The 144,179-nt window shown below is 34.1% G+C and overlaps 1 pseudogene; it reads left to right on the forward strand.

Moving 5' to 3' along the window:
* Nucleotides 1-1,425: 1,425 nt before the first annotated feature.
* LOC100618793 (protein lifeguard 3-like) lies at nt 1,426-93,357 on the forward strand (annotated as a pseudogene).
* Nucleotides 93,358-144,179: the final 50,822 nt, after the last annotated feature.

Below are 144,179 nucleotides of genomic sequence, written 5' to 3' on the forward strand. Positions count from 1 at the left end.
TAGTACAAATGCACACATAATTTGTATCTGAATACATGTTCATCTCTAGATCACAAATTCCTTCCTATACATTGTGTACATTTTTAAACAATTCGTATAACCTTAGTCAAAGACAACACCATTTAGAAATTCCCTCTTTTGCAAAATACCAAATTCTTAGTACTTGTATTATTAAATCCCATGCACAGATTAACCACTTAAAAACTTCTTGTGTGTCATGTGATTTCTTTTTGCTAGTTCTGACAGCACATACATTAAAATAACATCTGATTTGAAAAATCCCAAGTTTAAATTCTAGAGTAAGTTCTTCTGAACAATATAACTTTTTCTGGATGACTTTTAGGTCTATAAAATAGCCAGTACAATTTCTGTCCTTATAGAATAAAACATTCCCTATCTGTGTCAGGCTGGTTATCATTCACATTTAGACAATTCTCAAATTCACTGAAACCATTGTGCATTGCAGTATCTAACAAAACAAACTTCTAACCATGAGTTTTGTTGTGCTTAATAAAATCTGGCTAACATTTCATATTTAACTGATAGTTACCACAATATATGAGATTACATTTGTACCATATCAAAATCATTAGCAATCCTCCCAAGTTGTATGCATCAACCCTTCGAATTAATCTTATGATAAAACAAACAAACAAGCAAACAACAACAAAAAAAAACCAGAATCATCAGCCCGACCATTTGGGTGGAGAGGGCCATTGTGGAAGAAAGGGGGTTGTTCTCAGGGTCAGGGACCTGCCTTGTCCCCTCTTCTGATGTGCAGGGAGGGGAGGAGGTGGTGGAGGTGCTTCCAGCTGCACAGTCACAGCTTAGATTCCAAACAAAGGTTTGGAATTTAGCCCTTTTGATCTCCACAGAGAGATTATGAGCCCTGACTTTGAAGTCGGGCCAGTGAGCTAAAACTAGGAGCAGGGGAGTAGAGGGAACCTTGACCATTTTTAGGGCTACAAAAACATAGATAACAAAAAGAACAAGGTAGACAAAGAGACAAACATCAAGATCTCCAGAGAAACAGGAAGAGGATAAATAGTATGAGGGTCTCTTAATTTTTTCCAATAGCCAATTGTATTGGTTTGACCAACAAGACTTAGTTTGCTGGTCTGGGTTAACCCAGAAATCTAGTTCATGCATGTCCTGAATCTTGCAGCTGAGTTCCAAGCCCCAGGGGATTTTTAACCCCTCATACATGGGCTTCAAGCCCCAGGGGACTCCAAGCCCTGTAACCAAGGTCCAACCTTGGTGCCCTAGTTCCAAACTAGGCAGAGGAACTTGAAGCCCCTGTATTCCGGGCAAAAGTTTCAAACAAGAATTTCTGGTCCTCCCATACTCTGGGCAGAAATTCTCCAGGCAAAAAACAACAAACAAGGATTTTCTTGCCCCCCCTGATATTTCAAGTAGAAATCCTCCATGCAAAAGCAAGGATTTTCTGGACCCCCTGATATTTCAGGCAGAAATCCTCGGCACCAATACCCAAAAATTCCTGGCAGTAATACAAACTCAAACATTCATCACCCAATTGCTTCCCAGCCTTTTTGGCCTGGCCCCTCACAGGACGTAGGAACCACAAACTAAGCCACTCCACACTCACATACAGGTGGAACCAGACCAATTAATGGAATTGAACTTAACAGTAAGCCCCCCTTGTATAAACCCTGAGGGTGGTGAGACTAGCCAGGCCACTTAGTCATATGTCTTAATTCCGTGATCTGTTCCCCATCAGTCACAGTCACACAGCACTATCACCAACAGTCACACTAACCTGGTGTCCATGTTCCGGTGGTCCACTCATGGAGGATTCTCAGCCATTGCACCAAATGTAGGGTTTGAGAAAGTCCCCCAAGAATGGAGACATGGAGACAATGCAAGTAAGCACAGGATCACCATTTATTTATTAGTGCGCTAGGCACTAGGGCTTCCCCAAAGGAGGAGTGCCCTGGATTGGTTAGGAGAACACCTTTTATAGTAAAGGGACCTAGCATGAAATGTTGAACAATAGGATGCCGTGATTTGGCAGTCACAGCTAGCTGAGGGGTTCACAATACAGGGAGTGTCTGCTTAGCTGATGGAATGGTTATGCTGACTTGGACAAGAGTTTACTCCTGGCCCCCAGAGGGAGGTTGTTCTGACCTCCTTCAATTCAAGATTCAATATATTCAAGCATTCGAGATTCATGATAGAGGAAAGAAGAGTCACTCTGAGGAGAGACGAAGACAGACACTTGGACTTGGCTGTGGAACTGGACTCCTGGAGGAGCTCATGCAGGAGACCTCAGACTGCTTTTTTCCCTTTTATTTGGTCACCATTGGTGGGTGAAAGGCTGACTTAGTAACCCTGGCTTTCTGGAGCTGTAAACCTCCAAGAAAGGACCATCATCCTGAGAATATTTTCCCTGATTAGGGTCTTAGAATTTCTACCTGGCTATTGATATATTCAAGTCCAAACAACCACATAAAAACATTTAACAAGATAAAGAGCACAGACAGCTGGCAAAAGGGGGCTGAGCCTTTGGGACTCAGACTCCTTCCTCTTGATCTAGCTGCTGAGGAGTTTTAGCTTGATAGGGCATCCTGCACCCATTTTCCTTTAATACCTTCCCCTTCCTCTTTCAAAAATAAATCCTTAGTTAAGTCAGATCTGGGTTTTTGGCCTATCTTCATAACAAAAGGGGTGTTGGGAAATGGAGGGTAGGATTCAAGACTGAATCCTGTCAAGGCTGAATCCTGTCCTGTCTGTGGCAAGACTAGACTAGGTCTGTCACAATCTCCATAGAGGAAGGTTGACTACAAACCTTACTATGAAACAGCCGACAGGGAAATAGATATCTTTCCCTTCAGCTTGTGCCCACATTAGTGCTTCAGTTAACCCTAAGGATGGAGAGATCTAGCCATCTTCTCTCCATCAACAGATTATATCTCAACCTCCATATTTTCCCTCACCACTTGGTCCACTCAACTGTTTAACTGGGCATTACATCTTTCCAGTGAGGCAAACCATCAACTCCTCTCCATTAAAAAAAAAAAGAAAGAAAAGCCTCCTTTCTTTTTACATAACTTTTTACATCACTTGCTGTAGTCTTTTTGCTAGTAATCTATTTAATATTTTTGCATCTAGGTTCATTAAGGAGATAGGTTTGTAGTTTTCTTTCTCTTTTTTTGGTCTGCCTGGCTTTGGAATCAATACCATATCTGTGTCATTAAAAGAATTTGGTAAAACTTCTTTGCTTATTTTATCAAATAATATTCATAGTATTGGGATTAGTTGTTCTTTAAATGTTTGATAGAATTCACTTGTGAATCCATCTGACCCTGGAGATTTTTTCTTAGAAAGTTCCTTGATGACTTCTTTAATTTATTTTTCTGAGATGGGATTATTTAAGTAATCTATTTCCTCTTTTGTTAATCTATACAATTTATTCAACCATTTCACCTAGATTGTAATATTTATTGCCATATAATTGAGCAAAATAGTTCTTAATAATTACCTTAATTTCCTCTTCATTAAGTGAGATCATCCTTTTCATTTTTGATGCTATTAATTTGCTTCTCTTTTTTTATTGGATCAACCACAACTTTATTTATTTTTGTTTTTTCAAAGTACCAGCTCCTAGACTTAGTCATTAGTTCAATAGTTCTTTTACTTTCAATATTATTAATTTCTCCTTTAAGTTTTATGATTTCCAATTTAGAGTTTATGTATCAGAATTTTTAATTTTCCCTTTTTTCTCATTTTTTAAAGCTGTAAGCCCAATTCATTGATCTCTTCCCTCTCAGTTTTATTGGTATTGTGTAATTATGAAAATATAGGGGATACAGGAAAGGTTGGTAACAAGGAATGGAGGAGGTAAATGACAGAGGGAATATAGAGGCTGTTGAGGTAAAAAGGAGAGGCTGTAATAAGGAATGGAGGAGAAGAGGGGACAGAGGTACCCACTGGAGCTGAGAGACTATCTTTTCTAATTTCTTCCTACTTAACCCACAAGATAGGTACCTCAGGGTAAGTTTAGGTTAAGGATGACAGGACCAGTGTTTTTAGTGGCTTCTGGGGAACAGTGTAGTTTACTCCTCAAGACTTGTCTGGTAGTTGCAACCCAGAATTCCCCTTATCTGGCAGGCAGACTGTTTCTTTGTTTAGCCTAGGCTAGCTAAGCCACCAGTTTCTCTTTCTTTGTTCTCCCTTCAATATGAATCTGACTGCAATCTTCTATTTTTCAAGTAGCATAATAATTTGAGTAAATCAAGAAAGGGGTTAGGTAAGTGGGAATAGGTGACCCTTGTTATCTTCTTCAGATGAGCCAAAATGGATCAACTTCAGCTTATCTCTCTTCTTCTTTGCTAGTTACTATCTCTATCACTAAACAAAAGGCAAGTGTCCTTGGGAAGGTAAAGGGATGGAAACGATCTTCAGGGTGACCCCCTGAAATTAAAGGATCAGCCCCTTTCACCAGTTGTAGTTATTGGGTTTCTTCCTCTAATGGACGCTTTTAAACATACAGGAACCTTCTTCTTCTTCAGTTTAAGGAAAATGGAGGCAAGGTTTCCACAGGTTGGGATATAGAGCTCTTGGTCTTTGCTCCACACTATGCTGAGTTCAGAGGGGAAAGACATTTTCAATTAGCAGTTTCTCCCACAATCCTCTTCTCTCACTCCAACTGTCACTCCCCCGCCCATAACATTCCAATCTCTGTCTGCCCCACATCAGTGGGCAGAAATACAAAAGCTTGATTTACAATAGACACTCAGATATATAAAACTTCCCCTGAATACTGCTTTGATATGTTGTCTCCTTATTATCATTCTCTTTAATGAAATTCATAATTGTTTTTATGATTTCTTTTTTGACCCACCAATATTAAAGAATTAGATCATTTAGTTTCCTATTAATTTTTAATTTGCCTTTCCATGGACCCTTGTTAATTATAATTTTACCACATTATGATCCTAAAAAGTTGAATTTATTATTTCTGCTTTTTTACATTTGTTTGCAATATTTCTATACCCTAGTACATGGTGGATATTTATATACGTACCAAGTACTGCTGATAAAAAGGTATATTCCTTTTCATTTCTGTTCAGTTTACTCCAGATATCTATTAATTCTACATTTTCTAGCATTTCATTCATTTCCCTTACTTATTTTTAATTTATTTTTTGGTTCAATTTATCTAGTTCTGAAAGGGGAAGGTTGAGGTCCACCACTAGAATGGTCTTACTATATATTTCCTCGTTGAGCTCCTTTAATTTTTCCTTTAGAAATCTAGATGCTATCCCATTTGCTGCATAAATGTTTAGTGATGACATTACTGTATTGTTTGTAGTACACTTTAGCAAAATGAAAGTTCCTTCTTTATCTCTTTTAATTAGATCAATTTCTACTTTAGCTTTGTCTGGTATCATTATTGCTACTCCTGCTTATTTTACATTAGATGACACATGATAAATTCTGCATCAGCCTTTTACCTTAAATCTGTCTGCTACCCTGCCTCAAATGTGTTTCTTGTAAAAAACATATTGTAGGATTCTGTTTTTTTTAATCCACTCTGCTATTCACTTTCATTTTATGGATGAGTTTATCCCAGTCACATTCAGCATTATAATTACTAACAATGTATTGTCCTGCATCATATTTTATCCCCTTTCTATCCTGCTCTATTTCCTTTCTCTCTTTTCCTTTTCACCAGTATTTTTCTTTTTGGTCACACTCCTACTTCCCCCTTCCTCCAATTGCCTCTCTATTCTTCTGTCTTATTCCCCTTCTACATCTCTTTGGGGTAAGATAGAATTCTATGACCCACTTGTTAGGGTAAGTTAAAATTCTATACCCCACTGAGTATACTTGTTTTACTCTCTCTGAGCCAGTTAAAATGACTGCAAAGTTTAAGCATTGACCATCACCATCCTTATCCTCCCTACTCTTTAATGATTTTTTATGCCTATTTATGTTATATAATATATCCTATTCTATTTCTCCCTTTTCTCTCAGTGTTACCATGGCTTTCAGTCCTTGGTTGATTTTTATATATCCTTCATATGCATAGATATTATATCATTCATACATATCATTGCTTATCATCAAATTTACATATACAACATATCATCACATATCATCATATATCATCATATATATCATATCATCATAATAAGTTTACTTCTCCACACTCTTTCTGAGTAAATTCCTTCTATATTCTCTACTACTAAGAGTAATTTTTGAGAATTACAGAAATCTTCTTTCCATGTGGGCATATAAACATTTTTAGTTTAATGAGTCCCTTAAATTTTTTCTTTCTTATTTTCCTTTTTGTTCTTCTCTTGTGTCTCATATTTGGACTTCAGATTTTTTGTTTAGGTCTGGCTTATTCCTCAGGAATTCTTGGAAATCATCTATCTCATTGAATGACCATTTTTTTCCTGAAAGCAATATAACTGGAAGTTATCATTTGAGGATTTATTTCTGGATTTGATTTATGAATTATTTCAATTTTATTTTCTTATTCAAGGATCTCTAGGTAGTTATCATTGATACATTCTAGTAATATGATGTCCAAGGTTTTTCTTGATCATGGCTTTCAGGTAGCCTAGTAATTTTCAAATTGTCTCTCTTAGATCTATTTTCTAGTTCAGTTTTTTAAGATACTTCATATTTTCCTCTTTTTTTAATTCCTATGATTCTGCTTTATTGTTTCTTGATTTCTCATGAAATCCTTAGTCTCTAGTCAATTTTGATTTTTTTTTTTGGCCTGATTTTCCTCTATCAATTTTTGGTTCTTCTTTTTCAATTGGCCCATTTCTTCTTCCATCATTTTCATTTATCTTTCCCAATTTTCCTCTGGCACTTTTATTTGGTTTTGAAGTCCTTTTTGAGTTCTTCTAGAATCTGTGTCCAATCTGTATTTTTCTTTTGGACTTTACATGTGTTTCCTTTGCTTTCACTGTCCTTTTCTGTGTCTACACCTTGCTCTATTTCACCATAAAATTTTTTTTATATTTAGGTGCTTTTTTTGGTTGTTTGCTCATTTTTCCAATGTAATTATTGGTAAGTTTGCCAGATGATTTGATGACTGAGAGCTCTAAGAGCCCCCTCCCCCTCTTATTCAATTGATCCTTGAGATCCTGATAGTTTAAAGACTTTTCTTGGACTTAAGTGTAAGCTTTTGATCTTACTCTGATCTTGATAAGGTCAGGGCCTCTGTACTTGATTCAATGAGGCACACTCTTGATTGTCCTTCTTGGAGAGCTGCCCCTAGCTTTAAGCAAAAAGATCAATACTTAGTAGTTAGTACTTAGTACTATCAACCACCTCAAAGTGTAAACTAAGTCCTTATCTCAAGCCCAGATGAGAATTCCCTGGTCTGTGTCTCTGGACTTCTCTACAGTTTTGAAATTTCAAGGGGTATGGGTTGATTGGATTTGTAAGGGTTAAATGGTAGGTGTTTGACAAAAGTGAGGAGAGCAATTTAATAAAACACTTAGTTTAATTTGAAAAGTACAGTTAGAAAACAGAAAGGAGGAAAGAGAGATTATTATTCTTATACCCTCTGCCTATTACTAAATTCCTAATACTAACTAAAATTTCTAAAACCCTACTTCTAACTGTCTTCTGAGGATAGGTTCTTTTTGTCTGACCAGACCAGGCCTATCTAACCTACTCTATCTATAATTGATTCACTAATTACCTATCTTACATTTATAAACAGACATTCACCAATAACTAACTCCTTAAATCCGTTTCTCTATCCCACCTGTTAGTAGTGAATTCCCAGAGACAGAGACAGATGTCCTGCTCTCTTATGATCCAAAAGCAACAGACCTCAACTGCCAACTGATTCCTTCCTTAACTCTCCCCTCATCTCCTTGGTAACAGAATATTCAGCTCAGCTCCACATAGAAATTCCACTCTCTTTCCTCTTAAAGAGACAGAGGGAGAGAATAAGAAAATCCCTTTAACAGTTTGTACCACTATTTGTCCAGGCAGGATCTTAGGGTCTGGATATTAGTTTGAGCATAGGTTTCTGAATCTTGAACAACAGATGTGGGGTTGGGGTGGGGGCTGGCTTGCTCTTGACTTGCTCTTCCCTTCTTGCTAGAGTTTCTTGCTGACTTTACTCACCTTTCACCCCAGTACCCCAGATGTGCTTTGCCTACCTTTTAGGTTTTTCTTTTCTTGAAAGTTATTTCATTCTGTCTCCTTGTTGGTTCTTTCACTCCTGTATTCATTTTGTGGTGATATTTTAATCTTTGTCAAAGAGGATTCTCATGGTGTCACAGAGCTTCTCTGGATTACCGTGCCATCTTGGCTCCACCCCAGAAATACAACTCTTACTTTTCTTCACCCATCATATCCAGTGAATTGCCAAATCTTGCCATTTCTACCTTGACAACATCTCTTTTTCCATTTACTTTTTTATAATCACTTTAAGACACGGATTTGAGGGTAGGAATTTGACCATGGCTCAGTCCTACCATATCTCAAACTTCAAGGTAACTCTGTAAGATAAAAATTTCAGTCTTGTTGTCCATATGCACCAAAGGAGGAAGGTGACATCTATAAAATCATAAATACCAATAGGAGAAATAACTTTTTCTGATTTTTTCTTCAGTCATTTGAGCTACGTCTGATTCTTTATGAACCCATTTGCAGGATTTTTGGCATAGATACTGGATTTGTTTGTCATGTCTTTCTCTACTTCTTTTTTATAGATGAGGAAACTGAGGCAAGCAAGGTTAAGTGATTTGGCCAAATTTTCATAGCTAGTAAATATCTTAGACTGGATTTGAATTCATGTGTCTGGGTCCAGGACCACCACTTTAACCACTGCACAATTTAGCACCCCCATTTTACTGATGCCTCAGTAAATAGTTGACAAATTAAAAATTCAAAGTTTCCTGAAATTTTGAGTGACTTCTCCATAGCCACACATCTATATTAGTAAATGTAAGAGGAAGAACTTGAATCTAAGTCTCCCAAATTCTAAGGCAATCTGTTCCTACTTTGCCATGGTGATTCTCACCTGCTAAAATCTTATGTCCATGAAAAAAGCAGACATTCCTCTTCCCCTTTTTCCCAACTATTCTTTAAGGGTTTGGGGTTGGAGAAAAATAAGACCTCCTTGACAAATTCTATCATTCAAAAAACTCAGCCTACAAAAAAAAAAAGAATTGATGTAGAGAAGTTAAAAGGTCTAAATGGCACCTTGATTTAGAAGCAAAGAGCAGAACGAGTGAGCTTGGAACCATGAGGTTATAAATGGTTTCTCTAGCAACTGAAACAAACTTTTGAGTTTGACTGTGGGTTGGGGAAGAGGTTCTAGGAAAATAAAGTGTTGCCATGGTTTTAAGTTTGAGTTCTATTCAGAGGGAACAAAGTGGTCACAAGAGGAGCAAAACTTGCCCATATGAAGAGGTTTTCCAATTGGAAATTCTATAATTCAAATACCATGAAGAGACATTAAGCCTCTTCTCCTGAGAAAAGACAACTCCAGACAAGCAATATCACAAGCTTGTAAAGAGAAAAATAAGAAAGGCTGCTAAGGAAATATTCAACTCCTTAGCAGGAACATTTTCACAGTTTCTTTCTTTAGTTCAGAAACTCTGAAGCCCCATATTTTAGCAGCCTCTGGCTGTGTAAGTGGGATAGCAGAATAGGGAACATGCTCCAAATTCATACAATGTGAAACCGTAGGCGGAATTAAATAAGCTCTATAAGAAATGAGTAAGCCAACAAAGAATCATTTTGAACTTACTGTTTAGTTTATTTACAAAAAAAATCTGAAAATACTTCAATTAAATTTAACAACATTTATATAGCATTCATTATATACTAAGTACTGTTCTCAACTTTGGGAATGGATACAAACAAAAAATGAAATCATTATTACCCTCATGGATCTTACATTTTATTGGATGAATACAACATGTATTATATACGAAAAATACATAATGTTTTAGAAGGAAAGAATAAAGTGAAGAAAGAAGGGGAAGGGTTCGGACAGGTTTTGCATAAGAACTATTGCTTGAGCTGAACTATGAAGGACCCCAAATTTTCTAAAAGAAAGATTTGAGGAAGAAAGAGATTCTAAGCCTAAGGAATAGCTGTGCAAAGGTATGTAGGAAATAGATCATATATGCTTGGTGAGCAGAGCACAAAAGGACTGATTGGGTTGATAGAACTTCATGAGTGGGAGTAATGGGAAATCAATCTAGATAGACTGATGTCAGATTTGAAAGGCTATAAATGACAAATAGAAAAGATTCTATTTTGGTCTACTTGCAATTGAGAGTCATTAAAGTTTCTCCATCAGTGGAAGGATATGGCTAAACTTGGGCTATAGGAATGTAGCCTTGACAGCTGTGTGAACAACTAATTGAAGAAGTAGAAAGGCTAAATACAAGGAGGAAAATTAAGTCTATACTATTATTTCATGCTGATTGATCATAGGATTTTAGATTTGAAAGTTGGGCCTTAAAGATCATCTAGTTCAACTGGGTTAAAATGAATATTTAATTAAATCATTTTATTAAACTAAATCCTAATCTCTTGCTTTACTGTGTCTGCAGTTGACACTGAGTTTTCAAAGCCCATGCCAATGGACCCCAAACTCAGGAAAAGAGTACAACATTAGAATAATTTGAAACTTGATCTTATTTTTTAAAATTCCTTCCAATTACATGTAAAATCTGTATTTAACTTTTTCCAAAGAATTTTGAATGCCAAATTCTCTCCCTCACTTCTCACACCTCACTCCCACTGAATTGTTAAGCAATCTTATATAGATTCTATGTGTGTGCAATTATGTCAAATACTTTCCTATGTCAATCCTTTTATGGAAAAAATATTTAGCACAAAAATGTGTTTGGTTCTGGATTCAGACTCCATAAATTATTTCTTTGGAAGTATATGGCATTGTTTTTTATCATGAGTCCTTTGGCATGGTTTTGGATTATTGTACTGAAGACAATAGCTATTATTAATAGTTATTCATTTTACATTATTCCTACCACTATGCACAATGTTCTTTTAATTCTGCTTATTTCATCCTGCTTCCATTCATCTAAGTCTCTCTAGATTTTCTGAGCTCCTTCTCATCATTTATTATAATATGATAGTATTCCATTGCAATAATAGACTATAACATTTTCAGCCACCCCCCAATTGATGGAGATTTCATTTTCCAATTATCTGCCTCCATAAAAAGAGCTGCTTTAAATATTTTTGTACATATGAATCCTCCCCACCTTTTTTAAAATCTCTTTGATATACAAACCAGTTAAGGTATTGCTGGGTCAAAGGTATGTACTGTTTTATAATCCTTTGAACATAGCTCCAAATTGCTCTCCAGAATGATTGAATCCGTTCACAACTTCTCAAACATTAGTGTCTCCATTTCCTGACTTCCTCTCCAAATACTGTCATTTTCCTTTTCTGTCATAATAGCCCTTCTGATAGGTGTCATGGTGGCACCTCAGAGTTGTTTTAATTTGCATTTCTCTAATTAATAGTAATTTAAAGCATTCTGGGGGGCTATAGAGAATTTTGATTACTTTGCCTGAGAACTGCCTGTTCATATACTTTGACCACTTTTCAATTTGAGAATGACTTGTATTCTTATATAGTTGACTCATTTCTCTACTTATTTAAGAAGTTACACTTTTATTACAGGCTTGTAAAAATTGTACTATTATGATTGCTGTGTATTATTCTATATCCTACTTATTTTCTGACCACCCTATTCCCCAGTCTCTTTTCTATCGCCTCCCTTCTCTTACCCACTTCCCCTCCTTTCTTATATGATATAGCTTACTATACCTAATTGAATATATATGTTCTTACTTTTTTGAGCCAATTCAGATAAAAGTAAGGTTCTTGTGCTTCCCTATCCAATTCCTCCATCTTCTCCTCCACTGTGAAAGATCATATTCCCCTCACACCCTTGTCCTCTGTCTATGTTATTACTTCTAATTGATCTAATAATTATTAAGATCTTAGGAGATTCAAGAATCATCTTCACATCTAGGTATTTAAGTAGCTTAAATCTTTTTGAATGCTTTTTGAATTTTCTTTTCTGTTTATCTTTTTATACTTCTCTTGAGTCTTGAATTTGAGAGTAATATTTTCCATTCATCTCTGGTCTTTTCATTGGGAATGTTTGAAAATCTATTTCTCTGAATGCCCATTTTCTCCTAAAGAAAAGTTTTGTTCAATTTTGTTGGGTGATTCTTGTTTGATGTCCTAGCTTCTTTGCCTTCTGGAATATTCTATTCTAGATGCTCCAATCCTTTAATATAGAAACTGTTAAATCTTGTGTTATTCTGACTGTGGCTCCACCATATTTCAACTCTTTATTTTTGGCTGCTCACAATATTTTCTCCTTGACTTGAGGATTCTGGGATTTGTCTATAATATTTCTGAGATTTATCCCTTGGGGATCTCTTTCAAAAGGTGATTGGTAGTTTTGTTCAATTTCAATTCTACCTTCTAGTTCTAGAATATGAGGGTAGTTTTTCTTGATAATTTCTTGAAAGATGATATCTAAGTCCTTTTTTATCACAGATGGAGTATGGTTTTAAAGATGACTTGTTTTCCATTTTTTTAAATGACTGGCCTAGCTATATTGAGATATTCATAACCAGAGAGTTGACCACTAATTACTTTTGAAGACCATCTACTACTCAGAAGCAGTTTTAATACTACACAAATGAAATCACCAGTCCTAAAAATACTAAAGTAAATATAGTATGCCATAGTTCAAATTGTATGTTTATATAAAATCTCACTTACATATATTGTAAGGACAACTGTATGGTATGATCATTTAATATGTCACAGACTTGTTGTATGCTGGGTTCTTGCCCATTTTTGGAAAAGAAACATTGAACAATCAGATATCAGGTCACTTGTGCAGCTACTGACATGGAGTGGATCTAAGACTGCTATCTGAGTAAGTTCACATATCAACAGAGTCATAGAGCAACCTCTGCCCATTCAACTGATTTGGAGGACTTTAAGAACTAATATATCTCAGTGCATTTGATCTTTGTGGTTATTCTTTGTGCCAGTATGGAGTCTACATAGTTTGTACAGATTAATTTGTCTGACAGAATTTCACTCCCTAAAAGCTATCACCTCTACCATTATGGTTGAGTCATAGCTTCTTCTCTTCATGTGTATAATGGATATATGTCCTACTTGGAGCCAGAGGCTTCCTTCCCTTGAAAACTTGACATTGGACTTTCCAAACTTATATTCCTCAAACTTATTGTAGATCATGTAATATTTGGATAGGCCAGTTCAACATTTCATAATAGGTTTCCATACCCTCCTTCAATGGTTCATGAGAGTTGTCTTGTCTTTGTCTCTTGAGGAATATAATATTTTTATGAAATTCCACTTGTTTATCTGTGACACCAAGGATAGCTAGTTATAATTTTATATGTCTACAATTGCTTGTGGTTCTTTAAATATTCTTGACTTTTTAGGGGGTCACAGTCATCTGAAAAATCTTGATTAATTTAGTAATAGATGAGATTAGGATAATCTTGAATTATCCAAAGGCAACTCTCTTGAATATAAAGTGCTGTATTCTCAGTCCTTTTTCTAGCCTCTACTGATCATACACAGGTAATTTAACCTAGTTTTATTAAAAATTTTAAAAGTCACCAATTGTAGGATTGTTGAAGTATATAAATAGATGAGGAGTGTCTTATATAGAAAGGTACAATAACCAAATGTTCTCCATAACATTGTTGAAAGAAAGGTCATAGAGAAGCACTTCAGAGACCAATACTCTAACCTTTACCCAAACTAGAACCCTTTCAATCATTAAACCAAAAAGTATGTACCTAAACTTCACTTGGAAGCCTCTAATAAGAATGGACCTATTTTCTTCACTTTCCTTCTCAAGGCAAAATGCATGACTTTCAGAAAGTTTAGGAAGTTCTCCCTTATATGATACTGATATCTAATCACACAATATTTACTCATTGGACCCAATTCAACCCTGTATGATCAAGAGGTATAAGAGTATTCCTCTTCCATATGATGGCTCTATGAATGCTTGAAACTATTTGCAAGTCTCCTAAGTCTTTACTTTCCCCATTTTAGAATCCCAAATTCCTTCAAATAACCTTGGGTGGAATAATCTTCAATTATTTTACCTTACTGAACATTTTCCAATGGAATATCTCTATCTTATTAATGTGTTTTTTGGATAATGGTTCCAAGAATTAAATACAAAACAACAGATATGGCTTGTCAAAGGGAGAGTAAAGAGATACTATCACCTCTCTCTTATGTCTTTCTCAGTGTAGCCTCAGGTCGCTTTTCCAAACTCAAAGAACGTTTGCAAAGAGTTTGATTCTTAAGCTTTTAAAAATAGGAATTGTATATGATAATCTAGGTCTGAAAATGGGACACTAATATAAACATGTTGACATGGCAGAAAAGAGAAGTGAGACTATTTAATGACCCCTTTTAGCATTTAAAGAAATGATCCAATACTCAGGACCTTAGGCCCAAATATAAGCCTAAAACAGAAGCCAAAAAATGTAGGAATATGATAAGACAAGATAGATAACCTGTAGCTGTGGCCTGCCTGTCACTTAGTAGGCACTATGAACCCATCAGCATGCATGGAGAACTAGGTGAGAGAAAATTCAGTTGAATTGAATCAACCGTCTTAATGGGCCAGAAAATCAACCAGTCTGAGTGAAAAATTCACTTGTTATGGTTGACTGGTACTGGTTGGAAAAGCAACTGAAATTTGTGGGATCATTAAGATGCCCCAAACTAGTGTGAATGGACTGTATTTTTCAATTTCTATCTGAATAGTTGATATGGTGTAGACATTGCCTCAGGGTCTATATGACCAACAAAACAATTCTCACTCTCCTAGTTGCTAAAAACATTCTTGATTCTCAATGATACCTACTCCATACAAGTCAGTTATATAGCTTCAATATTTGCCCAGAACATGTGAGATATTGGGTTAAAATACAAGTGAATTTCCTTTCTGTTCTGTTTTCTTAAACTCTCCATGATGATTTTGTCATTTCTGATTAACACCAGTCCTCATGTGTGCTACAATAAATAAGAAAAGGAGCAACAATGAGCCACACAACTAAATAGAGAACTTTCTGTGGACAATTACTAAGACTTTATCAATTAATATATATATCTTTCCCTTAAAGTCCACAAAATCACTAGATCTAGTATAAAGTTTTCCATTTATAATATCAGGTTCCCTTCCCTACATCTACACCCAAACCTCACACTTGCTATGGAACAGCTATAGCAAATCCAAAAGAGATAAGGATACTTCTTTAACTGAATGCATCTTGACTGTGCAAGAAGTCATAAGAAGGGAACAGCAACACCTCTAACACATTCTTTCTCCCTCAATTCTTATTTATGCTCCCTCATCCCTTTTCGCTGTCTTTCTCTTTCTTTCTATGTCTATCTATATCTATATCCATATTTCTTTCTATCCCTCTATCTTATTTTCATTTAATTTCTCTCTCTCCTATCTCTCTCCTTTTTTCTCTCTGTTTTTATTAGTTTCTCCTTTAGTACTTATTTTAATTATGGTAGACAATGGTAGATGATCTCTTATCTTTTATGCTATACCATAAATATATACCATGCCAGGCATCACTTTACCTAAAAGACCTCTATGATCCACTACAACTTAAAATTCAGCAGTTCCATGATTCTATAAAAAATGTTAACTTGCTAATCTCTATCCTGAATTTTTTGTTTAGTCATTTAGCCATGTACAACTTTCCATGACTCTGTAGATCATAGCATGTCAATACTGTCCCTATGGTTTTCTTTGCAAAGATATTAGAGTGGTTTAACATTTTATTCTACAGTGAATTAAAACAATTAGAGGTTAAATAATCTGTCCAGGGTCACAAATCTATTAAATATCTGAAAATAGATTTGAACTCAAATATTCCTGATGCCAGGACCAGTGCTCTATCCATTGCAGCATATATCAGCTTCCCAAAAAAAGGACCATAAAAATACATAATTTAGAGGATTGTTGTAAGTATTCCATGAGATAATAACTGAATTTCAGAGTTGGAAGGGTTTATCTGATCCCAGTAATAATTTGGTTCAAATCCTTTGTGGTTTACTCATTTCAGCTATGTCCAACGCTTTGTGACTCCATTTAGGGCTTTGAAAAAAAATACTGGAGAAGTTTTCCATTTCGTTCTTCAGCTTATTTTACAAGTAAGGAACTGAGGCAAACAAGGTTAAGTAACTTACCCAAGGTCACACAGCTAATAAGTATCTAAAACTGTATTTAAACTCAGGTCTTCTTGACTCCACGACAGAATATTGTATACCGTGTCACCTAGCTGTCTTTATTTTGAACAGAGCTCACTGTAAATGTTTCAGTTCTTTTCCCAACTCAGGCATATAGCAAATAGTATCCAAATTGTGGAATCTGCTCTGATAGCTCAATCCATCTGGGGATACATTATATTACAATCTGCTCTTTGTTTCTCATCCCTTTTTTCAAAATTATAAAGATCATAGGATCATTGATTTAGAGCAAAAGGGGACCTCAGATATGATCTTTAGGAATTCTTAACCAATGGAACTTGACCTTTTTTTGCTACTGTTGTCAATATTATGATAAAATACTGTATGCTTCAATATGAGAGGTTACCTTTTGTTTCACGTATTTTGCTTTTTTATCCTAATATTTTGATAAATATATTTATAACTTTTTTCCTTTGTCTCCTTCTGAATTTTATTTTGTACATTTAGAATATGTTGAGATGGTTTCTGGAAATTCATGCTAATGACAAAGGGGCCCAAGAAAGAAAAATGATTCAGTACTCTTGATCTATTCCTACTTCCTCGTTTTATAGGTAAGGAAATTAAATTCCAAAGAGTTTAAGAAATTTGGTCAATATAACCCAAGGGTGCAATAGAAGAGTCAATTTTCATGTTCAGAATTTCTTTTTCAAAATCCAATATTCTTTCCACTATGTTGTGTCCCATAACTTTTAGTTTGGGTTTTTTTTTTGTCATTCTTATCACTTTGACTACTTGTGCTCTATTAAAGTTATTTGATACACTAATATCTTCAGGTTGTCTAAAGAAAAAAAGGTATTAGTCGAAGTTGTTGTCATTGTTGTTTAGTCAGTTGTGTCTGCCTCTTTGTGACCTCTTTTAGAATTTCCTTGGCGAATATACTGGAGTTGTATAGATATTTCCTTCTCCAATTAATAGGCATTAGACATTCTTAAAGGAGAAGCATGTTGACATAGTGGAAAGATTGATAGGTTTATAGTCAGAGAAAGCATATATTCTTATAGCTAGCTCAAGAGAAAAAATGCTGAATTTGGAGTCATAAGACCTAGTTTTAATTCCCAGATGTTCTATTTTATAATCATTGGTCAAATGATTTTATCTTCCTGGGCCTCAGTTTCTTTATCTGAACAGTTCAAAGATAGATTAAATGACCTTTAACTTTCTCTCCAGCTCTATATCAATAATTTCATTAATTTATCATCCCAAGTAAATCACTTATTTTCTCTGCCTCATTTTCCATATCTTTATAATAGGAAGGGATTAGGCTATGTTATTTCTGAGATTTCTGGTTCTAAATCCTTTGAACACATAATCATGAATAGAATTCATTCATTCAAAAATTCTTCATAATTAATCAGCTTTAAAGAAGAGATCACGCCTTGGTGCTCAAGGTGATTATTAGTCAGATCCACGTTTCCTGGTTTTTCAATGAGCAGTAGACAAACTTTGAAGGCTTCATGTAGGTGGATGATTTCTTGCTGATTCAGCTGCCTGGATACGAAGACAATTTTTCCAGCTGCCACCGCTTTTCATTCTGTAGAAGTCTTAAAATGCTTTGCAATGAATCAAGCCCTTTCTTGAATAGAGTAAGTAAATAGTTCATTTTAACAGAAACTATATTGTCACTACATCAGCAATTCCCATTTACGAAAAAATGTGCATTACTTATTCAGCTATTTGAAAGATGGTATTATAGGAGAGGCTTTTTGTCAATTCATTTTTTTTCTCATCTATGAGCCTTCATTTCCAAACCTACAGTATCATGTGTTTTTAAGATGTCAATTACCATTTTAAAATGTACCACTCCAGCTTGAGTTTCTCAGCAAGTTTCCATGGCAAAGAAAACACTAATCCTTTCAATTTATTGGGAATCAATGTTTAATCCTCTTTTTTTTTGTTCTCTTACTACAAATCATGAAGAATTTCTGAGCATTAGTTTAAGAAGTGAAAGCCCTATATAATATTCCTATTACTTATTGATCATTTTAAATTAAAAAAATTTAGTGCTCTCTATTTGAAGAATAAACTAAGAAATTATGTTTCACATGGAAATAGTTTCAATATATATTATTAATATGAGCTTGCATTATGAGGGATTTCCCCAATGCTCTTTGATTTCCCTACATGGTTGGTTTTCTTCTCAGTTAATGGATAATAAAACAAGGTAAATGAATACATACCCATGTATAATATATATATATATATATACATATATATATATATGATTGTTTTGAAGGCAACTGAAATACATGAGAAAAATAAAACTTTACATGTAGGTTCATTATACTACCTCCTTCAGAAGACAAAACCATAACCTTTAGAAAATAATAATTCAGAACTTCAATGAGCCCTCAGAATTTTCTATTCAAGGATGCTTTAGATTTAGATCATTAAATTCAATTATCAAACTATTTCAGGTAATTCAGGATTTTTTGCCCTTAAATATAATCAGGATATCAATATTATAAGCCCACTTAGTTTACTTTTTATTTCATCTTTCTTGGCATAGTCTATACTTTAAATGCCTTAGGCTTGAGCTTGTTTGGGGAAAAACAATTAATTAGCCATCTTGGGACATTATGTCACAATCTTCTCCAGATTTCTTGTTTATTTTTACAAAAATCATGAAGATCGTAGGGTCAAGACACAGTCTCAGAGATGATTTCCAGGACTTCTTAATGAATGATCTATGAACATTTTTGTGGTAGTTATAAATATTATGATAAATATATTTTAATATAATTGGTTTCCTTTGTATTACTAAATATATTAAGAGTAGCAGACACTTACTAGCTGTGAGACTGGACAAGTCACTAACCCTGTTTACCTCAGTTCATCTGTAAAAATGAACTAAAGAAGGAAATGGTAAACCACTACATAATATTTGCTCAGAAACCCCCAAATGGGATCATAAAGAGTCATACATAACTGAAATGGCTGAACAACAACAACAGTTTTGAAAAGAAATCATGCATTCCATGAGACTGATAAAAGAGTTCATAATACAAAAATAGTCAACTGAGTCTCAAAGAAGTTAAGAAATGTGGTCAGTGTTACAAAGATGGTAAAGAGAAGAAAATGGTAAATTTATTTCTCCTCTGCTGTTCAAAGATTGTATCATCCTTTCCTTCTTTACTAGATGATATTTTTTATTAAGACATGCCTTCATTTTTAAAGGAACTTTTGATGAAGAAATTTTTCCACTAATAAGAATTAGCAACCTTTCAGTAATTATGTCATCTGGAAGAGTAATTCAGTAGTAAAGTGACTAAACTAAGGTTAGGTTGGCAGTATGTGCTAAAGCCCAGCTCTCTTTGACCTAGATAATTTCACAGTTAACTGCCATCCTGAAAAGTAAATTGATAACCTTATTCCCTATAGAGTGTATAAAGTAAGCAACACAAAGACTCTAGCTAAGTGGCACAGTAGGCAGAGCAATGGATAGAGTCAGAAAGGCCTAAGTTCCAATGCAGCTTCATAGAATTGCAAGTGATGCTGCCCTCCTGGATGATCTACATCTAAGACATTCCATCTTTTACCTCTGGGCATTATTTCTGATGAGTGCTCATTTTCCTACCTTCTCTAGTTCCTGTAAGTCTCAATTAAAATGCCATTTCTCCATGGAAGCCTTTCCCAATGCTTCTTATTTCTACTCCTTTCCCACAATAAATTATTTCCTACTTATATGATATAAAATTTATTTCCATAATATTTCATTTCTTCTTCTCTTTTCCATTAGACTGTGAGCTCCTTGAGCACAGGGACTGTCTTTTTGCCTTTGTATGTGTTTCTAGCACTTAGAATGGTGACTGGCAAATAGTAGGTACTTAATAAATGTTGATTGATTGACTTATTTGTTCTAAGAGAAAATATATATAATGTCCAATGACTGACATTTAAAACCTTCACAATTTCTCTCATTTTTAGTATGCTTTTCAGAATGTTATTATTTCTGCCAGGGGACACAGTGTTCCACTTAAATCAGACTTCAATAAATAATAATTCTGTTCCCTTGAATCTGACATTCAACATTCTTCATGATTTTCTATCCACTATTTGCCACACCTATAATATATTTTCACTTTATGTTCTTTTAAAATTACTAAGCTTCTTTAAGGTTAGCTCAAGTGTCACCTCTCAGAGGAACTCCCTGTTGATCACCCAATTGGTTAGTATATTCTTCCTCTAAAAATTGCCTTTTGTTTATTTATTTCTCCATGTGTTCTTGTGTTCTCTCCTCTCACTATTTAAGGAGATCTTGATGAGGCAATTTTTATTTTTTATAAGCTTCTGGAGGAAAGTGATTGTTTTGTCTTTATATTTGTATTCCTAATCCATGACCCAGAGATTTGTAAATAGTGGTTGCCTAATAAGTGCTGAATTAAACTGACGTGAATTAAATTGAACTTCCTTTTCATCTGATAGGTAAGACCAAAACTAATTATTAACTTTTATCTCTAGGGCCAGTCATTATTTGAATAACATTATGCCATATTAGGTTTGTTATAGAAAAAAAAGATGGTTATTTCTCAGGGCACCATCAACACAGGATTAAATCCCAGAAGCTGAAGATCTCAATTCAAAGTTGAGAACTTGAGGACTCCAATTCTAGCTAAATTCTGGAGAGGAAACTATTTTTATAAGATAGAAAAAAAAGAAAAGATAATATCTAATTTGGATAGGAGAAAGATACACCAAATAGAAGCAGTAAAAAAGTGGACATGGCTGAGGGAAGATAAACACTTAAAGAAGGAATAAGCAAGTAGTAAATAATCCCTGAAATTTAGTTTTTGACAGACATGAAGATCAAGGCTTTTGAAAGAACTGAATATTAGACAAAAACTGGTAGGAAAACTAGAAAACCATATTGTAGAAATATGCACAAATCAAACCCTCATGGCATATACCAAGGTAGAGTCAAAATGGATGCTTTATTTAGAAATAAAGGGTTAAACCATAAACAAATTAGAGAAGCACAAAATAGTTTACTTATTATACTTACATATAAAGGAAGTATTTCTGACCAAACTAGATAGAAGGGATATTATGAGATGTAAAATAGATAATGTTGACTAAAATAAATTTAAGGTTTTGCACAAACAAAACTGAGGCCAACAAGATTAGAAAGGAAACAAATTGGGGAAAAATAGATGCAAGTATCTCTGATAAAGGTGTCATTTCTCAAATATATGAGGAACTGAGTGAAATTAATAAGAATACAAAGCATGGCTCCACTGACAAATGATCAGAGATGAATAGACAATACTCAGATGAAAAAATTAAAACTATCTTTAGTCATGTGAAAAATACTCCAACTCACTTTTAATTAGAGAAATGCAAATTACAAAAAAATTCTAAAGGACTACCTCATGCCTATCAGACTGAGAAATATGAATAAAAGGAAAATGATAAATGTTAGAGGACTTGTGAAAAAATTGAGTCTCCTACACTATTTTAAAAATTTTTATTTTTAAATATTTTTCCATGTTTGCATGATTTATTTTATTTCCCTCCCCTCTCCCAGAACCGTCAATCAATTCCACTGAGTTGTACAAATGTTATCACTTTCCACTTATTTCCATATTATTCATTTTTGCTAAAGAGCTATCTTTTAAAGCCTAATCCTCAATTAACATACCCATATATACATGTGACAAGTGTGCATATGTTATTCTTTTGCATTCCTACAACCATAGTTCTTTCTCTCAATGTGGCTAGCATTCTATCCCATAAGTTCTTCAGGTGTGTTCTGACTTGTTGCATTGCTACTAGTAGAAAAGTCCATTATATTTGTTTGTTCCACAATTTTTTACTTTCTTTTTACAATGTTCTCCCAGATCTGCTCAGGTCACTCTGCATCAGTTTGTTGAGGTTTTCCTAGTTCATATACCCCAATCAAGTGACAACCACTCATTTTCCAATTTTTTTGTCACCACAGAGAGAGGCTATGGATATTTTTGTACGAGTATTTTTCCTTATTATCTTTGTGGGGTACAAACTTAGTAGTGATGTTGCTGAATTAAAGAGTATGCATTCTTTTAAAATCCTTGCAAATAATTTCAAATTGCTTTCCAGAATGGCTGAATTAATTCACAGCTCCACCAGCAATGCATTTGTTTCCTGATTTTGCAATGACGCCATGAAACATTTATTATTTTCCTTTAGTGTCATAATGGCCAATCTGTTAAATATGAGCTGGTATCTCGTTGTTTTTATTTGTATTTCTCTAATTATGAGAGATTTAGAACACTTTTTCATGTGATTATTGATAGTTTTTATGTCTTCATCTGAAAACTGCCAATTCATATCCCTTGATAATTTGTCAATTGGGGAAGGCTTGATTTTTTTGTACAATTGACTTAGCTCCTTATAAATTGGAGAAATAAGAACATTGTCAGAGGTTTTTGTTATAAATTTTCCCCCAATTTGTTACTTAATTTCTAATTTTGGTTGCATTGGTTTTGTGTGTACAAAACCTTTTTAATTTAATGTAATCAATATTATTCATTTTATATTTTGTAGCATTCTCTCTCTCCTGGTTGGTCTTAAATGCCTTCCTTTCTCATAGATCTAACAGGTATACTATTCTATGTTCACTTAATTTTTTTATGGTTTCCCTCTGTATATTTAATTTATTACTCCTTCTGAATTAATTTTGGTATAGGGTATAAGATGCTGATCTAAACCTAATTTCTCCCATACTGTTTTCCAATTACCACAGCAGGTTTTTTTTTTTTTCAAATATTGGGTTCTTGTTCCAAAAACTGGGATCTTTGGGTTTATCAAGCACTATCTTGCTACTGTCATTTACCCAAAGTCTATTCCATTGATCCACCCTACTATCTCTAAGCCAGTACCATATTGTTTCATTAATCATTGATTATCTGTTGACCCTAGACCTCCATACTTCACATTTTTATTAGTTCCCTTGATATTCTTGATGTTTTGTTCTTCCAAATAAACTTTATGATTTTTATCTAATTCTATTAAAATTGTTGGTAGTTTGATATGTATATCACTGAATAAATAAATCAGTTTAGGTAAGTTTGATATTTTTAGTACATTAGTTTGTCCTACCCATGAGCAACTGATGTTTTTAAAATTATTTAGATGTATTTTTATTTTCGTGAAGTGTTTTATAGTTATGTTCATATAATTCTGATTTTGTCTTGCCAAGTAGGTTGCCAGGTATTTTATCTTGTCTAGAGTGATTTTAAATGGAGTTTCTCTTTCTAACTCTTGTATCTTGATTTTGTTGGAAACATATAGGAATGTTTATAATTAATATGGGTTTATTGTATATCTTACAACTTTTCTATAGTTGTTAATTGTTTCCACTAGCCTTTGAGTGATTTTTTTTAATTCTCCAGGTATACCATCATGTGATCTGCAAAGAGTGATAGTTTAGTTTCTTCATTGCCTACTGTGATCCCTTCAATTTCGTTATTTTTCTCTAATCGCTATTGCCAGCATTTTCTTGTACAGTATTAAATAAAAGTGGTGATAATGGGCATCCATGCTTCACTCCTGATCTTATTGAGAAGTTATCTAACTTATACCCATTGCTGATACTTGTTGATGGTTTTAAATGAATGTTTATTATTTTGAGGAAAAGCCCTTCTATTCCTTTACTTTCTAGTGTTTTCAATAGGAATGAGTATTGTATTTTGTCAAAGGCTTTTTCTGCATCTATTGAGATAATCATGTGATTTCTATGAGTTTGGTTGTGGATATGGTCAATTATATGGATGCCTTTCCAAATATTAAACCATCCTTGTATTCCTGGTATAAATCCCACCTAGTCATAGTGGATAATACTTGTGATAACTTCCTATAGACTTTTAGCTATTATTTTATTTATTATTTTTGCATCTATGTTTATTAATGATGTTGGTCTATAGTTTTCCTTCTGTTTTTTGTCTTCCTGACTTAGGAATTGGTACCATATTTGTATCATGTACAGAATTTGGTAAGACTTCTTCTTTGCCTACTTTGTCAAATAGTTTGTAGGGTATTAGGACTATTTGATCTTTAAATGTTTGATAGAATTCACTTGTGAATCCATTTTACTCTGGTGGTTTGTTCAATTTATTTTTCTGATATGAGATTATTTAAGTATTCTATTTCCTCTTCTGTTAATTTAGGCAATTTATATTTTTGTAAATGTTTGTACATTTCACCTAGATTATCTTATTTATTGTTATAAATTGTTGTTAATAAAATATTGTTATAAATGTAAATGAGCAAAATAGCTCTTAACAATGGCCTTAATTTCCTCTTCATTAGAGGTGAGATCAACCTTTTCATTTATGATACTTTTAATTTGGTTATGTGAAGGATTAAATTTTGGGGTGTGATTTTTAGATTCTCTCCATCTTGCTTGGTCTAGCACTGAGGAATGTGCACACTCACATTACACGAGCATGTGCTAGCAAATGGCAAATCAGAAACAGTGGACAGACTCCTGGGCTGTCCTAATTCAAGCTAAGCTTGGTTAGCTTGGTTGATTATTGGTACAGATGATATGCAGGAAAGTGATGTAAAACCATTTATATAAGATACGTCACTGCCTTTCTCTCCCTCTTTCCCCAGAGAGGCGACTCTGGCTGTCAGCGTGCTAAGCGGTTTGACATCTTGGCATGGTGGCAGCTATTTGTCTGGGTTTGGCGTGAGTTTGTGCTTGAGCTGATTCAGGCTCAGAAATCTGGCTGAGCCCTTTTGGAGTTCACGCTGATTCCTTCCTCCTTACTTTCTAGAGCCTCTGGTCTTCTTTCTGGCACTAACCAGGCAGGAGAAATCCTACTCCCTTTCCTTCTTCTTTTCTTCTTAATCTCTTTCCACTATATCAATTCAATCACCATAAATTTACAGCTAACTTTAGGGTTTTTATTATTTGGGATTTTCCCTGGTGACCAATTAAATTTTGTTTTAAGTCACAATGATATAATTATCTTTACAGGGGGTAGGAGTTTACACAAAGCCAAGAGAGCAATTTCTTAAAAACAAAACAGTTTATTATTGGGAAAGTACAGATAGGAAATAGAAAGGAGGAAAGTGAGACAAGTCTTATAGTAGTTTATAACTATACCTAAGATCCCATTGCTAACTAAAAATTTCTAAAAAACCCTAAATCTATCTGCTTTTGAGAGGCAGTGTCTTCTGCCAGAGCCAGGCTCTGGCCTAACTTTTTTACTCTATCTAACAATTTACCCTCTCTTTATCTATTTGTCTACCCAAGATTATCAGTAATCAATAAGGCTCTTAAGACCTTAAGTCCTATTCTCAGTTTGCAACTGACAATCTCATAGAGAGTGGTCTACACAATCCTCTCCCGAGGGGACCCAGAGACAAAAGACTATTCCAACTGCCAGTTGTAACTGACTCTGAACCATACCATTTTAACTGTCACCAACTGACAGTTTACACAGAACAAGGGCTCTTACTCAGAAATATTTTTGCTCCCTTGCTTCTTATATATAAAAAGAAAGAAATTAAGAAAATTATCTCTTAACGGTCCTTTTTTTCTTTCTTTTCTTAATTAGATTCACTAATACATAATTTTATTTATTTGTTGTTGTTTTTCGAAAGAATAGTTCTCAGCCTTATTTATTAGTGTAAAAGTTCTTTTACTTTCAATTTTATTAATTTCTCCTTTGATTTTTTGAATTTCTAATTTGGTCTTTATCTGAGGGTTTTTAATTTGTTCTTTTTCTAGTTATTTTTAGTGCCATGGCCAATTCCTTAATCTCCTCTTTCTCTCTTTTGTTAATATGGGCACTCTAATAGAAATCTTCCCCTGAGTACTGCTTTTGCTGTATCTCATAAATTCTGATATGTTATTTCCTCATTGTCATATTCTTTAATAAAATCATTAATTGTTTCTATGATTTGTTCTATAACCAACCAGTTTTGAAGAATACAATTGTTTAATTTCCAATCAATTTTTAATTTGCCTCTCTATGTACCTTTACTAATCATATTTTTATTACATTATGATATGAAAAAGGTGCATTTATTATTTCTGCTTTTCTGAAATTGTTTGTAATATTTTTATACCCTGGTCCATGGTCAATCTTTGTAAATGTGCTGCTGAAAAGAAGGAATATTCCCCTTTATACGTATTTAATTTCCTCCATACATGTGTTAACTCTAATTTTTCTAAGATTTCATTCACATCTGTTACTTCTATCCTATTTATTTTCTGGTTTTATTTATCTAGCTCTGATAGAGGATGGTTGAGGTCTCCCACTAGCATAGTTTTACTATCTATTTCCTACTTAAGCTCTAATAGTTTGTTTTTTAAAAATCTGGATGCCATACCATTTGGTGACTACATGTTAAGTACTGATATTTCTTCATTGTCCATACTGCCTTTTATCAGGATCTAATTACTTTTCTTATCTGTTTTAATCAGATCTAATTTTATTTTTGCTTTGTTAGATATCATGATTGCAACTCCTTTCTTCTTTTTCACAGTTGAAGAACAATAAATTCTGCTCAGCCTTTTATCTTTACCCTGTGTGTGTTTTCCATGTTTAATGTGTGTTTCTTGTAGACAACCTATGGTAGGATTTTGATTTTTATTTCACTCTGCTAGCTGCTTCCATTTTATGGGGGACTTCATCCCATTCACATTCAGAGTTATGATTACCAACTGTGTATTCCCCATCATTTTGCTTTCCTCTTTTAGTCCTGCCTTTTCTTCTTTCACTATTTCCTTCCATACCAGTGTTTTGCTTTTAATCAACACCTATTTCCCCCATCCTTATTTTACTCTTCTTCCAACCATTTCCTTTCTTATTCCTCTCTTATTTTTAAGGTCTATTATTAATTCCCCTAACCTCCCCCTCTCCTTTAATATTCCCTTCCCCTCACCTCCCCACCCCTTTCCTTATTACCTTTCAACTTCTCTTTAGGGTAAGATAGAATTTTATACCCCAGGAGATCTGGGTGTTCTTCCTAACTCAGAACTGATTCCACTCAGAGTAAGTTTTAAATATTACCTGTCACCACTCTTTTCTTCCCCTTTTTATAATAATATTCTTTCCCCTCCCTTGTACTTCTTTATGTGGTATACTTAATCCAATTTTCCTCTTCCTTTGAGTTTCTCTTAGTACCATCTTCTTTTTTGTCTCCACCTCAATATCTAGCCTAGTCATAGTAGATCAACTGACCAGATGGCCAGAAGCATTTCCTGCAACCCGAGCCACAGTGGCTTTTGTTGCTAAGGTACTTTTAAATGAAAGTATTCCTCCTTTTGGCCTGCCAGCACATATTGATTCTGATAGAGGAAGTCAGTTTATTGATTCTGTCTTAAACCAAATATATTCTTGCTTGGGGATAACTCCCAAATTCCATGTTCCATATCATCCCCGGAGTTTAGGCCAAGTTGAAAGGATGAATAAAAAACTTAAAACTATGATTGGCAAATTATGCACTGAGACCCATTTAAAATGACCTGAAATTCTCCCCCTGGCCCTATTTTATCTTAGAAGCAGGCCTAGAGGAGATTTACATATTTCACCATTTGAGATGCTTTTTGGACATCCACCTATATCCAAAAGCTATGTCCAAAGGCTAAGCCTTTCTCCCTGGCATATACATCACTATTAGGGGGGAGATACTACTATTGCTTCCTACATACAGGAATTAGAGCATAAACTGCATGAACTTCATGAATCTGGAGCTGCAGTACAAGCCGGACCACTAGACTTTTCACTTCATGACCTGAACCCAGGAGACAAGGTGTATATTAAGAATTTCCAGTGTACTGGAGTAACTCAGCATTCGTGGGAAGGACTGTTCCAAATATTGTTAACTACTCCAACATCTATAAAGTTGGGAGAGAAGGACTCTTGGATTCATTGCTCACATGTAAAGAGAGCATCTTCTGCTGAGACTGATTGACTGTATCCAATCACATGCATTGAAGATAATAATCCATTGACAAGTGGATTTTGTTTTTCAAAAACACATTGAATTCCTGATTTTTTTCTTCTCTTTCCCTTGTTTTTTCATTATTGCTTTTCTTTTGAATATTTGAATTTTCCCCCTTTCCTCATTTCTTGTACAAAAGGTACATACAACTAAATTTTTTTCTCTCTCTCTGCAGTAATATAAGTTTAAATATACATACTTGCTATATTATTAAAACATACCCAAACAGCTTTAGACTGTAGGAACCTGCCATTTATTGATAAAATGTTTTGGGACTATGATTAATGTTTGTATCTGATTCCAGGAAATGGGATAAAAAAACAAGGAGCACAGATTTAACCTTAATAGTGCCAAAAGAGCACACAGGAAATACTAATGTGGACTCGAGGTTGAGACGCTTGGCATACATTGAGTCTTAGGATTCCTTGTATCTACAGTCTTTATGAAGTACTCATACAAGTACAAAAATTTGACTATCATGCTGGCTCCCTATATTCTTGAGAATGAAAAAAGTCAGACCAGGGAATGACTCTTCCCTATCAAAATAAAATTCTAATTCCTTTCCTTCTTATAATATGACAACTTCCTGTAGTCTTGGCTGCAAATGGGTAAGTGAAATATTACTGCATTCTTTCCTACAGACTTGTGGGATAGAACTTACTTTAAATTGGACCTTTACAAGGGCCCATTATGAAGTTATTCTTGTTTACTTAACATTTTATACATAGATTTTGGTATTTTGATTCTGATTTTGAATTTTTTTCTTCCCTTTCTTCCAAAAGTTTAACTTTCATATATTTTCCCTTTATATATTTTTGTTTTGTTTTGTTTTTATTGTTTTTGAATTCTTTTAATAACTGACTCATACACCCCCATAACTCAACAATGCATCCTGAGGTGAACTGGATTTTTTTAACACCCACTTCAGGGGAGATTGTATTTTAATATAATTCCAAGATTTTGAAAAGTTTTTTTTTTTGTTTTGTTTGAGAAAGATCTTCAAGGAAGAAGCTTGCTAACACCTAAATCCAGGGAATGAATGGTTGCAGAAAGATGCCAGAAAACCTACATTACATCAAGATCAAGAATGAACCTTAGGGTGTGGTTGCTTGAACTGAAGGTTGATTGAATTTATTTTGAATGTACACTCTTCTGCCAAAGGGGACTGCCCCCTAATTGGTTAAGATAAGGGAAAAATAGGAGAGATAGAGAGAGATAGAAAAACCAATGGCCCAGCAAAACATTGTTTTTTCTGTCTCTCTCTATCTCTCCTATTTTTCCCTTATCTCCAACTATTATAATTTCATAGCTGGTATGTTTACAAGACCCATCGGAGAGACTAGTCTTCCTTAGGCCTCGGGGGTGGGGGGCATTGTGAATTTCAAAATTACTCAACCCTATTTAGACCATTCTTTAGAAGATGGGATTTAGCTATTTCCTGATCAATAATAATACAGATACTTGGAATAACACTACAATCTCCACCCTACTCAAGGTAACAAGATTAGGAAGGGCCGCAGCAAAACTCAAGATTTAATTATTTGAGAATATGGCCTTCAACAAACATGTGCAAAAAAGGACAGACCTCTAGATGGTCCTAGGTCAAGTTAGAGCCACCATTGGCACATGTGAGACACAGGAAGTGAGGTAGAGGACAGCTCAGGAGTTCTCGTGACTTCCTGTGAGGAGGGAGAGAGTTGGTTGGAAGCTGGTGCTTGGAGTTGGAGGAGCCCACAGACTGTTTTCTCCATTTTGGTCACGTGAGTCCTAGGGACTGATCTCTTTCTTTGCCTTGGCTATCCAGGGCCTTGGGCCTGCTTTGGCTCAGACTAAGTAGAGTGGGTATTTAAGCCCTATTTCCTTCTCTCCCCCTTTCCCTCTCTCTTTCTCTCCCTCTAATACTTTCTTCCTCCTGTTTGTAATTAAAACACCATAAAAAAGGTTGGTAGCTGACTTGAGTTTTCATTTAGGAATTACATAGCTGAATTCCATGGCGACCTTAAATTAATATATATCAGTCTTTTAAAGTGATTTTGATATCACAGCAGTTTAGCATTGTGCTTCAATGGCACTGTGCAATGGCTCTTTTTGTATTCCCTTCCCCTGAAATCAGACAGAATCATTAACAAAGTCCCATAATTATTTTTAAACAATCAATGACATCATTTTTATAGCCTAAAGCTTTTTGGGTATACATTGACATTATAGCAAATATATTTTAAACTTATATTACTTCAAAATCAAAAAAGTTAAAGAAAATCTTCTCAATACTGGGGACATGTGCTTCAAATACAAGAAGAAGAGAAAAAAACTGAAATAGTATATTGCACATGCAAGCAAAACCATAATAAAAGAGTTTTAAATATAAAAAATATAGCTTATAAACATTGACACACTGTGTCCGCTAAGTAAATGTAGAATACAAAAGTTTCTCACCAAAAAATGAGATTAATTTCCTCTTCAAACCTGGCCATGATCCACTGTGAATGCAAAGCAAATGATTTTCACAAAGTAACAGTTTTTTATAAAGAATAGTAGTGCACATGTAATGCACATTAAGAAAGTATCAACATTCCTAAAGTTATAATAGTCCATTTAATGACAATAGCAAACAAACCCACTATCATATTTTATATGAACCTGCTGTATGACATTTAAAGAAACAAAACTTGGAAGCTAATGGATACTTGTCACAATTTTTACAGACATAGTACATCTTTCAACCTTGGCAAATATATTTTTAAACAAAGTAAAACTTATTTGGGTCTAGAACATCACCAATAAATTTAGATTGTTCTTGTGGAAGTAAATTAAACTTGAGAATTTTGCAGGAGTTTTTTTTTTTCTTCCTGCTTCATATAAACACCTTGATAGGAACATTTCTTTGTTTCTCTACCTTTAATACAACATTCTTTATAATTATAAATATAATATATTTTTTAAAATCATCCATTCAGAAACCATTAGTTAATTAAAATAATTTCTAAAGATCCCTTAGAATTATCATTTAAATTCTTAGCTCATTAAATTCTTCAATGGTTTTTAGTCAGGTTGAGTTCATCCATCATTTATGTGACACATAACAAATGCAAAAATGGAAGAAAAAAGCTGTTTATGGAATTTTACAATATTTTACAATATTTTGTTCAGTAGAAAGGTAACAGAATATATCTAATAGTTAAAACACAGTAGATTAAAATGATTCAGTTTAACAGAATAGTATTGAATACATTAATATATTAACTTAAAACAACAAAATTAAATCTTAAACAAAACAATCAGCAAAATACAATAAGAAACAGAGATTTTCATTTAAAAAAAATGGAATCTGAAAAGGCTTAAAATTTCAACTCCAGACCCTTTAAAGTTCCTTTATCTAAAATTCAGATCCCTATTGTCAGCACTGTGGGATCTCCCATAGCAAGGGAGAATATGGGTTTTAGGAATCTCAAACTGGGCAGGCCCAAATGGCAAAGAGTTGCAAGGAGAGGAATATCTACCCTGAATCTCAGGTAAGATAAGTAAAAAGATCAGTTAACTCGTGAATGGTAGAGGTTGTTTGAAATAGGCAAGGTACTGCTCTTTCATAGAGTACACCATGCTTGTAATCAACTTCCTCTTTGGAACATTAACTTCCTTCTCCTTGTCCCCCTGAGATAAAATGATAAAATGCTAGTTTTCCCGGAGGGAGTGTTAGGAGGCTAATTGTTGCCTAAAGAAAAAGACACCCTGGGTTTTTGTTTTTGTTTTTACCATCTGTCCTGAGTAGCAGCTTGAAGGGCTCTTAGCTTCTCAGTGGCAGCAATCAGGAACAGTGGTAGGGGTTGGGGGCTTGGTTGGGGTCCAGTTGGAGGCAGATTTTAGGAGCAGAAGGAGAGATCAGGAAGAGGATTTCTCCTGGAGGTCAGGGACTGGGTGAGCAGTCTGAGCTGAGAAGTTCAGGAGGAAGCAGTATCAGCAAAGTCAGAGTCAGCAGCGAGGAACAAAGGACTCAAGCAGTTGGACAAGAGAAGCAGTTTATCTCTTCTTCACCAAGAGTCCCCTGATTAAAAATAGCCCAGCTAGTAGGGAGATCAAGCAACCAGGCAAAAAGTAAGAAAAGAAAAACACAGCAGCTCCAAAGAGAGTTGGAATTTTCTAGGGTGAGTGCGGTGGGCAAAAAGCCTTGGCAGGAGAAACATGGCTTAAATTTTTTTTTTCTAGGCTATCTTAAAAAAATTGTGAGAGTTTCTAGTCCCTTCTGGTCACCAACTATAAAAATTAAAATTTTAATCTGTAATAATAGAAATATTATCTTTTATGAGGTTTATTAAATGATCATTAGAAATCAAGGAATAAAGAGGATACAAAATAAAAACCATGTGCCCATGGCTAGTTAGCCATTTTTAGCCATCCCCACTCACCACCATCACTGCTGATTCTACATCAGAGAGAGAGAGAGAGAGAGAGAGAGAGAGAGAGAGAGAGAGAGAGAGAGAGAGAGAGAGAGAGAGCGCCTCAATGATCACTAGCTATATCTTCTCTCTACAGGAAGCACATAATGACAGAGCGTTAGTGGGCTCTTGGGATATGTAGTTCTTTTTTAGGGTAACAGATTTTCAATTATACAGTAGTTTGTCATTTACTCCTCTAAATTATTTTGCAGCTGATGAAACTGAGGTAAGCAGGGTCAAGTGACTGGACAGGAGAAACTTTGGAAGTAGAAAACTTGTAGGAAAGCCATTGACATAACCCAGGAGAAAAATGAGCTAGGGTTAAAGGTATGTGAGTTGAGAAAAAGGATGATTTTGAATATCCTTTTGAAAAAGAATATCTTGAGAAAGAGATATTGTATTGGTAGTACTGGACTATATGTAAGGCCAGAAAAGTCCCTTTTAACTGAGTTTCTGTGACCCAGATCTACTAATTTATGAGGACCAATCACTTGGTTTTAAGGTAGGTATTTGAAACTAAGCAAAAGTGGGAATCTCCCACTCTCTCTGCTACCTCAAGCAGTTTATTTTTTAATGCTAGTAAATTAAATATTATATCAAGCATTATTTAATTATGTAAGCTGCAAACAATTGGAAGATAAATATTTTTTAAACTGTTGTTTATGTATCTCTTCATGACCCCATTTTGGGGGTTTTCTTGCCAGAGATACTATAGTGATTTGTCATTTCCTTCTCCAGTTCCTTTTTTTTTAAACCCTTACCTTCCGTCTTGGAGTCAATACTGTGTATTGGCTCCAAGGCAGAAGAGTGGTAAGGGCTAGGCAATGTGGGTCAAGTGACTTGCCCAGGGTCACACAGCTGGGAAGTGTATGAGGCCAGATTTGAACCTAGGACCTCCTGTCTCTAGGGCTAGCTCTCAATCCACTGAGCTACCCAGCTGCCACCTCCAGTTCCTTTTACAGAGGAGGAAAATAGGGAAAACAGGTTAAGTGACTTAGACAGTATCACATAAGCAGTAAGAGTCTGAGGATAGATTTGAACTCACAAAGAGGAATTTTGTTGACTCTGGGTCCAGAATTCCATTCACTGTTCCACATAGTTGTCCAAAATAAAATTAAGGTCTTATAAGCAGATTCCCACTGGTTCTAAGAAAATTGGAGGCAAACAATGAGTTAATGTTTAAATTGCAGAATGGATATACATACCCATAAAAAACCACTGAACAATGCTATGGTCTCTTCAATTATCTATTTTATGCATGTCTATTCTGAGATAAGGTCTATCATTTCCCTTTAACAACTCTACTTAGTGAAAAAAACTGGTTACAGACTTCCAAATAATGAACAAGGCTTAAGCAGGATGTCTTTGGCATAATCTCCTTTGAATTTGGGCAGTCATACTGCATTACTTTACTAAACTGTGCAGTCTTATGTGATAAATTTATAAGAGCAGGTTTGTATTATCTTAATGACATTGCATGTTAATGTTCTCCAATATGAAAACATGAGTCTATTAGAGGGAACTTGATGAAAAAGAGGCACTATTTGTGTAAATCATCTTGAAAGTTTGTCTTGCACAGCATATTTACTTATGCAGCTCAAGGTCATTGACTACAAGCTGCTTTACCCCCTCTCTATCAACCCAGATCTCACAGCTGGAGTTGTATTTTATAATGAAACTATGAAAGGTCTGTAGCAACAACTACCAATTTCCTTAGTCCTGTATATCCCTAGTGGAAGATAGTAAGTTTCCTTATACTTGAATGCTTATTCATATGATGGAGACAAAATGAACAAATAAATGAATAAAAAATTAGGAAATGGGAAGGGAGAAGGAAAAAATATAACAATTACTATGGGGTAAACATTTAATAAATGTGGTAGCATTTGATCATCATAACAACTCTGTAAGGTAGATGCTGTTATTGTCTTCATTTTGCAATTTAGGAAACAGAAAAATGTAGGTAAAGTCATTTGACTGGGATCACACAGTCAGTAAGTTACTAAGGTCAGTTTTGAATTCATAGCTTCCTTGACTTGAAGCTCATCATTCTATCCAAATTGTTTAAGTGTTACTATGTGCAAAACATCACTAACCATTTATTTAGTTTTCTAACATATGATTCACAATGATTAAAGAAATGATGAGTGATTCAGATCTGCATACACCTTGTCTACTTTGTTCTTTAATGCCTGACCCTATTCTAGGAATTATACAGTGAAAGGAAGTGGTCAATAATGACACCTAAAAAGGTAGAGCCAATTCAGACTTTGAAAGACTTAAAGTTTTAAATAGAGGAGTCTGTGTTTCATTATAAGGTAATGGGGAGTCACTGGAGTTTATTGAATAGGTGAGTAATATCCAGGAATATTTATGAAGTAGGTTAAAATAAATTTCTGAGTCGTGTTTCCATTCTTGACTCAGACAATAGATGCATATAGGCATTCATAGGACCTATATTCCTCACCTCTCCAGAATAGCATAATTTATCAACGCTTTTCCTCTCCAGAAATTTCCCAAGAGAATTATGCACAGTATGAAGTTAATGGGAATGCAGAGATGAATTGAAAGTCATTCTCTGAATATAGAGTGCTTATATTCTCCTGGAAGTATCTATACTCCTTGTAGATAGCCAACATATGTTCATTTGAAGTGACTAGAAAGAATTATAAAAAACATAGATGAGGAATGGCTTCATGGAGCATAAGGTATATATATTGGACTTCAATGTAGATATAGATATTTTGAGAGATATATGATGAAGAAGGTAACTTCAAGAGTGAGATAAACCTGGGCAAAAAATACACAAGCATGGAAAAAAAGGTTGAGTTTTATAAACTGTCACTAAGGTATTTGAATGAACATAATTTGAGAGTAAAATGCAAAAAAGAATGAAAAGATTTTATAAATAGACAGTTAGTGACTATATATAATTTGGAGATTGTTTCTATTATCCAATGAACACTGGAAGCTCTTCAGCAGAGAAGAAACTTATTCTATCTTATATTTTTTGGAACATTATTTTAATAACAATATGGAGGATAGATTGAAGATTGGAAAGAATGAAAGTTGGGAGTTCAGTTGGAAGGCTGTTTCAAGAATCCCAGTCAGAAGTAATAAGGATCATAATTAGAATGGTAGTTATTCAAGTAGAAGGAAAGGGACACAGTTGAATGATCCTATGATAGTATAATTGATAAGACTTTATAACTGCTTGAATGAGTATAAGTAATAAAATCAACCATAATGACACAATAAGGCATATCCATAAATTTCATATTAATAATTTTAAATTAACAATATTTATTCAAGATTTACAGTATGTAAGCCTCCCTTCCAAGAGCTTTGGCATACAAAGAGACAAAATAAAACAGGGAATATCTTTAAATACTAAAGAGTATCTAAGGGGGAAGCTAGGTGGCTCAGTGGTTTGAAAACCAGGCTTAGAGATGGGAGGTCCTAGGTTCAGAGCTGGGTGACTCTGGGCAAGTCATTTCCTCCCCCCCCGCCCCCCATTGCCTAGCTAGTCCTGATTGCACAGTATTGATTCTAAGAGGGAAGGTAAGAGTTATATAAAAAGTATCTAAGGCAACATTTTCTCATTATCATTCTCTGTTATGTTGTAAAACCAAACAGGCAAAAAGAGATTCAACTTTATCTATTTTATTTTCAATTCTTTAGAGATAATATCTGACCAGGTAGCTAATCTTTTAAACTGAACAATCTAAATTATAAATGGTCCAATACATTAAAATATACTTGGATTTCAAATTAATTATTAAATGTTTTAAACCAGGAAGAAAATTTTAATATTTTTTAGAAACTATGGGTTTTCTTTTTTAATGATTCAATTAATTTAATTAAATACTTCCAAATTATATGCAAACACATTTTTAACTCATTTAAAAATTTGAGCTCCATATTTCCTCTCTCCCTCCCATCCCTATTCTTTGAAAAGGCAAACAATTTGATATTCATTGCATGTGTGAAGTGATGTAAAATATATTTCCTTATTGGTTAAATCATAAAAGAAAACACAAACAAAAAATTAAGAAAAGTGAAAAAAGTATCCTTCAGCATGTATTCAGATTTACCACTCTCTCTTTGGAGGTGGAAAGCATTTTTCATCATTTGTCCTTTGAAATTGTCTTTGATCATTGTCATGATCAGAGTCTCTAAGTATTTCAAAGTTGGCAATTCATAGGATATTGCTGCTATTCTGTACATTGTTCTCCTCTTTCTGTTCACTTACTTTGCATCAGTTAGTGTAAGTCTTTTCAGGTTTTTTTTTTTCCTGAAATCTTCCTGATCATCATTTCTTACATCATAAAGAATATTCCATAAAAAATCCTACACCATTATTTGTTCTGTTGTTTCCCAATTCATAGACATCTCTCCAATTTCCAATTCTTTACCACCATAAAAAAGAGTTGTTATAAATGTTTCTACAAATAGATCTTTTCTCAATTTCTTTGTTCTCTTTGGTATATAGACTTAATACTTGCATTACTAAGTGAAAGAATATGCACAGTTTGATAGATCCTTGGGTATTAATTGCTCTCCAGAATTATTGGAATATTTTACAAATCAACCAAGAGTGCATCAGCAATTTTACCTCACATGTCCTAAAGCATTTATAATCTTCCATTTCTATCACACTGACAACTGATATATGTGAATTTGTATCATAGTTTTAAATTGTAGTACTCTAGTTAGTAGGGATTTAGAACATTTTATGTGACTATTGTTAGCTTTTATTTATTCTTCTGAAAACTACATGTTCATATCCTTTCACTTTTTATTAAATGGGGAATGGTCCTTATATTTTTTTGAATTACAAATTTGACTCAGTTCCCTACATATTTGAGAAATGAGACCTTTATAAGAGAAATTTGATATAAATATTTATGAGGTTCATGTTTTCTTTGTGTTTCTGAGTTACTTTTGTTTTGTGTAAAAGCTTTTTAATTTCATATGATGAAAATTATTCCTTTTTATTTTCTGTGACCTTCTTTATCTCTTATTTGGTCATAGGATCTTTTATTAGTCATAAATCATACATATTTCTCAAAGCTCTCCTTACATTAATTATATCAACCTTAATGTCTAAATCATTTATCCATTTTGATCAAATTTTCTTATATTGTGTGAGATGTTGCTTTGCCAATTCTAGCCAAAGTACTTTCCAGTTTTCCAAGCACTTTTTGTCAAATGTTGTGTTTTTATCCCCAAAGTTTGGATATTTTAGTTTGTCAAACTTTAGATTGTTACAGTCATTTACTTCATATTGTTTACCTTATCTATTCCACTGATCTGCCACTCTATTTCACAGCTAGAACCAGACTGTTTTTTAATGAACACTTTGTAATATAATTTGAAATATGGAAGCACTAAACCACATTCTTTAACATTTATTTTATAGATATAATTGATATTTCTGAACCTTTGTTTTGCAGATTAAATTCATTATCATTTTTTTCTAGCTCCATAAAGAAATTCTTTGTTAGCTTTATTCTTAAGAACATCAATTTAGGTAGAATTGTTGTTTTATTAATGATTGGCCTAGACTATCTATGAACAATTGATATTTTTCTAGTTGTTTAATTCTGACATTTTCATGAAATCTTTTGTAATGTGTTCATTTAGCTCCTAGTTTTGTCTGGGCAGGTAGATTCCCTAGGTTTTTATATTATCTTCTGTTTTTTTTTTTATGGATTTTCTCTTTGTATCTTTTCCTGCTGGACTTTTTTGGCAATGTATAGAAATACTGATAATTTGAATCTGTTTATTTTATATTCTTCACCTTTGCTGATGATATTAATTATTTCAACTACCTTTTAGTTATTATCTAGAATTTTATAATTATACCATTGTATCATACATGAAGAGTGACAGTTTTACTTCTATATTACCTATTCTAACTCCTCCAATTCCTTTTTTCCCTACTTATTGCTATAGCTACTGTTTCTGGAATGATATAAAATAATAGTGGTGATAATGGTCATTCTTGCTCCAACCCTAATCATTTTTGAAACACTTCTAACTTAGCCCTATTATAAATAATTTTACTGATGATGCCATATACATATTATTTACCATTTTAAGGAAGCTTTATTTATTTCTTTTTTTATGGTTTTTTGAAGGAATGTCCAAAAATTGGCCATTTACTTAACTAAATGATTCTTTATTAATGCCACTTATACTAGTTTCCTAAAGACCAACTTGGCATAACTATTAGATATTTATACTTTTATTCATCAAGTATTACTCTATGACATTAAAATTTCACAAAAAAAGACAGTTATCTATTCCATTTTACACATACTCAGATACAGGTTTCCAACATAATAAATATGAGATATGATTATGGAAAATACTTAATCAATCTTCATAACTCTTCATATAGAGAATTCAGGAATTTAAAAAAAGCTTCAGCCCCAAAATATGTCATTTCCACCTTCAATTGGCACCATAAAATGCAAGTAGCAAAACTTATATTCATAATAAAATGACTTAACATTGAAAAGGGCCTCAAAAGTCAGATATTCTAACTGCCTTATTTTTAAGATGAGGAAAATGAGGCCTACAGAAACTAAATTACTTTCTCAAATTCACAAAGATATTACAGTGAAGATCCAGGATTTGAACCCATGAATTATAATTTCAAATGGAATATCCTTTCTATTATAATACATTTTGGGTGACGGTAGGCTATCTTCCATGTGGTGGGGAAAATTACAATAGTTCCTTATGCACCAATTTTGGTTGACTACATGACCTGCGGGGCCCCTGAAGGTCTAAAATTTCATAGGTCTCTGGTCCTAATTCCATTTAAAAGTGAAATACAACCAGGTTTTTTGGGGGGGGAGTAAATCATTAGTATCTCAAATAGTCAAATCATAGCATGTATGCTTTCATAAAATTAGTCATGCTTTTTACTTTGGCATTTTCCCCTTTCATCAAAAATCCCATGTATAGATTTTTTTTTAAATGAAGTCCACCTGAAATAACAAGAAAATAACTGTCCAGTTACTAATTATGATTGTTATTTTACATAGACTTAAAATAAATGTTGAGTCTACTGATGGAAAATTAGATGCTAATATGTGTTTAATTCAAGGCTTCTCTGCAAGTAACGATAGTGCATCAAGATATTAATGGAATATTTGTTTTCTCCTATTAGTAGCTGCCATTTATGACACTAAAACTTGTGGTGTGTATGTGGCAAAAAAAAATTATTTTTCAGTTCTGAAAAAGATGGATGTGGGAGAAAGCATATATTTCTTGCTCCAATTTAAATTAAAATTCAGAAGACGAGAAATTTCCTGATCTTGGAACTAAGTCTCAAGGTTATAGTCTAACTTATGGGCCATTTGATAAATCTTTGTTTCTGACTACTATACTTCAAATTAAGATTTTTCTTGTTTTCTAACTTTTGAGAACACTTCCAAAAAGATGACAATGAATGATCATGACTATTGTAATAGATTAGTAAAGCTATACCATGAAGTTCCAATAAAAGGTTTTCTTTGATAATAATTGCATTGTTGGGTTGGCCTTAGATCTTAGTCTCACTACAACCATCTTTCATCTGGAGGAAGATTGATTGATTTAGACATTTTTGCTATTACTTTTTGAGTTAAAATAAATTTCAGGTTACAGGTTCCTGACCTCTAACATAGGTATAAACAACATTTTACAATTTCCCACATACTTTATCTGTCTGAATCAATGCTCTTAAAGTAATAATATTCTTTCCACACTCAGTTTGATGAGTCCTCTGCTTTTATTTCTCACAATTTATTTCTTTTTCTCTTACATTTGTTTTATTTTTCTTTTTCTTCATTCCTTCCTCTTTTTCTTTTATTTTTTCTTCCCCTTCCATTTCCTTCTTCCCCCACTTTCTCCCTCCTAGCCCTTCTTCTTCTTCTTCTTCTTCTTCTTCTTCTTCTTCTTCTTCTTCTTCTTCTTCTTCTTCTTCTTCTTCTTCTTCTTCTTCTTCTTCTTCTTCTTCTTCTTCTTCTTCTTCTTCTTCTTCTTCTTCTTCTTCTTCTTCTTCTTCTTCTTCTTCTTCTTCTTCTTCTTCTTCTTCTTCTTCTTCTTCTTCTTCTTCTTCTTCTTCTTCTTCTTCTTCTTCTTCTTCTTCTTCTTTTTCTTCTTCTTCTTCTTCTTCTTCTCCTTCTTCTCCTTCTTCTCCTTCTTCTTCGTCATCATCTTCTTCTTCTTCCTCTCTCTCTCTCTGTCTTTTTCTCTCTCCCTACATTGAACAAATCATCTGAAAATAAGATGGTTAAAACATGTACTAAACTAGCCAAAATATTCCAGACATTACTGTACCTAAACAATATTGGACACATTAAATTTTCATCCCCAAATCTAGAAATAAAAATAGCCACTACATAACAATACCTAGATATATTTAGCTTTGATAATATGGGATAATCTTTGTTGAAAAAGAGTCCATCAACCTGGCGAGCACCAACCAACTTCCATAGCTAGGCAGAATGAAAATAAGTCCAATATCTTTGGGAACAGTAGAACCTCAAAGGGGGCTGGCTGACTTACAACCTCCCCAAATCTATATCCATTATCAAGGCGAGGCCTTCTACCATGTTGTTCATCTTAAGGCCTTATACCAGCTCTGAAATTCACATATCAGAAGTATTTTCTGTCCCTGCAGCTTCTCCTTTCTATTGAATACATTCTCTCAGAGTTTCCATTTAAGGAAGATGCTCAGGACAAACATGTCTCATTGCTCTCCTGGCTAAAATAAGAACTTTTCTTAACATGTCCTAGACTGAATTCCTTTATCTTCCCCACTCTCCTAACACCTTCTCAACTTCCTCTCATCTATTTTGCATGCTTAGAATTTAAACTTTTTGAGGAGAGATTATGCCTTTACTTCTTGCATTGGTAATGTCTGTGCCATGCTCATTGCTTAGACTATAATAAAAATTTATTAGAAGTTAATAGACCAGTTTGACTTACCTAGCCACTATTTCTGCAGGGCCTGTAGCCTTGCTTCCCCATTGTTGTACAGTAACAGGTACTTAGAAAGGTGGGAGCATTTCAGGACCAAAGATTTTGGGCATTTTCATGCAATTAAAAATCAGAAAACAATATGGCTTTATTGATGGAAAAACATCAAAGAAGATTCATTACTATATGCTTTGCCACTGTACCTTAAGAAGGTGGGACTATCCCATCCAATTTGTGGGTGAAACTTCCTATTTTTGTTTTCTCTCTCTATTGGAACATAAACTCACTGAGGTCAGAGTCGATTTCATTTGCTTCCTTGTTTGCTTTCTATTTTTTATCCTCTAAGTTTAGCACAGTACCTTATATGTAATGAGTTCTTAAATTAAAAAAAAACTCATTAATTAGAAATATTAAAATACATGACAATGAAATAAACATCATATTAAAATGAATTGACAGACAAGTAGTTAAATGTTCTAATAAAGGTTGAGTCAAGGAATAGACAATATCTTGAAATTCCTGCAACCAAAACTTCTTTTTTTTTTTAAGATTTTTAAGTCATTTTTTAAACATTATTTTATTTGGTCATTTCCAAACATTATTCATTGGAGACAAAGATCATTTTCTTTTCCTTCCCCCTGCCCCATCCCACCACCTCTCCCACCAGCCGATGGGTGATTCCACTGGGTATCACATGTGTTCTTGATTCAAACCCATTTCCATGTTGTTGGTATTTTCATTAAAGTGTTCATTTAGATTCTCTCCTCAGACATATCCCTTTAACCCCTGTAGTCAAGCAGTTGCATTTCCTCAGTGTTTTTAATCCCACAGTTTGTCCTCTTCTTGTGGATAGTGTTTTTTCTCCTAGATCCCTACAGATTGTTCAGAGACATTGCATTGTCCCTAGCTGGGGGCTCAGCGCTCTGGGTTGGGGGGGAGGGGTCCTGGGACCTTCCTTCTGCCTTCTCCTTAGACGGGAGTGATCTAGGATTCTGACTTCTGAGGGGCATACCTTTTGATCCAAGTCCAGAAGGAGGGTTCCCTGGGTCTGTCCTATTGTTCAGTTTGAATTTCAGTGCCCTAGGAGCATTCAGTTTGTGATCAGTAAGGAAGGGTTTTCAGAGGTCTGAACTTTTGCTGCCTCTAAGCCTCCATCTTGACAGGAAGTAGCAACCAAAACTTCTACCAATAGTAGTATGATTTGTCCATATAGACTACAAATGAGTGCGCGCACACACACACACACACACAAACTTTAACAAACTAAATCTGCTTTATTTCAGCATTTAATCATTTAATGTCTTTTGATGACTGAAAAGTTGAAGCTTCCCTGACTAGAATTCCTACAACCATAATTTTTAATGCTGTATATAGCAAGTACATAGTCTCAGGAACCAGTCTGTTTATCTTGTGTTCTGAAACAGTATCATTCAAATAGATTTTCTGGCAAGCTCTTTGTATTTTTTAAGACAAGAAAAGTTCAATCTAATCTGTAAGATATCATCAAATTTTTATGCCATTAAGGTGATTACATTTGTACACACAACTCAATTACAAAAGATATGGATTGTTACATGTACAATTGGATTATGAAATAAAAATCTATATATGTGATATAATTAAAATAAAGGTTACAGCAGATTTTGTCACAATTATGTCTCATTATGCATTAGGTATTATTGTCTTGTGTGAATTTTAATAATCTATTTTTAATCTGTAAACTTGAATAAAAGAAAGTATTTTTTGTGGAGTAACTTCACTGAAGAGGAAATGATGGCAAATCATGCTTTTAGTGAATAATGTTAAAGAAATTACTGAGCAAAGTTATTTTTAAAATACTACCTCTTCTTACCAAAGAAAGCATCATTAGGCAGACAGACATCTTTTCCTTTTCTTCTTTAGTTATTCTAGCAAACAGTTTTTTTTTTAAATATTTAAGGGATAAAATGAATAACAAGTAATGATAGTTATAAGATTCTGTCACACACATTTCCCTTCATAACCATTATTTCATATGCAAGGGCCTATGAACTCAGACTTACTGGATTTATTGTTGATGGAGACCTACAGGATTTCTTCATGGTAAGACATTGGACTCCAGAAGTGAGAAGCTTGATTAATTTTATTAAATATGAATGTTCTCCAGTATCCTTCCATCCATTTACATCTTACACTGATGGATAATGCACAACCAATTTCATTCAAATGAAATAGAATCATCCTTACATTACAATAGGTATATTAATGTCAAAGACATTTAAATACCATCTTTACCCCCATTAAAATACAGAATCTCAGAAGTGAGAAGGTATTTCACTCCAAATCCAGCCTGAGACACTTTTTTCTTGTGGGACACTGGTCAAGTCATTATTTTTTTATGTGCCTCATTTCCCCTAATTGTATAATAAGGATAATTATCCTTTCTACCTTACAGGGTTGTTTTGAGGATCAAATGTGATAATATATATTTTTTTTAATTCTTAGCACACTGGTAACAAATATAAGAGGCTATATAAATATTTAGTTACTTCTTCCCTACCTTCTTTAGGGGCCATCTGATAAGAATATCAGATATAGTATTTGGAAATTTATTCATTAAAATTTTTGTTCAAGACCTCTATTAAATGGGAACTTATTAACTTCCAATGCAGCTTGCTCAACTTTATGATTAGTTTATTCTTTAGAAAGGAGTTTGTCTTTCCTTCATTTCAAATCTAAGTCTGTGAGTTTGTCACTTTTACCTACTGTACCTGGGTCTGCTCTTAGGGATAATATGTCAATCCTTCAAATACCTCAAAACTCATTTATGTCCTTCCTATTTCTTCACTTTTCCAGGCTTAACAACACCGTGTTCTTGAGTTAATCCTTAAATTGCATGATTTAGAAACTCTTCACCATCATGGTTGTCCTTCCCTCTCCACTCTACAGTTTCTCAATGTTATGACACAACTGGGGGTTAGAATGTGCTCATCATTCCCCTCATAAGCACTGAGGCTCAAACTGCTGAAACCATGACAGTTTAATAAAGGATAAAAATAAATCGGGAGAGGAGAAGGGACACAAGGATTCATGAAGAAGATATATCCTGAAGTTGGAAATCATAAAGACTTAGAATTAAATCTATTCTATAATACTTAAGGCTTTGCCATTTAACCTCTAAGAATTGTTTTCCCCAAGATTTCTCTACTCAGTCATAAAATGGTTTTGATGAGGATTGTTGAGTTTCCATACCAGGTACTTTGCTGCTGCTGAAATAATAGATTTTTGCATAAGAAAACTGGTATCTACAGGTACTCTATATTCTTTTTTAGTACATATAGAAAATAATGGTATTCACCAATAGGCAGCAATCACTGAATAGGCCTTAATAATACTCATTTAATTACTATATTACCCTGGGTAAGGCTATAACTGGGGGATCCATTGTAATTTTCAATGTTTTTATTCCTCTAAATAACTCCTTGAAATATTATTTTTCATCATTATACATCTATAGGGAGTAAAATTAATTTCATTGTTGTATAATTTGATTTTTATATTGATTTGTAACATTCCCTTTTCTTTTTAAAAATCCTACCACCCATAGCTGAGCACAAAAGAAGCCTAAGTCATTAGCCAGGAATGTCATCATATTCCTACTCCTTCCAAGACCTGGTCCTTTTCCTGTTCATTCAATGAATAAAAAACAACTTAAGCTAGTCTTGGCTACTGAAAATGACTTTGATGTTTTCGTCTCCATAACTGAAATTTGATGCAATTTAGCTTGAAAACTGACTAGACCGAAATGATATTTGACAAATATTATGAGATCATGAGTAGCCAGGGGCTGCTAAAATCTCATGACCAGGACCCTTGATTAGGTGACCTCTTCTTCTCAATGATGCAGGAATAGGGAAGGATGAGAACTCTTAATCTACCACCTCATTAAATATTCAATTAAGGCTGTCTTTTTCTTTTCAGGGGAGGACCCAATAATTAGTTCTCAGAAAGACAGCAGGAATATTTAAGATGACCGAGAACTTTGCTGTTTTGCCTTTGGCACAAGTAAAGGCACACCAGTCACTGGCCTGTCCTTTAATGATAGATCACATATCCCTATTAATGGATGATATTATAATTGGGGAAATGGTCTCTTTTTATTTATTGGTTAAAATTAAGGGTGCTACAATAGATAAAAGAGAACTCAGGATCTGAGAGGTGAAGCCAAGATTGAGAGGTAGAAACACAGAAAGCTATAACTACTCTGAGAATCATTTCCAACCAACCTTAAAATAGTACCTCAAAATCAATACTGAAGTGACAGAACCAAAAAAGGGACAAAGTGAAGAAACTGTCCTGCAGAAAACAACTTTGACCATAGGCAGAAGGTATAAAAAAGGCATACCAATGTGTAGAAGTCACCCAATGACCACTTGCTGCTCAAGGCTTTGAATCTGACCCTAAGACAACTTCAAAATCCTAAGACCCTTCCCCAGCTAACAGAAGAGCACCTCACACCCACTCCTTGAAGTTCTAAGCCCTAGTACATCCCTTAAATGAAACATAGAACAAGGCAATCTGCTCACCTGACATATTCAAGCCTAGGAAGAAACCCAGAGCCCCTGTACAAGTCTGTGGTAAGATCCCAAACTCCATTGCAGAGCAGTTAATAGTGCAACAGGTTGCCATTAGCTGAGTGAGTCTCATAGTCATTGGTCAAGCCTATAGTGAAGACCTGAACTCCAGCACAACTTTAGTATAATGTTCTAAATTAACTAAATAAATAAATTGCTCTTAAAAAATAAAAGCAGAATTAACAAAATTGAAAAAAAAAGGCACAGAAATACATTGAAAAAAAGAGTTTTCTAAAAAGTAGATTGATAAAATGGAACAGAAAGTTCAAAAGCTCATGGAAGAAAATAATTCCTTAAAAATTGGAAATGGGGAAATAGAAACTAATGATTCCATGAGATATTAAGAAACAACAACAACAACAAAATAAAACTAAATAAAATGAATGAGGAAAAGAAGAAAATGGGAAATATCTCATTGAAAAAACTGACCTATAAAATAGATTCAGAAGAGGCAATCTAAGAATTATTGGATCATATGAAAGTCATGATTTTTAGAAAAGCCTACACATCATGTTACAAGAATTTATCAAAGAAAACTTTTCCAATATTCTTGAACAAGAGAGTAAAATACAAATTGCAAGAATCCACTTCTCACTTCTTGAAATAAATTCCAAATGACAACTCCCAGGAATATACAGCCAACTTCTAGAACTCTCAGGTCAAGGAGAAGATACTGCAAATCATGAGAAACAATTCATAAAGCTAGTCAGCATTACACAGGACTTAGCAACTTCCACATTAAAGGATTAGAAGTCTTGGAATATAATATTGCCAAGGAACCAGGTTTACTGCCAAGAATCACCAACGCATAATAAATAAATATTTATTCATTTATAAAATTTATATAATTATATATATGTATATAAATTATATAATTTATATATAAAATTTATAAAATATATTTATATAAAAATAAATAAAAATTCAGTATATTCTTTCTGGGGAAAATGGCAATTAAAAAAAAAGAAATCTAAACAGAAAATGTGATGCCTAAATATAAGGCTCAAGGGAAGCATAAAAAGGTACATAAGAAAAAAGGGAATTTAAGACATTCAATGAGATAGAAATGGTTGTATTTCTACATGGAAAGATATTTTTAACTCTTAAATATTTTATCATTATCAGAGTAGTTAGAAAAAGTAAACATAGGTAGAAGGTATAATAGTAAGCTATTTAGAATGACATGATATGCAAAAAATTCAAGGTATGAAAAAGATGAGATTAAAGGAAAGAAAGTGGTAAAATGGTGTATATTATATCAACTAAAAAGTGAGGGAAAAATAAAACTATTATAGTAGAGGGGAGGATGAGGGTGGTGACTTTCAATGCTTAAACTTTACTCTCATTGGAATTGGCTCAGAGAACAAAAAATGATAATACTCGTTGGTGTATAGGACCCTTTTTAACCCTATAGAGAAGTAGGAGGGGGATAACATGGCAGGGGGAAGTAATAGAAGAGAGGGGGAAGTGGGAGTAATTAAAAGCAAAACACTTGTGAAAAGAAACAGAATGGATTAAAAACAACATAATACAAGAAACACATTTGAGGCAGGGAGACAAATACAGAGTCAACATAAGGGGATAGAGCAGAATCTATTGTGCTCCAGCTAAAGTAAAATGGAGTAGCAGTCATGACAAAGTTGAATTAATTAATTAATAATTAGCTCTAATTAAAAGCAATAAGGAAGAAAATTGCATCATGATAAAAGGTACTATAGACAATGAGTTAATATCAATACTAAAAATATATGCTCCAAATAGTATAACCTCCAGATTTTTAAAGGCAAAATTAAAGGAATTTAAGGAGGAAATAGTAAAAGTATGCCAGCGGGGAACTCAAACTTCCCCTCTCAGAACTTGATATATCTAATCAATAAATGAAAAATGAAAGTATATTAAATCAATGAAATTTCAGAAAGTTGGGTTTAATAGATAGTTGAAGTATATTGAATAGGAATAAAAAGGAATAGAACTTTTCTTCAATAGTACATAGTACCCATGTAAAAACTGACCATGTAGCAGGGCAGTGATAGCAAACCTATTGCAAGGGTACCAAATATAGCATGGAGAGAGCTCTCTGTGGGCACTCAGCTACTCCCCTCAAACCAGTTCATTACTAGAAAGGCAGAGGGACTCGGGCAGAGCTACTCTCCTCTCCCTCTCCACTGTACCTGATGACATTTTTTTCATATCACCTGCCCTTCCACCCAGCAATCCAATGGGAGCACACAGAGGGTAAGGTGGGAGGCTCACAGGCAGCAGAACTAGAGTGTGCAGAGCACTTGGGCCACTCTCCTTGACCTCTTGTCACTGAAGACATTACTCACATAACCTGCTCCTCTGCACAGCAGACCAGTGGTAGTGTTTTCTCCCTCCCCTGTGTGGGTAGAGGCAGCATATGGTCTGAGTTGGCGGGGTGGTAAGCTAGGCCCAACACTCTATCTCTAAAAAGTTCCTCATCACTGTAGTAGGGCATTAAAAACTTCACAATCAAATGCAGAGAAGTAGAAATAACAAATGCATCTATTTCATATCATAATGCAATGAAATAATAATTAGTAAGTTTCCATGGAGTGACAAATAAAATTATTTGGAATATTAATAATCTAATTATAAAAAGGAATAGGTCAAATAACACATTATAGAAGCAATCAATAATTTCACCAAAGAGAATGACACTGAGAAGACAAGGTATCAAATTTCACGGAATAGAGCCATAGCAGTATTTAGAGGAAAATTTATATCTCTAAATTCTTACATAATTAAAACAGAGGAAAAGCAGATCAATGGATTGGATGTGCAACTAAAAAAATGTTGAACAAATTAAAAATCCTTATTTAAAGACTAAATTGGAAATGCCAAAAATCAAAGAAGAAATTCATAAAACTGAATGTAAGAAAATTATTGAATTAATAAATAATACTTGGAGTTGATTTTATAAAAAAATGAAATAGAAAAAATGTTGGTTAATTTTAATTGATTATTTTTAAAGAGGAAAATCAAGTTACTAGTATCAAAAATTAAAAGGAGGAATTCATCACCAATGAAGAGGAAATTAAAGCAATCAAAGCTATTTTGCTCAATTAATGTGCCAAGAAATCTGACAATATAGGTGAAATTGATGAATATTTTAAAAATGTATAAATTGCACAGATATAAAAAGGGAAAGTAGAATACTTAAATATTCTCATCTCAGAAAAAGCAATTGAACAAACTATTATAGCATTTCTTAATAAAAAAATCTCTAGGGTCAAATGAATTCATAATTAAATCCTATCAAACTTTTAAAGAACAATAAATCCCAACACTATATAAACTGTTTGGCAAAATAGGCAAAAAAGAAGTCCAACCAAATTATTTTTGTGATGCAAATATAGTGCTGATACTTAAGTCAGGAAGAGGAAAAAGAGAAAGAAAATTACAGACCAGTTTCCTAAAGGAATATCAATACAAAAATCTTAAATACTAGCAAAGAGACTACATCAGTGTATCACAAGCATCATTCACTATGACAAAGTGGGACTTATGCTAGGAATGTGAGGCTAGTTTAATATTAGGAAAACTATCAGCACAATAGACCATGTCAGCAACAAAATGTATAGAAATCATATGTTTATTTCAATAGATGCTGAAAAAGCCTTCCACAAAATGTAACATCCATTCCTTTTAAAAGCACTGAAAAGCAAATAAATCAATGGATATTTACTTAAAATAATAAATAGTATCTATTTAAAATCATTAAAAAGTATATATGATAAAGATAAGTTCGAAGTCTTTCCATTAAGATAAGGGATGAAAGAAGGATGCCCATTATCACCACTATTATGTAGTATTGTACTAGAAATGATAGCTTTAGCAATAAGAAAAGAAAGAGAAAATAGAGTTGAAGGAGGAAAGAAAGAAACTAAACGATTACTCTTTGGAAATGATATAATGGTATACTAAGAGAAACCTAGAGAATCAACTAAAATGTTAGTTGAAATAACTTTAGCAAAGTTGCAGGATACAAAATAAACCTACATTAGTCATCAGCATTTCTATATATTACGAATAAAATCTAACAGCAAGAGATAGACAAATTTCATTAAAAATAACTCTAAACAATATAAAATACCTGTGAATCTAATTACAAAGGCAAATACAGAAATGATATGAACATGATTACAAAACACTTTTCACAGAAATGAAGTCAAATCTAAACTAGAAAATCATTAATTGCTCATGAGTAGGTTGAGCTAATATAAATTCTACCTAAATTAATTTACTTATTCAATGCTATACCAACCAAAATATCAAAACATTATTTTATAGAACTAGGAAAAATAAATTCATCTGGAAATTAAAAGATAAAGAATATCAAGGAAATTAATTTTAAAAATGTGGACAGTAGCCTAGCAGTACCAGACCTTAAACTGCAATATAATGCAGTAACCATCAAAGCAATCTGATATTGGCTATGAAATAGAATGTGGCATCAATGGAATATACTGGGGACAAATGACCTTTGCAATATAGTGCTTGATAAATCCAGAGATTCTAGTTCAGGGGATAAGAACCCACTATTTGACTAAAATTGCTGGGAAAACTGAAAATGGTATGGTATAAATGAAGTATAAACCAATATCTCACACTCCATACCAAGTTATGTTCAAAATAAGTATATTATTGAGCCATAAAGGGTGATACCATAAAAAAATTAGGGGAATATAAGAACAGTTTACCTGGAAGGTCCATGGAGGAGGGAAGAGTTTATGACCAATCAAGAGATAAAGAATAGTATAAGATGTTAAATTAATAATTTTGACAATATTATATTTATGTTTTTGATACAAATAAAACCAATATAACCAAGATTAGAATATATATATATATATATCAAATATATAAAGGATTATAGAGAAGTGGAAGGATAACAAATGGACTGGTGAGGAGGGAAGCAACACAAGGAAGGATGAGGGTGGGGGACACAGTTTAAAAAGACCACAGAGAAAGTGAGAGGGGAATAAGAAGGGTGGGGTAAAAAGGAAAGTAAAATAAGGGTGGGAATTAGTGGGACTGATTACAAACAAAACACTGGTGTATGAGGAAATAGTGAAAGAAAAAAGGGCAGGAGTAGGAGTAGAAATCAAAATGTTGGGAAATACACAGCTGGTAATCATAACTCTGAATGTGAATGGAATGAACTCGCCAACAAAACATAAGCAAATACCAGAGTTGGTTAGAAGCCAAAATTCTACCAAAGGCATGGAGCAAAATCTATTGGGTATCAACTGAGAAAAATAAGGTAGGATTTGCAATCATGATATCTGATGAAGCAAAAGTAAAAATAGATCTAGTTAAATGAGATAGGGAAGTTAATTATATCCTGATAAAAGGCAATATAGACAATGAGGAAATATTACTATTCAACATGTATGCACCAAATGGCATAGAATCCAGATTTGCAAAGGAGAAACTAGTGGAGCTCAAGAATGAAATAGATAGAAAAACTATACTAGTGGGAGACCTGAACCTTCCTCTATCTGACCTAGATAAATCAAACCAAAAATAAATAAGAAAAAAGTAAGAGAAGTGAATGAAATGTTAGAAAAATTAGAGTTAATAGATATGTAGAGAAAAATAAATAGGGACAAACAGGAATACATCTTCTTTTCAGCAGCACATGATACATTCACAAAGATTGACCATGTACTAAAGCATAAAACCATTGCAAACAAGTGCATAGGAGCAGAAATAATAAACGTAACCTTTTAAGATCACAATGCAATAAAAATAATAATTAACAAGGGTACATGGAGAGGCAAATAAAAAATTAATTGGAAATTAAACAATACTATTCTCCAAAATCACTTAGTTAGAGAACAAATCATAGAAACAATAATTTCATTGATGAAAATGACAATGATGAGATGCAGCCTTGAGTTCATATATTAACAAATTAGGGAAGGCAGAGGTCAAAGAATTGGACATGTAAATTTGAAAATTAGAAAGTGAAAAAATTAAAAATTCTCAGATAAAAACTAAATTAGAGATCCTATAAATAAAAGGAGAAATAAATAAAATTGAAAGCCAAAGAACCATTGATTTAATTCATAAGACTAGAAGCTGGTACTTTGAAAAAAACAACTAAAATAGATAAAGTACTGGTCAATCTAATTTAAAAAAGGAAAAAAAACAAATTAACAATCTCAAAGATAAACCTCTAATGAAGAGGAAATTAAGGCAATCATTAAAAACTATTATGCCCATTTGTATGACAATAAATATGGTAATCCAGAAGATATGTATGAATATTTACAAAATATAAATTACCTAGATTAACATAAGAAGAAATAGAACACCCAAATAACTCCATATCAGAAAAAGAAATTGAACAAGTCATCAAAGAACTCACTAAGAAGAAATCCCCAGGACCAGATGGGTTCACAAATGAATTCTATCAAACTTTCAAAGAAGAACTAATCCCAATATTATACAAACTATTTGACAGAATAAGCAAAGAAGGAGTTCTACTGAATTCCTTTCATGACAAATTCATGGGGTTGATTCCAAAGCCAGGTAGGTCAAAAACAGAGAAAGAAAACTATAGACCAATCTCCTTAATGAAAATAGATGAAAAATCTTAAATAGAATACTAGCAAAAGGACTCTAGCAAGTGATCATGAGGGTAATTCACTATGACCAGTTAGGATTTATACCAGGAATGCAAGGATGGTTCAATATTAGGAAAACCATGCATATAATTGACCATATCAACAAGCAAACTAACAAAATTCACATGATTATCTCAATAGATGGAGAAAAAGCCTTTGACAAAATACAACTCTCATTCCTATTGCAAATACTAGAAAGTATAGGAAGGGCCTTTCCTAAAAATAAGAAACAGTATATATCTAAAACCATCAGTGAATATCATGTGCAATGGGGAAAAACTAGAAGCCTTCCCAATAAGATCATGAGTGAAACAAGGATGCCCATTATCACCTCTATTATTTAACATTGTACTAGCAACACTAGCAGTAGTAATTAGAGAAGAAAAAGAATTTGAAAGTATTGAAATAAACAATGAGGAGACCAAGTTATCACTCTTTGCAAATGATATGATGGTCTACTTAAAGAATCCTAGAGAATCAGCTAAATAGCTACATTACATTAAATTAAAAAGTTTTTGTAGGAAAAAAACCAATGCTACCAAAATTAGAAGGGAAGCAACAAATTGAGAAAAAACCTTCAGGACAAAAACCTCTGACAAAGGTCTAATTACTCAAATTTATAATGAGCTAAATCAATTGTACAAAAAAAATCAAGCCATTCTCCAATTGATAAATAGGCAAGGGACATGAATAGGCAATTTTCAGTTAATTAAATCAAAACTATTAATAAGCAGGTGAAAAAGTCTTCTAAATATCTTATAATCAGAGAAATGCAAATCAAAACAACTCTGAGGTATTATCTCACACCTAGAAGATTGGCTAACATGACAGCAATGGAAAATAATGAATGCTGGAGGGAATGTGGCAAAGTTGGGACATTAATGATTTGCTGATGGAATTGTGAATTGATCCAACCATTCTGTAGGGCAATTTGGAAATATGCCCAAAGGGTGCTAAAAGGATGTCTGCCCTTTGATCCAGCCATAGACTGCTGGGTTTGTACCCCAAAGAGATAATAAGGAAAAAGACACATACAAAAATGTTCATAGCTGCACTCTTTGTGGTGGCAAAATATTGAAAAATGAGGGGATGCCCTTCGATGGGGGAATGGTTGAACAAATTGTTGTGTCTGCTGGTGATGGAATACTATTGTGCTCAAAGGAATAATAAAGTAGAGGAATTCCATGGGAACTGGAATGACCTCCAGGAATTGATGCAGAGCGAAAGGAGCAGAAGAAGGAGAATGGTGTACACAGAGACTGATACACAGTGGTACAATCAAACGAAATGGACTTCTTCTTGAATGGCAATGCAGTGATCCTGAACAACTTGGAGGGAACTATGAGAAAGAACACTATCCACATTCAGAAGAAAAACTGTGGGATTAGAAACACAGAAGGAAAACAACTTCTTGATTACATGGGCTGAGGGGATATGATTGGGGATATAGACTCTAAATGAACATCCTAGGGCAAACATTAATTACATATTTTGATCAAGGACACATGTAATACCCAGTGGAATTGGGTATCAGCTATGGGAAGGGTGGGGGGTGGGAAGGGAGGGAAAGAATATGATTCTTGTAACCAAGGAATAATATTCTAAATTGACTACATAAATAAATAAATTTAAGGAAATAGATAAATAAAACTATCAGCAAACATCATCTGCAATGATGATAATCTAGAATCCTTCCCAATAAAGTCAGGAGTGAAAAAAATGCCCATTATTACCTCTATTATTTAACATTGTATTAGAAACACTAGCTGCAGTAATTAGAGAAGAAAAAGAATTTAAAGGTATTGAAATAGGCAATGAGGAGACAAAGCTCTCACTCTTTGCAGATGATATGATGGTCTACTTAAAGAATCCTAGAGAATCAACTAAATAGCTAGTAGAAATAATCAACAACTTTAGCAAAGTTGCAAGATACAAAATAAACCCACAGAAGGCATCAGCCTTTCTATATATTTCCAACACATCTCAGCAGCAAGAATTAGAAAGAGACATTACATATAAAATCACCCTAGACAATATAAAATACTTAGGAATTTGTCTGCTAAAAGAAATGCAGGAACCATATGAACACAACAATAAAACACTTTCCTCACAATTAAAACAAGATCTAAATAATTGGAAAAACATTAATTGCTCATGGGTAGGATGAGCTAACATAAAAATTACCATCCTACCCAAACTAATTTACTTATTTAGTGCCATACCCAACAAACTACCAAAATCTTTTTCACTGAATTAGAAAAAAAATAACAAAGTTCATTTGGAAGAACAAAAGATGAAGGATATACAGGGAAATAATGAAAAAAATGTGAAGGAAGGGGACCTAGCAGTACCAGATCTCAACTGATACTATAAAGCAGTGGTCATCAAAACAGTATGGTACTTGCTAAGAGACAGAATGGAGGATCAGTGGAATAGACTTGGGGTAAATGACCTCAGCACGACAGTCTATGATAAAACCAATGATCCCAGCTTTTGGGACAAAAATTCACTATTTGATAAAAACTGCTGGGAAAATTGTAAGACATGGAAGAGATTAGGTTTGGATCAACATCTCACACCGTACACCAAGATAAATTCAGAATGGGTGAATGACCTGAATATAAAGAAGGAAACTATAATAAATTAGGTGAATACAGACTAGTATAATTGTCAGATATTTGGCAAAGGAAAGATTTTAAGACCAAGCAAGAGATAGAAAAAAATCACAAAATGTAAAATAAATGTTTTTGATTACAATAAATTAAAAAGGTCTTTTCTGAACAAAACCAATGCAACCAAAATTACAAGGAAAACAATAAATTGTGGAAAATATTCATAACAAAAACCTCTGACAAAGGTCTAATTACTCAAATTTATGAAGAGTTGAATCAATTGTTCAAAATAATCAAGTCATTCTCCAGTTGATAAATGGGCAAGGGACACGAATAGGTAATTTTCAATTAAAGAAATCAAAACTATTAAAAACCACATGAAAAAGAGTTCTAAATCTCTTATAATTAGAGAGATTCAAATCAAAACAACTCTGAGGTACCACCTCACACCTAGCAGATTGGCTAACATGACAGCAATGAAAAGTAATGAATGCTGGAGGGAATGTGGCAAAGTTGGGACATTGATGATTTGCTGATGAAATTGTGAATTGATCCAACAATTCTGGAAGGCAATTTGGAACTATGCCCAAAGGGCACTAAAAGGATGTCTACCCTTTGATCCAGGCATAGCACTGTAGGGTTTGTACCCCAAAGGGATAATAAGGAAAAAAGACTTGTACGAGAATATTCATAGCTGCGATCTTTCTGGTGGCAAAAAATTGTAAAATGAGGGGATGCCCTTTGATTGGGGAATCGCTGAACAAATTGTGGTGTCTGCTGGTGATGGAATACTATTGTACCTAAAGGAATAATGAACTGGAGGAATTCCATGTGAACTGGAACAGTCACCAAGAATTGATGCAGAGTGAGAGGAGCAGAAACAGGAGAACAATGTACACAGAGATTGATACTCTGTGGTGCAATTGAACATAATGGACTTTTCTTTTAATGGCAATGATCCTGTGATCCTGAACAACTTGGAGGGAACTATGAGAATGAACACTATCCACATTCAGAAAAAGAACTGTGGGAGTTGAAACACAGAAGGAAAACAACTGCTTGATTACATGGCTGCAGAGGGATATGATCGGGGATATAGACTCTAAGTGATCACCCTAATGCAAACATCAACAACATGGAAATAGATTTTGATCAAGGACATATGTAAAACCCAGTGGAATTGCGGATGAGCTGTGAAAAGGGGTGGAGGGAAAGAATGTGATTCTTATAACCATGGGAAATATTCTAAGTTGACTAATTAAATAATATTTCTGAAAAAAAAATTTGTAAATCTCTATACTTGTTATCTTTTTGTAGAAAATAATTGCTGAACATTTATTTAAGTACTGTGTGAAACAAAGATTTATTGTTTATTAAAAGACAACAGAACTGTCAAAAAAAAAGACCTGGAAAGACCTATATGAACTGATGCAGAGTGAAATAAGCAGAGCCAGGAGAACATTGTACAGTGTAACAGCAAAATTGTGGAATTATAAATGTGATAGCACTTGTTAATAATAGTAATATAATTGTCCAGGATAATTCTGAAGGACTGAAGACAAAGAATGCTCTCTACCTCCAGAGAAAGACCTGTTTTGAGTCAGAATGCAGGTCTAAGAATGATATTTTTAATTTTATGTTATTTCAAGTTTTATTTTGTGGTTTTGGTTTTATATGAGCTTTTTTTCTTACAACAATGACCAATATGGAAGTATGCTTTGCCTGATAATGCATGTATAACCCAGAACAATAAAAAAGAGAGAATTCAGAGGTCATCTAGTTCAATTCCTCATCCCTAACATGTACACACATACACACACATGCATGCATGCACACAACTGGATAATGTGATACCAGTTATAATAAGTCACTTATGCAATGCCACATTGGTAGTCTGTATCTGGTGCAGGGTTTGTACCCAGGTCCTCTGTCTCTAGAGCTGTTCTTTATAATGTTCCATGCTTCATAGATGTCTTTGTTTATGTTCCTCATTACAAATAGTCTTTTTCTCTGTTTTGTAGGTTTCTTCAGCTCTATAATATTCCATCAACAATTTTCTCTGGCAGTCAACAGAGAATATTAGGGGTGTTGTTCATTTGTCATTCCATAGAGGGCTAATGATATCTTAGGGTAGTGTATTGACTTGTGCATTCAATTGAGACAGATTTGCACTTCATCAACTTCACTCTTTCTTCCAGAATCATAAAGTCCAGTGGAAAAACCAGAGTTTGGAAAACAAGCAATATTTCAGGATGCAGTGCATGTCATTGGCATCTTTGGTGTCTAACCAACCACTCCACAACATCTACTTCCACTGCCTTCATGATCTTTAAACAAATAATTCTCCTTCACCCTTTATGCCAAGGGAAGTTTTCACATTCTTGACAAGGTAGATATCTTCCTAGCTCACTTGGGTTTGAGGACTCTCAGTTACCTTCTGGTGAGAAAGTTTTACTAGGATCTGACCACTGCACTTGCCACAGCTTCTTAGAACCACAGGTAAAAAGAAAATTAGATGCTCCAAATTAATGCTCCAAATAAAGATCTTGTTCCTCTTGCCTCTACATCTTTAGTTTTATTCTCTTCCCAAGTGGTCCTTTACTCTCCTATCCTGAGGACTAAGAAAGAAGGATGTTCAAAGTATTTTGTCTGTGAAGAGCCTGTTTAACACTTAAACTATATTTTTTAGATCAGAGCACCTTCTTTCCTCAAGCCTAATTTTATTCTATGATTCTCACAGTCCCAGACCTCCCACCAACAATGAAACAAAAATAATTGATTCTTAGAGGACATAGGGCCAATTTCCCTTTGATCTTTAAAAACAAGTCTTTCTAATCTCATGCTAGCCCATTCCTTCCAAGTAATACAATACTCTTTTATTTGTTGGGAAGTTTGCAGACTCCAGGGGCTTAGAGGGAATAACCTTTTATCATCTCAGTAGATTCTTGATTTCAGTAACATTTCTCACTAGGTATTTTAGGCCTGACACCCTTTTACACTTTTCTTTGAAGTTTCACATGTTCCATTTTAGCATCACTCTCTTGATTTTGTATTTTGAATTTTCCTGTCACTATAGTAACTTTCCTAGTTCATATTTTTCTTTGTTTTTTACTCATTTCCTCATCTTTTTTCATGATCTTTTGTATATGCTGAAGTTTAACTCTGTCCCTGTAATGGAGGGAATATTATCCCTCGGTTCTCCTGGTGCTAAATCCAGCATAAGCACTGGATTGAGATGGATTCTGCTCCCCAGCTACAAGTTCCACAAGTGCCATGAGCAACAGATGCTCCACTCACTGAAGCAGTTGATAAAACCTGGAAAGCATGATTAGGACTCTGCTTGAGGAATTGATTAAGGAAAGAGTGATACATCAGGTTATGGGCAAGAACAATGGACAAACAGATAGTGTACCTAAATTAGTGTACCTAAGGGAAACAAAGGTGACAATGAGAACAAGCCTGACTGTGTACCAGCGAAAATTTGTCCTTTAAAAGAAGTCACTAAGTTATCATCAATGGCTGGTATATTGCAGTCTAAAGTTCACAGGCAATTCACCTCACAGGAACTTGAATCCATAAAAAGATGTTTCCCAAAATTTGTAGAAAATCCTTTCAATTCTCAAAAAGAGTTGAAATGAGCTTTCAGGATTTTTGATCCTGATTCTGAGGATGTGGTTTTCCTACTCTCAGAATCGTTTAGCTCACATGAACAGAGATGATTCAGATACAAGATCTGATATTAGACTGAATAGCTGGCCAACTGTGGAGCAAGGGGTAGATATGAACTTTGCTAACCCTGCTAGCATGTCCTACCTAAGAAAATGCAGGGAGGACTTGCTACAAGCCATAAAACAATGCTGCTCAAAACCTAATACATGGGCTAGGTTTGATAAGATCTTGCCGAATAAAGGGGAACATCCTGCCAAGTACATTGATCCTCTGTCAGAGATGGCAGATTCAATTTTGGGATAGAAGCTGATAGTGAAGAATATGTGAGCCATGTCCATAGACAATTTTTGAGGGGTTGCACACCTAATTTAAATTTTTTTTCAAGCACTATTTCCCTAAGTATGATTAAGTTGGCCTGATAGAACTGCATGAGACAGCAACTTATTTACATGATAGTAATTAAGAACAAAGTGAACAAGTCCAGGACCTAAAATGAAAATTGGAAATGACTGAGAAAATTTTAAAGGAAAAGGAGATTGAAGAAGTCAAGAGACTAAACACGGTTAAGACTTTCACATCTAGTTACAAGAAACCTAGTTACACACAAAAACCAGTACAGAGAGACTAAGGAATGTTTCTTTTGCCACAAAAAAGGTCACTTGATTAAAAATTGTTTTTTAAAAAAGAAAAATGAGATTAATATTAAGAACACACAGAATTCACAAACTAGATGCAAGAAGTGCACTTGTTGTTCACATTGCACACTAAAGTCCTCAAAGCAAGCTCTGGACTTAAATGAGATGCAACAGATTATAAAAACTGGAGTCAAACCTAAATACTCAGATATGGTTAGGAAAGAGTTATAAAGCCAGGCCTTTAAAGTATATAGTGTGACAAATAGAGAGAGAAGAAATAGTGAGAATGAGGCTGCAGTTAAAAATAATAGAAATAAGAAGGGAAATGGTATAAAGTTCATGCAAGAAAGTGAATCTGTGAATGATAGTACATTCAATAAAGCAAGAGAAAGGCAGAGACAGATTAAAGAAATTGATGCAGAAATAATGGAAATAACATCTCAAATAGTAACTGAGATAAGAGACTTTGAAAAGAGCTGCACAGTAACTATAAAGGAAAAATGTTTAAATGAAATCAAATCTTTCTTAGAGCTCTTTTTCCAGTGTAGAGTGGGCTATTGGATTGAATTGTGGGAAAGAGAAAGAGTCACAAGAACTCAAGCAAAAGTTTGTGACAGATACAGAGAAATAGAATTTCAGTTCCATAAAGGTTACTGTTGCTAAAGATGACAGTGCTTTAAAACCATTCACAGATCACCTCCCACCAAACTTAGTTAATTCTGTAAATAGCTTTATGGCACAGGTACCCATAGAAAATACATCTAATTTGAATTCAGAAACTGAAAACTTCCATCCAGCAATGAGTGACATAGATAAGACAAAATTAAAAATGGAGCTGAAACAACTTTTGAAAACAATAATCCTATTCATAGTAATGGAGGTGATATAACAGTTAAATTTGAATATGGGGATGGAATGGGAGTCTTAGTAACAACCAAGGATTCAGTTGGTGCAGAAGTGCTTCTAAGTGTCAGAAGCAACAGCTATGATTTAGATTCATGTTCCAATGTAGTAGAGAATACAACCTCAAATGTAGACTTCATAGGAAATGAATCAAATCAAGAAGAATTAGATGAGACACACATACAACTGGCAGAGAGTAGCAAAGACATGGACACTGATTCACTGGTTATAAACAACTTAGCTTCAAATCCAGAAACATATGTATGTACTGTGGGACAGAAGGAAGGCACATATCCTACTGATGATTCAGGGTGACATGCAGATGTACCAAACTTATTCCCAGAAGAAAATACTAAAATAGAGGAAAAGATTCATATCTCTACATGGTCAAATGAGAGTGAAGATAAACATAAACCTCAGACTTGTGATAGAGAATGATCTACGAATGATAACAATATTGAAATTCTGCAAGAAGAAGCTATCCCAATACCATCATGTTTTCCAATTCAAAGAGAAATCCTAAAGCTTAGCATTGACAAATTAACAGAAACTAATTTGAGAAACACAGAAGTTGGTGACATAGACTTACATCAAAACACAAAGCCAGAGTTACCAACATCTGACAAAAGTTTACATGTCACTGAGCAAAATCCAAAGAACATAGTGATTGGATTTAGTGAATCAGATTCAGATACTGAATCAAAAGGAATACCAGAGTGTGTAAATATAATGGTTGAAGATGATTTAGAACAAATGCCTTACGAATTGTATAAGCTTTATGAAGAGGTAGATGAAGAGTGTGTGGGACACAAGTGAGAAGATTGCGTACCTGGAACAAGTACAATCAAAATCTCAGCAAGACTATGATGATGAGTTATTCTTTTGGCACAGAACAAGTTGCATACCATTAGAAAAGCTTTATGCAAGATTAGGGGTTGATAATGAAGATGACTTTATAGAGAAGTTGAATTACATAGCTTGTATAGATACAGATTTTGAACCGGAAGGTGAATATCAAGGAACATATTAATGAACTGGAGGAGGAGAGATAGATACACAATTTCACTTCTATTCTCTAACTTCAAAACTATGACAAATGGCATTCATGCTGTAACAGTGAAACCAAGATTTGTTGGAGTTCCATAGGGTAACATATTACACAAAACCTTATGAGAATGAAGACTAGTCTTAGGGTAGCATACAAAATAAATTATTCCAGCAAAAGAAGAGCAAGTAATTCAACAATAAGAACACTCCTAGACTTGTAGCATACAACTTCAACTTCATAACTAGGATAGACACAAACACCTGGATTGCTATGGAAGCATGGATACACATTGTATGAATTTTTAAACAAGACTTAAACAGCAAGTTGTAGTTGAGAACTTAAAGGAAAGGTTATCCATATCTCTCAATGTTCTTCCTAAAGCAGCCTCTATCAGGGGAAGGAAGAGAGAGAGGGTATACCATGAAAATGTTACTTCATAGTCTCAGATACCTCACTGGACACAACAATATGATCATGTAATCAATGAAGATACTTACAGATGACATATGAAAAACAATTTAAAAAGTCCTAGTCATGAGCAGCAACACAAGTAGCCCAAGAAGAAGAAATCAATACAGTCCTTGTGAATGAAAGCCTACTGAAAACAAAGGAAAGTACATGAGAGTACGTGCCACCAGAATACAGACAACAGAGTATTGTACATGTTGAAATGATAAAAGGAAAGTATCCCTAAAGCAAATGATACAGTTTCACAAAGAAATGAAGCCAGTTACAGACAAAAGGAAAATATTAGCAGCCATAAACAATATTATTGTAAATGAATATGTAATTCTCTAAATTCCAAAAAATAAGTACAGTAACCATACAAGAAATAGTTACAGTAGCCATACAATAAATCTCCTTGTGAAAAAGTCACACACCATAAATATTAGGAAAAAACTTCAAATCACTATTCTTAACAAAATCTTGAGAACTTATGCATAATGATCACACCCATCCATGAAGAATACATGTACAGCTTATTTACACACTTGAAGATGTACACATGTAAAGCTTACTCTCATGAGTAAGCTAGACAAGCATGAAGATAGACACATGTAAGGCTTACTTACAAATGAAGAATTTTTGATAAATTCTGACAAGCATTCATGAAGATTTCATCTTACTTCAATGCAAATGTAAATTTCACTCTTACATGCATGCACATGTAAAAACCTAATATGAATACATGTTTGTGTTTGTTCCCATGTGTTCCTGGTTCCTGATTATTCCAGTGGATCCTGACTTGAAGAACACAAGTCTTCAATCGAAAGTGATAGAAGACAGAAGAGTGGCATGCTGACCAGATGGAGGACCAGAGATGAAGAAAGAGTTTACACAAGCAACATAAAAGGACATGGAAGGACTTTGAAATTTTGGAATTTTTCATCATAAGGATATGTAAGAATGCATCATACATGTTAACATCACATATATGCATGCACATCCTACATAGTAAAGGATAATATCTCACGAAATGGGTAAGTATACAACATGCATAGTTGCATAACAAAAAGACACACTGATAAAAATTTCTGTGGAAAATTCAGACTAAGAAATTTTTTTTCTGCCTGAGGTTGCACAGAAATCTAGAATGATGTACATATGTAAATCTGTAATAAGCACAACCTATGCTCACATGTAAATATTAATTGACTAACAAGTTAACTACATTAGAATAGTTTATTAATATAATGACTAACAATAGTGACAGTCTAGTGAATGTTCAAGTCTTAGGAAAGTAGAGACAAACATAGAAGTTCTTAAGTATAGAAGTTAGATTACATTATTATTGTAAGTTAATATTTGTTAGTGGTGGGAATTTTCTTTGTTAAATTTATAGATATTAGGAAATAGTACAATTGCATGTTCTGAATGTTAGTTAAATTGTTGGAGTGATTTGAGAAATAGTTTCAGGATTTGTGATTTAAAACTACGTTCATGTAAATCCCTTACCTAAACCATTTTCCTATACCCATTCTTAGCATCTAGGTAGACAGAATAGCTAAGATGTTAGGATTTTCTTATTTGGGGGGGGGTATTTAAGATAGCACAGAATTAAGAATAGATAGATAGAGTTATATACAGGCTAAGTACCATTTTAAAATGCAAGGTGCATTTTTTTAAAGAAAAAAGGGAGGAATGTGTAAGAAAGGATTTATAAGCCAAGCCAAGCATGCAAAAAAAGTAAAGGAGCTCAAGCTGTCAATAAAAAAAGAACATTCCAAATAGAATGTTCCCAGAAAAGACAGTTGGAGAGCCAAGCAGGCTGAAGGGGAGGAAGCTCTGAACAGGACCCCTGTTAGCTTATGTCCTAGGCTGAAGGACCCTTGGGGGGGCTTCTGGAGCTAGACTGAGAAGAAATTAACTTTTGGTTGTTGGCTAAGTGTGGTGAAGAAGATATTGGTGTCTCTGAGTCTTGAGTTTGAAGGAAGAAGAAAGAAGATTAAACAGTTGTCCTTTCATCTCCCTGACAGAATTTTGTGTCACAGCTGTGACAGGACTGACATTTCTCAAAATCCTCCTAATCCTCATTATAGACTAGGGATAACCCCATCCCTCTCACTTCATCTTCTATCCTGTCCTATCTTCCCCAATAAACCTCCTTACCTGAGAAAGAGGGGGAAAGTATCTTCTCTAAACCTCACAGTTCACCTTTGAGTTACATAGAAAGGTGGCTGACTAATAGGGGAGAGGGGCAGGGAGGCAGGAGGGAGGGGGTGGAAAACTGGGAGGTGAAGGGTGGAGGGTAGGAAATATCTTGAATTATTAGTCCTCAGTAGTGATCAATAGGCAATTAATCATCTAGGGAATTGATAAACACCCTCTAGTATTCCCCTAATAGTATCTCCCCATTACAACTAGGCACCCTGAGGTTTCCCCTAGTAGTAGTATCTCTCTAGTCAGCCAAAGTATCTAGCTACTACAACTTGATAAGAATATCTCCTTTATTACAACTAGATATATTTCCTCAGTATACTTCCTAATACACTGATGTGTGCTTGCACTAGACCTTTCCTCCTGCTCCCAGTTCTCCTGCTGCCAAGTGCCCCAGACTATTCCTCATGATACCCAATTCTGTAACTTTCCTCTCTTATTCCAACAAGATTGATTCTTCCTGCTGCTATCCCTCTAGAATTTCTTGCCAACAGATATTTTGGCTGGAACATCCTCACAAAAAAAGAGGAGAGAAGAGGTGGTATCATGAAATCCAATTGGTACTTCCATTTAACAGTGTAACAGTTAAAATTCTAGTTGAGACTGAAAAAAATATAAATTTAAATGGTTGCCTAGGGAAATCCCAAATAATAAAATACCCAAGTCAGCTGCCAGATTTTTATGGTGTTTTAATTGCAACAGGAGGAAGAAAATATTAGAGGGAGAGAGAGAGAGAGAGAGAGAGAGAGAGAGAGAGAGAGAGAGAGAGAGAGAGAGAGAGAGAGAGAGAGAGAGAGAGAGAGAGAGAGAGAGGGAGAGAAGGAAAGAGGGAGAGCAGGAAAGGAGTTTAATTCAGAACCACTCTCGCTCAGGCTGAGCCATAGTGGGAGTTAAGGCTTTGGAGAGCCAAGGCAGGGAAAGGGGTCAGTCCTTATCACTTACGTGACCAGTCTGAAGGAAAACAGTCTGCGGGGTTCCTCCAACCTCAGGCTCCAGGATCCAACTGAACTCTTGCCCTCCTCACAGGAAGACCCTAGAACTCCCAAGGCTGATCTCTACCTCACTTCCTGCATCTCACATGTGCCAATGGTGGCTCAAGCTTGACTTAGGACCACCAAGAAGTTTGTCCTTTTTTTGCACATGCCTGTTGAAGACCATATTCTCAAATAATTAAATCTTGAGTTTGCTGCAGCCCTTCCTAATCTTCTTATACTGAGTAGGGTAGAGGATGTAGTTTCCAAGACCTGATTCTGTTATTCCAAGTATCTCTATTGTTTTTGATCAGGAAATAGCTAAATCTGATCTTCTAAAGAATGATCTGAATAGGGTGGAGTAGTTTTGAAATTCACAATAGTAAGAGAAAGCTTTTTTTTTTTCCCAATTATGATACATGAAAGCTTGAATGAATGATTTGGCTCAATTGAAATGTTTATCAAATTAAAATAAATTATATTCACTTGATTGTAAAACATTGGCAGAGACTTTTAAATAACTTTCTGGGGAATATGAACATTTTTGCAAAGGCATAAGCCCTGTAGAATAAAAAGAGCATCAGGTGTGGTGTGGGTGTAATGGGTGACATTTCTTAATATGAAATGATTGTTAGGCAACATTGAGAGGAAATAGATTAGCTTATGGCTGAGGCTGAAAAGAGTGGAGAAAGAAAATACAACATTAATAGAAAATAATGAATAAGGAAAAAAATTACTACCCAATTGGAAATAAATAGGTAAAAACAAACCATTGAAATCTTTGAGTTTATGTATTCTATTTCACAAAATGAATTAGTTTTCCATCAAACTGGCAAAGAAAAAAAGGGCAAAAGGAAATTTTGGAATCCCTACAGAAAGGCAAGGACATAATATTCTCCTCAAGGAGTATGAATGTGACTATTCTAGAAAACTGTAATAACGAGAGCAAAATGACTAAACTATTAGATATGTGCTACAAAAGTTCAGACAAAACGGTCTTATTTATAACATTCTCCTCCCAGCTTGACTTATTTTTTACTTCTTTGACATTACTCATTCTTCCTATTTAAGTTTGTGTGTGTGTGTGTGTGTGTGTGTGTGTGTGTGTATGTGTGTGTTGTCTTTCCCCACTATATTGGAAGATCCTTGAGGCTGGGGACTCTCTTTTTCATACTTGCATACCCAAAGTTTAGAATAGGCCTTAGTGCATAGCAAATGCTTAATCAATGTTTATTGATTATTGATCAAAACTTTTCTAACAATGTTTGGCAGTTTTTCCACTACAGAGGAAAAAAAAGTATTTATTTAATCGCTCTGGACCCCATCTTTGTGGAAGAAGAACCATTCTTTCTTAACTCATTCCTTCATATGTCCTCACTGGTGTGACTTTTCTCATAAGTACTGACTTCCACTCTGATCTGGGGACTTGGTGAGATGGGAATTATGAAATTATGAAATATGAAAAGAATGAACAACTTTAAACTTCCCAGGAAAAAAAATAAGAGTAAAGAGTATTAATCAAAAGCAAAGTATTCAAGGAAATGATCTGATTTCCAAGTATTCATTCCTCTTACATACTGTTGTTAGCTCATTCATTTTGCAAGAAGTATGAATTCATTTGACACTTTTTTCTTTCCATAGTTTAAGGATGGGGTTTCATTGATTACTATATCCCAACTTAAAAGCAATTTTCTTCAAAGTAAAAACTCATTGATTTAATCAATCAATCAGAAAATAAACATGAACAAGGTCTGAACATATTCTTAAATGAACTAAAATCATATCAGTTCAGTGCAATAGGAAATCTTTTCTGACTGGGTCAGGGAGTTGGTCATGCTCTGAGGAATTTGAATAAAATAGTTATCTCTGGACTAGAGAAAGAGTCCTAGGTTTTAGCAGAGGAAAGGAAGGTTGCTTGTTGAGCCAAAACAATTAGTAGCAAACGGGTAAGCAAAAAAGAACAGAAAGATTGAGCTGTGGAAGAGAAAGGCTAGATAGAAGGGCATTTGCCCAAAATGAGTCTCAGAGCAGAAGACTAGAATTGCTGAAACCATTTGTTGCAAATTATAACTTTATTCAAGAACTTGGGAAAGATTAAGAAAAGGTTTCCTCTTTTATCTGTGAAAGAAACTTCCTTATTGCCTATCCTGAGTTAACACTAACTTAAGTACCCTTATTCAGTACCTCACTAGACTGAAGACAGATTAATTCTCCCTTGTCTAATTTTGAATTGAATCAACAACATATTAAACATCCTATTTAGTACTAGGTGAGAAGATACCAATTAGATTAGAATTAGAGAATTAGATAATTCACACCCTTTTGAGATTCAATCAGCCAGGAATCTGTGAATATTTTCTATGAGAACTTAACCTTTAGAAGGTGAGAAGTTGGTTGTACAGACACTGCCCCCTGGGCAGTGCTAGACAATTTGGAAATTGTGATTGACCTCTGTGAAGAGCAGATTGTCTTTGAGAAGATAGTCTGAAGAGATTGTCTTCTGGAGATAGCATTAGATAGTCTTCAAGGGAGCTTCACAGGAGACTATGGCTTTGATAGGCTTTGATCTTGGGCTCAGAGCTCAGCTTCCAGTTGGCCTCTGACTGGGATTACTTTGTTGGGTGAATAAAAGGCTGACCCCTTTCTTAGCTTCTAGAGAAACTAGCTTCCATCTTGGAGGAGGCCACATAATTACTCACTACCAGCCTTCATGTTTGAGAGCTAATTAGTCTCTGTCTGGATTAAATAGACCCAAAGCAAAACATTTAGGTTGATACGATAGATAACTTCTCTATCCCCTTCACATTTCTGTTCTTTATTGTTTTCTCTCTGTTTGTAAATATTTGCAAATATATTTCTGAATCAAGATATAATAAATACTGGCAATCGCATAATTTCATATAATTATCATCCACCCATTAATTTTAACCTTTATATACCAACTTCCCCTTGTACTTGTCAATTGATAGTCACTCCAATGTCCCTGCTTACTTCTTTACTCAAATATTTCTGGAACCTGAATTTTGTCTAAAAAACAAAGAGCCAGAGTATGGCTAGAGTTAAATAAAAATATAAATTAAGGCAGATAGTGAAACTCCTATTTAAATTTTAGGAATTTTGTCACATTTGAGGTGGGAATGGTTCAGAGTAAGTGTGGTAGTACCTGTAATCACTTTCTAAATATAAACTCCCTAAAACCACAGATGAAGGAACTACATGGACCTAATGGGTCATTTAAAAAATCATTCTAAAGATAAACTAAATTATTGTAATAGATTGTTATAATTATTTTTGCATTAGTGATAATGTTACTTTTCAGTAAATTTTTTTTGGTTCATGTATAATCCCTTAGATGATCTCTTCTCTGTCTCTGTTCCTCTTTCTCCATTTTTTCTCTTATTTCTTTACCCCTTTATCTTTACTTCTCTCCTTCTATCCCAAAGCAGTCATAACCTCACACTATTGTTTCCTTTAATTCCTCTAGTATAGCCATACATATCTCCATATACTCCAATGTCTTAAAGAAATTTGTACTTTTCTGAGAACATGGATAAAAAAGAATGTAAAAAGTCTAAAACTAAAAAAAATAGAAGATTCACTAAGTGAGCTAGTATCAAGTAAGAGACAGCTGGAAGTTTTATCATTTCAATTCTCCTTAAACAGGGAAACTCTACAGCTTCTACCTTTTTGGCCTTGCCATTCTCTCTGTCAAGTTCCCAGGCATAGCTCTGGTAGACAGCAGCAGAGACCACAATGTTTCCAGCTTGTTGACTGGCTCTTCTTATCCTGAAATATGTTTTTCACCTATTATCACAGGGAAGAGTATAATTAACTCCTTTAGAAAAAGAGTAGAAAAAAATCTGACTCTTAAAACATAGTCATAATCTCATTTTTTTGTTGTTTTTGTTTTCTGGAAGCTTGTATAGAGAAACCTACATAATTATATCAGCCCATTAACTTTGTTTCTAGTGAACTCATATATTATTAATAGTTTGTTTGTTTCTTTTTGCTGTGACAGATAAAACAAATTGAATACTCATCAGACAAGATGGCCATTAATTGGAGAATGTTTAAATTATGAAGGAAGACTATCATGACATTTTGTTCTTTAAGAAAAATTACTATTATAAATATGGAGAAGCTTAGAAAGAGCTACATGAACTGATACAAAATGAAATAATCAGAGCCAAAAAACAAAATACCCACATAACACAATAATCTAATTAAAATATCTAAAGTACATTTTGATAAATTATAAGTAATAGTCATTCCAAAAATCAATAGGAGAAGACAATCACCCCACCCCAAAGAAAGTCTCTAAAAATAAAAGGCCTGTGTTGCATTGCACATATTTTTGGACTTTTTTATGTATTGCTTATTTATGTATTTTTTCATTTTACTTTTTTCTTTTTATAACTTTAAAATATTATTTATTGTATGGATGTATCACCAGGAAGGGAATGAAGTTAGATATTGGTAGGGATACTGAAGATATAAATATATTGTAGAAATGTAAAAAATATTGCTATACTAAAAAAATGGAATATAAAGAAACTTAGAGAAACACAAGAAGACTCCTGTGAATTGTTATAGCGAAGCAACTAGAAAGAGAAAAATAATACATTCAATCACTATGATAACATCAATGAAAAGAAATATAAAATGAAATCCATACCATTAGAATTGTTATGATCATAGCTAAATAAACACACCTTCTTTTAATTGTAGAGGTAGTAAAATTTGAATATGGATATTTATTTTTGTTGTCAGTCTTTACCATGAAGATGACTGGCTTTGTTATTATTTTTGTCACTGAAAAATGCTAACTTGAATATAACTTCCAATATATGTTTAGCACAGGGAGTGGCACACAAATTATTGTTAACTTAGTAATAATTATTATTTAAAAATACAAAAAAGAATTCCAGCATAAATAATACTTTATAAAAATACACAGTGTTTGACCAGATGATTTTTAACGTCATTTCACATTCTATGTACTATAATCTTACAAGCCTAAGAGAAACATAGAAATTAGGAAATGTGATTTTTAAGCCAGAATAGCATAGAGTTTAAAACATTGCCAGAAGAGAATAAATAATAAAAACAATTCACGGTAGCATATACTAAACTCCAGTGAAGAGGATCCAAATTACTAGAGATAAACAACTGGAGCCTGAGGAAACCAAAAGCAAAAAGGAAGATTAAAGGTATCAACTGTTATTAGTTGGGGACAAATGTGATTTTGAAATCACAGGATATATGATTGCAAATTAATTAAGTTAATGAGGGAGACAGGTTCTCAACACACAGAGCCACAATAAATATAATTCACAAATAAGAAAATTTAAAAAGCAGATGAACATACTCTAGACCATAACTTTTGCTAGACTAGCCAAAGTTCTGTGGGATTTAGATAACCTCTCAAAATTCCATGGTGAAGCATTTCATTGATCTTATCCAGAAAAAGTGACCTTGAAATCTGCTAACTTCTATTAAATTCAATTAGATGAAATTCTATTAAACAGTGATTATGTGTTTACTGGAAAACAAAGATTAAATAAATACATACAAAATAATCTCTGGTCCCAAGATGATTACATTCTACTGGACAGAGGTATGGTTGAATCTTTGATGGTCCACTCTTTATGTATCCCTGTGCTATTGATAGATATAATGTTTACACACTTAGGTGAATGCAAATAGTTTGTAGGGTGGAAATGCTAACAGCTATGGAGTTTATAGCTTGAGTTGGGCATTGAAGGAGTCTAAGGTGCCAAAGTGGGGAAGGAGTACACTCCGGAATGTGATAAGACTGAGCAGGGCTAGAAAGGTGGAAAAAATAACATCAAAATAATAAATCAGAAAATAAAAATGTTTTCTGGAACACAGAGTAAATGAAGGGGACTACTGAAACAGTACAAAGAACAACTAGAGAATATTTAAGTGTTATTACAAAATCTGCAAAATCCTCGGGCTGAGGAAGATTTCATCTAAGACATGAGTAGGAAATGATAAAAGACAAGATTAGCAGCCCAGATGGCAGGAATGAAGTCAAGAAAGTTATGCAGGCTTTTTGTATTAGGAGAAGGAGAGATAAGTAGAGTATAAGAATTAACTAGAGTAGAAAATGATGAAATCAAATAATCAAACATTTATTAAGTATCTACTGTGTGCAAATCTCTGGGAAATGCCTATAATGGATGTGAATATTTTGAACACAGAAAGGAGATTAAGATTAACCAGAAGTTTGGGTCAATATGAAATCACTACAAACACATCTGAAATTTAGGTTTTATACTCAGTGAAGAAATTATAGGAAGGGAAAGACCATTAAACCCATAAAAGAAATACCAATATATCTTTTAGCATCTCATATATGCTAGAAATTGCTTCAAAAGACTAGTTCTATATGTATTGCAATTTTTTAAATTTAATTTTTCCAACACGTAATTTTGTCTAAAATATAACCATTTAGGGAAGGAAAGTATCTTTAAAGAGACAAGAATAGGGACACTACTAATGATTTCCAAGTTTAATTTCATAGATACTAAAACCATTCTATGGATTTGGAAGAAAAACAAAACAAAACTGAAATTATTATTTAACTGAAAATATCAGATACATTTATATGAAGGACTTGATGGTGCTCTTTGGAAGACAAATATCTTAGTCTTGGAATTCTCAGCTGGAATTTTTCAACCAATTTAATTCTTTCCAACAGAAATGTTGTAGTTATTAGTATTCGAATACTGGGATTTTGTATATTTGATTTATTATATGCTATTATTGTTAGGTAATACATGTCGTTTTTTAGAGGGACTTTAGTTTACATTTTCTTTGTATATAGGCCATTCTTTCTCTTGCCTTGGCTGGGATAGATGGTTTAATGAAAACTTTTAATACTAAGACTTCTGCAAAGACCAATCACATATACACACATGTGCATGCACACACACACACAATTCCTCTCTTTATCAACATCATTTAAGTAAAATCATAATATAAAGTAGTCACGAGCCAGGTTAAGCAATATTCTGTACCTACAGTTGGCCATCCTGTAGCAAAATGAAGTGTTTTCTAACATCAGTCTTTTGGGACCACAATTCATCACTGAATTTGATTTGAGTTCTTTTGTCATTTAGTCACTGAAGTTCTAATTCTCTTCTCTAGCCTGGGATGCCTGTTATATCAGTTTTTATTTTTCCATTTCTCCAATGGCAATCTCCTGCTCCAGCTCATCCTCTTGAACTCTCTACCTGGCCTACCTCACAATGCCACCTCCACCCTAGATTCCCCTAAGACATTAACATCTTCCTATTTCTGCCTTCTTTGATTTGAGCCCCCTGATTCCTATGTCACAACATAACTATCTAACATTGATTTATGAGATTACCTTAAACAATATAATAACCTGCCTTCCTCAATGGAACTCTCTCCTATTACAGGAACATTCCCAGTTAACATACATTTAATATCAATGGTTAGCATATGCCAGTTCTCTTATATTTTCCATCTCCCATTGATTGTTTACCCTAAGATGCTGATATGCAAATACCTTTCTCTCCACCTTCTATGCCCTTATCCTCATTGCCCTCAATTTTACCGTACCAATGCCCAACTCTCAATTGAATTGTCCCTTCTTCTGCAATATGGAAACCTGCTCCACAAATAATAGCTTTCTTTTTATCTTAATCCTTTTACTTTAATAATCACTTACATAATGTTTCCATTTTATGGTCCTCATTAACCAAGATCCTTCCTGGTGACACCATCTCCATGGTTATCATTTCTATTATTGTTCAGGCTTTCATTTATGCTTCTGAATTGTTAATAGAGGAATAGGAATCATATAGTCTTTGCTTCCTATTGTTACTTACAGACACTTCTTCTAACATTATCACTTAATAACCTCTTCTTTAAGTATACAATATTCTAATTTGTAATATAGTCTAAACCTTATTGGCCATTTTTATCTTCCTACAAAATATTCCCCATATTTACCTAATGCCTAACTTTCAAGATTTTTCTACACCAGAATTCCTTCCCTCATACTAGGGGACTTCAATATATACATATATATATATGTATATATATATTGTTTCTAATATCCCAAATTCCTACTTTTCCATACTACTTAGTCCATATGACTTAATCTTGATCTCGACCACAGCTATAAATGGAGATAGGCTTGTCTTTGATCTCACCACCCACTAAAGTTTCTATCTCTATACCATTAATTCCAAAATTGTTTTATTAAATCATAACCTTTTTAATTGAACTTTTCTATGTTTAAGTCCCCTGTTCCTAATTATCATTATGATCTTCATTCCCTCAAACTCTCAGTTCTTTTCTGACCCATCATCCCTATGCTGGATAAACTCTCTTTTCCTCCCTAGCTTTTCACTTTGCTGAATCATGTCAACTTTACATTATCCTCTACAACCAATTCCCTTGATTATTTGTTCTCTTGCCAACCACGTCAACTCCCCAAAATAAATTACTCTCATAATCTATATCCTTAACTCCTATTCTTAACTTAGTGAACAGAGATGAAGAAATCATGAAACCATGATGATTGGGCCTATGATGAATTTATGATACATTATTATTACCAGGCCTTTGTTCTGACAACAATACCTTTTTATAAATTCTTAATGTATTGGCTATTCTATAGTGACTATTCCAAACACTTTTCTCCTTCCTCTAGGCTTCTTTGGGACCCCTTCCCACAGCTTCCCAGGTATGGGCCTCATTTTTATTTCCATAAAATATGGATACATTTTTTGAGTATCACTTCTTTTCCCCATCTCATATGATATTATTTAGACATAGTCAAAAGCAACATCAAACATTTATTTTGCATTTATCATATATTAGCCACTATGATAAGTGCTGGGAGTACAAATTCACCCAGAAAGACAATCCATATTTTCAATAAAGTTACATTGTAATGAGTGAAGACAACAGATGAAAGGAATCTGAAAGGGTAGGGAAAGAGTATTTGTCTTTATATATAACATAGTTTACTCTTATTGAGAGAACTATCTCCTTTTTTCTCCCTCTCTCTCATACACACACACACACACACACACACACACACAAATGTGTATGTGTATGGGTTGGGTAAATCCAATCCTATGGAGAAGATGATTCAGTTTTTTTTATGGGTGATATTGTTTGGGGATTGGATATTGATTCCCAGTTGATACTGATCAGGTGGTAGAAACAGGCTAAAGCTGTTAGAGAAACCAAGTTGAAGGCAGTAGATGGACTGGCAGTTTAATCCAACACTTATTTATTATTAACTATGAGGAGAGGCAGGGACAGAATAAGGAAGGTAGAAATAAAGCAGGGAATATCTTACCCTAATTCTAATATTTCTAACTAAAACTAAGATCCCAAACTGCCACTCATGGGGTGTCTTCTTTGTCTACCAGGTAGACAACTATACTTTCATATATATATAATGTGACTACAGATTAAATTCTATCTTATTAGCCTATTCTAAATTGTGGACTTCAAATTATATTAAATCCTTAAATTATCTATGAAAATATACATGTTGCCACAACTAACTGTCAAATGTGGCACATAGAAATCACAGCCTTGTTTGATTCTCCCTACCAGGAAGTCAGACACTGATGATGTTCTAGAGGGAGGAATCAGAGGGCCCTACTGGTAGTTTTTCTCTCTCTGAGAGAAAAGCTTTCACCCCAACAACTTTCAGCTTAACAGATGTTTTTCTAACTTCTCAGTGTTAACTCTCACAGAAATCACTAACAGATAGTCACAGAGAAAAAACCCCAGCAACCTGCTTCAGAGAGGGAGTTTAAGAGACAGTCCAAGAGTTCTGTAGCTGCCTTCCCAACATGCCAATTTTCTTTCTGCTGGTTTCTTTAAAAGCCCTTAGTGCTAGTTCCAATGATTCTCCTTAAAGAGCCTACAAAAAAACATTCTCTGGTTGTTTTCTCTCTTATAGAAAACAGTATTCAAATTACACCTCTGTCTCTGGTCTATATCTCTGATAATTTGACTAGATAATTAATAACTAATTAAAATCAAGTTTATATAGAGTTTCAATAAAGAGGGGAGAAGGTTTTTTAGGATTGTACAATGTGGGAAACTTCTGCCCAGAAGAGATATACTGCCAAATATTTGGAATATAAATCAGAATGTAACTTTGATAAAATAAAGGATTCTTGGCACAGTGGCCTTTTCTTATGGTCAGGAATATTGCAGTTATTTCCAAGAACCACAGCTCTGTATTAGAAAAGTCTAGATCAAAGTAAATTTCTAGGGTGAAGAGATATCTGTGGCAAGCATGCTAGAAAATATCCAGAAAGTCATCAGTTTAGGCAGGGGTGGAATGGAGACACAAACAGTTATTTGCATTTGGAGTATAATCACCAACCAATTTTTTTTTCCTTTACTCCCATTTAGAATAAAGAGAAAATTATCCTTGCCACTGCAAACCCCTCTACATGAACCCTTGATTCCATGAATTCTAATCTTCTCCAGCAGATTCCTCATTTGCCAGTCACTTCTCTAATGTTCAATCTCTCCATTTTTCCTGGTGCCTTCTCTACAGATCCATATCTCTTTCTTCCCAAAACAAAATAAACAAATTTATCTCTAATAATCCTAGCAAAATCCTCTAATCTTATATATCAATTCCTCTAATTTTTCGTAACTTCTTGAGAAAGCTGTTGCTGAAGTCACTTGCAGCAAGTGCATTCATTGACTTCTCATTCATTCACTCCTAATCCCTCTCTGCAGGCTGATTTCTAGAGTTGTCATTGAATAGAAATTAATTTCACCAAAGTCAGTAGTCTTATGTTTAATAGCTCTTTTCCAATATACTTTGTTGGATCTTCTTCCTCAAGGTAATGTCCATGAATCTTAGATGTTATGTCCCTAAGGATCTAGAGTAAGCCCTCTTCTCATTTTCATCTATACTCTCTACTTTGATATATTATCAGCCTCCATGGATTCAATTATCACTTCTACATAGATGATTTCTATATCAATTGATTAATCTATCATTTATGTGGAAAGTTGTATAAGATGTTCAGAGAGGTCTAGCATGCATGGTATGAAGACTTTCAGAATGCTTTTTAGGTCTCCTCATCCACCTTCGGTTTCCACCTGTCTATCTTACCTCTAGTTCAAGAAGTTCCAGAAGTGCCGCGGTCAGGGTCCAGTCTCACTCGCGGCTCCAGGGTTCCCAACAGGTGGCGAACGATCAGTCAAAATAAATAACAAACAGAAGACAGATCAATAATTACGGCCATGGGACTGCTTTGCATCTGCCAGCTGCTACGCCATTCCCAGGCTTGGTTTTTATTTTTATACCCATTTTCTTGGCACTCAAATATATTATGTAACACACATGTTCAAAGAGAGATAATTGGAAAAGTGATACATTTACTTTTAACAAATCACTTGATTAACATTCTATATTTTTGTATTGTGATTACAGATGGAATACAAGATAAATGATTTCATCACAGGTGGCTTAATTTTCTCATTACCCTGTGAGAAGTTCTGAGTTTACAAGCAATCAAGGAAAATTACTTATTGCTTTTAATAAAATGGAACAATTAAGCAACAGTTCTTAAAAGACAATTAAACAATCATATCATTGAGGTTGAGGGGTAATGGGAACACAATTCAAATTTAGACTGGTCATTTCTCAGGGTTCTTACTAGGGAGTTTCCCACTGACAAATTACTGGTTTGTGAAGTTGAGTCACTGAAGCATATTGACATTTGATGTACTTGTACTTATTGTGTGGGCCTCTATGATTGATTTGTGTGCTGGCTTCATGAGAAAGTTTTGGGCTTGACCTGTAGCTGTGGTTTTGCTGGGAATTATGTACCTAAATAAAAATTAACCCATGATAGTCTTTATGGGTTTGGGTTTAAGGGTCTTTTCTTTTTGGTGATGTTTTGGGGAATTAGGGTACAGGTGTTTTGCTCTTGTATTATTTCTTTTGAGACTAGGGGGAATAATAATCATGCCAATTCATAGGTAATGGGAATTGATGAAAGAGGTCATGTAAAGGGGGATTGGGTGGGCAATCACATCTCGCCAAGGACTACTCTGTGGTCTCCCCAGCTACCACGTGTGACTCTGTCAAGGTGTCATGGTCTGATGGCTGCAAGCACAGTAAAATCATCTCAGCAAAAAGCTAAAACTAGAAAACCATCCACATAATTGACCACATCAACAAGGAAACCAACAAGAACCACATCAACAAGCAAACCAACAAGAACCACATGATTATCTCAATAGACGCAGAAAAAGCATTTGATAAAATACAATACCCATTCCTATTAAAAACACTAGAAAGCATAGGAATAGAAGGGTCATTCCTAAAAATAATAAACAGTATATATCTAAAACCATCAGCTAATATCATCTGCAATGGGGATAAACTAGACGCATTCCCAATAAGATCAGGAGTGAAACAAGGATGCCCATTATCACCTCTACTATTTGACATTGTACTAGAAACACTAGCAGTAGCAATTAGAGAAGAAAAAGAAATTGAAGGCACCAAATAGGCAAGGAGGAGACCAAGTTATCACTCTTTGCAGATGACATGATGGTGTACTTAAAGAATCCTAGAGATTCAACCAAAAAGCTAATTGAAATAATCAACAACTTTAGCAAAGTTGCAGGATACAAAATAAACCCACCTAAGTCATCAGCTTTTCTATATATCTCCAACACAGCCCAGCAGCAAAAACTAGAAAGAGAAATCCTATTCAAAAACACCTTAGACAAAATAAAATACCTAGGAATCTACCTCCCGAGACAAACACAGGAACTATATGAACCCAACTACAAAACACTCTCCACACAACTAAAACTAGACTTGAGCAATTGGAAAAACATTAACTGCTCATGGATAGGACGAGCCAACATAATAAAAATGACCATCCTACACAAACTTATTTATCTATTTAGTGCCATACCCATTGAACTACCAAAATACTTCTTCACTGATTTAGAAAAAAACCATAACAAAATTCATTTGGAACAACAAAAGATCAAGGATATCCAGGGAAATAATGAAAAAAAAAACATATGATGGGGGCCTTGCAGTCCCTGACCTTAAACTATATTACAAAGCAGCAGTCATCAAAACAATTTGGTACTGGCTAAGAGACAGAAAGGAAGATCAGTGGAATAGACTGGGGGAAAGCGACCTCAGCAAGACAATATATGATAAACCCAAAGATCCCAGCTTTTGGGACAAAAATCCACTATTCGATAAAAACTGCTGGGAAAATTGGAAGACAGTTTGGGAGAGACTAGGAATAGATCAACACCTCACACCCTACACCAAGATAAATTCAAAATGGGTGAGTGACTTAAACATAAAGAAGGAAACCATAAGTAAATTGGGTAAACACAGAATAGTATACATGTCAGACCTTTGGGAGGGGAAAGACTTTAAAACCAAGCAAGACATAGAGAGAATCACAAAATGTAAAATAAATAATTTTGACTACATCAAATTAAAAAGCTTTTGCACAAACAAAACCAATGTAACTAAAATCAGAAGGGAAACAACAAACTGGGAAAAATCTTCATAGAAACCTCTGCAAAGGTTTAATTACTCAAATTTATAAAGAGCTAAATCAACTGTACAAAACATCAAGCCATTCTCCAATTGATAAATGGGCAAGGGACATGGATAGGCAGTTTTCAGATAAAGAAATCAAAACTATTAATAAGCACATGAAGAAGTGTTCTAAATCTCTGATAATCAGAGAGATGCAAATCAAAACAACTCTGAGGTATCACCTCACACCTAGCAGATTGGCTAACATGATAGCAAAGGAAAGTAATGAATGCTGGAGGGGATGTGGAAAAGTAGGGACATTGATTCATTGCTGGTGGAGTTGTAAACTGATCCAACCATTCTGGAGGGCAATTTGGAACTATGCCCAAAGGGCGACAAAAGAATATCTACCCTTTGATCCAGCCATAGCACTGCTGGGTCTGTACCCCAAAGAGATAATGGACACAAAGACTTGTACAAAAATATTCATAGCTGCGCTCTTTGTGGTGGCCCAAAACTGGAAAACGAGGGGATGCCCATCAATTGGGGAATGGCTGAGCAAATTGTGGTATATGTTGGTGATGGAATACTATTGTGCTAAAAGGAATAATAAAGTGGAGGAGTTCCATGGAGACTGGAACAACCTCCAGGAAATGATGCAGAGCGAGAGGAGCAGAACCAGGAGAATATTGTACACAGAGACTAATACACTATGGTATAATCGAACGTAATGGACTTCTCCATTAGTGGCGGTGTAATGTCCCTGAACAATTTGCAGGGATCTAGGAGAAAAAAAAAACACCATTCATAAGCAGAGGATAAACTGTGGGAGTAGAAACACCGAGGAAAAGCAACTGCCTGAATACAGGGGTTGAGGGGACATAACAGAGGAGAGACTCTAAATGAACACTCTAATGGAAATATTATCAACATAGCAATGGGTTCAAATCAAGAAAACATGTAATGCCCAGTGGATTTACGCGTCGGCTATGGGGGTAGGGGGAGGAAAAGAAAATGATCTATGTCTTTAATGAATAATGCTGGGAAATGATCAAATAAAATATTAAAAAAAAATTAAAACTAGGTTGAAACTAACTGATAGATCTCAAACCTATTGGTATGCTAGGGAGATTTCTACCCCTAGCATATGAAAATTTTTCTGTGCAGAATGAGCAGATGAGAACAATTTTTTCTAATGGCCAAGAAGGTAGCTGAAGCAGACATTGTGGAGCACTTAGAGTTTGTTCCACATTGAAGTCTTTAAGGCCATCGACTGCATCCTGTGGAAATTGAAATTTATCTTGACTTTTGTCTTACCACTGGATTTCAATGCCTGGAAGAGAGAGTAAGACTGACAACATCACATAACTCTGCTTCACCTCTATGCAATTTACATGCAAGTCAATACATCATCCATTACACACTAACATGATGGCACTGGTCTCCTTGAAAAATGAAGGATGAATAACAATGTATGTGATATGTAAATACACATATGTCTCAATTTCTGGATTCATACCACCTTATCACCAACATCCTTTTGAACATCTTGAATTATGTCTTTCAGGCTTCTCAAATTTAACATGTCTAGAACAGAATTAAAAAAAATAAAAACAAAAAAGAAAAATAAATATTTGCCCTATTAATAACTTTGCTATTATTGAGGATATCTCTCTTCCAGGTTTGCAAGCTCCATGTCATTTTCAACTCTTCACTCTCACATCCTCCCTCATATCTCATCTATTGTCAATTTTGTAATTACTACCCTGACAACATTTCTTGTACACATATCTTCTCCATTCATACAACTACCAATTTCATAAAGACTTCTCCTCTCACTTGGAATATTGAAATACTCATATGAATAATTTTCTTGCCTCATGTCTTCCTATTCTAATCCATCCTCTCCTTAGCTTCCAGTTATTTTTACATAGTGTAGTCTGACCATATTGTTCTTACTCCTTTACCAATGCCCCTCTCTATTATCTTAAAAATTAAGTATATGTGTTATTTTAAATAATTCATAATGTAACTTCAGTTTACCTTTATTCAGCCCATATTAAATATGATTTCCCTTATTGCACTCCGTTGCAGTGAATTTGGTCTTATTGGTTATTCCTCCAGCTTTGACATGTGTACAATTATTAATTTTCAAACATGGATAGGAAATTAAGGAATGACAACAATAAATCCATTAGACAGAACCATGAAAAGAAATAGGTATGGATTTGTCTTGAACATTTCATGATGAAATGAAATCTGAATCAATTCATTTTTGCTTGTTTTTGCATTGATTATGTTAAATATCTATATACAATGAAATATGACTCTGGCTGAAAATAATTTACTTTCACTGACAATTGTAACCTGTTATTTGACTAGTGTAATGTGTATCTTTCAGTGAAAAAAGTAACCCCCAAATAAATTCACCTGCTTGGCTAGCTAAATTGATAAATATGAATAAATAGATTTTTAAAATGTTTTTATATATTTCATAATTTATACCATACTGTATTATTTAGTAGAACATGAATATAATTCATTAATAAATGTATCTTTTTCCATCCACATGACAAGACAGGCTTAAAAATTATAGATAAATGTAAGTGATCAGTGTTTTCTTACACTGATTTTGAACTAAAACTAAACAACAAATAAACAAAGCAAAGCAGGAAACACTAAGAAAAAGTTTAGATAAGTCAAAACACAGAAGTTCAACGTTAAGCAAAAGTTAGTAGAACAAAGTCGGAATCAATATTTGATGAATATGTCTACCTACAGTGTTTGAGAAAAATGTCTAATTAGAGTATGACAAAATACAATGAGCAAAACCCTGGAAAAATAGATGAATGATAAGATCAAAAATTTTTTGATGTAGCTAACTAAAATTACCATAGTACATATCAGAATATTTTCTTTTCCTTTTTAAAAAAGAGTTATTTATTGATTTATAAAATATTTTTTCTTTTTAAATTTTGACTTCTAAATCCTCTTACTTCTTCCCAAGTTTGTGTGTTGGTTTTCCCTCTACCATAATTCATTTTTGTGGTCCAATTCTTTTTTGGGATTTGCTCATTTTTCTAGACTATTTCTTGACTTTAAACGTTGTGATAAAGTTTTATTTGGCTTACCTGGAAATGGAGAGGTTCTGTTCCAAGTTTCAGGCATTTTATTCTACTCTTTTCAGAGTTAGCTCTGGGGTCCCAAATTTCCTATCTGGAAAAGTAATGTGATCCAAAGAGAGGTGTAATCATGTTTTTCTTGGTCTATACTCTGGTTTTTACCAAGAAAGAGCCCTTGCTCCCCTGAAAACACAAACACTAATAGTTTTCTTGGCCCTGGAACTGTGACCAGCACCTCTGCTCCCTGGTGACTCATGAGAAACATGCTCCACTCAGCTCTATTTGTACTCAGTGCTGCCAAGAGTCCTTTGTAATCTCTGACCAATTGTCTGATCCACCTTACTTTCTCTGGGCTGAAAGTTCTCAAATCTGCTTATGCTTCCATTGTTGTTGTAGCTCCCTCCAAATTCCATCACTGATACTGTTTCATTGTGTGCTAGGCCACACCTATGCCTTTATCACCACCATGTTTTACTAACCTCCTAGAATGTCTTAGACGGGAATAGTATCTTGCTGTGACCTTTTGTGGCTCAGCCAATCCAATACTTTATTTGAGTAGTTATTTTAGTCACTTGGAAGGAATATTGGAGGGTTCAGCTGGGTTGCTGCCTGTACTCTGCCATCTTAGCTCTACCCTTCATTTTTTCCAACTAAGAATACATTTGTTCCTCTTAGATTTCATATTATTTGATTCAACTGAGAGTTTCAATGCTCAAGATCATTTTGAATTCTGACTTATTTACACAAATTATAAGATGTCCCCATATGCCCTGGACTAACTGAAAATTTCATTAAGTCATCACTAAATCAATGCAGAAAAGCGATAATAAATAGTAGACACAGAATTTCAAAATAGTTCTTAATAATCATGTATACAGAGTGTACTATATATGTCCAAAATTCACTTATATCTCAAAAATGGTGCTGCATTAACCTTGCAAAATGGGCATCACCACTTTCTTTTCAGATATTTAGGTGTGCTAGGACACAGTCAGGATAAACTAAGTGAATGGCTATGGTCCTTTAGACTTTCTTCTACAGGATGTTAATAAGAACAGAGTTATGGATAGAGTACCTGAGCTATTGAAAATTAAAAAAAAATGCTTAAACACCTATGTAATTCAAAGTACCTTGTATTTAGTTGTTTTGAGTTTATTCTATATATATATATAATCTTTTATATGTATGAATATATATATATATATATATTTGGAATATGTGTGTGTATTTGTTATTTTCTCCATTAGAATGTAAGTAACTTGGGAATATTTCATTTATTGCATTTCTAATCCCAGCACAAGAACTAAAACATAGTAGGTGCTTAATTAGAGTTTGTTGATTAATAGATGGCTCTTGCCCTATATTACAAATAGTTCTTTATATTCTGAGGATTTGATTTCTTTGTCTATTTCTATGTCCTTGTAGCAATTGTGAATCTTATTTCTAAGTAGGGAGGTGAATCTACTTAACCATTAAGTTCTCAGGGTTCCTCAGGGACATTACAATACCGTAGTCAGCATATTATCCTCTTGATGCGACAGCTTCTATGTGAACATTTTCATGGAAGCCAAAGTCTGACACCATTCACTCATAACCTAGATGAAGATTAAAGAAGGAAGCATCACTCACCTCTGACACAAAAAGGAAGTACAAACTTTGAGGTGTATAACCTGACACGCTTGATAAGTTTTCTCGAAATATGATGTGTACACATTTGCTACTGGGTAGCCTTTGCAACTGGAAAGATAAACTGAACTTTCTTTTCCTTATACCTTCACAGAAGAAATGCATTATGTCATTGAACAAATGTCAGTTTATGACACTTTTTTATGTTGTCTTTTCATTGCAAGTCTTCAAATCTTAATGCTTTGTACCTGGAAATGAATTCCATTCTATTGATTTTGAGAGAGAAGTTACCCTTTAAGACAAAACAATATGGCTCACTAGTAACCTGCCTTTTTTTTTTTCTTTTGCTAAAATCTTCTGAATTTTCTATGTGGTTCAGCAACTCCTTACCCAGTCTTGGCCAACAGAAATGGTTTTGAGGGAAGCCTTTAATTCCAGCACTTCTACAAAGACAAAGATGATCTGCCAAGGTGGAGATAAGGGTATATTTCTGGATTATTCAGGACATTATTGGAACCAGCATTAGATTTTAATATCAGGTATTATTGTAAGGCACAGAGATGTTTCTTCAAAAATATTTATTACCTTATTAAGGTAAACTGCCTTCCCTGCTGGTGGACAATGTTTTATATAAAAACCTCAAAATCCTATAAACTTCTCAGTTGGAGTCCAAGTACTTTTTTTTATTTTTGCTGACTCCATGTTGGCCATTACTTTTATTCTAATTTTAAGGACAGTGGTAGCAGCACTTCAATTAACCAATTAATCAAAATAATATTCTAGTTTCTGCATATCTAGTTCTTAAAGCCTTTTTTTCCTTAAGAACATTATTCTGAGTGAATGCCACCTCCTGCTAAGGCAAGCATCAGCCTGCCCTGGAAAATCACCCGAGTTAGCTCTTTCCAAAGCAATGAGGAATTCTACCAACACTGATACATAAATGACCATAATTAGTCCAGAGAAGTGACTAGGAAAACTATGGCATTCATTGTGTTCAGTGGAGACCGCATCTGCTCCCTCACAACTTCCAGAGTTCTTTGTTTCACTTTCTAAATGCTGTTCCCGGGATATCTGGAAACTCAACGTACTTTAATAATGATAATAATATGCAATAGCAATAAATTCTTGCTATTAAAGAAAATTATATCAACTAAACAATGATCTTAAAGTGTTCAAAACAATGCATCATTTCTCTATTACATTCCTGAAGAGTTTATTTAATGATTATACATTAAACCTTTGTGATTATTAATACAATATTTCTGATACAATAGGTTTAAAATGTGGACATTAAAACTATCTCTGTCTACTTGCTTGTTTTTTCTGGGAATAAGAATTTTCTGAAATAGAAACAAATCAGCCCAAAATGCTGCAAAGTAACAGACCGTATCATGTTCATGTGAAGGTGAATAGGGACAGCATAGTAGAATGCATAGAGTCTCAGGCTTGGAGTCAGGAACACCTGAATTCAAATGCTATTCAAACAGTAACTATATGATTCTTGGATATTTATCACTTTTACCTTAAAAGAATGTCTACTGTAACATAGTGAACTTGAGAAAGTTGATTAGTAGAAAGAACACAAACAACAATAGCAATGTTGATGACAACAAAATAGCATTTTAATAGAATTCAAATATTTGCCCTATAAATTATGTCTTTTAATCTTCACAATATGCTCTGAAGCAGATGACATTATTTCCTATATTTTTTAATAGAAGGGGAAATTGAGATTAGAAAGCTTAAGTTGTCCAGGTTTACTTACCTAGTATTTAATGCAGGATTGAATATCAGATATCCTTAACCCTGAATTCCAATAATCTTTCTATTGTGCCTTGTTTTGAATCATGAGCCACTTCCTATAATTCTGTGGAGTATACAAATTTAGTAATATATAAGTTGATGTCAGACACACTATCTACAAGAAGGATAGGACATCAAAAACCATTTATTCAGTCCTATGCATGAGCAAGAAGTACCTCTATACCTATGATGATGAATCTATGGCATACATGCCAAAAGGGGCATGCAGAGTCCTCTCTGTGGGTACACACACACTAGAGGACTTGGGCAAACTGTTGCCTTCCCTCTCTCCACTAGCATGAGGACATTTTTTCAATTGACCCCTACTTCTATCCAGCAGGGCAATGGGAGTACTTACTCTCTGTAAAAGTTAAAATTAGATCTCGATAATAAAAAATAAAATATTGTATTTTAGGAGATTTATTAAATGATCAGTCAGAAAAAAAGGAATAAAAGGGATACAAAATAAAGACCACATTCCCCCATGGCTGATTAACCATTTCAAAATCCCCACTCACCACTGTCACCATGCTTGCTACATGCCCATGAGATTGAGCAGGACTGCCCATTCAATATTTATCCCCTCTATACAGGAAGTAAGTGGGCTCCCAGGAAATGTAGCTCTTTTTTAGGGTAACAGATTTTCAATTATACATCCCTCCCCTGTTGAGGATGAGATGAGTGGGTCACAGGCAGCAGAGCTGGAGGGAAGCAGAGTGCTCTGTTCACTTCCCTCCCTAACCCAAATCCTATATTTCTAATCCTAATCCTAAATTTATTCTAAGCCTAACCCTAACCCTCTGGACATTTTTTTCACTTCACCTGCCCCTCTGATCAATGGGACCACTTTCTTTCTCCCCTGTTTGAGGTAAGGGGGTCAGAAGGGGCCGGGAGGGGGGGGCAGGAAGCTGACCAGCACTCAGTCTCAGGCAGGGAGCAGGTATGGCACATGATTTCTAGGTTAGGGGGAAGATCATGGCACCTAGCCTCTAAAAGGTTCACCATCACTGCTTTATACCATCCCTTATAGGAGACAATCTAGTCTTTCCTCACAAACTTTAAGTGATAATGTGATAAATGACCTCAAGGTTATCATTTCTGTTTTGGGGAAAATCAAATGCTCATGTGTTAATCCTAATATGGAATGATTTATTTTTAAGTGATTGGAGTACTTCAAAGATCAAAGTAAGCTTTGTAGGATCTATATAAGGCCCTATGTGACATCAACAATCATTGACTGAAGAAATATTTGCTAGAGTTTAATGTTTTGAAGGGGAAAACATTACCATCTAATGACTTCCATTCCAAGCTTCAGACCCATGATACCCTAGGATTATGTTTTAATTCTGGAAGATTCAGTCATATAAAATTATGTAGGGAGTTTCAGGTTCCAGAGTCAAGACAGGTAGTAGAATTAGGAAAGCTCAAAACCACCATAAAAATCCTGTCCAATTGATCTTAAAATGACACCACAAAATGAATTCAGAAATGAAAGAAAGAAAAAGGACACAGAGTGAAGCAACTTTGAAGAAGAGACAGCCTGAAAGATAGGCAGAGGACATCAGGAGCACTGGGATGAGAGAGGAGCAGATAGCAGGAGGCTTCAGGAAGGAGGAAGGAGCAAGCTAAGAGCAAGCTCGCAAGCCACTTCCCCTTTCATCTTCTGTGTCAGGCTCTGAATCTGAGCCCAAGTCAACATTCAGACTCTGAGACACTGCCTTGGCCAATAGAGGTTCAAACCAATTCACACCCCTTAAATTTTCCAAGCAAACCTGCAGTTAGGTCCAGAATTACTACCTGGGGCAGTATGTGCTGTGCAGAGTGATCTGTGTGGACCCAGAAAGAGTATAGGAATCCCAGCCTGGGCTTATGGTTAGGACATAGATCCCAGTTTGGGATAGTCAATGGACCAGAAGCTGGGTCCCCTGGTCCTCTTGCCAAAAGCTCAAAGTAGAGCCCCAGAGCAAGGTAATCTACTGTGTGTCTGACGTGATCAAGCCCAGAATGAGACCAAAGGTCTACACTGAAGCCTGAGGCTAGAATTTCAACTCTCAGAAGTCTCAGGGGGTAATGGAATCAGCAGTGGGAAGTGGCTCTCAGAGCTCTCAGCCCACAGGCCATAATACCATTTTAGAAAAACTGAAACTTGCAGAAACCTAGAAATAAGGCTAAGGGTATCATCAAGGATGGACTGAAGATTAAGAGGGTTCCCTAACCTCCTGGACAACAGTCTATCTTTTAAAAGACTGGGGAAATGAGAAGACATTTAAAAAAGAAATAAACTATATAGAATTTTTATAGAGACAAAGAGTAAGGCACAGACATGGAAGGGGACAGTGAAAGCAAAGTAAACACATGCAAAGTTGAAAAGAAAAATACAAATTGGATCCATATTCAGAAAGAGCTCAAAAAAGGATTTCAAAAAATCAATTAAGTGAGACAGAGGAAAAATGGGGAAGAGAAATGAAAGTAATTCAAGAAGAAATGGACCATATGAAAAAGGAGGCTCAAAAAAGTGACAGAAGAAAATAATTTCTTAAAAATTAGAATTGGGCAACTAGAAACTAATGATTTCATGCAACATAAAGAAACAATAATACAAAATCAAAAGAATGAAAAAACACTTTATACAAATAAAGTCAGATCTAACAACTGGAAAATATTAATTGCTTATCATATAATAAAAATGACAATTTTACCTAAATTACTTTATTCAGTGCCATGCCAATCAAACTACCAATTAGTTATTTTATAGAACTAGAAAAAATAATAGCAAAATTCATCTGTAAGAACAAAAGGTCAAGAATATCAAGGGAATGAAAGAAAAAAAAAGTTAAGAAAGGAGGTCTAGTAGTACCAGATCTCAAACTATACTATAAAGCAACTGTCATCAAAACAATCTAGTACTGGCTAAGTAATAGAATGATAGATCAATGGAATAGGTTAGATACACAATATACAGGGGCAAATGACCTTAGGAACCTAGTGTTTGATAAACTCAAAGATCCCAGATTTTTGTAATGATAACTCTCTCTTTAACAAAAACTACTGTGAAAATTGGAAAACAGTATGACAAAAACTAGGTATAGTCCAATATCTCACATCCTATACCAATATAAGGTCAAAATTGCTATATCATAAATAAAGTAGGGGAACACAGAATAGTTTACCTAGCAGATATTTAGAAAAGAGAAGAATTTATGACTAAATGAGATAGAGAATATTATGAGATGTAAAGTGAATAATTTTGATTAAATTAAAAAGCTTTTGTAGAAACAAAACTAATATAACCAAGATTAGAAGGTGTGTAGAGTGAGAAATTAGTATGTTATTCTCAAGGTAATAGTTAAGATCCCTCAAGGGAAACAGCTGGACTGGAAGGTAAACATTTTTTAAAATTTTTTATTTGTTTACATATGTATATAAATGTATTAGCATTTTCATTTATTACACAAATATTTTTGTACAAGAAGAGCCTTTTCCACTTTTAAAATTTCTTTGGGCTACAGACCTAGTCTAGATAAAAGGGAATGCATTATTTTATAGTTCTTAGGGCATAATTCTAGATTGTCTGAGGCTAAAGTCCCCTCAATCTTTTTTATTATAAATTTAATTTTTTACCAGTTGTATGTAATAATAAATTTTCACATAAGTTTTCCTATGTTATATGATTGAACTTATCTCCACCCCTCCATTTCCTTCACCCTCCCAGTGCTGGAGGATGTTTCAACCTTAATTATAAATTATTATCTTGCAAAGCATATTTCTATATGGTTCATTTTGATATATGAGTAATCTTATAAAACCAAAAACCCCATAATATAAACCCAAATAAAACAAGTGAAAATGTGTAAGCTTTCATATGCATTCCAACAACAACAGTTCTTTCCCTAGAGGTAGAAAGCATCCTTTGTTATAAGTCTCTTAGAATTATGTGAGATCATTATATAGCTGAGTGTAACTAAGTCCATCCCTCCAACATTTATCATTTTCCTTTTCTGTCATACGGGCCAATCTGATAGGTGTGAGGTGGTACCTGTTAAATTTATTTGTGGTTGGGACTAAATATTTGAATTGGTGGTTTAAATTGGTGGTCACCAGGGATTTAATTTCTACGTCCCAAAATGAATTACTAAAGTAAATGAAATTTATGGTAGTTTATTTACAATAGAGGGAAGATATTAAGGAAGAGAGAAAAGAGGAAATTCTGGCTTCCTCTGAGCCAGGTAGAAATACTAAGGCCTTAATCAGGGAAAAGAGTCTCAAGACGATGGGCCTTTTCTCAGAAGTTTACAACTCCAAGAAAGGCAGGATCACTAAGTCAGCCTTTCACTCACCAAAGGTGACCTTCTAAATGGAAAGAAGTCTGGGTGTCTGTCTTCCAATCGCTCCTCAAGTGATTGTCTTCCAGTCTCTCCCCAGAGTCAGAGAGCTCTTCGATCTCCTCAAATCAGATGACTGAATAATCTTCTTCTGGCCTTTGATTCACTTTTTAAAGATCTTTTTCTCTTGTGTCACCTCCCCTAAATTTCACATCTACCAATCAAAGCAGACAGTTTTCTCCAGGACTGCCCACTCTTTAGTTCATACCTTCTTTGGTTAGATTATGCCTTTTAGGTTAGTTAGCACCTTTTTTGGTTAGTTCACCTTTTGTAGTTACTTAACACCTTTTTTGTAGTTTAAATGGGTAAATCTACTTACAATACTGATTTATCACTTTTGGGGGATTAAAATCTAAAAATAGATTGTGGAATACAATTCAATCTTCCCAATAAAGAAAGAGTTAAGTACTTTCATTGTTACAATTAGGAGATAACTAATTTCAATATTCACATACCTGAACATTGTTTTAATTTGCATATGATTATTGATAGCTTTGATTTCTTCATCTGAATATTCCTTATTCATAGCCTTTGAACATTTGTCAATTGGAGAATGAATTATTACAAATTTGATTTAGATCTTTATATATTTGAGAAATTAGAGTTTTATGAGATAATTTTGTTATACAAATTTTCTCCCAGTTAGTTGTACCCTTGCTAATCTTGGTTGCATCGTTTTTTTTGTATAAAACCTTTTTTAATTTAATAGTCACAATTATTCATTTTACATCACAGCAATATTCTCTAACTTGTTTGGTCACAAATTCTTCTCTTCTCCATAGATCTGACAGATAAACTATTTTATGTTCCCCTCACTTACTATAAATATCACCCTTTATTTCTAAATCATATACCCATTTTGACCTTATCTTCATATAGGATTAGAGATACAGATCTGTACCTAATTTTTGCCATGCTGTTTTCTAATTTTCCCAGCAATTTTTGTCAAAATAATGACTTCTTATCCCCAAATATTATATCTTTTGGTTTATCAAACACTAAATGGCTGAGGTGATTTACCCTTACTCTATTCCACTGATCTACCATTCTATCTCTTAACCAGTACCAGATTATTTTGATGATTATTGCTTTATAGTAGAATTTAAGATCTGCTACTGCTTAGTCACTATCCTTCACATTTTTTCATTAGTTCCCTTTATGTTCTTGATCTTTTGTTCTTCAAGATGAATTTTATTATTATTATTTCTGGTTCTTTAAAATAGTTTTGGTAGTTTGGTATGACTCTGAATGAGTACTTTAATTTGAGTAGGGTTGTCATTTTTACTATATTAGTTTGCCCTAACCATGATCAATGTTTTTCAAATTATTTAGATCTAGCTTTATTTGTCTAAAAAGAAGTTTGTAATTGTGTTCATATAATTCCTGAGTTTGTCTTGTGAGAGGAAGAGCTAACTACTCAAAAAAAAATCTTGAATTAGGCCATTAATGTAGCAAAGTTTATTTTATTTCATCCTTGCAAGAATGACAAGCCAGTGTTACAGGTAATACAGCCAATTAGCAAATGCAAGAAATATCCTAAGCCTTCTGATCCTTCAATTTAGAAGCTAACAGATCCTGTTTAATCTTGACTGGTGCTCCATCATATTTGAATTATTTCTTTCTGGATTCTTGCAATATTTTCACCTTGGTCTAGGAGCTTTTGAACTTGACTACAATATTTCTGAGAATTATCATTTGATGATTTATTGCAGGAGGTGAACTGTGATTTCAATTTCCACTTTACCCTCCTGTTCAAGGATAACAGGGCAGTTATTCTTTGATAATTTCTTGTAATATGATGTATAGACTTTTTATAATGACATTTACAATGATTCTTTGATTTTTTTTCTCCTGAATCTATTTTTAAAGTCAGTTTATTTTTTAAAATAAGATATTTCATATTTTCTTCTATTTTCATTCTTTTGATTTTTTTTATTGTTTCTTGATGTCTCATGCAGTCATTAGTTTCTACTCAACTAATTCTAATTTTGAAGTATGATTTTCTTCCATAAGCTTTTGATCCTCCTTTACCATTTGGTCAATTCTACTTTTAAATGCAACTCTTTTCTTTATTGCATTTTTATACCTCTTTTTCCACTTGATCAATTTTACTTCTTAAGCAGTTATTTTCATTTTGCATTACTTTCATTTATTTTTCCCCATTTTTTTCCACCTCTCTTCTTTATTTTTTGAATTCTTCTTTGAGCTTTTCTAGCACTTGAGACCAATTCCTATTTTTCTTTGAAGTTTTGCATGTGGGTGCTTTGATCTCCCTGCCCCATACTGAATCTGTGTCTGGCTCTTCTTTGGACCCCTAGAAATTTTCTATGGTTTACTGTTTCTTAATCCATTTGCACATTTTTCCAGCCTTTCTTCTTTGCCTTTGGGCTGGTAGTTCTGAGAACTACTGATTCAGTCTTCTCTGCTGATGGCTCCCAAGATTAAGAGCCTTGGGGCTAGGAGGCTCCCTCAATCTTGAGTAGCTATATAGCATCCCAGCATTCCACCTCCACGTGAATACAGAAAATCCCTTTATCATCTTCCTCTCCCAGGGGAATACCCTTAGGGTTACCTGGTTTATCCCTAGTCAGGTTTTAGACACCTAACTGGAGATTCTCATTCTATGCCTCCCACTCATCCAATGCCTATGAACTTTAGCAGAGGTGAAGTTTATTAGCAAGATGCACCTGTAATAAGTAACAGTTTGGGGACTGAAGAGTCAGAGGACAAGCTTCACAGCTTCAATCAGAAGGTTTCTATCATAATCTCAACTCAGTTGCTCATTACAATTGCCATCATTGCTATTTTCACCTTTGAAGAACCTTTTAAAACTTGGTGAAGTGAAACATAGCTGTTTACTGAGCTTCATATGCTATCTTTCTGTCTGACTCTTGTCTTCTTCCAGGAATCCAGGTGCTGCTTCCCATGGAACCTCATTTTATTGACCTTTTTCACTTTTGCAATGAGCTTCATGATTGACTAAATAGCCAACGTGTATAACTCAAGAGCAGTCATCCTGGCTATGATTACCACTGACAACATCTCCGTTACTGTCAGCATATTCTGCATCCAGGCCAAGGTGGATTTCACATCATGTGTGGGATTCTTTTTGGAACTGTGTTAACAGTGACTGGAATTATCACTGCTATTGTGCTGGCTTTCATATATGTACTCAGATTTCATATACTGTATGTTGCCCTTGAGGCTATCACTTTTACTCTGTTTTAGGCATATGGCACACAACTAATCCTGGGGAACAGGAAGCACCCCCCCCCCAGCCCAGAGGAGTATATTGCAGGTGCCCTGGAATTCTATGCAGATATTGTCTACTACAGCTTCTGGGGGACTACAATTAAGGAGGTTTCCCTTCTTACCCAGGCTCCTTCTTTCCTTTCTTTCTAATTAGGCCAGTCATCACGATGCCCCTTTTCTCTCAGTAACTTTCCCAGAAAAGGTTTCACCTGTTGTTTGTGAGAACTCAGAGAGTCATCCTCTTTGAGGCTGCTCATAGAGAGAGACTGGAGAAGCTAGAGATCAATTAGGACCCTCTCGTGGCTTGTCCAAGACTGAACCCATGGCTTTTTCTCTTTTATGTCCTCTATAAAACTTTCATTACTTCCCTGTGAGGGGTACATCATGAGATTATTCTGTCTTGGTAGCTAAAGGGAGAAAAGGTTCATATATGATTTTAAGGAAATGCAGCATCCTTTCTCTTCAGGGGATTCCATATTGAGCTGCTCTCCATAGTGCCCTTCCTTCCTGGAATTTTCTCTATGGGACTAGAGAATGGGGTCACTGCCTTCTGTCCGTGTTCTCATCCTTTCATCCCACATGGGGATCAGTTGATATCTAGCTTGGAGTTTCTGAAGAGGTAAAGCCAGTAATCCAAATGTAGGTATATGTGGGGCTGGCAAGGATTGAAATTCTAATTCATTTTCTGGGTCCCATGTCTTTGCTGCTACTTAATCTGTTCTTTATCTAGAGCATCCTATAAGTTTGTTTGTTTGGTTTTTTTTTCCTTAGGACTCTTCTCAAAGAATTTTAAATCTAGAAGAGATCATTCTGCTATTCTAGGCCAAGTTCCCACTGTAATGATGGAAAACACTGAGGGCCAAAAGTAAAATGATTTATCCTTGATCAAACAAATAAGAGGAGTAGAGCTATCCCTAGAAATGAGGTGATTTTCATGCCATTCACTAATTCTAGGAATACTGCCCACTTCACTCTCCTTTCTATTAGGGATGTTAAAAGTTGAATCCCCCATCAGGACCTGCTTTGCCTGCTCTGGGAGTAGGGAGCTATTAGATAAGCTTTTTAACATCAAGCACCTTATGAGAGAAGTCTCCAGGAGCTCAAGGGACAGTGTGGTCACTCAGGGTCAGCACCAGGGCAAAAAATAGGGTTTTGTATATGACCTTTCTGAAATTTTGACCACCACACAGAGTTATTACAGGAAATACAATAAAATCCTATGTTAGAAACTAAAAAAGTAAGAAATAGAAATAGTCACCCTTATTCTCTCTTCCAGAATCAATGAAGTCCAGTGGTAAGACAAAAGTCAAAATGTCTAGAAATGGCCCTGGATGCAATGGATATCCTTGGTGTATTCAGTGTCTGAGCAAGCTCCAAGTGCTCCATAGTGCCTGTTTCAGACACTTTTTGTGGCTCTTTGAATAAAATCTTCTCATTCACTCATTCTACTGGAGTAAGTCTCCATGCTTGAGATTCAGGGCCTGTTGGTTAGCATCAACCTGGTTTAGACCATCTGCCTGGATAGTCATACTGAGCCGAGGCTACAGTATATGCTATATAGCTTTTTGAAGTCACAGATAAGAATTGATTGACAGGTGGAAACCACAGATAGATGAGTAGCCCCAAAAAGGGTTTGGCAAGCCCCCATACCAGAGATGCTAGTCTTTCCTGAATGCCTCGTGTTTCCCTTATATATAATAACAGAGAAAGACTGAATTCTATGGTTGTTGCTTCCAAACCTAATACTTATAGAATCTCAAAATCAGAAGCACCTCATAAGGCATCTATTTTAAATTTAAAAATGAAAACATTTCCATTAGTCTTCGGGACTTTGCTTAAAGACTTCCCCTAAATGGAAACCTTCAAACTCTCTAAGCAACCCTTTCTATCTGGATCAACTCTAAATGTTAGGAAGATTTTCTTTTGTTAATTTTTTATCCTGCACAGATTTACCTCTGTATCTCCCACATGCTTCAGGCATTTAAGTTCGAGTAAATTACTTTATAACAGAGAAGACCAAAGGAGATGCTGGTTGTTTACCCACTTACAATGACTGCTCAGAAGGATTTGAGGAACAGAGGCCCCCATTATTTTTAAAGGAGAGATTCCTTCAAACTTGATCTTCATAATTACTGCTTAAAACTTTAGGTTATAACATGTTTGTGTACAGAATATTTAATAAAACTTCTCCCTGTCTTTTTTAAACTTGCAGAAATCTGACAAATATAGATTTTTTTTGAAAGACAGATGGAATACATTGAACAAACTCATTAGCAAGACTAAAATAGAAATCAGTTACTTTAGGGAAATTTTTAGAAATATACCAACAGGGAAATCCAACAGTGTAACTACTCTGAATAAGAAATCCATATTATAATGTCAAATCCTTTAATTAACCAAGTAAAAATTAAGGGGAGAAAGGAAAAATTAATCAATATATATTTCCTGATTCTTTTGGACTAAAGTTATGCAAAATCCAGGAACCTAGAAGCAATAATATGTTACAGAGTAAATAAAGTATGGAACTAGTCAGAAAAATTCTGAGTTTAAAACCTTACCTCAAAAACTTAGCTTTGTTACCCTCAGCAAGTTTCTTAACCATCCTGCCTCAGTTTCCTCATCTGTAAATTATGAATAACCATAATATCTACCTCCCACATTTAATGTGAGAATTGAATGAAATAATAATCTCAAATTTTGAACTCAAAAGCACTATATAAATGGTAGATGTTATTATTTTATAATTTTTATTAGATCCCACCAAACAATAAGAATAAGTAGATCAATGTTAAAAAGACAAAAGGAGAAATAAAGGGATTTTTTTTTATTTTCTGAGAGAAAAAGAGACTTCAAATGAAAAATGAATCAATGAAATAAAATAAGGATTAAAAAAAGAGGGCAGTTGAGAAGACATAATTCTTAAATCTTCTACAGGAAATTTAAATCATATCTGACCAATTCTAAAAAATGAGTCAACTAGCAGACAATTAGCAATTAGCAATTCCTACAATGTGCTAGGCATTGTGTTCAGTGTTGGCTTTAGATGTAAAGTTTATTGTAGTGGGGAATACTGCCCCTTTAGTTGTTCCAGCAATTGCAAATTGCAGAATCACAGAAAAGCAATCTGAGATTCAGAAAAAAATCTTAGTTCCTATAAAATCATGTAATATGTGAATAAAATTTGCATTTCAAATATTTCTGAGTAATATTTATTCTGCTAACCACTAAAAGATTCATGTTAAGAGTAATTTTTTACCCCATCTCCAAGGAAGACCAATATACGTTTAGGTAGCTCTAAATATTAGGAAGTCTCTCTCTCTCTCTCTCTCTCTCTCTCTCTCTCTCTCTCTCTCTCTCTCTCTCTCCCCTTCTCTCTGACTCTCTCCTTTTCCCTCCCTCCCTCCCTCTCTCTCTCTCTCTCTCTCTCTCTCTCTCTCTCTCTCTCTCTCTCTCTCTCTCTCTCTCTCTCTCTCTCTCTCTCTCTCTCTCTCCTTCAAGCCAAAGGTTGTTTGTTTACAACTTTTAAGCATTACTCCTAATTCTTACTTCTGGGAAAAGAGAGAATGAGCCCAATTCTTATTCCATATGATAGCCCTTCAAATAGTTGAAAACACATATCATATCCACCATCAATATTCTTTTCTACACTAAATGGACCTACTTCCTTCACAGGACTTTTATAAGGCAGGAAGGGAACAAGTCTAGACAAGATGCAATCTGTCATGAGAATACTTAGGCCCAGAAAACTTTAGATTTTTCCCAAGTGAAACTGCTTTTTAAAAACTGAAAGGGATCTGTAAATTTGCTCACAAACACTATTCACATCAATATTCCATAAATTTTTCTCCTTTTTTCTTTTTTAATGTTTTTTTAAATCAATTACATATAATAAAAAAATCTCTATATGAGTTTTCTGAAGTTTTCTGATTGAACTTTTCTCTCCCCTTCTCCCTCCTGGTACTGACAGTTGATTCCATCTAGGTTATATATGCATTATCATGCAAAACAAATCTCCATATTGTTCATTTTTGTAAGTGAGTAATCTTATAAAACCCAAACCCCAATATTATGGAATGATCAACTGTGATTGACTTAGCTACTCTCAGCAATACAATGATTGAGGATAATTCTGAGGGATCTATGACAAAGAATGCTACTCCTCTCCAGGGAAAGAACTGTTGGAATTGGAATGCATATCAAAGCCTAACATTATTGCTGTAACTCTGGACAATGTTTTCCTGCTTCTGCTTATTTCAGTCTGCATTCATTCATGTAGGTCTTTTCAGTTCTTTCTGAAATCATTCTGTTCATTCCTTATAGCAAAATAGTATTCTGTCACCATTACACACCACAATTTGTTCAGCCATTCTCCAATCAATGGACATTCCTTCAATTTCCAATTCTTTGTTAACACCAAAAGAGAAGCTATAAATATTTTTGTAAAAGTAGGTCATTTCTCCTTTTAGTGATCTCTATGGGATACAGACCTAGTAGCGATATTGCTGCATAAAAAAGTAGACATTGTTTTATAACCCTTAGTGCATAATTCCAAGACTTCCTCCAGAGAGGTTGGATCAGTTCACAACTCTACTGGAAATGCATTAGTGTCCCAATTTTGCTACATCTCCTCCAACATTTATCATTTTCCTTTACTGTCCTTTTGATCAATCTGATAGGTGTGAGGCAGTACCTCAGAGTTGTTTTAGTTTGCATTTTTCTAATCAAGAGGGATTTAAAACATTTTTTTCATATGATTATCGATAGTAGTTTTTATTAAATAGTGAGATCTTATCCCCAAATCTGGAATATTTGGGTTTATCAAACACTAGTTTGCTAAGGTCATTTGTCCCTAATCTTTGATCTACCACTCTATTTCTTAACCAAAACCAAGAGTTTTGATGATTACTGTCTTATAGTACAATTTAAGATATGGCATTTGCCATGCCAAGATAGTTCACATCCTCTTTCTTTAGTTTCATTGATATTCTTGATCTTTTGTTCTTCCAGATGAATTTTGCTATTATTTTTATAGTTGTATAAAATAGCTTTTTGATAGTTTGGTATGGCACTGAATAAGCAAATTAGGGTAAATTAGAACTCATCTCAAAGGGATGGCACTTGCATTAAAGTGGGAGTACAAATGGCTAATCCAGAAGGAAGATATTTAACTGAGGTTTGAATGAAGCAAAGGAATCCAGGAAGTTGAGAAAAGAAGGAAAAGTATTCTGGATATGAGGGAGATTTTTTCCCAATGGAGAAAAATGAAATATAAGTCCCCCCCTCACTTTCCATTTTAGAAGTAGTTGACCAGAGGTGTAAAAATTCCATATGATGGCTGGATAGTTTATATGTTAATTGGTTTTAGTGAATTTTTCTCTTATTCCTCTTTTAAAAAATTTCTATATTTATTATAGATAATGGTTCTGGGTGGGAGACAAAGGAAGATATCGGTTATCAATGTAAAAATTAATATACCAAGAAACAAATTATTTTGTTTTTTGATATTTTATTTTCACAATTATATGTAATAAAAATTTTCAATGTACATTTTCTGAAGATACAAATTGACTCCTTCACTCCTTTTCTTCCTCCTACTCAGACGTGGTATGCAGTTTCATCTGTGTGTGATACATATATTATCAGGAAAAGCTTACTTCCATCCAGGTCATTATTATAAGACGATAGTCATATGAAACCAAATCTGGTTAGGTCTGCATTCTGACCCCAAATGTTCTTTCTTTGGAGGTGGATAGCATTCTTTGTCATAACTCCTTCAGAATCATAATAGATCATTGTATTGCTGAGATTAGCTAAATCTTTCACAGTTGATCATTATACTGAAATGTTCTTACTAAAGACAAAATCCTCCTGGTTCTGCTTATTTCACTCTACATCAATTCATATAAGTCTTTCTGGATTTTTCTGAATTTTTCCTTTTCAATATTTCTTACAACACAATAGTATTCTATAACCATCATATATTATAATTTGTTTAGCCATTTTCTCTATTAATTTCCTGCAATTTCCATTTCTTTGCCACCATAAAAAGAGTTGGTATAAGTATTTTTTTAAAACCCTTACCTTCCGTCTTGGAGCCAATACTGTGTATTGGTTTCAAGGCAGAAGAGTGGTAAGGGCTAGGTAATGGGGGTCAAGTGACATGCCAAGGGTCACACATGAGGCCAGATTTGAACCTATGACCTCCCATCTCTAGGCCTGACTCTCAATCCACTGAGCAACCCAGCTGCCCCCATAAATACTTTTTAATACAAATAGGACTTTTCCTAATTTTTTTTATTCTGCTGAGACACAAACCTACCTAGTAATGATATTACAAGATCAAAGGGCAAGGCTCAGTTTTATAGCCCTTTCAGCATAGTTCCAAAAGGAAAGAAGGAAGGAAGGAAGGAAGGAAGGAAGGAAGGAAGGAAGGAAGGAAAGAAGGAAGGAAGGAAGGAAGGAAGGAAGGAAGGAAGGAAGGAAGGAAGGAAGGAAGGAAGGAAGGAAGGAAGGAAGGAAGGAAGGAAGGAAGGAAGGAAGGAAGGAAGGAAAGGAAGAAGAGGGTGGGGAAAAAGATGGAAGAAAGGAAGCGAAAAAGGAAGGAAAAAACTGTATGTTGTCCAGAAGATGCTAATTCACCTCATTAAAAGAAGTTTCTTCATCTGAGAGTTAACTTTCATGGGGAACTCAAAGGTCCATTTCCTTTTCCTAGGTCTTTTCACTAACACTTCAAAACAAAACAAAACAAAATGTAAAAATGCTAAATAGAAAATGCATACTGAGTGGAAATTTCCTCATTAGAATTTTAATCATTTATGGGTATATACATATAGAATACAATATTTACATAAAAAATCATAGTTCACTGCATTATGAGACAGTATATTCACGTTCTTTAATGCCTTAATTTTCTTGACATCTGACCTATAAGAGCACTGTAGGTGGAATTGCTTTGCCAAGACAATCACTGTTCCAACTAATATATAATTGCTTTCTCTTTACTAATCTACCTACATGTCTTTTACTATGTTGATATTGATAATAATTTTTAAATGAGTTGTTGGTATTGAAGGAGGAGTGATGATCCGTTCACTGAATAAAATATGAGAGAATTTCAGAAATATCTTAGTGGAAAGCATTTTTTCTTTTAAATTTGTTGAGAGAGCCTCCACATTCAAATTTACATTTAAGAAAATTTAGTGTATTTAGAATAAATACATTTTACAAAGTATTATACATTTAGGTAAGTTAGTTTTTCCTGTTATATATTTATTGCACAGGATTTCAAAAGAAGAGATTAACACACTAGCAGAAGCTTTTGTCTTGAGATTTATTCTTTAACCATTTATATCTTTTTTTTCTCTTTAATTGGAAGCTTTCAGAGGTTAAAATTTTGAATCTAAACCATAATGAATGAGATATTATCAACTATATTTTTCAATTTCAGATAAAATTGTACTTGATTTTAAAGAAATTGCATCTGCAAGAGGGTATTAAAATATTCTTTGAAAGCTACTACCTTATCTAAGTCTACACTCCTATAAATGCTTACAGAATAGGCTGTACCTTGTCAGACTCCTTTTCCCTCTTGTAGAATTAACAATTTTATGCTTAGTGAGTATATTTGTCTAATTTAAGCCCTTTCCTGACATTAGTGAATGCTAATCTATTTTTAATAAAACTGAGCACTTAGGTCTGAGTTGATTAAGTAAGTTCATCAATAACCAGGACCACCTGATTAAAACCTTGACTAATATCTTGGAATCAACATTAATTAAAAAACTGGTCCTGAGTTTAGTTGCACTTTTCCTGAGCTAATGAAATATACCTACATTTATCCATCTAAGAAGAAAAATTTCATGAAAGAAGAATTTGCGTATATATTAATTATTTGTACAAGTCTATGCTTTCATTGGAGTAAGGAAACCCCAATAAATAAACTATTTTGGACAGTTCTTTCATTTATTGACTTTCAAGATATCTGCCATTTGATGGGTTTAAGTTTTAAATCAGTAACAGAGGAAATAATTTAAATCCATGTCTTCTGGATTTCAAATTTAGCTCTCTGTTACCTCTATCCTACTACAACTCTGGCTACTAGAATGTAATATTTTTGTATTAATTATAGACCAAAGCATTATAAATATATGTCAAAATTGATGATAAATATTGGAGAGCTAATATAACTTTCTCAGGCATCTAGTTGGCACAGTGGATAGAGTTGAGCCTAGATTAAGGATTAATTTTCTTAATCTTCTTAATCTTCAAATCTGGCCTCACACTTACTATGTGACCTTAGGCAAGTCATTTACTCCTGTTCACCTCAATTTCCTCATCTATAAACTGAGCTAGAGACAGAAATGGCAAACCATTCCAATAATTTTGCCAATAAAACCTCAAAATGGGGTCACAAAGTCAGAAACAATTGAAAAATGACAAATAAAAGTATTCCTTTTAGGTTGCTTTTTGGTTTTCATTATTAAATACACAAAAATAAATTTAGTTATCTATGTTCCATTCTTTAGACTATGAAATGCATTTAGTTGCTTTTATTCATTAGAATATATATCTTGAACAGTAATTTTATTTATTTATTTTAATAACAAATTTCCACATGATTTTTCTGAAGTTATATAATCCAAACTGTCTCCCTCTCTTCTTCCCTCCCCACTCCCACAGCTGGCAAGCAATTCAATCTGTGTTATACATATATTATCATGCAAAATATGTTTACATTATATTGTATATACATATACCCTAATAAATAAGTGATAAATCATATGCTTCCATTTACATTCTTACTTCAACGTGGACTTTCACTTTAAAAGAAAAGTCATTGAGATATGACCACATTTGAACAGGAGGTGAGTAGGTTGAATTGACTCTGATAAATTGTAAAACTCCTTTAATGACTCCCAGTTTAAATAGGATCCAAATACCCCGGCTATTCCTTATGTTTCAAATGTTCCCAATCACATCATTGAACTTTCTGAAACCCTTCTTCTTTTAAGACTCAAATCAAGCACTACTTCCTTGTGGAAGCTTTTTTCTACTTCCCATTTCTTAACAATCAATCTCTTCTGAAATTAACTCTGCATTTCCTCTAAATTCTATATTGTCTCCTTCAATAGATTGTAAATTCTTTGGAGAGCACCTATTCCTTAAGATAGTTATAACATAATGAAGGTTGAATAAATACTTGGTGATGATTGAATGATTTATTTGAATTCATTAGTGATGTTGTCCAACAATGAGTCACTGATTACCATAGTCTCAAAAGAACTTAAATGAGAAGGACCCAGAGGACAATGGATAGGTACCTTTTTGGTGCAAAATGATGTAATATTTTGCCAATAAGAAATGGCTTACATGCTTATCTGTGGAAAGACTGAGACAGAGATTGAGTAACAGAGAGAGACAATAAAACAACAGAATAAAGAGAGACTGAGACAGAACAACATATAAAAAGGGATACAATGAGAAAGGAAGGAGGGAGAGAAACAAAAAGAGAAAGAGAGAGAGAGAGAGAGAGAGAGAGAGAGAGAGAGAGAGAGAGAGAGAGAGAGAGAGAGAGAGAGAGAGAAAGAGAGAGAGAGAGAATAATTTTTGAGGGGATTATGTTTTTGAAAGCATTGTATCTTCACATGAGAAGCAAATTTAAGATAAGTCCAGGTATGAAAAAAAAATGAAAGAACTTTTATTAAGGGTTTGCTCTATGCCAAATTCTGGTGATTTGATAAACAGAATGGAAATGAAACACTTCTTGCTTTCAAGGAGTTTATATTCTATTAGTGGAAGAGCCAACAAATATAGAAGCAAAATATAAGGGAGAAAAGTCTCATAACAGAACATGTCTATTAAAAGACTCAAAGATAAGTGAAAGATCCTGTTCATGGGTATCTCTGATTTTAATGATAGTTTCCAGAAGCTAGATTTGAGAGTCTGGACTAATGCCTGGTTGAATGACCAAAAGTTAATTGCTATCACCTGAGTAAAATAGCAATGGCTATCAGAGAATCAGTCAAAATGAATATAGAATCTCCAATGAAGTCAAGACATGACTCCCTTCATGAACAGAATTCTGTCATTGGACTGAACCAATAGACTACAATTGTCCATAGCAATTTTTTGCAAGAGAAGTTTTAAGAAAAAAAAAGACTTCTAATTTTATTAAAGATGCAGGAATTATGGTAAACAAGGAAACTATGCCAATGACCAGATGAGTATTTTATATGTTTATCTAACTGGCAGGAAGACTCATGAAAATATGTGTAATAAAATCAAATTATCCAACTTCTGAGGAACCACTTCTCTGAGATGACAAATGCAAAAAGGGATAAAAGAAAAGAAATATTTTAAAATAAGTTGTTGGTGGAGTTGTGGACTATTCCAACCATTCGAGAGAACAAATTAGAATTCTGTCCCAAAAGTCATAAAACTGTGAAAATAGCCTTTGACCCAGCAATACCAATACTTGGTCTGAACACACAATAAGTGCAAAATAGAGAAAAGAATATATGTGTACAAAAACATTAATATCATCACTTATTAAATGATTAACACACAGAAGACACTGACCTATCTATTCAGAGAGACAAACGTGAAAATTTGTAACATCATTCACCTCTCAGAGTTTACTTTCTACAGAAAATATATGGCATATACACGAATATGGCATAACACAAAATATCATATGATGAGGCAAAAGGACATGTACAAAGTGATCTAGAAAAATATGAAGAGACAAAAGATAGGAACTTGCCATTTAAGCATCTACAGAAATAGAGATCCTATAAATAATCAACTCTTCAAGTCCTTAACTCTCTCTGGGGTAAGCTCCTTGGCAGGAGAGAAGGGTTTCAGGTTGTGCACTCAGATATGCAACTGTTCACTGAACTTCATGGAAAGATGGGGAGGACAATTTTAGCAAAACCTAAATACTGAAATCACGTTCAAACCTGCCAGTTTCTCTACTCATTCCTCCTCCCCTGGTCTTCATTAACCTTGCTTCTCTTTCATGTCATAATTCATTAAGTTTGAGACAATAAACCATTGATGTTCCTATGTCAATTGGGTAAAAGATTTAAAATACTTTAGAAAGTATATATGGAATAGAGTGTTCTTTTCTGGGTGGCACATTTTGCTGGAGTCAGAGAATTTGAAGCATTTTCTCAGTAGTTTGACTAGGATGAGGAGAGATTTTGAAACAACATATGAAATGTCATTGGGAGAAAGGATTTTGCTTTTTGTTTTGGATTTAAAGAATGGAATTCAATGGGATCCACTACAATAGACTTAAAATATCTAAAAGAGTATTATGTGGAAGAGATATTATACAGAGTAATTGGATTTAGTGTTTCAATGGACTTTTTATTATCTACCTAGTCCAATACCTTAATTCCAAAGATAAGGAAAGTTGGGCTTCCAGGGTAATTTTACTTCTTTCAGTATGAATAGGGAGTAAATAACAGAATTGGGATTCAAATGCCAAATTCTGAATAAATCATATATTTTTTCTGCTATCACATTTTCATGGCTACCCTTGAAAGCCATAACTGGAAATTTTAAGTGAGTATTATAATCAATCCTATTTTAGTGAATAAAAAATACTAACTTCTGAAATATTAAAGCTCTCTAAAAATGGAATAGATTGCTTTAAAAGTAGTGAGAGAAAGCAAAAAACAAAGGTTGAACCTAGTAAGAATGTTCTGGAACTTATCCTGAATGTTTTTGAAGGTTAAGTTGGATGACTTCTGATGTCCTAATGCAACTTTGAAATTCTGTGATTTGTGATTCTGGGAATCTTAGATTCTATGACCTCAAATGTCCTTTTTACCTCTAAGATTCCATAATTCTAGTCAACTGAAAAATTCAATTACCTCCTAATAATTCATTGCAAGAAATGTATACAGGCTTCCAAGTATGAAAAGATTGTAGTGGAATACAAATGTTGGTGTGGATATAGTTTTCACTCTCCAGAGTTTTGTTCTTTTTTTTTTTAAATGAAAGGGGATGTGGTCCTTCCTTAACAAAGAAACACGTTTTGTGAAAACTAGATGGATGATCTAAATGAGATTTCACCCTTTGATAGTTTTTAACTTGCCTGAAAATTTTGCTGGATGCATAAACAATCTATTCCCCTCATTCTCAATGGAAAATAGCTTTTGATTTAAACCATAACCCAGGTTCCTGTCAGGAATTTCTATATCATTGCAGCATAGTATATTCCTCAACTAGTGGGCAAAATATCTATCCAAATCCATAGGAGTAGTCAAAGTACAAAAAATCAGGGATTCCATAGTCATCTTTACTGCATATCATTGTCATTTTCTACTAAGTTGCAAATCAAATTAACTTTTTATCATCAACTTTTTAGCATCAACTATGAATAAAGTACATAGTTTAAGTGTGTTTAGGGAAGTAACATTTTATTTTTTTTTAATTTTCATAACACATATACATGTTCACATTCTATCATCAGAACAATGGAGGTGATCAAATGGTATTTACACATCTATGCACACACACACACACACACACCATGGGGATGATTTGCATGTTTTAAAATCTGTTACAATGAAGAATTTCCCTAAACACCCAATCTTGTACAAGAAACTATTTTAAGAATAATCATCATGATAATAAACTTTGAAATCTGCATCTACTAATATAATTAAAATGTAATTTTCCTTTTTTATATACTTTATTACAATGATTATTTTCCTGGTACTAAGCCATACTCAAAATCCACTTATAAGTCCTCCTGCATCAAGATTTTCTCAGACTTTGTCTTATCTGTCTATCTAACAGTCATCTACCTATTTAATCTCCATTTATATGCCAAGACTTCATAGAAAAGACTGGGCTGTCTCTAAGCTTTCTTAACATTTTGAAACAAATTAAGGAGTATAGGACTACCTTTTTTTGAGATGTGATAGAAGTTATCTGTGAATCTGGGCCTCTAATTTCAGGTTAGCATGTTAATAGAATATTTACTTAGGAGATTTAAGTACTTATTAATTTAATTTTAACTTTAATATGTTTTATTTTTATAATCTTGCATTTTTGATAATAGAACATATATTAGCACAATGTGAATATTAATATCTATTGCTGTAGGTGTCTGTATCTATGACTGTAGCTATTTCAATTATCTCTGTGTATACTTACATTTGAATACTGTTGCGCCCATTGAGATCTGTCCTGTCATTCTTATTTTGGTAAGTTGGATTTTTTTATCTTTTTTTTTTGGTGAGATTAATTATTCTTCAATTTAATTTTTCTTGGATTTGTATATCATTAATTTAAAATTAATTTTAATAATTATTTCTCTATTTTACATTCATTTCTTAGATCTTTTCTCTGTTTTACAGGACAAATTGAATTTGTGAAGTTTTTTTTTTTTTCTTACTGATGTGGGATTCAGGGCACTATATCTGCATCTGAGTGTAGTCTTCAATCCCTTATATAGATAAGTAGCATATGTCAACATCATGAAATTTCTCTTTCACTAGAAGATTATTCAATGAAACATTTTCTTTAAACATTTCACACAATCCCCTTACATTTTGTCACAAGGTATAGGGCAACAGAATGGAAGCCAGAAAGTCCTATTTTTAGACTCTGTCTCTGGGTAAGTCATTTTATCTCTCACTTAAGTCTCTTATACGTCTATCCCTCTAAGACTACATAGTAAAGAAACCATTGCATTGTATTACTGAGCAGATTTTAATCGTTTGGGATTTCCCTACACCAATGAATTCAATATCCCTACCATTAATTAATGATAATATGATTATATTATAATCCATAAATTTAGAGTATAGAATCTATTTTTTTCCTATAATTGACAATATCTTCTTTGGGATCCACCATCTAAGTGATATTCTGGGGAATGTTTGATGTGCATAACAAAAATATACATTCTCTATTTTCTTTTTTTTAGGTTAAAAATGTATTTATTTATTTATTTAATTAATTGTAACATTTTCCCGTGGTTACATGATTCCCTCCCCTCCTCCCTTCCCCCTCCTGTAGCAAATGAACAATTCATCTGAGTTTTACATGTATCATTGATCAAGACCTATTTCCATATTATTAATATTTGTAATAGAGTGATCATTTGAAGTCTACATCCCCAACCATATCCCCATTGATCCATGTGATCAAGGAAATTGTTTTCTTCTGTATTTCTACTCCCACAGTTCTTTCTCTGGATGTGGATAGCATTCTTTCACTATGATATAGGTTATACATGTGCTATCATGCAGTATGTATCCTCATGTTATGAAATAACCTATCACTTATGCTAGAAAAAAACTCATGAAGGAAATGAAATAAAACATTCTCTATTTTCTTATTGAATTTTCTCAATTTGTTTATCAGAACAATATCCTTTGTCTTTTTGGTTTTGCCTTTTTTCTTTAGATTTATCTTATTTTCATATTGGAATTGTTACAATAAAAATGGTGGACCTAGCCAGAGTTCTAATGTTTTTTTTAATTATTAAAATTGAAAGTGAGAGATGAGAGAGAGGAGATAGAAGTAGATGTCTCTTAAGGAAGGATTAATCTGATTATAGTCTCCATTTAGCTGGCTGAGGTCTTATACAGATAGATGGGGGGGAGGGCCAGTCAGTTCAGAAGGCCTAGGTAAAGCCAGCCTTGTGCTGCCCCTGCTGCCTTATATACATTCATAGCTCCTTCCTCTGTAGCAACATTGTATGTTGGAGCTTAAGCAGATGCCAGGGGCAGCCAGAGCATTACATCTGACATGGTGTGGTGGAGCTATTTTTTTTCCACACAGAATATTAAAATCTACCATTTAAGTTTTATTCTATTTTGTCTTTTAAAATCAAGTGTTTTTCCTTTACATTTTTTGATATACAAATGTTAACATACATGTAATATGAATGTCCTTTGTTATCCAACTTAGTATTTTATGTTTTTAATTCTCCTTATTTTAATATCTATAAAGCTGCTTTTATATTTTTGTTTCATTTGAAAGGATAATGAAAGAGAACTTTAGAAAAATTTTAAATTCAAGTAAGATTCATTTTTTTCTTGGTTAACTTTAAAAAAAATGTTAATTAATATATGGGGGGTTTCCCCCTTCTGGATTCATTCTGAATTTGTTTTTCTTTATTGGAGGGTTATTATGTTTAAAATTAGTAATGAAAATTTCTGAGAATAGTCTCACTCTTCTGAGCTCACATGATTCAATATATGGGAAAAAGAAGTTTAGAATTTCTATCCACTAAAACTGTCAGGTGTTTGGATGGTGTGAATCTAATTGACTGCATAGAAGGTTCAAGTGTGTTTCCTAGTAAGGACAATTTATTTAAATCTATAGAAGAATTTCACGTTGTGTAAGTGATATCAGAAAATCAGTGGGTATTGGTGTAGTGACTCAGAGTAGTTTTCCTTCTGAGGTTGTTCCAAGAAATAGTGTCACATTATGAGTACAGTAGGACCGAGAAAGAGAGAGACAGAGAGAGAGAGAGAGAGAGAGAGAGAGAGAGAGAGAGAGAGAGAGAGAGAGAGAGAGACAGAGAGAGAGACAGAGAGACAGAGAGACAGAGAGAGAGAGAGAGAGAGAGAGAGAGAGAGAGAGAGAGAGAGAGAATTTGACTGGTATGAGTCTTTCATTTATTATATTCCTGTGTTTTTTAGGTTATGTGAATTCTTTGTAATTTCTATATTTTTCTATGGGATGAAATAATGTCTTTTACACTCAATTTATGTTACTTTGAATATTGATTGATAAGACATCAAGGCATCCTCTTTACAAATATCATTTTAAGCCTGTCATAGAGCTGTTAACAATGGGTTTATTTTGTGCCAACTCATCGAGGATTTATGAAAGGGATATTTACACTTAACTTCTTCTTCAGGCTTGTGGTAATACTGAAACTTTCTTCATGCCCTGGCAATGATTTTCTATGTTCCCTAAAGTTCCATTTCCGGAAATTCACTTAGTTGAATGGGACTGATTCCATCTGAGTAGGAATTTGATGTCCTTAAATAACTAGAAAGCATATTAAGGGAGATAGAGTCCCCTCTGGTCCCAGGGAAATCTTTTTTCCCTTTTAATTTTAGGTAAAGATGATTCCTATTGTAAAGAAAAAGGGATCCTTGAGATTTTCAAGAAAGGAAGATTTTTTCAGACAGAAGACAAAAGGTGTAATGAAGGAGAAACAGGTTATTACAAGTCATATTTGAGGGACTGTGAATCAACAAGTGTAGCCTACTTGAGGTTTCATGATGGAGAGTGAAAGATAATACTGCATATTCTTCAAATCTTTCCACTTCCTATCATCATAAATGTATGCAATAGAAATGCAAAAGGATAAATAATGCCAGGGAGCAGATTTATACTTCTTATGTTAACAGGGGATTTAAAAAGTCTTAGCTACTGAGGCTACTACTTTAAATCTCATGATCAGATACTATATATACTATATTTTTAATACACACTGGTATCTATAATACTGAATTAGTTCAAGCAATTTTTGTCAACAGAACTTAAAAGTTAATTTTCTTTAAAAATCACTTGTAATATCTTAATAATTTCTCTTTTTATTAAATAAACAAAGTTAAAAGCAGGAGACTTAATATTCAATGAAAACATTCCATAGTAGTACTAGTTCTAGTACTACTAGTAATAACAGTACAAGTAGTAGTAGAAATCCAAGACGATTTCAAAAGAAGAATAAAGAAACATGCTACCCACCTCCAGAGAGAGAATAAACTCTGAGTACAAATTGAAGAATACATTTTAAACTTTATTTTTCTTGTTTTACATGTGCATATTTTCTTTTCAACATGGTTAATATGGAAATAGATTTTTCATGAATATGTATATGTCATTATAATATTGCTTATCTTCTTAATTGGCAGGGGCAGGAGGGAAGGAGATAATTTGAAACAAAGTTGTTTTTAGTGTACTAATATTTCATGCTTGAAATTGAGAAATATTTAATGAAATGAATACAAATTTATTTCAAAAAGTACTACTACTCTCTAAAAGATCACCCTAGTGCAATTATCAATAATGTGCAAATAGGTCTTGATCAATGACAAAAGTAAAACCCAATGGAATTGCCAGTAGGCTGGGGGGTGAGGGGGCAACGAGGGGAGGGAAAGAACATGAATCATGTAACCATGGAAAAATATTCTAAATTAATTAATTAAAATTTTTCAATTAAAAAAATAAAATAAAGAAAACGAGCTAAAAAAGTACTACTACAAAAGGAAGAACAAAAACAAGAACAAGAAGAGTAGATAGCAGTTATATCATGTGTTAAATTTTACAAAGGCCTTTATATATTTATATATATAGGCTCCCTGAGTCTTCACAACCCTTAAGAAAGATGGTAATATTACCACAATTTAAACATGAGGAAATTGAGGCACTGATGAGTTAAATGACTTGTCAATTGTCAAGCAGCTACTAAATTTCTGAGGTAGGATTATGAACTCAGGTCTTCCTGATTCCAAGTTCAGTATTCTTTTTTCTAATTTGCTATATAGTTAATTAATAGTATAAGAGTATTTTGATATAAAATGTATTTTTAAGTTTTCTTAGAATTTATATTTAACAAGAATATTTTACCTGGAGCTTTATTTAAAAGCTTCTGTGGGAGTTGGGAAGGACACAGACAATTATTTGGTTGGGGGAGGATAATTTGAGTATGAAATGCCTATTGGATAATAGGAAAATATATTTACACAGGCAGGTGTGATTTGCTTCAGCATATGACACTATCTTATATTGCTGATCATTAACCAACACAGACTACTAAAAAGTAGCTTCTTGAATGAGTATCTCACAATTCAGAGGTCTTCAAGGCACTAAATTACTAATACAGAAGAGAAAGTGACTTTATGAAGAGAGGATATGCAAGTTTTTCCTACCCAGTAAGGTATTTCCTTTACAATCTTCTTCCAAGGCCTCAATACTGTCATGGATCTATCTGTAGGATGTCAAAGACTAAAGTAGTAGAATCAATGATCTGGTTTGTCCTTCCAAGTTGAAAGATTTTGAATAGGTTATGATGTTAGATTGTGTGCCTGACAATGGAAATCCAGCATAAGGAGATATGGAGAGATACCCACAGGAATTTTTCTAGAGTGTGTAAAAGTATAACTATGTGGAAATTTGACCACTATATGTTCTGTGGAGAGTTGATAAGGATATAGATACTTCTTTTGGGGGAGATAATTTTAGTATGAAATGCCTATTGGGCATTAGGAAAATGTATTTACAGAGGAAGGTACTAATATGGAAATGACCTTTTTTGAGAATATGTCCTATTTCATCACAGATAGGACAACTGATCAAGGGGTGGAATTAGCAAAGGAATAAATTTACAGTATTAATGGAAAGAAAAACAAATCTTTGAAAAAGGAATCATCAAATTGTGGAAATGTCTGCTGAGGAAGTGATTGGTGCTTGCTCACTATAAATATTCAGAAAAGGCTTGACGGAAACATTGAATAGAGATATTTTTGTTTGATGTAGCTTGGGCTAGATATCCTCTGCAGTCAGTTCCAAATGTATTTTTTGTTAAAAGCTTTCATCAAATCATGAAGAATTGAACCCCTCTTAAGAAGGCTGAGTATCTATACAGAAGATAGAAGAGAAAAAAAAATTCCTCTTACCAATCTCTCTCTATCTTTCTTTCTCTGTCTCTCTCTCTCTCTCTCTCTCTCTCTCTGTCTCTCTCTTTGTTTCTAACTGTATCTCTGTCTTTGTGTGTGTGTGTGTGTGTGTGTGTGTGTCTCTCCTCCCTCCCATGTAATGCAGATTAGCACCTTCTCAGCAATTTATATTCTTAAAGAGTTTCCTAGGGTAATCTAAAGGCAAAACATTGTTCAGGATCACATAGCCAATGTCTAGCATCAACAGGATTTAGAATCAGAATTTTCTAACCCTAAGGCCAGCTATCTTAAGCACTTTCATTCTTTATCTCTGTTTCTGCTCGAATATCTATCTATCTATCTATCTATCTATCTATCTATCTATCTATCTATCTATTGCTACCATCTATCTATTGCTACCATCTATCTACTAACCACTGACTCTCAGGTAACTCCTAAGTGAAGTCTAACTCAGGTATCACTGAATGAGTATATTTTCAGGTCCTTTAAAGTAAGAAATTTCCATTAGTCTCCAACCTGAAGCAAGAGATTATCTTCAACTCATTAATCGTCAGTTCCTCTTTCCCATAAAAATCTAAATCTTTGTAAACTTATGACATCAACATCAAGTTTTCTCTGAGGACTATTTCAGTTTGGTCCTTCTAATTTAAACCTCTTTTTCTCTCTTCAATATCACCAAAAATAGTACAAATAAGTATGGTGTATAGTATAAAATTGACAAAGGCAATGACAATGTTTTCAGACTAATTTTGATGTCAATTTTCTGCACCTGATCTTTTTCTAATTTTACTAGACAGGCTCCTGAGGTCAAAATGATAATAATCTTGGGTAGAATTGACCACTGTATCCTAGAATTTATGAGAGAGGTGACAAAAGGCAGATTTAGTATGATTCTTAACTCATGAAAAAGGAAAATCTTTAGGATCTGAGCTCCCAAAGTGGAAAAAAAGATAATCTAGAGAGGAAGCAAATAGGGAATTGCCTAAAGATAAAATTTTTAATTGACAGGACAGACATTAACTAATTTATATTTTTCTTTAACAAAATCATATATTTTTATGGAATTAAGAGTAGGTAATAGACACTGGAACCAAAATAATGGCAGTATTCTGGGAGGGGGAATACTGTCAGAACCACTATTAGAACAGAAAATAGATAATACATACTCTCTTGGTAGTCGAGTGTTTTATTAATGATGAAAGATGCTAACTGTGTCACCAGACATATTTTAATTGGTTATTGGATTTAATGGGGGATTCTTTTTTTGCTATTTTAAGTGATTGTTATATTAGGAAAGAATTTTGATATAAAAAGACAAAAAAAAACTAGCTTAATAAAAGGTTTCTTTAAAATGTGATAGTGTCTGAACACAAAAGTTTAGAATGACCTAACTATCATGATGAATACAATAAAAATTATTTTTGGCTTTGTTGAGGGAAAGAAAAACATTGAATAAATGAAACTGTTGCTACAAGTGTATATAATAATTATAATAGATGATAGAGAGAAAGAAAAATTATTCAATAATTACCTGCTTTTTCCCATTTAAACAAAATGATTATAAGACTGGAATTATGACAGAATAAAGATGGGGGAGAAGGTTACACCTGCTTTCTATCAAATTACCCTTCAAACAGTCATGATATAATGTCTCAAAATAAATTTTTGAGCATCATAACCCACAAAGAGCTAGGTGAAATATTTGTTTTCAGTCCAAAGAAAATTAGAAGTCCAACACAAAAGATCTATTGAACCCAGGAGGAAATGGAGAACAAAGTAGCAAGCTTAGGCAGATCTGGGCAACAAGCTTTGGGGATGCCTGAATCAGCAGCAAAGGATTCCAGAGCTCTAAACACAGATAGATGGTAAAGGGGAAGGTTCAGAAAATTACATGAGTCTCTTTGCTGTCTCTGAGTGTAGGACTTTAGACACATTGCCAATATAGAGATCCAGGCTATTGTCCTGGGTCTCTTTCTCAGGGTGAGGAGGAACATTAGCTCATAAAAGCACTTGCAGCCACAGGTTGCTTATCGATAAGAAATGAGTATTAAACACTCTACTCCTAACAACATACTGTTTTGGAAGAACTGAAATTTTATTGATCTTCAGAGCTAGTTCAGAAGGCAGCTACAAAAATATCTGAAACTTGGAATACTGATCCTTTCACTAGTTACACAGCCCAACTTTAACCATTTTTAAGTTAAAAGAAAATAAAAAAAAGACTGAAAAATGAGGAAACAACAACAAAAAGAACAGAACCAAACAAAGGAAGTTGTTTTGGTTATAGGGAAGACCAAAACACAAACTCAGAAGAAGACAGCAAAGTAGTTGCTCATAAAGCCTTCAATATGAATTGCTATAAAGTCTAGATAGAATTAATGAAAAAAAATGCAAAAAGGATTTTTAAAAAATCAATAGAAGTGAAAGAAAAAATGGTAAAAGAAATGAGTGATACAAGAAAATCATGAAAAGAGTCGATAGCTTGGTAAAGAAGGCACAACAATATTGAAAAAGAAACAATATCTTAAAAAATAAAATAGTTCAATTGATGAGAAAGGCACAAAATGTCCATTGAAGAGAAAATCATCTTCAAAAGCAGAATTGGCCATATATTAAAGGATATACAAAAAGACCCTAAAAAAAGAGGTAACAAAATTTCCTCAGGAAAAGAACTGTTTTTAAAAGTACAATTGGCCAAATGGAAAAAGAGACAAAATTTCAATAAAGAAAATAATGATCTAAAATTTGAATAGGGCAAGTGGGAGGTAATTAATCCATGCAACATCAAGGAACAATCAAATGAAGTCAAATGTATGAAAAAAAATAGAAGAAAATGTGAAATAGCTCAATGGAAAAACAATTGACTTGGAAAATAAATCCATGAGAGATCATCTAAATTATATTGGACTACCTAAAAGGTATAAGGGGAAAAATTCTGGAAAATATATGTTAAAATGTTATTAATATAATTGTGAAAATAAGATTTTAAAAATGAAAATTAAGGATGACTAACAATAGCATAGCGTTTTTTTTTCATTTCCAATTTTTGACTGCCATGAAAAGAACTGTTATAAATATTTTGTGCATTTGGTTAATTTTCTTATTTCTTTTATATTTTTGAGATATAAATCTCATAGTGGTATACCTAGATCAATGAGCATAACCAGATTGATTATTTTCTGTGTATATTTCCAAATTATTTTGAGAATTTTCTGGAAAAATTTAGTTCTACTAACAAAGAAGCTTGGTGCAGTTAACAGAGCACAGGAAGGTTTGTGTTAAAATCTGACACTAATTAAGTCATGATCCATTGATTTGAAAGCTCTTTTTTTCATGCTTGTTTCCACAATTTGTTTATGATCTGAGTTCTTTATCCACTTGACATTATGGTGGTTTACTTAGCAAACCCAAGAAAATCAACTAAAACTAGTTTAAACAATTAAAATACATAGCAAAGTTCTAGGTTCTAAAACAAAACCACTGATAACATCATCATTTTCATTTACCATCATCAGAACCCAACAGGAAGAGAAAAAAGCTAAATTTTATTTCAAATAACTAAAGATACAATAAAATACTTGAGAGTCTACATTTCAAGATGAACCTAGGGATTATATGAACCTAATTACAACATTATTTTCACAAATGGGGACAGATCTAAACATTTGGAGAAATATGAATTTCTCACTCAATCAAAGAGTACCTTCCAGGGAGTAAGGTGAAAGAACTGTGAAGGACAGCTGTTGTGGCAACAGTGGCAATGGCAGTTGCAGAAACTATGGAGCCTCCAAAGTCCAGTGATTGAATTGGAGAATATTGAAGAAATTAGGTCAAGACAATGAAGTAAGAAAACACCCAAAGTCTGCCAACCACTCTCCAAATGAACAAAAAAGTGCCTCAAAACAATATTGGAGAGCCAGAACCAAACAGCAGGAGTAAATCATAGCTCTGTCCCAGAACAATTTGGAGAAACAACAGTATCATCTCTAATTATTTTCCTTCACTGAAAGCTCTTTCCACCCAAACTATTCTTTACTCATCTGACAAAATGATATTCCTCAAGTGCAAGCCTGATCATATCACCTCCTTATTCAAAAAATTTAAATGGTTCTCTATCATCTCCTGGATAAAATATGAGATCTTTTCATCTAACTTCTAAGGATTTTATAATACTTGACTTTTCCAGTCTTCTTACACCTTATTACCTTCCATGTTCTCTACAAACCAGTGAATGATATCTTTGTTGTTCATTGTAGACAATCCTCCATTTCATAACCCTTGATATCTTTACTGGCTGTCCCCTTTGCCTTGAATGTTCTTCCTTTTCACCTGTGTGTTCTATCTTAACTGACTTCTTTCAGATTTCAGCTAAAGTTGTATCTTCTGAATGAAACCTTTCTCACTACTCCTTAATCTTAATGTCTTCCATCTGAAAATACTTAAAATTTGTCCTTTATATAATTTGTATCTCATTGTTTGCCTCACAAGATGCAAACCTAATTGATAAGGGCTTCTTTTTTTGCCTTTTCCTTTTCTCCCAAATATTTAACTGAGGGCAAGTAGTAGATATCTAATAAATTATAGTTGCTTGATTGACAGTATGGGTGTTAAAATTAATAATCAATAGCTAAATATTATATTTTATAAAGTTTTATTAATAACTATAAAAAAAGAACTGCCTGACTTGAGCCCAGTCTCAGGTCCAAAAGAGGAGGAGGGAGGAGTTAAAGCCGCTTAAATACTATCACGCAAAATGTGAGTACACAGGAAAAGGGAATTGTGGGAAATACTAAGGGACTTCTGGGGGATGAAGTCCAAAGGCTTAAAATCTTCATTTATACCAAATCCTCCCTGTGATCCTTTTGGGAAAGTTTCCCAAAAGGATCATGGAAGCATAATCAACTTAAAATTGCAATAATTTGTGGATAAAAGAAAACGAGCACAAAACCAATGATTACCAGGTTGACAAAAAGCCAATTTGGGAGCAGTTCCCTTGGTACAAGAGTATACATTCAAAACAAAAGCATTTCAACCCCCCATAGTTCAAGTCATATCCCAAAGTTCACTCTGGATCTTCTGGTGCAGCATGTGGTCTCTGCATGCATCTATCTTTATGGGGCATTCTGGATTCTGGGAGGTAGCAAGTTTCTTATCCTAAAATTGCTCACATTTAAATCAAAGTTCACAACAATAACTTGAACCCCCTGAGGTAAATAATAACAAACACAGGGGTCACTCAGGGATGCATGGCTATATTATGAGGTATGTGAATTTCAAAACTACTCAACCTTGTTCAAACCATTCTTTAGAAGATGGGATTTGGCTATTTCCTGATCAATAACAATAGAGATACTTGGAATGACAGAATCAGGTCTTGGAAACTACAATCTCCACCCTACTCAAGGTAACAGGATTTAGAAAGGGCTGCAGCAAAAGCTCAAGATTTAATTATTTGAGAATATGGCCTTCAACAGACACTTACAAAGGGGACAGACTTCTGGGCGGTCCTGAGTTAAGCTAGAGCCACCATTGGCACAGGTGAGACACAGGAAGTGAGGTAGAGGACAGCTGAGGAGGGCTTCCTTCTTCCTGTGTGGTGGTTGGAGCCTGGTGCTTGGAGTGGAGGCCCTCAGACTGTTTCTCCATTTTGGTCACGTGAGTGATAGGGACTGATCTCTTTTCTTTGCCTGGGCTATGCAAGGCCTTGGGCCTTTGGCCCAGCCTAAGCAGGGTGGGTATTTAAGCCCTATTCCCTTCTCTCCCCTTTCTCTTTCTCTCTCTCTCTCTCTCTCTCTCTCTCTCTCTCTCTCTCTCTCTCTCTCTCTCTCTCATACCTTTCTTCCTACTGTTTGTAATTAAAAACTCCATAAAAGGTTGACTGCTGACTTGAGTTTTCATTTAGGAATTACATAGCTGAATTCCTTGGTGACCTTAAATTAATATATATCAGTCTTTTAAAGTGATTTCCATATCACAGGTATATGAATCAATTTGCAAAAGAAAATCAAAAATGTGAAAAAATCCAAATAAAAGAGAAAAATAACTTGGGGATGTAATACAAAATGTAAAAGTCTTATGTCTAAAAAAATCTAAGTAAAGGAAAAACAAATCCATAACTGGTTCTTGAATCAGGGCCCAATTAAAATGATTTAAGCATTTATGCATTTACCCAATCAGTAGCCTGTAGGACTACAGAAAGTTTGCCATACCATGAAAGACAGAAAATGGACTAGATTATAGGAGCCAGATAGGAGTCAAATTTGAGATACTTGGTAGAATGTGGGACAAGGAAGACCTGCCTTTAACACATGTTAAACAACATCAATCTCGAACCCCAAACAAGTTCAAGTCCTCTTGTCTTGGCTCAAAATTTTCATCAGTCCCATCAGGATTAGTTGGTCTCTTTGACCTTGTGCTCGATTGGCACTATGCAGTTTAGCTTTGTGCTTCTTTGGCACTGTGTAATGTTTCTCTGTATTTTCTCTTCTGGAATCAGACAGAATCATGAAGCAAAGTCCCATAATTCTTTTAAACAATCAATGGCATCATTTTTATAGACTAAAGCTTTTTGGGCATGCATTAATATTAGCACAAATATATTTAAAACTTATATTACTGCAAAATAAAAATAAAGAAAAATCTCAAGGACAGAAAAAATAAAACTCAGATACTATATTGCACATGCAAGGAAAAACAATAATAAAAAAGTTTTAAAAATAAAGAATATATAGCTTAAAATCAGTGACACATTGTGTCAGCCATGTGAGAGCAAATGATTTTTAGAATAAAAGAGTAATACAATAGATAATGCACAATCAAAAAAGTACCAAAGTTCCCCAAATTCACAATAGACCAGTTAATTACAATAGCAAACAAAGACACTATCATATTTCACGTAAGTTGCTGTATGTCATAAATAAAACTTATGAACTGATGGATATTTGTCACAATTTTTATAAATGTAGCAATTCTTTCAACCTTGGTAAATATAATTTTAAACAAAATAAAACTTATTTGGGTCTTGAACATCATCAATAAATCTAGATTGTTCAGGAGGAAGTAAATTAAAATGAGTTTTGCAGGAGCTCTTTTTTTCTGGCTTCCTGCTACATAGAAACACCTTGATAGGAACATTTCTTTGTTTCTCTACCTTTAATACAACATCCTTTCTAATATAAATATAAAATATCATCCATTCAGAAAAAAATATTTCTGAAGACCCCTCAGAATTACAATTAACTTCTTAGCTTATTAAATTCTCTAAAGGATGCAGAAAATTTAACCAGTTTTGTTGAAATCCATCCATCATCATCTATGTGACAATTAACAAAGGTAACATGTGATCTTCAATGGATCTAGTGAAAAGGGATTTAGGCAAAATGTTCATGGGCTTATACAGTGATATTTTTTGTTCTTTAGAAAAAGTAAAGGTACAAATTAGAGATCAATATAGGCATAACATAGTAGTTTAAAATGATTCAGTATTACAGAAAGGTATTGGCTAGATTCATACAGATAAAAAAAAGTTAAACTTTAAAGCAACCAGTAAATGCAATAATATAATAAAGGTGTAGGCAGGAAGTGCAGTCAAAATTCTTTTCACTATTGCCAATTTACTTGTTCACTATTATAGGAGAATAAACTCAAAATATTTAGGAAAAAACTTCCAGATCTCTTTGAAAGTTTCCTTCCCCTACCCCCATTTTTATTATCCATTTAGATTTCACTTGTCAGAAGTCTGAATTTCCTCATGGAAGCACAGGACAGAATCCACTCTCTGCATGTTGAGAGCATTTAAGACTTTTAGAACTTTGTCCAAATATTTAAGGTTAGCTTGTGGCATATTCTTTTTTTTTTTTTTTTGAAGATTTTAATATACTTTATTTACCATTATCCTTACTAAACCTGTTTCCTCATCTTATTTTTTAACATTATTTTATTTGGTCATTTTCAAAAATTATTCATTGGAAAAAAAGATCATTTTCTTTTCCTACCCCGCCCCCCCCAAACTCTCCCAGAGCTGACTCGCGATTCCACTGGGTATCACATGTGTCCTTTATTCGAACCTATTTCCATATTGTTAGTATTTGAATTAGAGTGTTCATTTAGAGTCTCTCCTCAATCATAGCTCTTCTACCCCTATAGTCAAGCAGTTGCTTTTCCTTGGTGTTTTTACTCCCACAGTTTGTCCTCTGCTTGTGGATAGTGTTTTTCTCCTAGATCCCTGCAGATTGTTCAGAGACATTGCATTGTCCCTAGTGGAGGAGACCATTATGTTCTCTTGTACCACAGTGTTTCAGTCTCTGTGTACAATGTTTTCCTGGTTCTGCTCCTTTCGCTCTGCATCACTTCCTGGAGGTTGCTCCAATCTCCATGGAATTCCTCCACTTTATTATTCCTTTTAGCACAATAGTATTCTATCCCCAGCATATACCACAATTTTTTCAGCCATTCCCCAATTGAAGGGCAGCCCCTCATTTTCCAATTTTTGGCTACCACAAAGAGCTCATCTATGAATATTCTTGTACAAGTCTTTTTCCTTATTATCTCTTTGGGGTACAAACCAGCAGTGCTATGGCTGGATCATAGGGCAGACATTCTTGTATTGCCCTTTGGGCATGGTTCCAAATTGCCCTCCAGAATGGTTGGATCAATTCACAACTCCACCAGCAATGAATTAATGTCCCGACTTTGCCACATCCCCCCTACCATTCACCACTTTCCTTTGCTGTTATGTTAGCCAATCTGCTAGGTGTGAGGTGGTACCTCAGAGTTGTTTTGACTTGCATCTCTCTGATTATAAGAGATTTAGAACACTTTTTCATATGCTTATTAATAGTTTTGATTTCTTTATCTGAAAACTGCCTATTCACATCCCTTGCCCATTTATCAATTGGAGAATGGCTTGATTTTTTGTACAATTGATTTATCTCTTTGTAAACTTGAGAAATTAAACCTTCGTCAGAGATTTTTATGAAGATTGTTTCCCAATTTGTTGCTTCCCTTCTGATTTTAGTTAAATTGGTTTTGTTTGTACAAAAACTTTTTAATTTTATGTAGTCAAAATTATTTATTTTACATTTTGTGACTCCTTCTAAGTCTTGCTTGGTTTTAAAATCTTTCCCTTCCCAAAGTCTGACATGTATACTATTCTGTGTTTGCCTAATTTACTTATAATTTCCTTCTTTATATTCAGGTCATTCACCCATTCTGAATTTATCTTGGTGTAGGGTGTGAGGTGTTGATCTAAACCTAATCTCTCCCACATGGTCTTCCAATTTTCCCAGCAGTTTTTTTCAAATAGTGGATTTTTGTCCCAAATGCTGGAGTTTTGGGGTTTGTCATGGATTGTCTTACTGAGGTCACTTACCCCAAGTCTATTCCACTTATCTTCCTTTCTGTCTCTTAGCCAGTACCAAATTGTTTTGATGACCACTGCTTTATAGTATAGTTTGAGATCTAGGACTGCAAGTCCTCTTTCCTTTGCATTTTTTTTTCATGATTTCCCTGGATATCCTTGATCTTTTGTTCTTCCAAATGAACTTAGTTACGTTTTTTCTAATTCAATAAAGAAGTTTTTTGGTAGTTCAATGGGTAGGGCACTAAATAAGTAAATTAATTTGGGTAGGATTGTCATTTTTATTATGTTAGCTCCTCCCACCCATGAACAGTCAATGTTTTTCCAATTGTTTAGATCTAGTTTTAACTGTATGGAGAGTGTTTTGTAGTTGTGTTCATATAGTTCCTGTGTTTGTCTCAGGAGATAGATTCCTAAGTATTTTATTTTGTCTAAGGTGATTTTAAATGGTATTTCTCTTTCTAATTCTTGCTGCTGAAATGGGTTAGGGATATATAGAAATACTAATGACTTATGTGGGTTTATTTTGTATCCTGCAACTTTGCTAAAGTTGATGATTATTTCAAGTAACTTTGGGGTTGATTCTCTAGGATTCCTTAAGCAAGCCATCATATTATCCATAAAGAGTGATAGCTTGGTCTCCTCATTGCCAATTTTAATACCTTTAATTTATTTTTCTTCTCTAATTGCTACTGCTAGTGTTTCTAGTACAATTTTAAAAAATAGAGGTGATAATGGGCATCCTTGTTTTACTCCTGATCTTATGGGAAATGCTTCTAGTTTATCCCCATTGCAGATGATGTTTGCTCATGGTTTTAGATATATACTGTTTATTATTGTTAGGAAAGGCCCTAAGAGGATTTTCTAAATCCTCTGTTTTGTGAATGAGATGCTTCATATTTTCCTCAATTTTTTTCATTCTTTTGGTTTTGTTTTATAGTGTCCTGCTGCCTTGTGAGGTCACTTAATTCTCGTTGTTGTATTCTGGTTCTTAGAGACTGCATTTCATCCCTGGCTATTTGGTTATTTTTTTCCTTTTGGTCTGATTTTCTTTGGAGGTCATCTTTCATCCTCTTCACCTCATCTTTCATCTCCTTTGCCTCATTTTCCAGTTGGTTGATTTTGGCTTTCAAGACAGTATTTTCTGTTTCCAGATGATTTATCTTAGTTTTTAAGTTCTTTCCCCAATTGTCTTTAGCCTCTCTTAATTGTGTTTTGAATTGCATTTTGAGATCTTCCAAAGCCTGTATCCAATTTGCTGGGATTTCTGATTTTTCCTTTGCTGATCCCTCCCCCTCTGTTTCATTCACTCTTTGATCATTACCTGTATAGAAGCTATCTATTGAAATTTCTTTCTTGTTTTTCTATTGTTTGCCTGAGCTTACAATGTAAACTCTCCAAACCAGCACCTTTGCCCACCCAGAGGTTCCAGCTGCCACTGGGGGCTCAGCACTCTGGGTTGGGGAAGGGTCCTGGGACCTTCCTTCTGCCTTCCCCTTAGTCCAGAGTGTTCTTGAATTCCAGCTTTTAGGGGGTGTACCTTTTGATTTGAGTCTAGAAGGAGGGTTCCCTGCCTGTCCTGTTTTTAAGTTTCAATTTCAGTCCCCTAGGAGCATTAAATTTGTGATCAGTAAGGAAGGGTTTTCAGAAGTCTGAACTTTTGCTGCTTCTAAGCCACCATCTTGACCTCTTGTGGCATATTCTTGAAGAGAAGGAAATAAAGTGGGAAATCTCCAATGAAAAAAAAAGTCCCAGGAAAAGAATTTAGCAGATCCAAACTGCACTTTTTAGCTCTACCAACTCAAACAGTTGTTTCAGAGTTTCAAGTATGCTTGGCAATCTCATTTTTCCTGAAAGACACTGAATGGGGTTTGTTTAAAGAGTAAACAGAATGAAGCAAAACTTTGAGGGAAAACAATAATGTATTTGCATATGAGAGAAAAATACTTCTCCTTGGTGTTTTGGGTCAAGAGAAAGAAGGAAAAAAAATCAGGCTTATTCACCAAAACTGACTTAAAATATACTGATTTGGCCTTCCCTGTGAAAAACCTTTAGAAAGAGCCTTCTAAATGAGGAGTCCAGGATCAGCGTAAAAAACATCTGCTTGAATATTAGAAGGTGTGGGTTTCTTTTTTCCATGCTGAAAAATGGCTATCGCTGGCTAGAAACACACACATGGAATTTTGAAAGGGATTGGGGTGGAAAGGTTTTTATACATCTCCTTCTGTGGAAAAAAAATGGTTAGGATTGGCAGGCTCTTATGGCGGATCTAGTCTCAGCAAAAGGAGGGTCAAAGCTGGGTGGAGAATGATAAGGAATGCTGGCCAAGCAAATGGACAGGATAAATAGCAGGCAGTGGCAGGTGACAGGGCAGGGAAGGAGTGCAGGCACACCCTGCCACTGAACCTCATGGTGGACAGCAACCAGGTAAACTTACTATCTTTACTGTAAGGCTATCTGCTCAAAAATTTTTGAGAATTCATAATCACTTTATGGTAAGCCAAAATGTGGGTTTTAAAATTAATAATCAATAACTAAATATATATTTATAAAGTTTTATTAATAATAACTAAAACAAAAGAACTGTCTGACTTCAGCCCAATCACAGGTCCTAAGGAGGAAGAAGGAGGAGTCACAGACACTTAAATGCAATCACTCAAAATGTGGGGACTCAGGAAAATGGAATTTTTGGAAATACTAAGGGACTTCTGGGGGATGAAGTCCAATGGTTCAAAATCTCCATTTATACAACAGTTATGTGATTTATTTTCCATTTACTTTTAAAATTATAACTTTAAAGAACTTTTGCTGAATATAATTGTATTTTATTAAGATAAATTAAGTATATTGTTAATATTTATTCTTTTCTATAATTTTAGAGTCTTTGTTTAATTATACATGGTCCGCGTTTTCTGTAAATGTTATATACACTTGAGATATGGAAATTCCTCTCTGTCCTCTTTTGGTAGACATCAAAGTTATATTATTTCTATTTTCTTTATTTCTATTTTCCTATTATATTTGTCTAGATCAAATCAATTTTTAAAGGGCAGTTAGATGGTACAGTGTTGAGAATCCTGGGCTTAGAGTCAGGAAGACTCATCTTCCTGATTTCAAATTTGTTTTCATATACTTATTAACTGCCACCTTTGGCAAGACACTTAAACTCATATGCCTCAGTTTTCTCATTTGTGGGTGATATTCTAATGGCAAACCACTCCAGTATCTCTAACAAGAAAACCCTCAATCAGTTCAATAAGAGTTGGCCAAAACTGAAAAAAAAAAAGCCTGAACAAAAAAATATATATTTTAAGAATAAAAAAGGCATAATGTTTTGAATAGTAGACATGGATACTTTCCCTAAATCTTATCTTGGTAAAATTGTACATGAACTCTCGTGTATTTGTCTTAAAATTTGGAGAGGAAATAGACCAGTCAGACAGCATCCAGAGGAGTATATTAAGGAAATGTAAGCGTCCTTCAGACTATGCCATATGGTGATTAATTTAAGGTTATGAGATGTTTGTGGAGAAAAAAATAACTCTAAGGAAGGAAATCAAATGTGCATTCAATAATTTTTAGGACTGTCACAGATTAAGATTTAGTTTTTTTTCTGCTTGTCCTCAAGAAACAAAACTTTAAGTGAATGTTGGCACATTTAAGGAGAGACTGCAAAGTAAATTCATTCAAATAGTAAAGGCTACTTAAGAGTGAATGGGCATCCTCAGGAGGTCAGTAAATCAATCACTCCCAAACATGAGTTAAGTGTATAGTATAGTAATAATAATTACCTGAGCTAAGAATTGTGCTAGAGTTCAAAGGCAAAAAAACATGGAATTTGCCCTTACAGAGCTCATATTCTAATCAGTAGCAACTTTTCTTCCCCTGACTATCTTCAAAATTTGACTGGATAAAACCATTCACCAAGTAGTTAACCGAGGGAGAATTTGTTTAGAGAGTGCTTATGTTCAGTTTTTCTAACAAGTAAATTTCTGAAAGTAAATTCTTTGTTCATGTATGATTTTGATTAGAAAACTGATTAAGTCCCATCCAACTCTGATTTTGTTTGCTTGTTATAGAACACTGAAATTAAAGAATGTTATGATAAAATTTGTCCAATAGGGAAAAGGCAGTCATAGTACGGAATTAAAGAGAATGGGAAACCCAAATAGATCTTAATGTTTAAAGGAAGCTCAAGAGACTATCACTAGCCCTTTGCTTTCATAATTATTCATATTTTAGATATGAAACAACTAAAGGCCATATAGGTTAATTAATTGCCCCTAGTCAGAGAGCTAAAAAAAGTAGAATACAGACTATAACCAAGTTTTCTTGATTCCCATAGCAATATTATTTAATGACAAATGTCCCTAGGCAGTACAATTCCATCTGAATCTTTATTTGAAGAGGCCTAAACCTGCTTTTAAGGAAATTGTGAAATAGACAATTTTGGGTGTTTCCTCATATTTTCTCTTTTCCCCATGCTAAACCCCTTCTTTTATTAAGTAAACTTACTTGTGTAATTCTACAATGAGGGCTGGACTCTATGATGTCATACTTTTTATCTTTTATTGGTAGATCTTTATTATGATCTTGTGAGCCAAAGGTATGAATCAATAAGTAAAAATTTTGGATACTATGCAAAAAATTAGGAAGTGGGGAAGATTGTGACTGTCTTTTGGATCTCTTTAAATAAATATGGATTCTACGAGCATTTGGACCTTTTTCCCAATTTGCAACAATACTTTCATGAAAGTATTAAATCAGTGGCGCTTAGACTCTTTACTATTCAAAACTATAATCATCCCAATACTCATATCACCCTAATCCACAATTCATTATCTATCCATCCATCCATCCATCCATCCATCTATCTATCTATCCATCTATCTATCTATCTATCTATCTATCTATCTATCTATCTATCTATCTATCTATCTATCTATCTAGTTATCTTTTTATCTATCTATCTACCAAGTGTGGCATGGGGTTTTTCTCAGAGTTTATACATTATTTTGTATAACTGAGGGAAATTCTGTTTTTAAATCTCCTTTCTGATACCTATTAATCTTGCAACACTGGAAGGAAAAATACTTACTTTTTTGAAAAATTATCATAAAATACATTGGAAAGAAAGTGTTAACATCAGTTGGTAAAGGAATTTATTTTATTTCATTGTTCACTATGCATATAAAATATATATTTAATCCCTTTCTATTTCCCTCTTCTCACCTCTTTTCCTGTCTCTCTCCTTGTGTTCATCTCTGCTTCTATCCTTATCCCTATCCCAATCTTTTCTATTATGTGCTAGACTCTAAGAGGTTCAAAGATTTTCCTTTTAGTAGCTATGCAACTTTGGACACATTGCTTAACTTCCCTATAAAATAAGGATATTAATACTTAAAATTAATTCTTGAAAGACTTATTGCAGGGATATTTAGGAGGGGGAAGAATAAATGTTTTTTATGTATTCATTTTCTTTTTTGGCTAATTTATTTATTTATTTATCCATTTATTGGATCATTTTAAAATTTATTTGCTTTTATCCAAATCTGTACTTTCTAAGTTTAGGGATATTTCATCATGGAAAATCTCTAAACTTATGCATATAGGCAATTCACTTGCAATTTATAGTCTTACAGAATCATTTGAAGTACTAGAATTTCAAATATTTTCCCAAGGCCATATTGCTGGTATGTGTCGTGGGCTAGTATGTTGCAATATAATAATTTATATCTGATATCTGGTGTCTGGACATACCTGATATTGATATCCCTAATTCTAAAGCCTCCATTCAAATAAGTTGTAATTTAAAGGAATAGAGGAAGGTATTTTCTAATGATGAAAATTAAGATTGGAATTCAGTGGGCTTTGATTCTTAAAAAATCAAAAGGACTATCAATAAATCAATCAATCACATGTATTAACTACTTCAGTGCAAGCCATTATATATGCATATATATATTTAAAACCCTTACCTTCCATCTTGGAGTCAATACTGTGTATTGGCTCCAAGGCAGAAGAGTGGTAAGGGCTAGGCAATGGGGGTCAAGTGACTTGCCCAGGGTCACACAGCTGGGAAGTGTCTGAGGCCAGATTTGAACCTAGGACCTCCCATCTCTAGGACTGGCTCTCAATCCACTGAGATACCCAGCTGCCCCCTCAAGCCATTATATTTTAAAACAAGGAGTGAAACAAGGATGCCCGTTATCACCTCTATTAATTAACATTGTACTAGAAACACTAGCAGTAGCAATTAGAGAAGAAAAAGAAATTGAAGGCATAAAAATACGCAAGGAGGAGACCAAGTTATCACTCTTTGTGGATGATATGATGGTCTACTTAAAGAATCCTAGAGAATCAACCAAAAAGCTAATTGAAATAATCAACAACTTTAGCAAAGTTGCAGGATACAAAATAAACCTGCATAAGTCATCAGCCTTTCTATATATTTCCAACACAGCTCAGCAGCAAGAATTAGAAAGAAAAATCACATTCAAAATCACCTTAGACAAAATAAAATATTTAGCAATCTATCTCCTGAGACAAACACAGGAACTTTATGAACACAATTACAAAACACTCTCCACACAACTAAAACTAGACTTGAGCAATTGGAAAAACAATAACTGCTCATGGGTTGGACGAGCCAATATAATAAAATGGCCATCCTACCCAAACTTATCTGTATATTTAGTGCCATACTCATTGAACTTCCAAATTTTTTTTTTACTGAATTAGAAAAAAACATAACAAAGTTTATTTGGAAGAACAAAGGATCAAGGATATCCAGGGAAATCATGAAAAAATAAATACAAAGGAAGGTGGCCTTGTAGTCCCACATCTCAAACTATACTATAAAGCAGTGGTCATCAAAACAATTTGGTACTGGCTAAGAGACAGAAAGGAGGATCAGTGGAATAGACTTGGGGTAAATGACTTCAGAAGAGCAGTCTATGACAAACCCAAAGACCCCAGCTTTTGGGACAAAAATCCATTATTTGACAAAAACTGCTAAGAAAACTGGAAGACAGTGTGGGAGAGATTAGGTCTGGATCAACACCTCACACCCTACACCCAGATAAACTCAAAATGGGTGAATGACTTGAACATAAAGAAGGAAATTATAAGTAAATTAGGCAAACACAGAACATGTCAGACTTTGGGAAAGGAAAGATTTTAAAACCAAGTAAGACATAGAAAGAGTCACAAAATGGAAAATAAACAATTTTGATTACATCAAATTAAAAAGGTTTTGTACAAGCAAAATTAGAAGGGAAGCAACAAACTGGGAAACAATCTTCATAACAAAAACCTCTGACAAAGGTCTAATTACTCAAATTTACAAAGAGCTAAAGCAATTGTACAAGAAATCAAGCCATTTTCAATTGATAAATGGACAAGGGACATGAATAGGCAGTTTTCAGCCAAAGAAATCAAAACTATTAATAAGCACATGAAAAAGTGCTCTAAATCTCTGATAATCAGAGATCTGTGAATCAAAACAACACTGATGTACCACCTAACAACTAACAGATTGGCTAACATGATAGGAAAGGAATGTAATGAATGCTGGAGGGGATGTGGCCAAGATGGGACATTAATTCATTGCTGGTGGAGTTGTGAATTGATCCAACCATTCTGGAGGGCCATTTGGAACTATGCCCACAGGATGATAAAAGACTGTCTGCCCTTTGATTCAGCCATAGCACTGCTGGGTTTGTACTCCAAAGAGATAATAAGGAAAAAGACTTGTACAAGAATATTCATAGCTGTGCTCTTTGTGGTGGCAAAAAAATTTGGAAAATGAGGTAATGCCCTTTAATTGGGGAATAGCTGAACAAATTATGGTATATGTTGGTGATGTAATAATATTGTGCTAAAAGGAATAATAAAGTGGAGGAATTCCATGGAGACTGGAACAATCTCCAGGAAGTGATGCAGAATGAAAGGAGCAGAACCAGGAAACCATTGTACACAGAGACTGATACATCGTGGTACAATCAAATGTAATGGACTTCTCCATTAGTGGCAATCCAATGTCCCTGAACAATCCACAGGAACCAAAGAGAAAAAAACACTACCCTCAAGCACAGGACAAATGGTGGGAGTAAAAACATCGAGGAAAGGCAACAGCTTGACTACAGGTGTAGAGGGGATATGACTGAGGAGAGATTCTAAATGAACACCTTAATGAAATCACCAACAACATGGAAAAGAGTTTCGATCGAGGACACATGTGATACCCAGAGGAATCACACATCGCCATTGGGAGGGGTGTTGGGACGGGGTTGGGGGGGGGCAAGAAAAATAAAATGATCTTCATTTCTAATGAATAATGTTTGAAAATGACCAAATAAAATAGTGTTTAAAAGGAAAAAAAAACAAAACAACAAGTACAAGATTGTTGAGATGTCAGTGGACTGAATCAAGAAAATTCCAAGGGACTCATGATGAAAAAGGCTATCCACCACCACAAAAGGAACTGGCAGATACTCAGTGTAGATCAAAGAATACTATTCTTCACTTCAGTTCCTACATGAATTTCTCTTTAGTATAAGTGATATGTGTCTTCTTTCTCAACCCAACAAACATGGGAAAATGCACTGCATGATAACACATGGACAGACCATATCACGGGGGAGGGAGAGAGAGAACATGGATCACAGTGCCAGGAAACAATTATTCAAATATTTATCAACCTGTAACAGGAAAAAATTAACAAATTAAACTATAATATATGCTTATCAGTTAGTGATTCAACCTAGCTGCTCTCTAAGCTCCTTTGCAATGTTAAGATTCTATGGTTGTAGGGAAAAGAATTGTGAACTCATCAAGCCAAAGTCTAAGATGACTAGGTGTCATAGTGAATAGAGTTCTGGACGTGAAGTCAAGAAAATTAGTTTAGATCATGCTTAGATATTTTAGGTCCTTTAATTTAATTTAATGCCTCAGTTTCTTCATTTGGAAAGTGGAGATAATAATAGCATTAATTTCATTCATTATCGTCATTATCAGCAGCAGCACCTGCTTATTTTCTATCACTTTAAAAGGTTTTGAAGACATTTTACTTTAGTGAATGCAAAATACTTTTTTTTTTAAAAAGGTGAAATTAAGGACAGAAGAGAAAAAACCTGTTTCTTATTCCTCAGATGTCTATCCTGATGGAAATTCATAGTCATTTTTGTCTTGCTGTAAAAAACATACATAGATAGCTGAACATAACCTAAGCACCAAATTCAGTAACCACGATACTGAACACAAGTGCCAGAGACACAAGGCCTCTTGTACGTATGTTCAATCTGTGTTTGCCAGCTTACAACTTTGCCATCTTTGGTCTAGTGCCACCCATCTTCCTTGCACATTTCTTCCCAGCTCAGACCTTCTGCTGGATCCCTTTTTGCCTATTTGAGTGCACATTTTTTTTTCTTTTGTATACATTTGTATAAAGTCAGTAAAAGGGAAATGAATTCATCCCACCAGGGCCAGGCTCTAAATATCTTTAATTTTTCTTTATTCCCTTCTGTTATCAGCATCAGTGCATTCTGTACCTCTATGCTAAGATACAATTTTCCATCTTTGAATAAAGAGGCTTAGTTTATTTTTTTCAAGATAACTGGTGGCTTTTAAAAAATGAAAAAGAAGGATTAAATGAAAGCAATCATACAGCTGGGTTTACAAGCATGAGTTACTTACAAAGACTGTAAATCTCCCCCCCAAAAAAAAACTTCTTTTCTATCTGATATTTGCGTTGACTCAATTCCAACATATATTAAGTAATGGATTAACTGTTTCCAGGATAAATGATGAAAATGATTATATTCCATAGTAGCTTACAGGCAATAGGGGTTTATAGGAGTAAACTTAGTGTCTACACTAGGCTCCAATTGATTCCCATAGCCCTTTGAGAGACCTCCTCTTCTTGTTTTTGGAATATTTTACTATTTTCATAAGATTTATCTATTTCTTCATTTTTAAGTTCAGATAATTGTTCCATAAAAGCAAATTACTATGTGAAGATGACTATATATAGTCACTAAGCATTACATTATTCACTTAAAACATAAAGATCCCACAATATGTGAGGCATTGTTTATAAAGTGTTAGGCCTTGGAGTGGGAAATGAAAGAGTCCAGAAGACAGGATAAATGTCAAGCTAACGAATGAATGACCAGCTTTAAGGAAAGTCATTTGTTATTTCTCATTCTAATCTTTTCATTTCTTTTTCTTATGTGGTTTATTTACATGTGAAACTTGAAAAACAATAAAATTATATTTTGTATTACCTTATATTATAAAGGGGAATCCCAAACTCCCCCAAACTTCTTAATTGAATATTTAAAATTCAAAATATAAAGTCTGACATTCTTTGATGAAAGGATAATCCCTACCCAAACACTTCCATGGCCAGACTCTATCCCTAGATATCTTGAGATTTTTTTTTAATTTTTGGTTTTAGCTATTGTCTGTTTGCTTATTTTTTCATGCATAATTAATGAATTCATCTGCACTATCAAAGCTAGATTCAATTGACCTGGAAAAGACCAGAGATAAAGAAATATCAATTTATAAATATATCATTAAACACATCTAGGAAAAATACTGTAATAGCATTTAAGGAAAAAAAAACAACCTTTCCCAAAGTATTCTTTGAACATACCTATAGGTTTCTGAATGGCTTTATTGCATTTTGTCTCCCACATTAAGTTGTAAGGTCCTTGAGAGCTAGGAATATCTTTTCTGTGTATCTCCAGTGGTTAGGACAATGTCTGGCACACAATAGGCCCTTAATAATTGATCATTGTCTGACTAGTGTAAAAATTAAAATTAATGTCCCAATAATAAAAATTATATATTTTAGGAGCTTTAATAATGATCGTTAGAAATAAAAAAATAAAGAGGTTACAAAATAAAGACCAAGGCTTATTAGCACATTTAAAATCCCCAAACTTAGCTTACCACTGCCACCAAGCTCAATGTCATCATGCCAGAAAGAGAGAGAGCAGGACTGCCCACTCAATATTTGTCCCCTGTCTACAGGAAGTATGCAATCACAGAAAGTCAGTGGGCTTCTAGGAAAAGTAGTTCTTTTTTAGGATAACAGATTTTTAATTATATATTCCTCCATGATGATCAATTTGGGGGAGGATATTCTCCCCAATTTGATCATTTAACATAATCAACTTTTAAATTACAGTAATTTGGTAATAAAAGGGAAAAGTTCCACAGTCAAAGTTCCTCCTTGCATCACTTCCTGTGTCTTGCATATACCAATGGTGGCTTAAACTTTGGCCCAGGGAGTCAGTCAGTTGTTTTTGATTTGTCACTTGCTAGCACACATGGGTCATAGACCTTCCTCCCCCACACTTAATCCTTAAGTGGGGTGTATACATTCCTGGAGGCTAAAATTCTAAAGAATAAGTAGGGTGGAGTAAATCTAAATTTCACACTAGTAAGTGCCAAAGGACAGGCATGTACTCAGATCCTTTGACACCAGGGCCAATTCCATTATATAATAACTTTATAACCAACTATGTCCATATTTTAGAATTTGAGAGTGAATACCCAAAAAAATTCGACAACTTTAAAATACCTCTTTTGTAAGGGCAAAAATGAAAAGGGATCTTGATAGGTCTTTGGTGGAGTGATTTCCCTTGATGGATATGGATATCATGTCTTCCATTGTATCAGTATTTGCTCTTTTCAAACTATGTTTAGTAGTAATGGTTAAATTTATAATGATTATTACAATGATGTGTGCCTGGAGATTTTCATGTGTTTCTCTATTTTCTTACTCTATTTCCCAGAAGGCTATGTGGCAAATTGGCTAAATCTGGAAAAGGAATTCTCAGGAACTGGCAAGAAAGGGAGGAAATACCTTATATTTATTATAGCATATGAGATTTTCAATGAGAAATTTGCAAAGTTTGAAGAGGTAGAGGAAAGGGGGTAATTGATGTCATGGACACAATCTTTCCCCTGGAGCTAGAAAAGGATAAATAACACTCTATCTCTTGCCTTCCCTGCCAGCCAAGTAAATATAAGCTAGAACCTGGCATCTGAAGTGGAGGTAACAGGTGTGAGAAATGCTTCTAAAAAAGACAACATAAGCCTTCAGAAATATATGTACTCACACTTAGATTGGAAGGTTTGAGTATATTATTGATTGATCATGATAAAAGTCATTTTTTAAAGATAAAGTATGCTACAGTAAGCAACAAGGATTTTCCTACCTTTTGCATTATCAAGCCAAGAATTTTTAATTACCTTGTTTTTCAAGATATCTTTTTAGAGTTGCTACTTCTTTGTGTATGGCCCAGACTCAAAAAATTCCTGGATGTCAAAATTGGAATAGACTTTGGTGGTTTTTTAGTTCATTTTGAATCTTAACAATCCTTCCTGAAACATTAGCATCAAGCTCTCTAGTGACCAGACAGCTTTTGTTTGATGTTTCATAGAGAGGAAGAACCCATTATTTCCTATATTGGTTCATTCCATTAAGGTCTCAGTTAAATTCTCCCTACCCAATTAGATATGTCCTCTTCTAGCTCATCCTTTGTAGCTGAATTGCCTCTCTTCTTCACTAAGATCTACTTTTCTCATATAATCTTACTACAATAAACTTTATATTCAGAAGCATTCTATGACTGATCCATCTCTAATGAATAATATTTATTCTCCTTTCAAGACTCAGAAGTTTCCATAATTTCTTCTCAATCACTCCCTTTAACTGAGTTCCCCACTGATCATCTTCAAACACCTACTCTCCAGCCAACCTGGACCTTCCTAACTGTTCTTTATTTTTTAATATTTTTGCATTATTGTTTTTAAGTAAATAATATGAACTCTATAATGGCAATGTTTTCATTCTATCCATTCTAACAATTACTGATACTTTCCAATATGTCAAATAAATATTTTATTTCAAATATAGAATATATATCAGTGAATAGCAAGCCAGATCTGGAACTGGGAAGACATGAATTCAGGTAGTGATTTTGCATGATCTTAGTGAAGCAACTTGAGCCCTCTCAGAAAACTCTCTAAGATTATAAACAGATGAAAAAATAATAAATCTATATTGGTTGGAAATTTTTCCAGGTCAAATAAAACCCCAAATTTTTAAATTAATACTAAATAACATTAGAATTCACATGTGATGTAAAAGCCAGTGGAACTCTTCATTGGCTATGGGATGGAGTTGGGAGGAGAGGGAAGGAACATGAATCATAAAACAATGGAAAAATATTCTAAATCAATTAATTCAATAAGATTTTCAAATAAAAAAGTTTAAAAAATTATTCACAAGTGACAGCAAAAACTATTACTCATTTGATTTTTAACAATAACTCCTTGCCTTCTGCTATTTATGATAGATACTAGAAAGTAGAGAGGCAGAATTAAATTCCAAAGTAACAATATAACTGAATTAATTATTATGTTCATAAAAGAAGGCTTACTACAGCTGAAAGCTTTCTTCATGATTTCGGCTATGATTGACCTTTGAAAAACTTCTCACTTTCTATTCATAAATGTGTTTTATTCTCCAGTATTGTTTAGTCTGGAGCTAGGATAGGTACTGAAGCTATCTAGATCAGAGTGAGAAATGAGTTAGATGGTCCCATGTAAGCCTAAGGTAAGGGCATGAGCCACAGAATAAAATGTTATTATTGATAAATTTCCCTCACAGGACATTTTAGTCTGTCTTTAATTGTCATACAGATAATATAGAAATAATAAAATACATATGTGACTTGATTGGTTTATATGTCTTCTCATTTTTTTTTTTGGCCTATACTCATTCCAATTTTGGGGATATGATAATATCAATTCTTTCAAAATTTTTCTTATTGTCATATATGTTGAGATCTTTATATTTATTTCACAACTATCATGAGTTTTATACCTGATTTTTTTTTAGGCTGTGGTTTTTTTCATTGCTATTGACTTTTATTGTAAATTAGACATTGAGGAACTAGACCGGTGATAGCAAACCTTTTAGAGACTGTGTGCCATGCCATGTCCAAACTGAGTGCCACATGTGCCCCCATTACAAGGGAGGGAGAAAGTAGTCCCATTGGGCTGCTTGGCAGAGGGGTGAGTGACATGAGGAATGCTCTCAGTGGCAGTGAAAAGGGGAGAGGAGTGGCTTGGATACTTCTCTCCCCTCCAGTTCTTTCTTGGGCCCTCCCATTAGGTTGCTGAGCAGAGAGCCAGGTGAAGTGAAAAAGTGTAGTCAGGCATGGTGGAAGGGAGAAGGGAGAAGCTCCACCTGAGTCCCTCTATTTTTCTAGCAATAAACTCTGGGCTAGGGGGTGGCAGGTACATGTCCACAGTGAGTACTCTGAGTGCTATCTTTGGCATACATGCCATAGGCTCACCACCATAGTAATAGACAAAGAGTTGTGGTTTCATTCTCAACATTATTGGGAACAAATAACTGAGAATATACTACCAGATCTATTCCATTTTAAAAGAAGTCTTATTTCTTATATCTTGTTCTAATTTCCTCAAGCAAAATACCAAGCACTCTGGCTTAGCTGAGTATCCTATCAATCTCGCTTTAGGTTTAGCTACTTTTAAAAAAATGTTATTTTAATATACTTACATACTTTATACTCTAATATTTTGAAAATGATCTATTATTCTAAACTGATATTGAGCTTGAGTGTCAATTCTATGTATTGGGCAAGGAGATTAAGTATTGGCTGATGACTGAGGTAGTTCCTTGGCTTTTTCGGCTTCTTCCTTGAGATAATATTTTTATAAATTCAAAAAATTTAATAAGTGAGGATAATGAATCAAAGCATTGACTTTTGTCTTTTTTCATACTAAGAGCAGTCTTATACAGAACAGTTTGAAATCCCTGAAATTGTATGTGTATTCTAATTAATTATTTATTTTAAAAGTCATGATATATCTCTAGTCCAACAACTGATTTAAAAATTACTGATCAATCAGTTTAACATTCGTTTCTTTTCTGTTAAAGTATAGACATTTTTATTTTATAGGTGTATTTTGGTGTTAGCCATTTTTTCTGCATTTTGATCTTTTTAATCTATTTCAATAAGCATTTATAATGAAAACCTACTGTGTACAAAGCAATGTTCTAGGTATTGAAGATGCAAAGAAAAAAACAAAATCAGTGCATATTATTGTATAAAATTCAATTGTCTTCATGGTAATGCATTTAAGTGTATTATGAACTTAAATGCACCTATGTATAATAATATTTCTGTATTTTTTAAATCTTTTTCTTTAGATTGGTTGATAAAAATTTTAGTAATAGTTATCTAACATTCTGTTATCCATGTTTCCTTCTTTCCTCCCTGCTCCCTTCCCACTTCCCCAAGAAGGCTATCTATTTCCGTGTTCATCATGTAATGAAAAGACATATCACAAAAAGTGAAGAAAAGTTCATGGAGGAAATGAAATAAAGAATGGTATGTTTCAGTTTTTATTCATATTCCATTAGTTCCTTCTGTGGTGGTAGATATAATTTTTCACCATGAGTCCCTTGGAAAAGTCCTGGATCACTTAATTTTTGATAATAGTGAAGTCATGCATGGTTGATCATCTCACTTTATTGCTATTAGTGTGTAAGACTAATAATATTGCTTCTTAATTATATGTATACAATAAAATCAGTCCTGCCAACTTCTGTGATTTTCTTCTTTGATCTCCAAATACCTTTGTTTAAATAAATTGTTTTGTTCTAATTTCTAATCCTCGAGTAAAACCTTCTAACATCTTATAGGGTTCAGTGTAGTGGATTTGTTTTTATGGATGATTTAGAAAAAGATGGACCCTAAGGTTACTTTCAAACTCTAAGATTCTTTGAAATTAAATAACATTTCCAATCAACAATGGGCATTAAATGCCAGAGAAGGATCAGAATCTACAATTTTAAATTCCAGGTACAAAAACCTATGCACTAAATCACTTTGCCCCTAAAAGGTATAATATAGAGAAATTATATTAAAAAACCTGCTTTAAGTTCTTAGAAAGCTTTTTTTCCTCACAATATTATTGTGAGTTCAGTTAGATAACTTAGATTATTAATTCAGCCTTGCAGACAAGAGCAGCCCAGGGCAATTTTCCTAAAGCAGAAAGCTCCAGAGAAAGGTAAGAGGTAGAAAGGTGAATGTGAAGAGAGAAGAAAAGTGAGTAATGCAAGGGAGAGAAAAATAAACACTAGTTAATTTTAAAAAAGTAATTATCATTTTTAAACAAGATCATGAGTACTTTTATGAAACCTAAAATAGTTCTAAAGAGGTCCTATCTAAACAACCACCTGTGTTTTAAGGAGAGGAGGAGACAAACAGGACACTTGGTGCATCAAGGTAAATAGGAAGTGTTTTCAGAGCCTTCTACATGAATGCTAGAGCAGAGAATCTTGTAGTAAAACAACAGAAAATATTGAATGGCCTCAAGGCATTCTGAACCTTAGACTGTTTTTTAAAGGTGTAATGCTGTCATTTATGGACAGGATGATTGTACTAGTAAACGAATACTTCAGAAAGTAAGATCCCAGAGGTTAATTGAAACCACTACTATGAGTAGAGGGATATGACCCTCCGCAACAAGTTTCTTTAAAACCGACTGGAAGTGGAGGACAGCAGCCAGGAGCCAGGTGGAGTTAGGAGAGTGTCCAATAGATGTTCAGAATTGAATGATGAGGAAGGAATCCTGACCTATCAGCTATATGCGTTTCTGGGATGTCTGAAAGGGGAAGAGTGGCAGGAGGTTGAAAAGAACTCAATTCTTTAAGATTGGGGTGCATTCTTTTCTTTTTTCTTGAAAGTATATATGAAACATTCTTATGATTGATGCCATGTGAGTCATTGTGTTCCTCGGGATAGGGTTAGGAGAATGGATGCTACAAATAGAGAGTGGCAGATATCAAAGTTCATACATTCCTGAATAGAGGAAAATTATCCCAGATCAGTAAAAGATTCCCAAAGAATAAACAGGATGAGTCATTGCCCAATAGATAGTCAATGGATTTGGATAATCTGTTTCTAATAAGAATAATTAAGCAATCTGCACATGCAATTTTAAAATGTTCCAATTTACAAGTAATTAAGGACATGCAAATTAAATAACACTGTTTACACCTCATAAAGATGTTTATGGGTAAAGATAGAAAAAAAAAGAAAATGACAATTGGTTAGGGAGTTGTAGGAAAATGGGCTAATCCTAATGCATTATTGGGAGAGTTAAAAATCAATCCAATGATGCCAAAAGAAAACATGTAATTCAATGGAAAAAGTAACCAAATCATGCATAACCTCTGACCTGGGATACTATGACTAGTTCTATACTTCAAGAACATTAGAGATCCAGATGGACAGAAATATGTTTGCTATTCAATTTATCACAAGTAGCTGGAAACTGAGGAGGAACCCATCAATTGGAAAACTGACTAACACATGGTGATATACAAATTTAATGAAGGGTTGTGCTTTAAGAAATGACAATAGAGGAGTCAATTGACATTTAGTCAGCACCTACACTGTGCTAAGCACTGGGGTTACAAATATAAATAAAATTAAAAATGGTCCCTTTCCTCAAATACACATTACTGTTAAATACAGCTTAACATCAAATCTATTTTATACAAAAAGGAACTGAAAAGTAGAACAGTTAAGGAAAGTATTCAGTGTAAGGGTATGAAAAAGAGCTCCAAAGAAGTCCCAAAGCTGGGTTACTTAAGAATGCAATGATTTTAGAAAAAATCTGGGAGACTAATATGATTTAAGATGCATTTAAATGAGCAGAACTAGAATAATTTGAGTAATAACAATAACATTCTAAAAACAAACAACTTAGAAAAACAAGAATTCTGATTAGTAGAGACCTTTGGTAAAAAATGCCAATTACCTGGCAGAGAGGAGATGTATTATAAGTGTCAACTTGAAATCTGGAGACCCCAAGTCTGCCACTGTCCCCAGAGAATTCACCCTGAGGGAAGTCTCAGACTTGCCCATTTTGAACAGAGCAATAGACTTAAAGGTAGACCTAATCAGATGTTAAATATCCTTTTATACTAGTAGTTTTTTCCATTGTAGCAAAGTTCTCTCCCAGGTAGTCCAGCCTTTGGCTGGACCCTTCCCTTTTGTATCCCTGGTAAAACATCTGCCTCTCCCTGATAATCCTACTTTGGGATTCCCATTTCCTTGTAACTATGGTGATGCCAATCAATCATACTTCCCTGTCCTTAGTTCCCCAAAAGGTATATAAGTTCCCCAAGTTCTATTGTTCTTTGGAGAAATCATCTAGCATTGTGTATTCTCCTAGAGATATGTCCCCAGAGCCCAGGGTATAGATCCTGTGAAGTTTTTGTTGCTGGGCTCTGTGATAGCAGTTAATTACTGACCATCTCGCTTTCCTGATTAAAGACTTGTTTTTTTCTGACTACTTTAGTAGTTCTGTGTTATTTCCAAGTTAAAAAAGTGACCCATACATGAATTTTTGGATAAGGACAGCATGAGAATTTATTTTACCTAAATATGCATATCTATTATGAACCTTTTCTTTTTCTTTCTCTCCCCTTACTGAGGCAGGTAGCTGAGAAGGAAATAGAGGCTTGATGTACTGATGAAATTATTTTAAAGGAAAATTAATGAAAAAGAAAAGGAACAAAACAGTCATTGAAGATCTCCCCCTTTCATTAAATAAATAGAACAGAGGGAAGGACAGAGGATAACAATAAAGCAGGGTAACTCTGAAAATTACGTGTTGAATTTTTTAATATATTAAAAGGAAAAGCAAGCTCAAAATAAATGTTCATAGTTTCATGTCAAATGTTTCTTTCCTTTCATATATATATGTATGTATATATATATATATATATAACTATGTATGTTTGTGAAAAAATTCATTAAATGTTTGATAACTAGATTTTTTAAAGTTAAAATGTAGCCAATTACTTTCTGTAAAAATGCAATCTCTAAAACAATTTTAACATAGAGAGGGAAAGAAACTTGTTCTAACATTGCCCTAGGTTCTACAATTGGAAAGAAAAAAAGTTCTTTTTAAAATCATTATAGTTTAGTGAGATAGCAATTAATTTGGAGTCAAATCCCAAACCCATGCAGTCAAATTTGGGTTTCAATCCTCCCACCTACACTAGAATGTGAAATGAATTAACCTCTTTGAACTTCCATTTCATTTGTAAGAGAAGAATAAAAATAGCTGTACTACTACTTACCTTAAGTCCCAACTATACTGAAAGGTGTTATGATAATTGAAAGGGAAACAAAGACCTTTTATAAAAAAAAAGACAATTCACAACTACAATGAACTTGCATACTACTGGGAGGGAGGAGAGGGTACCTAAGGCAGTAGACACTACAACATTGTCATTGGTAAGTATAATACATTACTTAAACTGACAAAGTGAAATTTGAGAAGGTAGTATATTTTACTGGGGTGAGTGAAAACCCTAGAACTGTAGGACCTGGATTCAAATCCTTCTTCTAAAACATTTTAAAATTATTAAAGCTATAAACCCACTAACACTTTTGTCACAACCTTTATTTACTACCTGTACAACTTTAAAAAGTTATTAAGCCCCCAGTCTGTAGTTATCTTACTCTCAAAATGAAAATATAGAAATCTATCATTCTACAATTTTATGCATCCTTAAAGGTTTCACAAAAATCAGACAAACATACATTCAATAAAGAAACTGATTTCTGATATCATTCTTGAATAACACAAAGGAAGGATGAAGACTTTATATTAAATGACTAATTATGGGAACTTCATGGGGAGGGGCAATCTGAAAAGGATGGAACTAAGGAGGTCAGCAGAAACTTGGGTGAAAAGGTCTGTAAACCATTTCAATAAGAGTAAATGTCTTTTGGGCTGAGTAATTGAACATAGTGCCATTCTTTGGGGATTTAAAATAATTACCCTTTCATTGGCATTTCACTTTAAAGGATAAGATGATCTTAGATCAGAAAAACTGGTCCCCAACCACTTATCTCTAGATCACAAATGTTAAACTACATATTTTTATCTCTGGCTTCAATTTTGCAATTTAAAAAGATCTTTAGGAAGAATGGGAAATCATGGAAATAAATGAGAAACCCAGGAAGAACCTCAGTCCATGGTCCATTCAAAAAAGTAGTTTTTTTTTTTTTTTAAAAACAAAAGGTCCATGATATCTTTTTGGGGAGGAAATAATTTCTTAAAATAAACTTATTTTTTTATTTTTAAAACTCTGAGTTCTGAATTCAATTCCTCCTTCCAATCTACAGTGATTTTAAATGGAAATAATACATATGATTTATGTGGGTTTATTTCATAACCTGAATATATTCTTACTTGTTTTGTTTCCAAAAGTTTTTAGTTGATTGTTTAAAGTAGTCTAAGTATTTCCTTATATCATCTGTACATGATTATTATTCTCTGGAGATCTTTTTAATCTAACTTTTCAAAAATTTTATTTATCTTCTTACTTTCTTATTTGTCTTATGGTTAATTTTTCTAGTTATTGACAGAAGTTGAGGCCCATCAAAATATTGTTTATCTTTCCTTTAAAGAATCTAGGTGCTCTCACAAAAATGTTTATATTGATATTGCTCCATTGTCTATATCTATCTTTTACTAAAATTTAATTTTCCTGTTTATCATTTTTCTTTATGTCTATTTTTGCTTTTGTTTTTTGAGATCATGATTGCTACCCTGTCTTTTTAATTTACTTGAAGCAAAATTAATCCTGTTCCATTCCCTTATTTTAACTCTGTGTGTGCCTCTCTGCCTCAAGCGTGTTTCTGATAAACAACATATTCTTAGATTCTGTTTTTTAATCCATTTCTATTTTAGGAGTGATTGCATCCTATTCACATTCACCATTTTGAATAATAAATGAATATTTCCCTCAATCTTATTTTTTCTGTTTTTCCCTCTGTTTTAAACTGTTCCTTTTCAAAGTCTGCTTTACTTCTTACCACTAACTTCCTTGACCTGCCCTCCCTTTTATTACTTTTTTCTACCCTTATCTCTCTCCTCCTATCTACTTCTAGGGGTAAAAAAAAATGATTTTTCTACCCAACTGAGCATGAATAATACATACAAATATTTATATAAATGAATATAGACATATGTACTTCCCTCTTCAAACAAAGTATAACAAAAAGGGAACTTATCTTAAAAGCTAAAATGGTGTCAGACTAAATCAAAATAGAAATACAAAAGAGTCCAATATATGAACAGCTACAAGCAAAGTTTCAAAGTAAAATGTAAGTTAGACACAAATTTAATAAAAATTCTAAAAAAATACTAAAAGAAAAAGTATACTTTGAACATTTTTTCCTTGAAAGTTTATGTTCAGTTTTTCTGGGTACATTATTCTTGAATGTAATCCTTGTTCAGGTTTCTAAATATATTATCCTGACTGTGGTTCCATAATGACTCAATGGTTTCTTTTTGCTGCTCTCAGTATTTTCACCTTTCATGGGATATCTGGAATTTGGCTATATTATTCCTGGAAGATGTCCTTTGAAGATCTCTTTAGGAGGTGATTAGTGAAATCTTTCAATTGCTGTTTTACCCACTGGTTTTAAGACATTGGAGGCATTTCCCATATAATTTCTTTCAATAAGATGTCTATGCTCTTTTTTTTTTCTTTGTATTCAGTTCTTTTAGGTAGTCCAATAATTGATATAATGTCTCCTCAATATATTAGGACCAGAACCAGGAGAACTTTGTACACAGAGACAAATACATTGTGGTACAATCAAATGGAATGAATTTCTCTACTAGTAGCAATGCAATGATTCAGAACAATTAGGGGGAACTTATGAGAAAGAACACTATCCATGTTCAGAGGAAGAACTGTGGGAACAGAAACACAGAAGAAAAACAACTGCTTTATCACATTGGTCAATGGGAATATGATTGGGTATATAGACTCTAAATGATCGCCCTAGTGCATATATCAATAATATGGAAATAGGTCTTGATTAACAACAAGATAGGCAAAACCCAGTATAATTGTGCATTGGCTATGGGAGGGGGGTGGAGGGAAGGGAGGGAAAGAACATGATTCTTGTAACTATGGAAAAATATTCTAAATTAACTAATGAAATAAAAATTTTAAAAAAAATAAATGTTTATAAAATGATGTAGCTTAAGAAAAGAAAACTATTCTCTCTGAGTTCAAATTTGGCTTCAAAAATTTTCTACATTTTTGTCTGTAGCAAGTCATTCAACCCTGTTTGCCTCATTTTCCTCATCAGTAAAATGAGCTGAAAAAGGAAATGGCCAACTACTCTAAGAATGTCTTCCAAGAAAATAACAAATGGGCTCTCAAAGAGTCAGAAATGAGTGAAAGAACTCCATAATCATAATAAATATATTTGATTTATTTGAGAGTGGTTGGGGTGGGGGATGGAAAATATATTACTACCATGAGTCTCCATTATCCCCTGTAACTTCATGTACTACAACGACTGTGAACAAACTAAAGACACCCTCCTAAAACTGTAGTTCTTGTTAATAGAATAAAATACTGCAGCACAGTTATAATAAACTACATCAAAAAGGAACTTCTATTGAATGTTCCTATTTTAGGTTCTTATCAGTTATTATATTGAACATGTAGGGACCTCAAATCTTCTTACTTATTGCAATAGCCTTCTAATTAACTTTTTCTATTTCATGTTTCTCTTTTCTCCCATTTACCTCCCTTACCTGCCAAAGTGATTTTCTAAAGGGGTTGTTTCATTTATTGGATTGTATCTGTAGGAGATAATAAAATTTCTAGCACATAGTAGGAGTTTAATGAATGCTTGGTCATTGATGAATTCATTCCATTACACATTTGGATCCAGTAATCATACCCCTTCTAATTCTTCTCTTACCCATAATAAACACTCCTAATTTTTTTCAGTCAATTTTTTGGCTTTGTCTCAATTCCTGTCATCATGTGATGCATTTTC

The sequence above is a fragment of the Monodelphis domestica genome, chromosome 2 (assembly GCF_027887165.1).
Source record: "Monodelphis domestica isolate mMonDom1 chromosome 2, mMonDom1.pri, whole genome shotgun sequence".
In the NCBI taxonomy this organism is placed as follows: Eukaryota; Metazoa; Chordata; class Mammalia; order Didelphimorphia; family Didelphidae; genus Monodelphis; species Monodelphis domestica.